The sequence below is a fragment of the Melopsittacus undulatus genome, chromosome 9 (assembly GCF_012275295.1).
Source record: "Melopsittacus undulatus isolate bMelUnd1 chromosome 9, bMelUnd1.mat.Z, whole genome shotgun sequence".
NCBI lineage: Eukaryota > Metazoa > Chordata > Aves > Psittaciformes > Psittaculidae > Melopsittacus > Melopsittacus undulatus.
Window position 1 is genome coordinate 36,079,812 of NC_047535.1, and position 139,671 is coordinate 36,219,482.

Consider the following 139,671-nt stretch of genomic DNA (forward strand, 5'->3'; position numbering starts at 1 on the left):
GGCATTTTTGTATCGGGGAAACTTTTGCCAGGAGAAGCTGTGGGATGCCTGGGAAGGGACAACCCTGTTGTAGCCAAACCTGAGTTCCTTATGGCTAGTCCTCTGCCACGGAACTCCAGTGGGGAGCTGTGGGTCAGCCTCCCACTGCTTGTGGCTTCAGTTGCTGTGCGAGGGATGAACAGCACCACCAGGGTTTGAAGCTCCCCACTTTCTGCTTTCCCTCCACCCTGTGCTCCTGGTTTATATCACACAGCTCACCCTGAGAATCGCTTGTGTTAGATTAGGTGAGAGACTGGAGTTATCTTCCCTTTATTTATTAGGGTAATTATACCTAATGATTCACATGCTCGTGGAGAGCAATTAGTCCCAAATACAGTGTTCTTACCCAGCCTGGGCACAGTGATTCACAAGCGTGTCTTTTCGCACAGTTCATCAGATGATGATCCCTCGATGTCTGATCCGGTTTGGAGGCAGTTAAGGAGCGATCAAGGACCCGGTGGCACCATCACTGAGCCCAGCTCACTGTGGTGCGGTCACTGCTGCTCACCTGTGTGGGGTTTGCTGGGGGTTTTGGTTGGCTCCAGCTCCTGGAGCTGTGAGATTTGTGCTGTTTGAAGAGCAAAAGGGTCTCATCTGGCAATGGCTGTGGCACAACCTGGACAAGGGAGAGCCAGGGCTGCCCCCTCCAGGCTAGGGATGACCCCTACATCTCCCAGACCATGGCAGTGGCATGGCCTGACCCTCGCCTCTTCACAGCTCTCGGAGCGGGGGGGAGAGCTTAGGAAACGCTGATGTGGACAGGAAACCCTCTGGGTTTCGCACTGAGAAGGCTCCTCAGTGAGTGTTCACTGGGCAATAGCTCCTTGGCCCCATTCCACCCACTTCCACCTTCCCAGCTGAGGATCCCTGCTCACACAGTGAGCTGGGAGCTGCTCTAATGGGCTGCCAGGGGCTGGTTCTCTGACAGCCAGGCGCTGACAGCTCCCTGCAACCCTCTAGGCTCTCTTTGATCAGACAGCAGAGGATGCTCTGACCACTACGGGGAGGGGGCTGGTCCATTTTCAGTCCCCCCACCAGGCATTTCTGATGGTGTTGGGGGTTGCCCTGGTGGAGCTTATAAAGCTCTGGGGACAATGGTGCTGGTAAGCAAAGTCTGCAGGCTGGAGGAGCCCCTATAGGGTGGTGTTTTGGGATGGGCAGGAGGGGGAGGTGTGGGTGTACCACAGGGTAAGTCTTAGCTCCAAGGGGGGCCTGGGGTGGGAAGCCTCTCTGAGCTGACAGCAAGTTCTGACACCCCACAGAGATCCCTCTCCATGGCTCTGGGGCCTCCCATGCTTCCTGCTGGCTGAAACATTGCCTCTCTTCTCTGTTTGATGCAGGGCTCCTCTGCCTCCCCATGGACCCTGCACAGAGGCTGGGGGGGCTCCCCAGGGCACAGCCACATCCCAGTGGGGTCTGTGGCAAGCACTGCAGAGGGACTGGCCAGCACAGAGCAACTCGCAGCCTGCTGTCTTGTATGGCTTTTTATTCCTATGTGATTAAACATCCCACTTCATATAGGGATTGAAGCCGTGCAATACGCCAGGTCCTACAGCGGAGAACAGCCCCTGTGCCATGGAGCCAGCCTCGGGGGAGCCACCAAAGCTGTATCCTGGTGTGCTGGAGAAGGGCTGCTGGCCTCAGCCTGGGCTCTGTCCTGCCCCCCAGCCTCATGGGGGGCAGGTAAGGGGTCCCAAGCTGCTTTGGGGTGAGGCCAGCACAAGCCCATTCCTTGCATTGCACCACCTTGCAAGGATATGCTTGATTCTGCACCAGAAATACTCCAGGAGATGGGTGACAGCATCTGAGTGCAGACACTGGAAGGAGGCGATGCCAACAGGACATGGTAAGAGGAGAAAGGAGCCTGGGAATGGTCACGGTAGCAAGTGTTGTCCCAAGCATGATGCGTTTTGAAGTTTCTCAAGAGGCCCCAGCCGCTCTTCCAAGGTTTGCATTAAATCTGTCACATTAGTGAAAGTAGTGAGAATTGTGGCTTGTGGAGATGAAAGGCAGCCCCCTTCCAGCCCTCCATAAAGAAAGGACCCCCTTAACACCTAGTGAAATATTAGCCATTAATCAGGCTCCATGAAAATAAAACCATCCACATCTATCATTATTGGATCCTTAATGAAGTGATAATGGGAATGCTGGGGAGCTGTGATATTAATGTCTCCTAAGAGGCAAGAGCAGAGCCAAGGGCTGCAGCCAGGATTTTTAATTTACTGCCAAAAGCCCATGCTGTTAATAATGCTGTTACTTCTCCTGGCCATTAGCACTGTTTGGCTGTGAGCAGCCCACTTAGGAGAGCAAATCAACCCCAAACACACCTGTGATTTACTCCCCTGCTCCCTGCCCAGCAGTGGGTGTGCTTTTCCCCAGTGGTAGTCCCTGTATCCCCTGCCAGGGAGCTGTTGGCCATCCTCACCCATCTCCCTCCTTCCTGGAGGCTGGCTGGTGGAGAATATTGCCCTTACATTAAAGAGGGAAGGGATTGAGAGCATCCAAACCAAGCAGCTCTTACTGTCTTCACTGTGTCTGTGACTTGTCTCCCTAGGCACAAGCACATCGGAGCAGGGATGGCATGGAGCTGGTTTCAGCATGGCCTGCATGCTGGAACCCCTCATTGTGTGTAACCATAGTTGCACTTCATGTTTCATTTGCCTGGATATGCTCACATGATGCCAATATCCCATCCAGGACAGTGCAGCAAGCCCGAAGCCCTGTTCAGCTGCTGTGACTCAGTCAAGTTCCCAATGGGAAGCTCATTGCTCCTCCAGGCTCTGACAGCCCAGAGTCAAATCATCACTTGGCAGGTGAGTGATGCTGTTGTGTCTTTAGATGCAAGTGTTATCTCTCAAATTCATTGCCAGTCCTGATCACTGCAGCCAAATGGGTGCTGGGTCATGCATGGGGTGTTTTGCTGTCAGCAAAGGGACTGCAGGGCAGAGGAAGCTGGCTCTGGACTGGAGCAGTAACAGGCAATTCTGTGCTAAGCATTGACCATAGGAATAAACCTGTGCCTTGTTTATGAGGGCTGCATGCAGTTCAAAGCTCCTTTCCTCCCTAGGCAGAAGATGCATAGGGTTCACCTAAGGAATCCAGCAGAAATTGAGTTTTGATCTGTCTAGGTAGAAGCATCAGAAGAGGAGAAGTGTTTTGGTAACCTGGGTGTTCTTGGTCAACCTCCCCTTGCCCTGTTATCTTCTCATTAGAAAAGGCAACAAGAACAAAACCTGTATACGGAGGCCAGGCAAATGTAGATGTGAAGTGCACTTCAAACAGCTCCATCCTTTCAACAAACCTTTTATTAGCCTTTTTTCCTCCCAAGCACAAACTCTTTTTAATCACTAGTGAAAAGCCACTGTTCTGAAGGGAAGGACAGGGTATGTGTGGTAGGCATTTCTCAGGAGAAGCCAGCAAATGGGAGCCCAAGGTCTTATGGACTTGACAAGAGATGTAGCACAAGCAGCAGCTCCAAGGACTACAGTGCTCAGCAATGAGGCAGGGTGCAGAGCACAGGGTATGGTGCCCCTGTGACAGTGTACCTAGGCTGGCTGGAGATGCCAGTGGCCCTCGCACCAGACATGCCAGCCCAAAACTGGAGTCACACTGGATTTCACTGGAGAACTGGACAGGAAGCATTAACAATATTTTGGAGCCAGCTTTAGCCTGTTATCATGGCTGCAGCCCATCTTTTTTTGCTGTATCAATGCACATGTTAGTGCCCCAAAGTGCTGGCATGCTGGGCATGGAGGAGCTGACCTGCCAGCAACCTCTGGACTAAAACACACAGCACAAAGCAGCTTCTCCTGTGCAACCACCACCTGACATAGCAGGGGCACCGTGAGCTCTGTAACACTTGGCAGGTTTTCACCAGCAGATCTCAAAGCTGTTTGCCAGCATGAGCAAGTTCAGGCATGTTACAGAAGACCTTCAGACTCACAGGACAAATGAGATGTGTGGATGAGTTCAACCCACTGGGATAAGACCAGGGTTTTGAAATCTCCAGGCCTGTGCCTTGACATTGCCCCTTGGCTGTGGCCCAGACAGTCCAGCTGCCAGCCTGGCATTGATACCAGGCCCCATGATGGTCCTGCTGATATCCCTACTTGTTAGAGACTGGCTTCAAAACCAAAGCAGGATGTGTTGCATCCTTCTCAAATCCACCCTCTGATCCATCTTGGAGCAGGGCGCAGAACGACTGCAGTGAGACACCACGACTCACGGTGTTGGTGCGACACTGTATTTATGTCACGAGATGAGATCAGCCACAGAGAGTCTGGAAAGAGTCTGAGTCAAGTGTGTCCTATTAAATTAGGGCTGGATTTTCAAAGGAGCTCAGCTTCTACTTAGGCTCTGTAACAATCGGGCAGATACTCAGTTGGACATGTTGGGTCATACTGGCTGCTGAGCTGAAGTCCTTTGAATATCCAGCCAAAACCATCACCATGCCTGTTGCTACAGGCAGAATCCTTCTGAAATCCCATCCCACTGTAGGCTCCATGTCCTGGGAAACCCAGCTCATCTCTGATCTCCCACATATGTGCTGCAGTAAGTGATGAAACTGTGATAAACACCTCATCCTCATACATGCGGGGGAGCAGCTCCCTGTCAGAGCACAGCTCCAGCAGCTTTGCCCTTTGATCAGCTCAGCAGCATGGGTCAGGAGAGCTGAGCATGAAGGTTTCCTTGCCTTTTGTTCTGTGGAATTAGCAGAGTTAATCAGAGTGACAGCGACTTCTGCCTCGGTGCAGGAGAAAGGTCAGTGGCTCAGACTGGCTGCGTGACTGTTTTCTAGGCAGTTGGAAAACAACACCGTGGAAGCTCACAGCACACATGCTGCTGGCACAGAGGATCTCCCAACAGGGATCAGCAGGGATGATGTTCCTGCAGAGAGAAGGACCCCCCTCAGCTGGCTTGCTGCTGAAAATCAGCTATCCCCATCCTTGTGCTGCACAGTGAAGGTACACCGCCCTCTGTCACTGTTCTGTGCACTGCTTGTGCCACGTGTCCAGTACCAAGCACTTCTCTGCCAATGTGCCCCTTAGCTACACTGGTGTGCATCACGCTGGGCTTGAGGTCTCTGTTGAGGTACACTGGTGTGGGAGGAGCTGCAGGGCACTGGAGTGGGTGCTGGGTGTCCCCTTCTAACCATGTTCCCCCAGCACCTCCTTGCCTTGAGCTGGGCAGGCTTTGCCATTGCTTTTACATCCTTTGGTCTCTGTAATGCACTTCTGTGAAACTGCATAAGCCCACTGCTGAGCTGCTCTTGAGGTGCAACAGCTGCGGAGAGGGCTCTCACTGGCAGCCCTACCATGGCTTTCATTTCCTCACATGATTTAACTACATTTGAAGCAGTCACAAGTGTGGTGGCTCTCAGCAGTAGTGTTAAATGTGGCCTCTACGTCTGTAATGTGACCTCTTATCTCCCTCTGATCCCAATTACAAGTGCTTGCTTTTGCTGTGGATGTCCACTCCTGTGTCTAATTAGTGGACTATTTCTGACAAAGACAGTAGCACCCTCAAAAGCAAGCCCTAATTTAAGTAGTTTACATTTGTCTGCAGTGTTGATGCCTTCCTTTAACCAGGGTCCTAATTAAATGCATCTGGATATCTGCAGAGGGACCTCTCAGGATCATTCCATGGCTCTAATTAAAATGGCCTGGATGTCCATGACATTGGTGCCTGTCAATCCTGTCACCAGGAGGTGATGCCCACCTTGGAACTGGCTGAAGAAGGCATAGGAGTTGTTGCTGCTAAGGAAAGCCTCCACATCAAGGCCCTCCCGCAATGCCTCAGTCACCAGCTCTGGGCTGCAGAAAGCTCCTGCTGCCTCCGTTGGCCCATCCTGCCCATCTGTTCCACCGCTGAGGAAGAAGATCTCGCACCTCTGTGGGGAGCTGCTGGCTTCCATGGTCTGTGCCTTGTGCAGCCCCAGCCCCACTCGCAGGACCAGCTCCTGGTTCCTCCCTCCCTTGCCGGTTCCTTGGAGCTGGACTGTGGTTTCTCCACCAGCCAGGATGCACACTGGTGTTTTAGACCCCAATCCTCGCAGGGCCTCTAGAAATTCAGCAAGGTTCAAACCTGGGATCTGTAGCTCTGCCACCAGCTGCAGGAGATCCTGCCTCACCTCATCACTCTGGGGCCCTTCTCCGAGGCCGGCAAAGCCCAGGCAGAGCAGCTGGATGAGCTGGCAGTACAGCATGGCAACACGGCCAACGTCCCCACACACTGCTGCGCTCAGAACCAGCGTGGTGTAGCCCAGGCCCTCAGCTTGGCGTTTGGCCTCGTCTAGAGCCAGCCTGTTTGACCCGATGATGATGTTGCAAACGTGGGAGAAGTCTTCTGGAGCAGTGGGCTTGGTGGGAGAGCTGGACAGGACCGTTTCCACTGACTTGGGCAGACTGTGCAGCAGGTTGTATTTGGTGAGTATCTGAAGGCAGTCTTGGACAGTGTGGGAGCTGGCAGCAGTGGGGCCGCTTGCTATGATGTCCAGGGGGTCACCAATCACATCAGAAAGGATGAGGCTCACCACCTACAAAAAGAAATGCCCACAGATTCTTGTGGGAGGCAGAGCATGCAAGAGCCCTGCCATAAGTGCTGCTCTGAGTTACACTTGTGCCACCCTCATGTCAAAGTAGATGGAAATGGGTAGATGTTGGACCATTTCTGGTTTATGGTCCTGTGAGTGTCACCTTGCCCTTGAACCCACAACTCTACAACATCCTTTGAAGCTGGACCATCACGTTGAAAAATGTAACCCGTGACACTGCACTTATCAGCGCACTTACAGCCTAGTGTGGGTTCAGCTGAGAACAGCCCCTAGGGAGTGCCATGTTGGACTCTGTGGTGGAGCACCAGCACACTGGAAGTGCCTGCTGCAGGAGGGCTGGGGTCTGCTGAGAGTGGTGTGATGGGACAGCCAACACATGCCAAGTCTGACATTTGCCTCTTCCATCTCTGTCTTCCTAAGAGTTTGGGTCCTTGGTGAAATCTGAGCCACAGTACCCAAACAGTGTGTAAAGGCTGTTCACTCAGTGAGGAGAAAACCCCCCCAGTGCTTAGGTCAGTTGATTAAACCCCTATTTTAGGGGCCGATGGGTGATCCCTGGGCAAGCAGGGGCTTCTTCTCCATTACCTGTGCAGGATATGAGAGCCGGGCCAGCCCTCCACCCTTCAGCAAGGAGAGAGTCTTCCGGACAACATTCAGCTCCTGTATGGCAGCTCCTTGGGAAGCCAGCATCTTTGTGAGTTTCTCCTTCTCTTTGAGGAGGATGGGAGGGATGGGAGCAGGCAGTAGGGCTGATCCACCCCCTAGGATGCAGAAGAGATGGCAAGGACATCAGGATAGCAGGAAAACAACAGAATGAAAGCAAGGCTGTTCAACACTTGGCCTTTCCTCTTCCCTCATGAGTGCATAGAGAGAAGGCAAAGGTCACTGGGGACTATGCTAACATCTCTGGATAATTCAGTCTTCACTGATGGGTTTTAATCACAGTTGTCCTGCACTGCCTGCACTCAGCTACACTTCATTTGGGCAGTGTAAACCTCGCTGCACGCCTGCAGTGGTGTGGGGACAGCAAAGAAGGGCCATCGATTACTATCCCAACTACATCATATATAGTGAATCATCTGATACAAGCGGGCACTGGAAATGCAGAAAGAAGGTAGGTTCTAAAGGAAAAGTGGAATGGATAGAAAATACGGAGTAGAAAGGAGCAAGATCTGAGCAGAGAATGAACATGCACAGAAGTACAGCTGAAAGCTACTGTCAAAAGGCAAAGCCTGTTCAGAGGTTTGAGACAAACCAGCATCAATAAAACATGATGAGCAAGAAAAACAAATGCAAATGCTTATGTTTCAGTCAATAGCCAGGGATCTAGCTGAGAGGCAGGAGCAGTTGGGGACCGGCTGCTGTGTGGGAGTGCACATGCATAGGGAGTTGCATCCACGGGGAGATCCTGTACAGGCTCCCTGAAGGGCTGAGGAGTCTCTTGGAGATTCCTGTAGCCAAAGAACAGGAGGAAGCCCAGCAAGTGCAGCTAGATTCCAGTCGCTGGGGTGTTTGCCTAATGCCACTACTCTCTCTGCACCAGATCAGGCTCCAGCATCCACAGAGGAACAGTCACTGAGCAGAGACCAAGGCGTTTCTCCAGCACTGCTCCAAGCCCCTGCATGCTTTTGACCTGTGACACTTGCTCACCCAGCTGAGCTCAAGCTCAGGTGATGTCACTGCATTCCTCTGATGCACAATATTTGCCTTCCTTACACATCCCTGGACCCAGCAGCCAGGACCTGGGTGTGTTCAGGGCTAACTCTGCAAGGTGTGTAGCTCATTGTGTTGGAATGTGGGGGCCTTGTTTCCATTGGCCAGGAAGCAGCAAAGCCCTAGGAAGGGTCACTCCCAAATCTCAGCTTACAGACTTGCACCCCTGTACAAGTTTGGAGCATGCAAGTACACCAAGTGCTTGCTTCTCCAAGTCTGTATCCCCAAATATAAGGAGGGGGCAGGAGGAAAGCATCTTCTTGCTAAGGGGTGAGAGCAGCTGGCAGGCTGTGCCCAGAGGTGTCATCTCACAGTGGTGGCATGACCTCAGTACCCAGCCTGTGCAGCCAGTGCTGGGAGGCAGTGTGTCCACTGCAGCAGCAGGTAACTCCGTGCCCTCCCCTGCTGCATCCCTAGAGAAAGGCTATGCAGGAGAGAGGTGCATTGACAGAGGTGCAAGTGCCAGTGCTGAAAGGGCTGGCACAGCACAGTGCTCCCACATGGGCAGGCAGCTGGAGGGCCCCCAGCAGAGCCTATTCCCTAGGATCCCTATGGTACCTGAGATGAGCACGAGGAGCAGGTCATCTGCAGTCAGACCCTCTGCCAGTTCCTGGATGGCAAGTGCTCCCTTCAGAGCCTCTGCATCTGGGAGGTTGTTCTTGGCACCTTCGATGACCTGGATTTTGCTGTGTGGTTTCAGCAGCATCTCCCTGGTGAGGTAAGAGAGGCAATCACACCACTGACATGTGCACCTTCACAGGCAGCTGGGCTGTCACTCAGCAGAGAAATGGGTCTGCTGCACCAGAGGTGCACAATGAGTGACCAAGACAGGGAGGTGGCCTTTGCTGAACGTCTCCTCCACAGGCCTGTGGAGGCAGTGCATCCAGCACAAGAGATGGGCTGTGTCATTGGTGACTAATGTGGTGTGGTGGATGGGGTGGGCACCAGAGCGAGGGTAGCTGGAACGGACTGAATGGGTCACAGCAACATTGCACAGAGGATAAATCTGTCAGCCTCCCCCCAGGAAATGTACAGGCATGGTCCCCCTTACTGCATTCCTGCTCGCCGCAGGCTCTCCTGGATGCCCAGTGGCACATTGATGATCCCCCGAACCAGGTGGTCTCCCAGGATCTCTTCTGCTGCCGCAGCCATCCCCAGCACAGCTTTGCCAAAACCTACCAGGTACAGGTTCCTCTTCACTGGGAAGGCCCTGCCCTTCACCAGCAGCTGAGGGCACCCATCCTTCTGGAGTTTCAGAGCCCTCTTCAGCATCGGAGCGGGCCGGACAGTACCCACTGCACTGCAGAAGAGGGTCAGTGCATGCTCACGGAGGGACATGCTGCACAGGTGGCCAGGCTGAGTCAATCTGTTCAGTGAGGTGGGCTTGGACACCTTCTGCCAACGCCAGCAAGACCTTAAGAGCTGGGGTTGCTGACACCCTCCAACCTGCAAGAGAATGTGAACAGTTTTGCTAGTAGAAGAGCCAGGGCTGACACAGAGAGAGCAGGGAGGGCAAAACATCAACCATGGAGCTCTAGCTCTTGTTTCCTCTAGGTTAAGGTGCTATACCAACAGCACTTTCAAACTCCTTTTCAGTCAGGTGGAAGGCAAAGGCGGTGTCACATTCAAGCTACTTGTCAGCTTGTGGTTCCCTGCAATCCCATCACCTCCCACAGGGAAGGTGAGTCCTGCCAGCCAGCTTCTCCATCATTGTACATTTGCACTGGTAGGCCATCATTTCTATTTGTTCAGTGGTTGATGCCTTTCCAAACTGTGGAAGATGTTCTCTGTCCTGGAGAGAGCAGGGCATCTGAGTGGAACAGCTTTTCGCTATGTTAACTCCCCTGCTCGTGCCAGCCAAAGGCTGATGTCATTCTCTGGCTGCACATTGCCCCATGTGTCCCTGCAGCATCAGGCATGGACTCGAGAGAAACAACAGGTTTGCTGACTGCCTGATCCCTTACTGCTGGTGGCCACAGAGAAACATGTAATGAGGTTTCCCAACTGTCCAGCAAATTAACACAAGGCTTCATTTGCCTTTACTTTTTAGTCCTTTATTATCCATTAAAATCACATTTAAAGCTCAAGTAAGGACTCAGATCAGGCAAAGTTGCCAGCCGTGTCTGCAATAGCCCATTTGAGCTAGACTCCACGGAGTATTAGCATTATATGCAACAGATCTGCTTGTGGACAGAAAGATCTCAACTGCTCGAGGGCAGGCACTTGTCTTGACAGAGGAAAGGCAGCCCCTGCCAGCACACTTGCATCTATTCCCTCCCAGCATTTCTCTTTCTTTCTGTTAACTGGCAGCAAGTTCAGTGCTGCTTTCTCAGGATCAAAGATCCTTGTGATCTGTGTCTCTTCTGCTCATGCTAATTATGGTGCTGGCAATTAAGACAGGGTGCCAGGAGGCTGAAGCAGCCTAGCAACACAAGGGATCACAGACCCATTCGAATTACCTGAGAGAGTTAATCTTCACTCTAGTAAATGGATGTGTTTCAGTGCAAGGCCAGTGGTTGGCTTCTTCTGGGAGAGCTCATGAGTCCAGAGGTCTCTTTGTCCTAATACTCTCATAGCACTGCAAGGTGTTAATCATTAAGCCAGGCAAGCTTCCCAACAGCTCCTCTGGATCTAAATCTGCCTTATTTTGCTGCAAGGACCCAAAGGCTCTGTGAAAACCTCTATGCAAGCACCTTCTCAGACAGTGAAACCTGGACACACTCCGAAGTCTAAAAGACAAAGGACTTGCAGGTAAAACTATATGGAGAAGCACAGGTCTGCCAGGGGAAAAAAATAATCCAAGAATCATTTAAGTTGTAAAAGACCCTTAAGATCAAGTCTAATTGTAAATGATTCAATGCTTAGAAGATTTTAAAGGTAAAACCCCAAAGCATATGAATTACCTGACTACATTCCCTTTAGATACTGTCCAGAAGGACTGGCTTTTCAGTCACAAAGAATAAAAGGCAGAGTTCCTGACCACTTCTGTGACTAGACTCTTAAACTTCATGGCAGCTAATGCTGCCAGCAGGTCAAAGCACAGATCCTCAGCCCTCTTACAGTGAAGGCCAGAGCAACTGTGCTAACACCAGTGACTTCAGCTGTGCGCCTCTCAGGAACTGAGATTAGCATCTCCATTCCCAGCAGGTCTCTGATCCACCTGGCAGCACAATGCAATCAGGAAGGTGTTACAAAACAGAGGTGCACTGCACCCCAGGTTGCCTCGCCTGAGCTGAGAGACAGGGTTTGCAGCAGTGGTTGGAGAAAAGGCTTAAATGGAGCCAGGGGAGTTTAAAAAAACTAATCCCCAAAGCTTTTAACAAGCTCTGTCTCTGCCTTGATGTTTCTGTGCATGGCTGACCCTGAAGAGCAGGGGAATTGAGCACAACCAGACCTGCAACTGTGGCTCCTGTCACACTCCGCTCAGCTCCGACTCCAGACACGACACAGCAGGCGTGAGTTGTTTAAAAGCAATCCTCTCCTACTGGAGCTGAGAAAAAGAAATGCCAGCTTAATTCATCTGGCACTCGTGTGCACACTGCTAATGCTTGCTCTGGAAAGCGTTTCACTACAATAGCAGGCATGTAATTTCTTTTCTGCACTCTGAACTCAGATTATATTTTAACCATCAGGGCCTGATCCAGAGCCTGTTGAAGTCAGCATGTGTCTTTCTACTGCTCCTAAGGATTTTACAGCATACTGCCTGATGCTGAGCTCGGTGCACAGGTGTAAACATAGAGTAAATCTAGTGTAAAACCCCCTTGCAGTCAGAAGACTTTACACCAACACAACAGGGAGCTGAATCTGGCACAGGCCCATTAGCTTTGGAGGTCTCAGTGTGTAACTCTGCTCCTTGTCAGCTCTGATTAGACACACAGGCTCACTGGAGGCTACCCTTGGAATGGGGGTGCTGCTAATGATGCCACAAATCCATTTTTATGTAATTTATTTATACAGTCTCAGGCACTGGGTACTAAACATCATCAGGGACCAGCTATAAGTCAGTGCTGTGTATTCCACTGTAGATATTAACAAAAATTAAAACTCCTACTCATTTCTCTAGGGCTTTAAAAACAAAAATCAAGAGAACTGAACATCACCCCACACCAAAGCATAGGCAGCCTTGGAAAGAAAGATAACCCAAATGGCAGCTCTTGAGCTACCTCAGGATAGTGAGTCTAGAATTTATGTTATTGCCAGTTAGCTGCTCTGTATTGCACATGGAGAAATTACATCCTCACATCCCTGCATTTTCCTCTTCCCACTGCTGGATGGGAAGAATCTGGGTTGGGAGAAGGGGCTGATGATGTGGCTCATGTTGCTTCATGCAGTAATCTTTGTTCCCCGATTTCTCAGGGAAATCACATAGGGATGAATGAGCCCTCTTCTATATGGATATAAGATGGCATATTATAGGCATCAGTGGTGCTCAGGTTTACACCTTCCCTTTGTTCGTGCTCAGAATAATCTGGAGTTTGGGTATAGATAGTCTTTTGAAAAGTTGGGAGAAAAATGATGCTGAGAATTGCCTGTTCCAAAGAGAGCAGGAACACTATAAGGGGTTTAGATTAATCCCCTTTAAATGAAAACTTCTTCAGCTTTCATTGATGAATAATGTTCTCCATCTACATACTTGCTTGCATTACCATTAGAAATTCTTTCTTCATAGGGCTCCTCCTAAGACTGCACTGTTAACTCTCACCACAAAAAGCAGCAAACCCCCAGCTCCTCATTTTCACTTTCTCTGGGAAAGAGGGAGGGAGATGAGCTGGATTCTGATAAAATACAGGCAAAGTGCTCGTTTGCATTACCTTTCATTAACTTTTTAATTAAAGCAATCCTGCAGGCAAGGAGCCAAAGTCAGAAGGAGACAGAAACAATCAGCACTGGGAGCAGAAATGTGGTAAGCTGCCAGGTAAATTGGATGGTGGCATGAGACCAAAAGCATGGACATAGGGGGGTGTAGTCTGAGCCATAAACTTGGAGTCACACTGGGGGAAAAAAAGGTGAACAAATGAGCTGGCCATGCCCATGCAGTGAGAAAAATGAACCAGCACCTTGCTCCATAGCATGTATTTGAAAGCCAGAAAAATATTCCCTTCTAGGAGCCAGCCTGCCATTGCTGGGCAGAGCTGAGCTATTCCAGGTGCTGTGGTTAGAGGTTTGTTCAAAGGTTTGCATGACGGGCTTGTGGTTTTCTTGAAGCTGGAGCAATTGCGCTTGCTGCAGGCCAATGCAATCACACATCCCAAGCGTTTCAGGTGCTGCAAGATCAGAGGATGCTGTACATTAATGCTCCAGGATGTCTAATTGGACTGAGATCTTCAGGGGCCTAAATTAGCTTCTTCTTAATGTCATCAGGACTTCTCTGGGTTTCCCCCAGTGTGGCAGTGGTTGGTGGCTGGCCCACTGTGTACAGGGTCAACTCCAAAATCCCTGAGGGGCTCGGAAAGTGTTTGTGATGTCGCTCGATCAAATCCCAAGTGTTCCAGGATAATTTTGAGCTCAAGCTCTAAAGACAGATTACGTCTTTGTTACAGTAGTAAACCACCAGACACAGCAAGTTTTAGCAGTTCTCTTGCTACTCATTTTTCTTGTTGCACCACTTTCTTCTGGCCTCTCAGTATGTAAATTACTGTTAGGCTCACCAAGGCTCACAGCTTCCATCTTTCATGCCTTGCCATGGGAATTTACCTATGAAGCACAACAGAGCGCAGATTGTACTGCCTTAAACTCCCTTGTTCCCACTTACTGACACATCTTTTCTATCATTTGATATATCAACTTTAATTTGCCTGGTGAGCCCTGCTCAAACTCAAACTTGCTGCTCCAGATGGTCCCAAAAGCATTATGAGAAAACATTCCAGAAGATGCACGGAACCCAGGAGGAAAGCAAAGCAGTGAAGGTTTGTTCCAAGTGACTATTCTGGGAGGATTAGAGGGGGATTTTTTGAGACTAATCTCTTTAAATGAAAATTTCAGAATTTGATTAATTTTTTAATCTGCACATGGATTTGCATAAAATTACTGCACTGCCTCATTCATTGTGTGAAAGAGAAAATGTCTGCAGCCAGGATGGTCTGGTCAGCTATGAAGTGTCCAGCACACAAGTGGGTGTGCAAAGACAGGGTGAAAAGTCCTTTTGCTCCCACTCCCTGTGGTGCTTCTGCATCCATAACTGGGAAAGAAGATGAGGGTGGACAGTAGCAAAATGATGAGACCAGAGAGCTGCCCTTGCAGGCAGGCAAGGGAGAAAGTAGGATGGAGTCTGAATACCTGTGTTTCAAGAACATGCTGAGCTCTGGAAAACCAGGGAGTCCTAATTTCCAATGCGTGGCCTTCTATATGTTTCTTGGAAAAGAAATATGTTGCTCTCATGACTGATTTACTCACCAGGAAGGTGTCAACAGCATCTCTTTGCCTTTGATGGGGAACGTAGCCTAAGGCCAAACACAGGGATGATAAGTGTTCTGTTCAGCATTTTATATATATAGATCAGTATCATTAGTAAAAAAAATTAACTGGATTTGACATATGCATCTTACTAGTTTTTCTAGGTCATACTCCCTTCACTCCCTATATACCTTTTGGAAATGATTTTCCCATGCACTGGGGATTGCAGGGAGGAAATATTTTTCACTGAAAAATCATTCTGTAGCTCAATGCAGACCAGCACTACCCTCAAGCCAACCCATGCCAAGTCCACTTCCTTTCATGCTGTAATTTCTCAAACTCCCTATTCTGAGTGAACTTGCAATCAAAGTTGAGAGCCATTTAAAGTACAGCAAAGGATCAGAGTATTCTAGAGAAGATGAAAGATGCCAGCCTTGAGGACTGGAATAATAGAAAGGGGTCGAAATTCAGGACTGCAAAATACAAGGTCATGCTCCCTGGGATTAATAGCAAAAAATTATGAGCTCTTCAGTTGGAAACAACATCAGAGGAGGAAGAGCCAGGAATATTAATCAGTCACAGGATGACAATTACAGCTGCCCTCTAGGCTGAGACAAGAGGCTGTGGGAACAGCGGAAAGCAGCAGATGTAATCTACCTTGACTCTAGTGAGGTTTTTGACACCATTTTCATGAGCACACTGAAGAAGTGTGGGCTGGGCAAACACACTGTTGGATTCGTTGAGAAACAGCTGGAGCACTGGGCTCAGAGAAATCAGTGGCTCAGGGCCCAGTTGACAGCTGATAATCAACAAGGACTCTGCTGGGGTTGATGTCACCTTGCAGCTTCATTATGGAGGGTAGCACAAAGGGCTTGATTTGGGAGAGGTGCTGCTGGAACCACCTTCCAGACGAACTGTGATAAACTCAAAGACAGGGCCAACAGAAACCTCGTGTCACTCAGCAAGGAGAAGTATGAAGTTTTGCTGCTGGGGCAGGATGCCCCTGCGCATCAGGGCAGTCTGGGAACCAAATGGTGCAACCCAATAGCAGCTACAACGACTTGAAGGGTGGTTATAAAGACAGCAGCTATGAACCCTTCTTAGTAGTGGCAGAAAGTATAAGTAAGGAACAATGGCCAGAATTTGCAAGTCAGGACATTCACATTGGACATGATTGAAGAGTTCTTTACAGGGAGGGTCGCACAGAACTGGATCAGGCCACTCAGAGAAGCTGTGGTCTCCACACTAGGTGGTTTTCAGGGTTTGCCTAGACAAAGCCATAGCCAAGCCGACCTTGTGCTGGTGACCATCCTGCACTGAGCAGTGTGGAGCAGGTAGCTCCAGGGGTCCCTTCTCCCCACAATTCTGCAATTCCATGTGGTAACAGCAGGGCCAGAGCTCAGTGGTCTTGAGCATCATGCTTCGTTTCAAGAGCCCATAAAGAGAAGCCAAGTTGTAGGATACAAGCCCCACTCCACATAAGTGTTAAGTCATAACTGTTACCCACAGAGAGTCATCACCCCCGCAGAGTTCAACAGAAACACATTGACCTGAGCAGTGTTGTTTCCAGAAGCATCTCTCTAAAATTCACAAGCACCCATCTGAGCAAGCACAGGTCTGTTTGTATTGTGCAGGTTACAGTGGTATCTAATATTGAAATGCACATGTAGAATGACTGCATTTGATCAATATTATTCAAGTAGCAATTAAGCATTTTTTCCATTAACTAGGGCCATTATCCATAATGCCTACTTAATATGACATTTTGCTAGCAGATCCAATTATCCCGCCACATAAATTCCAGCTTGGTATAAACTGACAAACAAAGTTCCAACCATTGGGAACAAAGGCAGAAGAAAGAATAAAAAGGGTGTGACAAAATATCAAATCAACAACCCACAGTGTTATACAACTGTAAAACTAAGCTAAGTATTGTAGGTGTTTTGAAGTAAATTGTCTTATGATGGTATCAGTGAGTCACCTTCAGGGCCGACATCCGATAATCCAGGCTTTGATCATGCAAGTCACAGTGCACAAGAATTCTGTGCTTCCCTAAAACCTCCCATCACACAGAGATCAGCTGTGGGGTTTGCACTGACCTGCAACAGCGCAGCTGACCCCGAGACCTCAGAAGCAACAAAGGTGTCTTGTGTTGAGAGTCCCCAGACACCGGTGTGAAAATCCTGCCTCCGTATCACAGTAACACGGGTGAATCATTCCGATCCCATCACAGCACGAAGGGGTGAGTCAGGTTAGACGGCTAAACCTGTAACGGTGAACAGTGGGAGCAAGTAATCTGAGAGAAGACTTTTGTTTCACTAAATCGTGTCTGCACATAAAATAAGCATGTTTGAAGGACGAGCACACAGACCTTTGGCAGCAGTTCCGGAGTTACTGTTGTTTGACCACAGGAGGGCAATATTATTCTGTAAGCAAAATCAAACTATTCTGGAGACTGAGCGGAAAATGCCATTAGCATTTATGAAGGCATCTGTGTTTTGTTGGGTGTTTTGATTCTGAGTTTCTGAGAGGTAGAAATGACAAAAGAGCTGGTGTTCTAAAGTTGAACTAGTAGGGCACTGGCAATCTTTGGGGGTGGGGGAGATTCTCACAGCTGCTGTTACACCCCAGGAATAACTTATTAAGGTAAGAGATGTACAAAAACATGAATACAGAGCCTGACATCGGGATTCATGATAGAAAAGAGTAGAGTTCCAACGTGTCTGTGACGGAGCACCAGCCTCAAACGCCAAGGTGCCTTTCTCACAGGCTGTGTGATGCTCATCTCTACCTGACATCCTACGGGACGTGAGCTGGGGTGTTCCTGTAGCACTGCTCAGGGCCCACGGTTTGGAAGAATAAATAATACCGAGAAACAAAGATGTGTAATAATTGGGCTGGGGAAGGCTTGGATGGGGTATTGGGAAAAACGGCTTCACCAAAAGGGTGAAGCACTGAATGAGTCTTCCCAGGGAAGTGGTGAAGTCACCATCCCTGGTGGCATTTCAAAGCCCTGTACATGCAGCACCTCGGGACATGGTTTAGTGGCGGACACTTGGCAGCTCTGGGGTAGCGCTCGGACTTGATAATCCCAAACGTCTTTCCCAACCTAAACACTTGTATGACTGCACGAAGGCAGAAGCACAGAGCGATGAAGCCGTCACTGTGGTGTGAAGGAGGGGGACGGGGCTCAAACACCTGCGGGAAGCGCTCCACCCCCCCCCGGTTCTCCGTGACCGGACGAGGCCGGCGCAGGCCGCGTCCCCCCCCCGGCAGCGGACAACCGGTAACACCGGAACCCGGCGGCGACTGCGCAGCCGCACCTCACGTGCTCGAGCGGCGCGGCTCCGGCACTGCCCAGCCCCGGAAGTGATGTATCCCGCGCAGGGCGCAGGCTGGAAGCAGTTGCCCGTTCTCCGGGATGATGTCACGCCCTCCACCCGACGTCCCCCGCCCCGCAGGGCCCGGTTGGTGCAGCCCAGCTCCGGGCTGCCCGTTCCCGGCCCGACCCACACGAGGGACACCGACCACCTTCCGTCCGCTGACCGGGAGTGCCTTCCGCCACACTCAATATGGCGGCCGGGCACGGACCACCCCGACCGCTGCCTGCTCCCATATCCCAGCAGGCAGTGCGCGCTGCCCGCTTCCCCCCCCTCCCCTTCCCCTTCCCATGGTGCCCAGCGCGCCGCTCTCTGCCGTTCCCCGAGCAGCAAGATGGCGGACACAATGAGGAGCAGCCGCGTCTCCGCGGCCTGAGTGGGCCGAGCTCAGCCGGAGGGTGCCTCCCGGCCCCGCCGATCGCTCGCTGACCCCTTGTGCTGCCCCTTGCCTCATCCCCGCCGCCCCTCCAGGCCCTGCCCACCCGCTCCCGGAGCCGCCGCAGCCGCTCGGAGCCCCGCCCGGCTCCTCCTCAGCGCCGCCGCCCTCGGCGCGGCCCGGCCCGGCGGCGGGATGAAGCTGACGGACAACGTGCTGCGGAGCTTCCGTGTGGCCAAGGTGTTCCGCGAGAACTCGGATAAGATCAACTGCTTCGACTTCAGCCCCAACGGCGAGACCGTCATCTCCAGCAGCGACGACGACTCCATCGTTCTCTACGACTGCCAGGAGGGCAAGTGAGTGGCGGGGGCCCGGTTTGTCCCACTCCGCCGCCGCGGGAGGGGTGCCTGGGGGAGCTCCGGGTGCGGGGCACTGAGGGCGCCGGTTGCGGTCGTCTGAGCCCTTCGGGGAGCAGCTGTGGCTGGCTCCGCACCGGTGCCGCACACCCGGACCGTGAGCGGTACGGTGAACGGTGCGAGCTGCAGCTTTCCTTCTGTCGATTTTTAGTGCAGGTTTCAAAGTGGAACTGCAGCGGCGTCTGATGCGGCAGGGCCGGAGGGCAGGGTATAAACGGTTAAACTTGGGCTCAGGGATGGGAACAGCATGGTTTTGTCTGCGGTGCAGGTTTGTGTGCCTGTTATCTCTGGTAGGCTGGATCCAGCGGTGGGGCTGGAGCCGGCGATGGTAATTTCCCAAGAGTTCACTGCCGTGAGAACCGAACAGTGGTTTAGCTGAAGGGGCTGACTCTGGTCACGTTTCCAGGCTTCGGGGGGGTTAGAGATATTCAAACTGACATCCCGGGCTTCTCTGGGCTGAAGCCTCACTAATTAAAATTGAAGCAGTTGCTTTGAGCAGTGTACAGATATGTCTTTTTAAACAACCTAATTAGGCTGTAACTTCTTGGATAAATGCTTTAAGCCAAAAGGTGAAGATGGTGTGGTGTGTGTTTAGTGTAACTTTGAAAAACTCGATGGTGTTTTACTTCAAACCTAGCTCCTACGTGGTGTCTGGGAATGTTGCAGATAAAGGTGGTCCTTTGTGCTTTTCTCTAGTTGTTTTGATCCGTCAAGCACAGCTAAAATACCTGTGTGATTTCCATGTGTCTTCAGAGGTTGTCTTAACTTATATTGAATCCATCAAGGTGTATATTGGTTTCGCTTACTTGAGGGCAGTGAATTAAGGTATGTGTGTTTCTCACTGAACAGAGTTGTCCAGTTTGTCTTTCTTCTTTCACTGATCGAAAGACGTTTGACCTGTTCTGCAGATAAGCCCCCAGAAACTTGCACAGCACTTGAGGTATAGTGCTCTTGTTCAGAGGAGAAGAACATGCAAATAAGGCCACCAGTAACACTTGCAGTTGATGTCTTGGAAAGTAAGAGGCATTTGGATTCCATGAAACTTGGAACAAACTGAGCCAAATTATGTCATTATTCGATTAAAATCTTTCTCAGTTGGTACAGGCTTGGATTTGGCTGCTTTAAATTCTTTTTAAGTTTCAATTTTCTTGTGCTGGTTGGTAAAGATGTAATTCTGAGGGTATTGTTTGTTTTGTTAAGATTAGGTCACATACATACAGAAAGAAAACCAAGCATGTGGATTGCAGGAGAGAGAATAAACTGGATAGGGTAGTGCAGGAATGAAAAAGAAATGGCTTGGGAGTGCCAGGTGGTAGATGTGTCAGTGTCACTCTGTTTTTTAGTAAACCAGGTATTCTTAATCCTTCTGCTTTTTCAAGCAGGCTGAGACATCATGCTTGCTATGTTTGAAAGATTACATCCTGTATGCTCTCCTGATTTTGTAGACCACTTATTATGTTATTTTGCACTTCTATTTAGTTTACTTGCTTTACACGTTAAAGTTGTCTGTCTTCCCCATCTGATAAGAGTAAACTCATTTGAAATGATTCAGTTTTTCTTTGTGTAAGACCAGGTAACTTTATACTTATGGTATCTGCAATGGATTGTATTCTAGATCCTAATCATATACGATAGTAGAAGGGCTGAATGATGTTAATGCAGGTGGTATTGATTGCTTTTCCCCTTTCAGACTCTTAAAGAACAGTTTGATGGGCTGAGAGGCATTTGGTGCTTTCATCCCTATCTCTGTCTAGACCTGCTGTATGCTTTGCAGGCAGAGGGTTTGCTTTAATTAAGTTAAACGTGGAAGATCGATGGTTGATGCTGCAGTGCTACAGGGCAACCAGAGTAGTTTCATCAAGGTAACCCCTGCTGCAAGAGGCATTTCTCTAGTGCTTATAAAATTAATTTGAAAGTTTCTCACGTACTGTCAATTGACTTAAAAGTATAGCTGTAATTTTTAGAGGACCTGCTTTTTCACTCACCTGGAAAGTTTTAGCTGTGTGTTGTCACTTGAGATTCATATAGACACAAAGAATCAAATATGAGAATGAACTTTGTAATATGGCGGGATTTGGCAGTTCCAGGCCTGTAGTTTATGACTGTGGGGTGCTGGTTGTTTGTTTTTGGGTTGTTTTTTTTTCTTAAATCACCATTTCAAGGGCCTGAAACTCACTTTCAGTTTGCAATACAATGGCCAGGAGGAAATATCCTGCTTGCTGGGTCTCAGTAGAAGATGCCCTGCTTCATCAAATGGCCTGAATGTTGACACTTTCCCCATGTAAAAGTGGCAAGATTTCCTTGGTTTGTTTGTTTCCCTGTTAATGAGCAGCTCTGCGGGTAGAATTAAAATGCAACTGTTTGGTTATGCTTTAGGTACACCCTCACCTTGTTTGCTTTGCTTTGCTGTACCAAAACGAGCCATACAGCTACAACAGTCATTGCCAGCATGGCCCAGCCCCATCTGGATGAACTTCAGTTTCTGAAAGTGTCAGAACAGTTTGAACAGAGATGCATAGCCATGGGCTGACAGGACAAGATAGTCTTGAAACGCAGATTCCCTTATGATATTCTGAGTTTAGGCAACAAGCTTGAAAAAATAGTTCTGCTTCTTCATGAGCATACATGTAATTTTGGACCCAAGATTGCATGTCTAGTTCAATATGTGTAAACAACTAAATTGTTATTATTTTTAACCTGTTCTGCTTCAGTTACTACCTCCATGGTAGGCTGGCTCTAAAGGATAATGAAGAGGCTTACCTGGGGCTGTTGTGCTCAGGAATGAACTCTGAAAGTTTTTAGAATGGAGTTGTGTGCTGGGATGTACAGCAGTCCTTGAGTCTGAGAGCAGGAGGATCCTTGCTGCAAATTTCCCACCCTGAAATGGTGGACTGGCAAAGGCTTAGCTTGTATTTTAGTATATTATCTATCTATCTATCTATATGTATATTTAGCATATTATACAAATAAAGAGGGGGTGAATCTGGACTCCTACCAAGCTGTGGTGTTTACTAGACATCCCAGTGAGCCTGGTTTTGTATGATGGGTTTTTACCTGCAGTAGCAGTGATTCAAACCAAGGCACTGATAATATTACAAACCTCTCCTGTGTTTTGTTTCATCTGTATAGCATTTCTGTCTGTGATCTTAGGAAGTACTTTTTGGCAATATTGTTTGGCTTCAGGTGTGCTACTACATTAATCTTAAACTTGGAGTTGCATTTTGCAATTTGCTTAAAAATATGTGAAGCTTGGTTTTCTTGTTTGTGTAAGTAGTGGATTGGGAACAGGCAGTTATTTGTGTGTGAAGTAACATGCTTCTGTTTGTATCAGCTTACCTGAAAACTTCACCTTTCTTAAAACATGGAAGTTCTTTCTTTTCCTCTTTGTGGTACATGTACTTTTGTCCATCTGCCAGTCTTTATTTTCTGAGCTTTTCTGCTTTAAATTTCTCTTAGATAAAGAAGAGCCAGACTAGACATGAGAGTCTTGGTATGTTTTGAGGTTGGTGGGGTTTTTAGTGGTTTGGGGTTTTTTCTGCAGTTTGGTCAACAGCGTAGTTGAGGTAACTGCTGCGAAGTATGTCAGGCGTAATGTTACAGAACTTTAGTGTTTACATTTACATTTGATGTATTGCTTTCAGTTTGTAGCATGTTTGCATCTCAGAATTGATTTAAGTATCTACTTAAATGGGGAAAGACCTATTGAGATTTGGTCTGAGTGGTACAGGTGGTGTAGGGGGTTTTGTTACATGTTCTGTTTTGGCTTTCAGCTAAGGGAAGCTTGTCCCCCCAGCAAGTTTGTTTGATGTCAAAGCACTGTGGCTTCTGCTGGTTGAGAATTAATCTTTAAGAATGAATGCCTTTTTCTGTTCTGATCTGAGAAGTCTCCAACTCATGTTCTTACTTGGGTGTGTCAGTTTGAGGCTAATCAAAACAAGAGGAGAGTTGAGCATTGTAGAAATACCTTGTCTGAGGGTGTAGTCTGAGACTTTTCTCTTGGCAGCAGTGTTGGTTTAAACCACTCCTTCTGTTTGTTTCCATTCCGATGCAGTTGTCTTTGGTTTGTGTTGGTAAAATATTCTGTGGGCTAGTGTAATAACCAGAATTACAAATTTCTGGATTAAAAATAACTCCTGGAAGAGTTTATATGTTTTCTGGTGTTGATCAGTGCCCCTCTTGGTTCATTGCCTAGCTTTGGAACCTCCCTGCTTACCTCAGTGAAGAAGAAAGGGGAAGTAGGCTGGTAGAGACCTTGCAACGCTTAAACAGGCACTGATGCAAGATATTCTTATTAACCAGCTGCCTCTAAGTTTATTTGCAGTTTAAGTTTCTAGTACCTGCTTACCAGACCCCCCGAATCCAGCCCTATGTTGTCTTCACTCTTTAATGCTGTTGCAAAATGTTACGTATTGGTTTCATGCTTTAATTAAGGTTGGATCTGACTATAATTCTCCAGCAGTCTGAGAGTCTCTGTGTTACCGTTGCTTTTATAGACTAGTGGTGTATATGTATGTGTTTGTGTTAATACTGAGAAGCCCTAGTCTGAATGAGACCTGCTGTTCTAGTAACATAGAACAAAAAGCCAAATTATTCACATCTAAAATAAGTAGCAGATAAATGAAAGATTTGGGTGGGCAAGGGAATGATGAGACAGTGCTGCCTGACATGCTTCCTCCTTGTAATCTTTTTACAGTAGACATCATGGGAAAAAGAATTTTTGGAGGAGGCACATAAGTGCTTTTTGCAGGTGTTAGAGGAAACCTCAAGCCTAGGGATAGTCTTAGAGAAAGCACAAAGGTGCTTGTTTGAGAATCAAATACAAAAGCTTTTCTTTCTTTGTATAAAAACTACTTGAAACAGTCTTGTAATAGCTCAGTGAAAGCAGGCCTTGTTAATGTGGTGAGTTTGAGCTTTTTGTTGCAGTGAGTACAATTATTTCTGCTTCCTTCTGACAGACCAAAGAGAACATTGTACAGTAAGAAGTATGGAGTGGACCTCATCAGGTACACACATGCTGCTAACACTGTTGTGTACAGCTCCAACAAAATAGATGGTAAGTGATCCACTGGAGTTGAGTCTTTTTAATCTCCTTTCGCTTAAAACTACATGCTGGATAAGTACCTCAAAAAGCTGGGAAAAAAATATAACAACTTATTAGTGATAAACGCCCTGTCAGAAACAGAGGAATTAACGTTCAACTGTCGTGCACAGCTCTGTGATATTCCCTTGGGCATGCTGATGTGAGTTTTGTTCATTCCTGCAATAACTAAGAGATTAAACATTATTAGTGTGATATTCTGTTGTTCACTTTGCTGTTTGATACCAGTGCCATCAGCCTTACTTGAGGCTATACACTGTCGCTCTGGCACATACACAAGTCAACTGCAGAGGAATGGAAGGCAGGAAGTTCAGGTAACTCAGCAGATCACTACCAGACCTGGAAGAAGGAGGTCACAGAGCTTTTCTGAAATTGCCTTTGCTTCTATTAATCTGTTTTTTGCATGTAATAGACAGAACACCCATTTTCATGCTATTTCTACCCAGTCAGTGTCTCTGGTAGCTACGCTCTGTAAATCAGTGACATTGAAGAGCTTGTAGAGTTTGTGACAAGCTCTCTATTAGTCTATTTCTGTTTAGAATACAAATTTAAGAACTGGCACAGTTCACAATGATAGCTACATTAATTCTTCCTAAGGTTGGAAATAGCTAGTGTTCATTTCAAATTCTGTCTCAGTTTTGTTTGTTGTAATCAGTCTCTGAGAGTTTTCTAGTGAACAAATCTTATAGCACAGCACTTTACAAATGGGTTTTAACACTGTTTGTCAACTCTCAATCATGTCTGTAGTAGTTGGTTTTGGTTTTTCCTTTGCAGATATGGATATTGACAGTAGAGATACTGATGCCTTGTGATGTGTGCTAGATTACTTGAGGAAGTTAAAGAAATATGAGTTTAGAGCACATGGAAGTTGAGCTAGGAAGTCAGGTTAAACTAGAACAAGCTGGGCCTAAAACTAGAAGAACAGGAGAGTTTCCAATGGAATTGGATTTAATGGTGTGAAAGGATTAAAAGCGTGATAAGAAACACTTGCCTTTTTAGTCTGTTTCATAGCCTACTTACTATCTTTTTTATTAATTTATTATCTTTATTACTTTTATGCTACTTTTCTGACTCAGCTCTAATTTACAATTAAATAACAGCCATTTAATGAAGTATTTTTAATGCTATTTTGAGTTCTTAATTTTTGTTTATAAGCATTGGTAAGCCTTTCAGGAACTAAAACTTACGAGGCTTCATCCTGCAGGGTTGCATTATGATAAATACTTGATGAGAAGAAAAAGATAGAATGTGAAAGTATTTGTTGCTGTTACAAACCATAAGCCTAATAAAACCAGCAGTGTGTTCTGTAGGGGTCCACATACTCTGTGGTCCCTAATGCATGCAGTCTTGGGTAAGATGCATTGTATTCAACATGTTACAGAGTTATCAGGAGGGAAAATTAACCCAGGAGCATGTTACAGGAGTGCTGGTGCTTGCTGCAAGTATTTTGTGTGTTGGAGTTTTACTTCTGAAGATTCCCTCAGGATCTTTGAACCCTGTTCCTCTTGCCTGATTCCAGGCTGAGGTAGTAGTTTGTACAGTTTGAGGGTCTATGATACCACCCGGTACAGGAGATAACTGTACAGGCCACTGCCTTGCCTGGGACAGAGCGCTGCCAACAAACAGGCTGACAAAGGATCACAGTTCCCCAGTGCTTCCTCTTTAGCAAGGAAGACGAAGTTCTGCATGGATACTCCAGGTAATGACAGTTCTTGCAGGAAAAACTAGAGTTATGTTTTAGCAGCAGGCTTGAAGTATGTTGGGTCTGGCCGTGATGAGATGTGATGCTGTCTTGGGGGTCTGTGGCTTGGACAGTCACCTCAGGTCACTTGGAGCCTTTCAGAATGGTGTGTCACCAGCATGTTTTTCCAGTTTGAACAATCACCTTTAGTTTTCTTGTCAGGTACTGGAGGATGGTCTAGAACTGTGCTGTCAGCTTCACGTGAAACCTCAGGCAAAAAACCACCAAAACCAACTTGATATTTTTTCACAGGAACTAAATATGCTGATTGAGCCTTTCAGAAACTTCTGAACACAGTAGTCTGTATGAGAGTGACCATCTTGCATCCTCTTGGTTCTTGTTCTTTTAAGTAAAGAGTAAAAATGTCCTTTTCCCAGAGTTTATCTGTGAAGCCTCAGCAGGGCTTGTTCCAGCAGTATAGACTCAATGTGTAGTGCAGGTACAAAATGCAAATCTCTTCCATCCGGCAACTGCTTAAACCAGTGTCGTCCAACTGGTGTGAGAAGGGATTTTGCTGGTGCTTCATTGAGGTTTAAGCTGTGCTCTTCATGTTTCATTACTCAGAGGCATCTGCACATAAAGATTGAGAAGTGGCTTCTGTCCTTTAATAATTGTTTCCTTTCTTTTAATCTTGGATGAAGGTCTCAACAGCATCTTCTAAAACTGTGGGCTACTCTTGGTATGTTCATCTGTACTCAATAAAATTATCCCTTGAGAAATGTGGTCCTGCTCTGATTTACTGTTTTTAAGACTGCTTTAAGTGGACTGGGCTTTAGGTTATTCCTCTGTCCTCCTCCTAAAGCTTATGTGCTCTAGGTCCCAAGAGTGTGTGAAGCTGTTGGTTGTCAGCCTTGACCTGGCTTCGAAGTTCATGTTTTATCTTCTCTTTGCCTAAATGCGCATTCACACATTACCTGTGCTTACTGTTTAGCTGGGAGACTTCTTTGCTTGGCGTTTACATTGATAAGACAGCAAGATTCATGCTGGATGCAAAAAAAAAGAAAAAAATGGTGATAGTATCAACTTCATAATTCAATACTCCCAGTTCTGTGAGAATGATGGAATAAAATGTCCTGGTACTTAAACTTTAGCAACTTTGAAATTAGCTTGCATTAATCATCTGACAGTTTACCATTAAGATGTAACACAACTTCAGGCTGTGGGAAGTACCTTTTTCTGGTGCCTGGTTTCCATGTCTGCCTTGAAAAACAAGTTGGTTTATGTCTGTTTCTAAGTTGATTCTGTTTGAAAGCTTGACTTGAAATCAAATGACCAGACTTACTCGCTGTGGCAAGATTACTCTGTGGGAAGCAAGTTTACTGTGTGACCACTTTGAGATAATGTTGGATTTGTGGTGTAATGAACCTTTTGTTTCTGGTTTCAGATACAATCCGATACCTTTCCCTGCATGACAACAAATACATTCGCTATTTCCCGGGGCATACAAAAAGGTATGATATGGCTTGGAGGCAGTGCAGGAGAAGTTGAAATAGTGATTGTAATGAGCTTGAGTTATGTTACAGTTAGTTCACTCCAGTTTTTGCTTTGTGTTCACAGCTATTACAAGCTTGTACACAGCTGTTGTGTAGGTGTTGTTCTGTTTACTTCTTTTGTGTGTCTAATGCATATAGCCTTCTGTGTTGCAGAGTTGTTGCTCTTTCAATGTCTCCAGTGGATGACACTTTTATTTCTGGATCCCTTGATAAAACTATTCGACTTTGGGATCTCCGCTCTCCAAATTGCCAGGTAGGATATCAAATTCATCTATGTAGGATGTTGCATTTTCGGTTAAAGGTTGAAAAATGGACGTGTGCTAATTATAAAACAGAAGAACTGCCAGGAATGTCTGCTGCTGGTTTAGTGTTGACACCTTCCTGGAATGCTGTGGGAGCTTGGATCAGAAATCTGTGGTTGCATTGTGTAACACCCCTCATTTTCACCTATGGCTCTGCTGAAGAGGTGCTAGGAAGAGCAAGAAATAACACCCACAGCTGATGAAACAAGAGGAGAGCTGGGTGTTGTTGGGCTGCTACCCCGTGCAGTGTCCTCTTTTTGCCTGCATCTCTTCTGGGTTAGGAATGCATCTTACCTGAGTGTTATAGTGTGTGTTTAAAATTGAAGATTTGATGCAATGAAATGTGAACAGACTGATGATCTAAGGTAACACAGCAGCCATATGGTCTACCCCTCCTTACATCACTGTTGTTCATCAGACCTGTTTGTGGGCAAATTGAACTTTCTAGCAAGGCAAAACTTTTGGGTTTATTTTGTCTTTTTGCTGGAGTATTTTACATTGTTAAGTGGAAGCAGCCTTGTGTGAGCTGAGAGAAGAGCTAGCTGCAAGGGTGGGAATGAAAGACTAGGATTAGAATCTGCCTTTTATTGATGATAACCTGTGTGCACTAACAGCCCAGAAAGCTAACTCTATACTGGGCTGCACTGAAAGGAGTGTGACCAGCAGGTTGAAGGAGGTGATCCTGCCCCTCTGCTCTGCTCTTGTGAGACCCCACTTGGAGTATTGTGTACAGTTCTGGTGTCCTCAACATAAGAAGGGCATTCAGCTGTTGGAGGAAGTCCAGAGGAGGCCACGAGGATGATCAGGGGCTGGAGCACCTCCTGTATGAAGACAGGCTAAGAAAGTTGGGGCTGTTCAGCCTGGAGAAGAGAAGGCTGCGTGGAGACCTCATAGCAGCCTTCCAGTATCTGAAGGGGGTTACAAGGATGCTGGAGGGAGGACTATAGTGATAGGACAAGAGGTAATGTGTTCAAACTTGCACAGGGGAATTCAAGTTAGATACAAGGAAGAAGTTCTTTACTGTGAGGGCGGTGAAGCACTGGAACAAGTTGCCCAAAGAAGTGATAAGTGCTCCATCCCTGGCAGTGTTGAAGGCCAGGTTAGACAGAGCCTTGGGTGACATAGTTTAGTGTGTGGTGTCCCTGTCCATGGCAGGGGGGTTGGAGCTATATGGTCTTAAGGTCATTGCCAACCCTGACTATTCTATGGTTCTATATAGCGTTGTGCTCTTATTTTCCTGTCTCACTAGAACCATTTTGCTAATGAAAGAAGACTGTTTACTTATTCCAGGTGATGTAACTGTAAATGCAACATGAAGAAAAGGTTATATTTCTTACAAAATAGTTTTAACTATTTTAAAACCACACCAAGGTCTTTCTGACAAGAAATGTTAATTTTGCCTTTCTCTGGGACTTATGCCTTTAATGCCAGTGTGTAAGTTTCCTTTGGGGTGAACCTCAGTCTCAGAGTTGCTACAGATGAGACAGGGTGGTACATTCAGTAGCAGTTCTGTAGCCTGTAAGCTTGGTAAAACTAGGACTTGGAACTGGAAGCTGCATCCTCAAAGTTTGGGAAACTGGTTTAGGAAGCGTCACTTGTAATGTTAAGTTTGCCCATGAGGTGGCAGCCGTACTGCCTGGAAATGTCATTGCAATCCAGAGGTGTCCCACTCACAAAGCTGGTTTACAGCTCAGCCCTCAAACCTCACAGGGAAAAGTGGCTTCAGCTGGGAAGATAGTAGTAGTAATGTGTCTAAACAAGAATGATATTTAAGAAATGCAGAAGCTTCCTAAATAAGATCAGATCTTTCTTTAAACTGACAATACGATTACGTGCGTACAGTTACATAAAGACACTTGGCAAACACACACAGACCTGCCAGTCAGGATACAAAAATCATGTATCTTGTTGCCTTTACCAGATTTTTCTCACATCTTTTCTACTATGTGAGTTAAGGAAAAATTGACATTGAAAATAAACACTGATAGTAATCTGTCAATTTTAATATGTATGGTGTGTTGGCTTCCAGCAAGTTTGGGTTTTCATTAAGCAGGCAGGGATAGTTAAGCAGTGGTGTTCTCTGGACCTGTTTGTACTTGCTTTCAAATTACCCTTTTTTCCCCTCCTTCACAACCATCATTGGTGGAGCATTGCTGTCAGTTCCAGCAGTATTTTGTGATGCTGTCTGGTGTGGTTATTGATACAGCCACATCATCCTCCTTTCTCTGAGAACTTTTTGAGTGGATGTGAGCACAAATGAGGTCTTGATTTGGTCTAATGTAAACTTCATCGTTGCAGCAAATTGGAAGCTCCATCTGGTGACCTGAAGTAGTCAGACTTGCTTTTGAGAAGCTGAATTCTGAACCTTAGTAAAACCTCAACGTTTACACTTGAAATCAAGCTGTTCAACACACAGGCTGCTGTCCTGCTTGCAGTGGGCTCAAAGGGTGATGATAGAAATGTATAAGTTTCACAAAATAATTTGGACTGCTTCTGGTTTCTAGGGTTTAATGCATCTCCAAGGGAAGCCTGTGTGTTCTTTTGACCCAGAAGGGTTGATTTTTGCTGCTGGAGTCAATTCTGAAATGGTGAAGCTTTATGACCTCCGTTCTTTTGACAAGGTGAGCTATGTTAACGTCACTTCTTACGCTTTTTATCCTCCAAGGAGTAGTCTAAACTCTGTGTGCAGAGGCTGGATTTCTTTACTCCAGCTTACTCCCTGGGATCCCTGCTTGACAGTACATGTCTCAGACAGAAAAGGATGTGTGCTGCCACCAAGTCCTGAAACCCATTCTTAAACCAGTGTTAAAGTTTACTTCTGATAACTCTTCAGCCTGTTCCAGACTCCTGTTTAGGCTTGTTGTTGTTGTGATGTGGAGCTTTTGTTTTCCTTGCTGCTTTTTCTGGAAGAACATTAGCAAAGATGGAGGGATAATTGTCAGAAAGAATGGGAATTTCAAAGGAGGCTATAATTGGGTGGCAGCTGAACTGGCTGAGCACTAAGCTTAGTTAGTTCCATGGGTTTCAAAAAGGCAGATGATAGTAACACTGGCACAAGATTTTTCTCTAACCTCACTTAGAACCCTCATGAGAAAACATCCTACTTCAAATTAATTTCTGCTGTTGAATGTGGTAGAGGATTGTTGGGTGTTGAAGTGCCCCACTGTGGCTCTTTTTTGCTATGGAAACTGTGAATTCATACTTGGAATATTACACATGCAGTGACATCCTCTTGCCATGAGGCTTTCCTTTGGTATCTTAGAACTTAATGCTTTCTTTTGAAAAATGCAACTGTTTCCTCAGCTGAAGGCTAAAATCAGCCTCTTAACAGCAACGCATGCAGAGTCTACATCATACTTCCCATTTTTCCTTTGAAGGGGCCGTTTGCTACGTTTAAGATGCAGTATGATCGAACATGTGAATGGACAGGCCTGAAGTTTAGTAATGATGGCAAACTCATCCTCATATCAACTAATGGAGGGTTCATTCGGCTGATTGATGCCTTTAAAGGAGCTGTCCTGCATACATTTGGGGTGAGCATGCTCCCTGGGCTACCTGCTTGAAACTTGTTGCTAGTTTTGGGGGCAGGTGCCCTTTGGTTGTGGGATGGCTGTGGATACATTCTCTACTACATATTCTCCTGTTTTGTGCCACAGGGTTATAACAATAGTAAGGCTGTCACACTGGAGGCATCATTCACCCCAGACTCTCAGTTCATCATGATAGGTAAGATAATTCCTCTTGGAAAGAATTTCAGTGCTCTAAAATTAGATGTATTACATAGGACTTAAATTGTATGTGGGAAGCAGAATGTATTTAAATAATACAATGCAGCTGTCACCTTCTCTTGCATTGGCAGTTTTGTTTTGTTAGTTCACTCAGCATTTTCTAGGCTGAATGTAGATGGACCTACAAAAATACTTTTTAGTTTTTCCTTTATGTAGGAATACTGTTCCAAGAAAGATAAGAAACCAGCAAACTGCTGTAATGTGTAGAGACCTGTCATGTAAATTATGCTAGTGATCCTCATCCTGTAGCTAGGGTGCACTCATGGGCTGCCTCAAAGCATTTCAGGGATGTCTGTTGTGGTCTGTCCTCCACTGCCTGATGAGCAGTGCTTGGGGTGATGGGTCTCATAGCCTGATGTGTTTGTACAGCCCCCGGGGGTAGTCCTGCCCCAGTGACATGTGGGGCAGCTGTGTTTTGTTCATGTCTGTGGAACTAGCTCTGCTTAACCCCTGATAGAAGCAGTAGGCATCAGCCTGACGGCTCCTCCTGTGTGATTCCTCTGGCCCAGGCCCCTTCCTCACCCTTGCAGGGAGAGGGACCCTTGAGTGAAGTGAGTAAGAAAAAGCAATTGCCACTGCTGTAAAGCCTGATGCTGCAGGTTGGTCCCCCCAGGGTAAGCACTTCAGGCACTCTGCTGCCCAGCAGGACCTGTGAACACAAGTCAGATGCATCTGTGTAGTGCTGCCCTCTCCTAGCACTTCTTTTTTGTTCTTATTTATATGGCTGGTACATCAAATATGTTTAACTGTGGTAATTGGTATCTGGATCCTCATTTTTCCTGGATGAGTGATGATCTTGGCAAAGCTGCTTTTTCTTGTTCTAGCTGAGAGCTTCCTGATTCCATAGAAGGGTGGGGTTCTTTGTTGGGTCTGTCTCTGGAGAGCACTTTATTGCACATATTTACCTTCCTGTTGTGCCCTTCCACATGAAAACTATAGTGGAAGAAGTTCCAGAACACTTATTTCTGCTCAGTTTTTACATGTGGTTAAGTTATAACTTGTGTTTTTTCAGTTTTTCCTCCCTGGAGGGCTGTAACTACAGAAGCAGAAGAAAATTCCTTACCTTTTTTTTTATTAGGAATCTTATTTAAAGCGAGGCTAGAGCAGAATTGAGTTATAAAAATATTAAATGCGCAGCCTCAGAGTTTGCAAAATGCCATTTTAAAGGAAAAAAACTGTCCTGTTGTAGCAATGTGGAGAGTTGATATCTCCAGTGAAGCTTCTGGTATTTGGTCTAATGCATTGCAATGTGGTTACCCTCAACAGTAAAGCCTTTGATTTGATTTTGTGCCTACCAAGTGCAATATTACCTCCTTCTGTCTGAACTGGGGACTTGTATGAACCATGACTCTCACACCAGCTTTGGCCTCTTGCACACTGATGCATGTTGGCAATGGTCTTTCCTCCTCAGCTGGATGCTGTCAGCTCTCCTTGTCCTCTGGGTGACCGTAGCTGTAAACCCCTTCACCAGAAGAGCATTGCACTGGGGTGTGTAGTTGAATGTCTGCAGTGCAAATATATAAACTGCCATTTGGATAAAGGTGTGTAAACTCAAGTGACATTTTGTAAATGCCCTAGTGATAATTGTTAAGCTTAAGCTATGAAGATGTGGTATGCTTCTTCCTGCAGTTCTCTGACAGAAAAGAGCATAATGTTCTTCAATTTCACTGCTGGCATCTCCCATGTATCTTCAATCTCTTATTTTCCACTCTTGCCTGCAGGTTCAGAGGATGGGAAGATTCATGTTTGGAATGGGGAAAGTGGAATGAAGGTGGCTGTGCTGGATGGGAAACACACAGGCCCTATAACCTGTCTGCAGTTCAATCCAAAATTCATGACTTTTGCTAGTGCATGTTCCAATATGGTAAGGAAAGTGTTTTAAGTTCCTTCTAACTCAGTGAGGTGCTGACCATTTTTAGAAATGGATCTCATAAGTCCAAGTGCCACTGATGGGTATTTCCTTGGGCTTTGGTGAGAGCCAGGCCCCTGTTCCCTGCCTTGATTGCACCTCACCTGGCAAGTAGAGACATGGGGCAGCAGATCTGGCAAGCCAGTGTTTGAGCATACACATGAAAGCAGAACAGTGAGTGAATGCACATGCAGAATACAAGTTCTTTAGGTTACTGCATATGGCTGATGTTTTCAGTTTGTGTAATACTGGCTTGCTCTGGAGAGCATGCAGAGCAAGCCAAAGCAAGGATTGTACCAGTCAGCTGCTGGGAGAGTAGTGCTGCCTCTTTGGTAGTCTCTCCTTGTATGCTTATAGAAGGTAGCAGAGATCAGCTCCTGCAGTGTGTTGTAGGAAAGATTTGTTTTCTGTAAGGTGTTCCTTCTTCCCTTTTCTCTAGGCCTTCTGGTTGCCAACTATTGATGACTAATTCCTACACTGAAGCTGCTGGCAGATGACTCCCATAATGCTAACAGCAGCACATTATTGCAAGCAAAGTATTGGAATTGCCTGAGTCTCCTAGACTGCGTTCCTGTTCCCGAGTATGTTTCCGTATGTCCTACCTTTATTTGCCACATTCCTTTGCAAGGACTCCTCCACTCAGCCTCCTAGCATGTTCAAAAGCAGCATGCTACACAACCTGATTACCTTCTAGTCCGTTCCCAGCAGGCTTCAGCTGAAGTTGGAACTGACACAGTATTATTTCTAAGAGCAATGAAGTCTGTTTTATTTACAAAGTGTTTGTGGCATTTTTTTAAGCTGTAATTGTGTGTTTTCCTTCTGTAAGTGCACAAGGCTGTTGATGTTCCAAGGTGGAATGTGCAGTTCCTTCCCGTAAGTGCAAGTTTTTAACATCTGGGATCTCTGGTTTCATGCAGTCTACAGATGGGAAGTCACTTCTGTGCCAAATGCGAACACTGACAGTTTTCAACTTGCACAGCAGATACTGGATTCTCTTGCTGTGGAACATGCACCAGAAGAGCGAGTGACTGTAAATATACATGATACAACCTGTCATCCTTTCATTTGGCGATTTAGTGTACAACAAACCATACAGGTTTTGTCCACTACCAGAGCTTGCCAAAGCCTCCTTGCTGTTTGTTGTGCCATCATCCCAGAGGGCACAGACATTACTGATGAGGTCCGGCTGGTATCCCGAGCAATAAAGGAGTCTGTCAGCAGGAAGGTGGAGAAACCAAACCGAGACTGAAAGCACAGACTGCCTGTGCATCTTCCTCATGTATCATCTTGCCTGATCTCATTTGTAAATACCTGGGGGAGGGGAGGGCAGTGGGAATGGGCCATATTTTTTTACTTTTAGATATTAAAGAAAATGATGTGGGCCAGTATTGTGGGGTGCCCAGGCTGTTGACCTCCACCAGTGCAGTTTTCCCCTCCTGGTTTGTAAATAAGCCCCATTAAATTTTTTCCCACACCTGGCATAGACCTGCATCCCGTTTCTAAAACTGACGTATGGTTAGTTCATGCATTTTGTTACAGGTCCTGCAGGTTTGGGGTGATAGCTCTGAAAGAGCAATGCTTCCTCAGTAGAATTGAGTTTCACAAATGTTACATGTGACTCTGCTGACTGCTTTGCTGTGGCCCTGCTCCGAAGAATACCCCTGTACAGAGCTGGAAGAAATGTGCTCCCCTGCTCCAGGGGAGCTTGTGTGTGAGTGGCATGGAAAGGTTGGCAAGCTGGTCTTCATACCTGGTTCCAGTTTCTTTTTCCTGCAGTGCTGCAGTGATAAATGCATCTGTCAGCAGGTTGGGACAGGCTCAGAATAAATGTGATATTATGTTCTTGCCTTTTCAAACAGACCTGGGTTTATGTGCTGTGCCATAGCTTGGAGAGTTGATTCTTTCCCTCACCCAGTCATGTGTACTTTCCGCATTCCTAAATGTAATATGATGGTAAGGTGACAGGCACAGGAATGGTAATGTTCTCCCAGCTCTCAAGTGCCAGTCCGTACGGGAGAGGGATGCTCAAGCATTTTACCTTGGGTGAGTTGTCTGGATGTTTCCTATTGCAGCAAAGTTCATCTCAACTGAGGGGCCCTGTATGTAATTGGAGCATGTCTCCCTGGAAAAGACAATCAGGAGGAGGAGCTGCTTCTGTTTTACTTTTTCTCCACAGTCCTTGTCAGTGAGAATGTGCTGTGGTAAGAGCTGGGGCTGGGGAGTGAGCATTTCTCCACTGCTGGTTCCTTTAAAGCAGCAGCAGGTGCTGAGCTCCAGTGTTTGCTATGGCAGTGGGCAGGAGGACTGGCACTCAGCACTCCTATAAAGCACTCCTGTGGTTGAAGCTCCTCCGTAGGCTCTGTGGCTTGCCGCTGCTGATGCTGCCACAGGAAAGCCAATCCTGATGGCACAGTTCTGCAGTGTGAGTTTTCTGTCTTGCAGACTGAAGGAGGAAAGGGAACAGTGGACTGATGTTTTCCATTGTGCCAAATAAGCCTGCTCTTGGAGATGCAGATGAGATTCATGCTGTCACACTGTCACCTATAAATGCCCAGCAGGAAGGGAGATGGTTATCTCTGTCCTCCGGTTGACTGCTTTCTGCATCTGCCTCTTCAGCTCAGTATTGTTGCATTTCAGGCTGCTTGGTGCTATTTTACCTTTGCTGGTGTTTCTGTAAGCAGCCGTATTTTGCAGTGGTTTGTATCATTACAGGTGTTTGGGGTTTGTATTGCATTTTAAGAGTTAAACTTTCAGTAGCAAATAATCTTTCAGGGTTTTACCAAGCCTGTTGCTTGAGGAAATGAGCAGACAGGGAAGCATTTAAAGTCTTATTCTAAAAATGCTCTTTGCTGATGTGGTTTGAGCACTTGTCTTAAAGACTGTGTTTCAGCTCTCTTCCCCTTGTCATGGTGTAAAACATTGTGCGTTGCAGCATGAAATCTTACAGAAAGGAGGAAAAAAGGACTGATCTAGGAGGACACGTACATTAAGAACATCAGCAATTTTGGGAGTGAAGATAAATGTACAGGTTTGTGTATAACATGGCACTAATGCCTAGTTCGAAATTAAAGCCTTCCCAGGGCTGATTGCTGCCCGCAGAGGCATCTTGTTTGGTTGGTGCTTTCCACCTGCCTTTAAATGTGCCAAGTGTTGTCAAGGAACTGAAGTATCACGTGTTGCTAGAAGATTAGATGGCAAAGGCGATTAAAGCTTTTAGCTTCCGTGTGCTTCTCTAAAGACCTTTCTTCAGAACAAGGTGGAATTGTGACTGAAGAGACCACCTTTAAATAAGTAGTGGTGGTGGCTGAGCCACATCTGCATGGGCTGCAGGAGAAGTTAATCTTTAAGAGATTTCAATTGAGGCTCCCATGTCCTCAGTTCATGTCCCAGCCCCTGCGCTGGGGGGACACAGCAACAACTGAGTGAACAGATTTGGAAGCAGCAGTGTGTCTTTGCCAATGCCTCTTGACTACCTTTGCACTTTAAGAGACTTCACCTTGGTTTTGGGTCAGGGGCGAGGATCCTGGTGAGCCTTTTGGAAACTGGTCTCTTTGGTCATGGGCTGGTTATGGGGAATTTGACTCCTGGGTGGTATCTGCCAGATGGGTGTAAATACATAAAGTCAAATACTGCTTTGTTGCAAAATAACTACGTATGTGGAGAATTCAGTGTTGTGGCTGTTAATAAATATTTTGTAGAGATACCCCTTGAGTGCTGTAAATTCTGCATTTGTTCTGTGTGATGCAACTCGCTGGTTTCTTAGAGGGGGAAACTCACATTTGTCTTCTAAAGGCTCCTTCATTTTGGAATGTCCAGAATTCTGTAGTGGAACCTAGGAGCTATTCCAACATAAATTGTCCACTTAAAGAAGTTTCTCTTGCCTAGGAATGTGTCAGGATAGGGAAGACAGTTACTTACTAAGTACCCCTAGGTAGAGGGATACAGAAGCCTGTGGTCTGGAGGGAAGAGCAGAGCCCTTTCTCAGCAGGAAGGTGGGGAGATAGCTGCTTGTTTTAGAGTAACAGGAGACCTGGATCACTAAAGTCAATGTGTGTGTGTGTATATGTAATTACAGCAGCTGTTAAGGGGATTGGCAGCCAGCACCAAGATAATATGGGTTAAACCCTGTGCATTGTTTCCAGGTTAAACTTCCAGGGGAAAAAGCAAAACTGGAGAGAAATGATTTTTGTTCTATCCCTTACTTGAACCACAAGGAAGCAGCTGAAAGGCCTCTTCATTTCTGGGTACAGGCTTCCCATTGCAGGAAATCATCTCTTGACACCTAGGCCTTGGGGTAGTCCTGCTCAGGGAATGCTTCTAGTGATCAACTGGGTTTTGGCAAAGACAAAGCCAGAAAAAGCATAAACTCCCTGCAATTTTCTAAGGCTGTTTTTCTCTCATGAATGTGTAAAACCCCTGATAGGCTTTATTCCTATCAGATGCATGGGGGGGGAGGGAGAGAAGTGGTTTTATTTGGACTTTATATCCTTGTGCAACTGAAGCATGTGCTGGGGTTTGTCTGCTTCACCAGGGAATCGTGCAACTTGTGTAATGAATGGTGAAACCCAGAGTGAGGGCTTGGGGAGATGGAAAGCTTGTCCAGACCTGAATTTGCCTGGCTAATGAATGGGTTCAGAAGGAGATCCTTGGAGTTCAAGGCACAACTCTGGTATGTCTCCTGCTCTGCTGTGCCTCTTGTAATGAGTGTAAGATGCAGCACTGCAAACAAACCGGTTTTATTTTACTCCAAACTCTTCTACTACATCAGCTGATGAACTTAGAACACTTTGGTTCTCATTGGAGCTACTGCTACAAAACCAGCTTTGCTTTCAGAAATGACCTGAACGAACAGAGAAAGTGAAAGCAAGTGTTGTGGAGTAAGAGTTGTTAGAAACCTGTACATTGCATTACGTACAATATACATAACTGCTCTTAATGTTATGTAAGGCACATATCTTTACACAGGAGGCTCCTGTATGCCAGTGTCTGGCTTCATCTGCTAACATCCTGTGTCTCAAAGTGGCAGGTTTCCCAGGAGGTCTGGGCTCTGCCTCAGCACTGGCATTACATAGCAACTCCTGGGTTTTCAGTACATCTTGAGTTACAGCAAATGGATATGATGCTGGTGCATCCTGTTTTACACACTGTAGTTCAAGTCTTGATTAAAAGGCAGCTCTGGAGACTGGATCTCAACTGATCTTCATTCTTCAGTATTAAAAAGGGAGAAGGGTCACCAGAGATTCGAGTCTCATTGTACTGCAAAGATTGTGGAAGTAGTACCATTCAGTTTGTGTGGCCCCCCTTGCAATTTCTCCTTGGCCTAACAATGAGAAAGGAGTAAGGGGAATGCTTTGTTGCAGAATGTTCCTCTCTTAAACATTCGTAAGGAGCTAATGTTCTTGTTGATCCTCTGCTGAGCTCTGGCTGTGCATTCTCAGGTTCCACTGCAGATGGTTTCAATGGAAGAGAGTGTACATTCACAGCAGAAATCCCTCAGTCCTGGTTGATGCTGAACAGCACCACAGCAGGGACACAGAGAACCTGTGCCTCATGCAAACAGTCAGTTCTCATCCCGGTTGTGCAGTGGGATGACAAACACAGAAATGTCATCATAGGATGCCTCGTGGTTGTCATCCAGCATCCACTGGTGGCCTCTTTTCTTGCCCCTTGCTCTGCATACCAAACACTTGGCCAGTTTTGAAAATCTGTTGGTGGAAAAAATGCAACGTTTTGGTAAACACATCATTATTCCCTTCAGAACATCACTGAGATGTGGCTTTGTTGTCAAAATAGAAGGGTTGTTTTAAGACACCAGCTTTATCTTTGTTTCTTTAGGATGGGGAAGGATTAGGATGCAGTTTCCAGAGTCACAGAAAAGACTGTTTGGTGGTGCTGGAGCTGACCTAGAACCAGAGTGATCTCAGCATGGTTTTGGTCTGACCAGGGTCTTTGGAAGGGAAAACAATGGCAAAGCTACATTACCTGTGAGGATCTGTCCTGTTTTCTTCAAGGAAGCTCCTGACCATATGGGCTACATCTTCATTGCACAGAACATCCCAAAGACCATCAGTTGCCATGACGAGGACATCGTCTTCCTTAATGTCATGCAGAGCAAAGTCGAATACTTTCACCTAGAAAGCACAGGAGTACATCAGGTACCCGAGAGGTACGAGATGACTTTTCCCAGAGATGACAAAGTGGGAACAGGGTGCTTTGAATCTTTTACATCCCCTTGCTGCTACGCTTCTAGATTCTTCTGTCTGAAGTATTCTCTGGCAGTGTGCTGAGAGATGGATGGGGGATGGAAAAAGGACACGGCTAAAACCTGCCAGGTCTGTAAAAGGTGGGTGCTACAGAGGATGAGCAACATGTTTAATTCCATGCTGCAGTTCCCATCTCCTGTGACTGACCTTCGGGATGCAGGAGAGGAAAGGTTTGACTTCAACGTTGGTGTCAATGACTTCGAGCTGGTGATCCCCCAGACCTCGAGAGACAGCCAGAGTCCCCAGTAAGCGAGCCTGGCCCCAAACAGCAAAACAGTATTGAAACATAAGAACATAGCACCTTTAAAGGCTGACATGTGGGTGGTCCTGACTCATCTATGTGTTGCCTTTAGGACCCTTCTCTAAGCATCACCCAGAACAGCCCCATGAGACATCAGAGATGGAGTAGTGATGAGAAGCAATGACCATCTCAGTGTGAGTGTGGAGACAGCCTGCATGTGGGTGGCTCCTGATGGCCCATGGTGTGCTCTGGAGTTACATGTACTCTGAGTAATGCTACAGACCTTAGGAAGCTTATGGTGGCATCTTGCTCTCGATTTGGGGTGGTGAGGAAGAAAACTGAGGGGGATCCTTTTCTCCTTGCAAAGGTAGCATGTGGGTTGTAGTGCTGGGATAGGTGACAGGCTTTCTGCTCTACCCCAGACACTGGATGTGTGCAGTCATTGTCTCTTCCTGTCTTCTCCTTCCCTCTACAGGTTCCTTTTCTCAGCCTCTCCTTGAGGAAAAGGGTTTGTGGGAAAGGTGCTAGTTAGAGCTGGAGGAGACAGTCCAAAGTCATGCTGAAATAAGTTCTCATCTGAAATGAGCTCTTGTGTGCAAGGGGAGATGAGGAAAGGGCAGCCTTACTCAGGGCTGTCTGCTCTGCTAGCAAGTACTCTGGAGGAGTGTGCAGCCCCTCTGCTGTCAGGGGGCTCCGGTTTACACTCACAGGCAGCATGGTTCTAGCAAGGAGAGCTGCTGTACTGGGGGGGTGGGAGTGCACCATGCTGGAGACCCCTAGGGTATGACAGTGAGTGACAGGGACACTGAGGATCCCAGCAGATTTGCCTCTGCCTTTCCAGTATGTAAAGCATTAAGCTACCTGTTTCCCATGACCATGGACAAGAGGATACTTGAGGTCAGCTTTCTCCACTGTCTTGTATCCCCTAGAACAGAGAAGTCACTATTCATTTGGGATTTCTCTGACTTGATGGTACAACCCAGCTGGAGCTGTGATTCAAACCTTGTGCTGCCCCCATGCACAGGCAGCTGAGTAACTTGCTGAAGCAGACAAGTGAAGATGACCCTTTGCTGAATACCCAGCTGGTTTTCCCTCTCCCCTTACTCCCCAGCTAGTACCTGCATCAGGCTAGGACTGCCTGCACCAGCCCCACCTCCTGTGATCCCAGAAGGATCATATTGGCTGTCCCCTAACTGCCAGAGCCTCAGCCCTTCAGTCATGGTGGAGGCTGCTCACAGCAGCCTTTGCTTTACCTGGCACAGCTTCACACTGCCAAGCCCACTGCTCTCACCAGTGGGGCATGGCCCTTTTCCCTTCACCTCCCCATCACTATGAGCAGGTGAAGCTGCCCTGTGCTGCAGCCTCAGGCAGAAAGGACTCACCAGCCCTCCATGAAGTAATCCCGGTACAGGACTTTCTGCCCCACGTCATCTCCCTTCAACCTCCGTGGAAACTCGAAGCGCGTGAACTCACCACCCAGAAGCTTGGGGAAAAGAAAAGCCTGGAGGAGGGAAAGAAGATCTGAGGATGAACAGGTTCTGCTTCAGCGCAGCAGTGCTTTGGGAATGGCAGAATGGAGAATTGGGAAAACACATTCCAAAGAGGACATGAGCATCTCCCATCCTGAAGGCTGTTGGTTGAATCTCATCCCCAATGACAGATGACATTCTGGCCACACACTGGCCTTTGAAGAAAGCTGGTGGTCCTCCTTGCTACAAGCCCCCAGTGGGAAACTCGCAGCTGGACTCTGGTGCATGGAAGGAGTCACTCACCAAGTGCTGGATTCGCTGCCTCTCTGTCTCAGGTGTGAACTCGCAGCTCATGGGCACAATGTTGTCCTTCAGAATAAGAACTGCCCTACGAGAGGGAAGAGGCAAAGAGCTGAACTGTGTCTGTCCTTGCAGCCTTCCTTTTGCTGTAGCTAACCCCAGTGTTAGCCAGATGTGGGGCTGGGGGTAACCAGCAGCAGAGCAATGCCAGAGAATAACTCTGCACCCAGAAACATTCATAGATGTTGGTGTATTTCAGTTCCACTGCAATTGCACTGCTGCAGCAGAGACCTGAGCTGGCCTGGTTTGACAATGACAGAGCTCACTGCTATAAGAATCGTGGGCTATGGCCCAATGAGGAAGCTCTTGAGGATCCCTTAAGTAAGCTGAGTTTAAGTGGTAAGCACCACACTCCACCCCACTGCCCCATGGCTAATGGGCAGCATTAGTCCCCTGAATCTGAAAACCCTTCCAGGGGGCATCAAGAGCCATGGAAGATCCTTCCAACAGGTCCTGTGGCAGGCAGGAGGGAATGGCTGGGTTGCACATTTACCTTCCCTAGGATTAAATATGCATCATAGTTTAACCCATTTGGTAGGTACACACACGCTGCTGCTCGCTCTGACACTCTGGGTCAGCTATCCTGCCCGTGTGCCCCCCCAGCCTGCTCACTGGTGGGGTGGGGTGAGAAACTGAGAAGTCCTTGACTTAGTGTAAGCACTGCTCAGCAACAACTAAAACATTGTGCCTTATCAACGTTACTCTCAAGCTAAATCCAAAACACAGCATTCTGTCAGCTACTAGGAAGCAAATTAACTCTTATCCCAGCTGAAACCAGAACAACATGCTGGAAACTCTGCTTATCTCCCATTTCTCATCCCCCAGCAACTTCCCTCTTTTATTATGGCTCACCTGCTGTCCCCAGCATTGGCCACATACAGCTTTCCTTGGAAATAAAGGGCAGCCAGAGCAGTGCAGCCTCCGGTCTGGTTCGTAGCTTCCATCTCCTGGCCTATGACTTCATCCTGTTGGTTTAAACACATTTGGAAAGTGAATCAGTGGAGCTGCTGATTTCTGCAACTGCCTCATGCCTCCCAGCAGAAATCCAGAAGCAAAACTGACTGCAGATGGGCCATGGAAAACCATGCAAGCAAGATGAAGGACAATGTTGCTTTGGTACAGCTAACAAAGCTCTTACTACTGGAGTAAGGACAACTTTAGGAGCGTGATGGGGAAATCTCACACCTGTATGTGCTGTACCAGTGTGACATTAGCCATGGTCTAGCCCTAAAGAAATGCACCCCCATGGTGCAGATTAGCAGGGATGCTGTAGCTTTGGGTTAGCAGATAAGAGAGATGGGTCAACATTGCTGATGTGCAATAGATCTGAGGCAGACCTTGGGCAGCTGACCCAGTGTGATCTCAGGATGCTTAAGGATCTGGCTCAGTGTTCCTGCCTGCCCCATGAGCTGCAGAAGTGCAGACCTTACCCACCCCAGGCAGTGGGGAGTGACAGACTGGGGCAGCAGCACCGGTGCCCTGCACGGGGTACTCACACACTCTTGGAAGGCGTTCTCCAGGGCTCCCACCACCAGGTCTTGTGCATGGATGTGCTTCTCCTCCACAAACTGGGGGTCACTGTCACAAACACAGCGCCCACTGAGATGCATGGGGGGCTGGGCCTCTGTGATGCCTCCCACAACCTCCTCCAGCTTCTGTTTGATGCAGTAGTGCAAATAGTTGGAGGCGATGATGGCAGCTTCTGGGCCACCGTGGCCATCAAACAGTGCCCAGTAGTAACCAGTGAGAAACTGCAGTGAGGAAGAGGGAAAAGACAGGAGACAGGGGGAAGACAGGGGCTGGAGATGGTACAGATGGCAGGAAACACTGCACATGTTTTGCCCAGCTTTCCCACCCCAGCTACCCTTCTGTGCCAACAGTTATCTCCTGCACAGCTCAAACTGAGGTGATGCCATGTGCTGCTCTGCCAGGTTCACCATCTGAGCTCTAGTGGCTGGATTCACAGCCACCCACCCTCGTGCTCTATTCCTGTGTGGTGGAGGGGGATGTTACAAGAGGCAAGGCAGAGTCAGTCCTAGGTAAGTGTCTGGCTCATGCTGCTGTCCCTGAGTGATGACAATGAACAGTGGCCCTTGAAAGCAGAGGGATGACAGAACAGAAAAGGTGAGGGCACCAAGTAAAGGCTTGGACAACCTCAAATGCTTCAAGTCATGGGCCATGCAAGTAGAAATGGCACATATGGGCAGAGCTGGGTGTTTGCTGGCCAGACACTGGGTACATCTGTCCCCTAAATGTGTCAAAGAAGGGTTTCAGTGTGTAGGATTGACAGGGCTACCCTGTGTTTCCTGTAGGTGGGAGCAGAGCAGGGCTGGCAGCAGGGTGAGCACAGCCTGCATGAGGGCTATACCTGCGTGGAGCACAGGATCAGCCATTCCTCATCCTCCTCCAGGCCTGGCTCTCTCCTCCGGATGGTGATCTGGCAGCAGGCTGCCTGGTCCTCATTGAACTCTGACTTCTCAGCATTGATAACCCTAGGGATGCAAGTGTTCCAGGTAAGGTGTGAGGACACACTGCACCTCACCTGCTCCCAGCCACAGCAAACAACTGCACCCTGCCCCTCCCAGCCCCACGCTCCTGTTTCAAACTCGAGGATCTCTTTGCTGGGGATCTATATAAGAAGTCCTTTAAGTGGGGGAAAGGCTTGGCCACAGACACAGGGACAAGTGAGTGGTTATGGAGCACCCTGGCCTCAGGAAGCCGGTGCCAGCAACCCACACTGTGCTGTTTCCTTGATGACACAGTGAATTGCAAAACCACCATCACTGTTTTTCCTTCCAGTCTTAATAATATTTGTCCCTGGTTGGGACTTTGCTCTCCTTGCCCAGCTCTTCTCTCCAACCTACCCATCCCATAGTGACGTGGTCGGGCCAGGATACGTGGACAGCTCCTGAATGGAGTTCTGTCTGATCCATCCCCTAAAATCCAATCCTCTCCATTCCTTTGTTTTAAAGGCACTTTGTGAGGAGCAAGGGGATAGACCCTGGTGCTGCTAACCTCAAAACACACCTCCTGCCCCGAACATCCCCCATGCAAGGGAGAGATGCCTGCCTGCCTGCCCAGCACAGCAGCCTCATGGAAGAGCCAGCTCCCTGCAGCCGGGCAGGGCATGGGACGGGTGAGAGCCCAGGGTTAAAGTTACGGTGTAAACACCATTGCATTAGGGGGTGAGAAACTTGCACTGAGCTGCCTCTGCTACCGGGGCCGTGCCCGGAGGAGGAAGCTGCCCCTGTCCTGCGTGCAAGGCCACATCCCCGTGCTCGGGCTGGGGCTGCAGCGAGGGGAGCGGCGTGGGGCAGATGTGGGCTGTGACCGCTTCCCATGGCACCTCCCATAACTCATCCGTACACCCCCAGGGGCCCCCTCACCCCACGCAGACCCTGTGCGATCCCCAAACTCTGTCAGGCCCCTCAGAGCCCCTCTAACCCCTCACCCCCCAACCCGGACACCTCCTTGCACTCCCTTCCCGAGGCAGCCCCGCTGCCGCCCGCACTCACTCAGCGTAGCCCGTTCCCCAGGGCAGGGGCCGCTCGGGCCCGGTGCCCCGCACGCCCCTCCTGTCCCTCGGGCTGTCCTCGGTGCCACCCCGCAGGAACTTGGGCCGGCGGTAGCTGAGGGCAGCGGGCGGCGGCCCCGGCCCCGTCCCCTGTGTCCCTGCGGGCTGCTCCGCATGGCTGCCCCGCCGCAACCTCCGCAGCCACTCGGCGGCCATGGCGGGGCCTGCCCCGGCCTCCAGGGCCGCCGCTGAGCTCCGCCAGGGGGCGCCGCAGTGCGCAGCCGGCTCCGCCCCGGGGCGGTGCGGTGCGGGCGGCGGCTCTGGGCTCCGGAAGCGGCCGTGGTGCCCGCGGAGCCGTTTCCTGCCCGGGACGCGGCGGAGCCGGAGTGGAACGGAGCGGAGCGGAGCCATGACTCACCAGACCGGCATCCACGGTGAGCGGAGCCCGTCCTTGTCCCTTCCCTCGGGGTGGGCTCGGGCCGCTCGCCATGAGCAGGGCTGCTCCTCGCACCCCCATCGGGAGGCACCTTGAGCACCCCCCGGCCCCTGTGGCGGTGTCGCGGTACCGGTGATGGGGGCGATCAGATGAACCTTCCCGAAGGAGCCGGCAGGTTTCCCTGCAAGCAGCTGGAGGGGGTGGGGGGGTATGGAGACAGGCTTGGAGCGTTTGGGTGCTGGTAGAAGGTGAAGGAGGGGTCTGGCTCCGGGAGGTGCTGCCTTTGAGAGTCTCTCCTCACCCTTTGTCTGGGTTAATGCTCACTACACCGCTGTGACACCAATGGTACAGCTGTGACACCGCTGCGGCAGCACCTTAACCCCCGCAGAGCTGCTCCGCCGCAGCCCCCTCCACATCTGCCCTCCATGGGGTGATGCTCGGACCCGGCCACTGCCCGCTATGGGGTGATGCTCGGACCCGGCCACTGCCCGCTATGGGGTGATGCTCGGACCCGGCCCTGCGCCTGCTGCCGGCGGGGATGCAGGGAGCCTCGGGAGATTCCTGCCTGGCTGCTGCCGTGGTGTGTGGGGGAAGCTCCCCACTCTCTCTGCACACTGCCTACAGGACTGGCCAGCCCCCTGAAACAACAGCTTCTGCATTTATGGCCGCGTTTGATGTGTGATTGTGCCCGCACGGTATTTCCCTGCTGCCAACTCAATTAACAATATTAATCAGGAGTGGAGGTGCTGCATAATTTATGTAACCCAATCAATATGCGAGCAGGGATGTGAGAGCAGCTGGCCCTGAAGCCCTGCTCCCTGCCAGTCCCAGTGCGTGCCCCAGGAGGGGAGCTGGGACATTGGCTTTGCAGCTCCCTTCCTCACAGCCAGCACCTTCACACAAGGGTGTGGGATTTGTGGCTGCTGTTCCTACATGGCAAGAGCATCCTTGTTCCTTGAGTGCATGGTTGAAAGCATCCTTCCTTTCCAGGTGCTTGTGGAGGAGTTGTAGTTGAGAAGTGGTCAGTGATGGCACTCAGATGGTTCTCCTGCTTTGCCTGGGAGTGCTGACAGCTTTTGGGCTCAGGTTTGCTGCTGCTGGTTTAAGCTGAGGCCGGAAGCTGAATGTGCTCCCCACTGTAAAAAACCCTATAACTAAAAGAGGATGCACCCACCTGACCTCTCTGTGTGCCAGCTCTGCAGAGCTCTCTGGTAGGGTTTGGTGCAGACAAAGCCTATCTCACTACCTGTACCCCAGGAGACCGCTGCCTGTTGCTCCCCTCTGTGCCTGGTTGATCCCTGCGACTGCTGGGGATGCTCCGGCTTAGCAAAGCCAATGAACTGCTCTCTAAGAGCACGACCTTCACCGACCTTGGTTGCCCACCAACCGAGGCAAACCCTGCTGGGATGAGCTCTGGGATGAGCTCTAGGATGAGCTCTGGGAGTCGCAGTGAGTTGTCATTGCCCAAGGGCCTATCAACAGCCCTGCTGGAAAGGGGAAGAGACTTTGACTTCCCCTGGGGAGCTGTGATCAGTGCAGGGTGGGGATAGACCCAACAGCTCTGCCCAGGCAGCAGGTCCCCAAGATCCCACCAAGGGGTGGCATGAAACCCTCCTGTGATTATGAAGAGGACCTTGTGTTGGGTGGTGGTTCTTATAGCATCTTGGGCATCCCTGCCTGTCGGGTTCTCTCTTCCATCTCCTGCTGCGTGGTCCCTCGTCCAGGAAGTGGCTGTTTCCTCTCTGAATGCAAATCTGCCCCTCCAACACCTGTGATGCTGAACTGGGTGCTCTGGGTTTTAAGGCAACTACACTGGTGGGGGGTTGAGGTATTTCAGTCCTTCCCACCCTGGCATGGTGATCAAATTAAATTCCTCTGCTCAACAGAGAGCAGATTCGATACCGGGTGAGGAACAGAAATCCAGCTGCTACTTTCATCCGCTCTGTTGAGACGCTGAGATCTGTTGTTTGCCGAGGAGGAGGAGGGATTTTCTGCCTCTTTCTGGGGCCTTGGTATTCTTGTGTGCACATCACTTTGTGTTTTTGCATTCCCATTTCTCCCCATTTGCAGGAAGGCATTTGCTCCTGGTGAGTTATAATCGGACCTGCTGCTGGTTGGCTTAGGGGAGGTTGTGGCCAAGCTGGTGAGAGATTTTGGTTGACCCTGTGCTACATCAGTGAGAGCAGGGGGATGGGTTATGGGGACCCCCCAGAGCAGCCCCCTGCTGTGATGATACTGAGTCATCCTGGCTGCTGGGGAGAAGCAGGTTGTCCCCGGAGAGGAGGAGCAATGGCAGTGAACAGCCGCAGATTCGGAGTGTTTTATCAGGGCTGAGCCTTTCACACAGAGGCAAGAGGTTAATTATTATCTTTTTAGGTATCTGTGGCAGCTTCCTTTAAGGTTCTGGTGAGGAAACAGGGCTGCCATGGAGACTGCTGGGCTGGGGAGGTAGTTGGAAGCTATCGAGGGTTACTGTGGGCTTTTTGGGGCTGGAAATTTGCTTCTTGACTATGGCTGGGAGGGTTCAGTGTGGATTTTTGCATTAGATGGGGACAGCTTTCACTGTTTGAGTTTAAAACCTTAGGAAGGCAATAGTAGGCCAGGGCTTCCCTCAGAAAGTGAGTATGGAGAGGCTGTAAATGCAATGAGATCACTGCCAGGATCTGTTCCTGTGTCCCTGTCCTTCCCAACACTCAAACCAGTGCTGCCAGTGGTGCCTTTACTTGGCAGAGGAAAGGAACAGCAACCTGCAGGCAGGGCAGGACCATGTGTGCTGGCACTCTGCTTTGCTTCAAGATGCCGTGGTGCCAGCTGGATCCAACTGATGCTGCCTGCAGGGTGGGTGCTGCCCAGCCTGGAGCGATGGAAGAGCCAAGTAGTTCCAGTCCAAGGTGGTGAAGTGGAGACAAGGCAGGTCCCTGGTATGTGTGTGGAAAACCAAGCATTGAGAAGCATGAGGCTGGTGCCAGGCAGGTGGCTTAAAGTCTCTGGGCAGGATTTGCTATATGCAGCAGGAGTCTTCTGCCTGAAATCCTGCAGGATACCACTCAGCCCCTCGGAAAATAGGGAGAAAAGCTTTGCTGTGTCCTCTCTTGCCTTTTTTTCTTTCCTCCTCTATTTTCTTCTGACATCTGCAGCTTTTTCCCAGAGAAAAGATTTCCTGCAAGGACATATTTCTTTTTTCCATGGTGAGGAATGAAATCCTCTTAGTGCTTAAAGCAGCGAGCCACAGGCGTCAGCAGAAAAGCTCTGTGCAGCAGGAATGTTGAGCAGGCGCTGCGTGACGGAGTTACACTGGGATACACTGAAAAGGAGGAATTTTAGCAGCAGCAACAGCTATTTTGTGCCTGGTGTAGTTGTGCCCTTTCTTGGATGCTCTGGAATGAGCTGGGCAGAGCTGCTTGTATAGGGAAGGAGTTGTAAGTGCAGCTATAACTGTGTTTTACCCATCAACATCCTGACTACTCTCCAGCCAAATATCCCTGGAGCTTGGACAAGTTTTGCCCAGGTTTGTGGCTGGGTTTTGGCTGAGTTACCCTGTTGCATCCCAGGCACGCTGTGCCCTGCACAGTGAAAGGGAAGCAGCCACTTGGAGTCACATCAACTTGAAGATTATGTCCAGGGAATGAAAGATTGATGGGCAGAGGCTCGGGTTTCCCGTTGGGAGTGCAAGGTGACTCAATGTATTGAGAGAGGCATCTGTTTCAGGGAGCATGTATTATTGATCTGGGAGCTGGGTACTGTCATCGGGATGCAGGGGGATTGGGAAGGGTCAGATAAGCCAAAAACCTGTTGTTCCCCCAACAAGTGAGTGAGAGGATGGAGGAGGAAAAGATGCAGGGGATGGTGGGGCTTTCACCTCCATCTCCTGTTCTTCCCTGGGTTGTGCAGGTGGCTCCGCTGGCACCCTGACATCCCTACAGAGAGACCAGCCCGTTGCTGTGGCTACGGCTGTCATTGCATGGTGCCTCTGTCTCCCTCCAGCCTCCTTCCAGCCCGGCTCTGCTCAGATAAGCTTGTCAGGGCTGTAAACACCAGCAACAAGGCTCAGTTTTGGAGCAGCTTTGTGGCAGGGTGGTACCCACAAGCTGCTCTGTCTCGCACTGTTTTAAGGCAAGCTTGTGCCTTCTCACTGTGAGCTCCTCTTCTCTGGCAGCTGGCCTGGGTGGTCAGGGCCACCTAAAGGCCACCGCTGGGCAAACCACAATCTCTGTGGATGCCCTCCATCCCAAATGGGTGCAGGAGCTGCTGGGCTGGGAGGTTTTGTGGTACACGGGACACACTGTTAGTGGGCTGCTAAAGGCAGGTGGCTCATGAACAGGGGACAACTCATCTGCAGCCTACAAAAGGTTGGAGAGGGAGGTGCTGCACGACTCTGCTGGAACCGATTCTGGGGCTGTCATGGGGGGGTGGTTGAGGAGGCACAGATGCCCACCATGTCTGCAGGAGGGTGTTTCATGGCTGGGGTGCCTTGTAGAAAGGCCAGAAGGTTCCTCAAGATGCCATTGAGCTCACCCTGCCTCCAAACAGCAGCATCCCTGAAGGTTTCCAGGGCAGGGATGGAAGGATGTTGTCCTTCCTGGGGTTTGGTCACTCCCATCAGGAGATTCCCCAAGTGCCAATCTGGGACCTGATGTTGCTGGCTGCAAAACCACAAGTTGTTTGTGCTCTCCTCTGGGCTGACTAACCCTGGTTCCTTCAGTTGCTCCTGCGCACTGCACCTTGTGGCATATGTGCTGTCCAGCCTGTGCCTTGCTCCTTGCAGATGCTGAGCTTTGACATGCTGTTTGTGCTATGCCCACAGCCTTGTCAGCACCAAATAACATGGTTATGCTTTTGTTTGTGCCTTCACAAATGACTTTGCCTGCAATAACATGAAGCGATTAACCTGAACTTGGCTTGTGACCCACCTCTCTTCTCTGTAGCTGCTGGACCCTGCCCTGCATCATTGCAGCTGGTCCTTCTCCTCGTTACAGTGCTTGGCTTCCTATTGAGTTTCATCCTATCTCTTTTTTCCCCAGCCCATTTCTGCAGCCTGCCAGGAGAACGGTGAATTCTCCAGCATCCATTTCCATCTCCTCTAGCTTCCCACCTCGCAGCTGCAGGAAGCACTATTGCAGTGCCAGAAGTGTTCAGTGAAATGTGGACTAAACCTGGAGCCACCACCTGAGTCTCCCAAGGAGGCTTTGCTTGATCCAGCTTCTGGTACCTCCTACACTGAGAGATCACAGAATCATAGAATAGTTAGGGTTGGAAAGGACCTTAAGATCATCCAGTTCCAACCCCCCTGCCATGGGCAGGGACACCTCACACTAAACCATGGCACCCAAGGCTCTGTCCAACCTGGTCTTGAACATTGCCAGGGATGGAGCATTCACAACCTCCCTGGGCAACCCATTCCAGTGCCTCAGCACCCTAACAGTAAAGGATTTCTTCCTTATATCTGATCTAAACTTCCCCTGTTTAAGTTTCAACCCATTACCCCTTGTGCTATCACTACAGTCCCTAATGAAGAGACCCTCCCCAGCATCCCTGTAGGGCCCCTTCAGATACTGGAAGGCTGCTCTGAGGTCTCCACGCAGCCTTCTCTTCTCCAGGCTCAACAGCCCCAACTTTCTCAGCCGGTCTTCATACAGGAGGTGCTCCAGCCCCTGATCATCCTCGTGGCCTCCTCTGGACTTGTTCCAACAGTTCCATGTCCTTTTTATGTTGAGGACACCAGAACTGCACACAATGCTCCAGGTGAGGTCTCACGAGAGCAGAGTAGAGGGGCAGGATCACCTCCTTTGACCTGCTGGTCACGCTCCTTTTGATGCAGCCCAGGATACAGTTGCTTTCTGGGCTGTAAGCACACACTGAAGCTGCTCATGTTCATTTTCTCATCAACCAACACCCCAAGTCCTTCTCCTCAGGGCTGCTCTGAATCTCTCCTCTGCCCAGCCTGTAGCTGTGCCTGGGATTGCTCTGAACCAGGTGTAGGACCTTGCACTTGTCATGGTTAAACTCCATGAGGTTGGCATCAGCCCACCTCACAAGTGTGTCCAGGTCCCTCTGGATGGCATTCCTTCCCTCCAGTGTATTGACTGAAACACACAGCTTGGTGTCATCGGTGAACTTGCTGAGGGTGCACTCAATCCCACTGTCCATGTCACCAACAAAGATGTTAAACAAGAGCAGTCCCAACACCGATCCCTGAGGGACACCACTCGTTACTGGTCTCCAGCCAGACATTGAGCCATTGACCACAACACTCTGCATGCAGCCATCCAGCTAGTTCTTTATCCACCGAGTGCTCCACCTATCAAATTGATGTCTCTCCAATTTAGAGGCAAGGATGTCGTGTGGGACAGTGTCGAACGCTTTGCACAAGTCCAGGTAGATGACATCAACTGCTCCACCCCTGTCCATCAGTTCTGTAGCCCCATCATAGAAGGCCACCACATTGGTCAGGCAGGATTTCCGCCTAGTAAAGCCATGCTGGCTGTCACCAAGCACCTTGTTGTTTTTCATGTGCCCTAGCATGTCTTCCACGAGAATCTGCTCCCAGATTTTGCCAGGCACAGAGGTGAGACTGACTGGTCTGTAATTCCCCAGGTCATCCATTTTCCCCTTCTTGAAAATGGGGGTTATGTTTCCCTTTTCCAGTTGTCGGGAACTTCACTTGACTGCCATGATTTTTCAAATAGGATGGACAGTGGCTGAGCAGCTTCATTCACCAGCTCCTTCAGGACCCATGGATGGATTTCATCAGGTCCCATGGACTTGTGTACGTTCCGGTTCTTAAGGTGGTCTCAGACCAGATCCTCTTGTACAGTGGGCCCAAGGTCTTCATTCTCACAGTCCCAACGTCTGCCTTCCAAGACTTGGGTGGTGTGGTCAGAGCCTTTGCCAGTGAAGACCAAGGCAAAGAAGTCATTAAGAACCTCAGCCTTTTACCCATGACCCATGCAGTTCTGTGCCCCTGCCATAGAGCTTCACTACCAGCGTGTTTCCCAAACTGGCTTCTGACACATGGAGACATGTTTAAAAGCTGAGCTGGAGGTCCCGAAGCCCACAGGTCTGTGGGTCTTCTGGAGGAAGTTGGGTTGATCTCATGCAGCTTGGCTGCAGTAGGTTCCTGCTGGCTATAGCCCAAGTTGGGTTTGTTTTGGCCTTCTTGTTCCAGGGTTTTCCAGGAACCCATGTCTCAAGGGTGAGTTGGATGTGTGGGTTCCTGTCCAGTCCTCTGCCCCATCACTCCTCCCTTTCCCTGATTTGTATGGGTTCCCCACACATGGCTTTTCAGCCCTTGACTTGGGTCCTAGAGACTTCTTGGCAGCAGGATACCGCTGGTATCTCTGCCTCCATCTCAGGGTACGGTCTTCTCCCTGCGTGTGTTCCAGAGCTGGCCATGGAATTCTATATTAATATGGCATGCGAGCCAGCTCATCACGTCTGCTGTGCCAGTTAAGTCGTAATCATACCCAATGAAGCAGTTGCTGAGCTCGTGCTGAAAACCCTCGCTGGCTCATTCCTCTCCCTCCTTGCTGGCTCACTGGCTCTTGGCTCTGTATCACGGGAGACAGAAGGGGATGGCAAAAACACCCCAGTGATTTTTTTGTTAATTTAAATGAAAATTGCCTTTAAAAAAAATAAATGTTTTTTAATTTCAGCAGAACACTTATTTTATTATTATTATTTCTTTATTTCAGCAGAATTAAAGCTTGGAAGCCTGCTTTGAGGTTTTGTTGAAGCCTTTGCTGCTGCCTCCTCTGGAAAGCATCACCCTCCTTGGCAGTATCCTAGCAGTATTTCCCATCCTGCACTCAGCTTCTCCAGCAGCATTTGTGCTTTTCCCCATTGCCTTAAGCCCCTTTGTACCTTCACAGGTCCCAGTGCTTCTCTGTCACTTGTCAATCACTCGTCAGTCATCCCAGCTGTCAACCCAGTACTTCTTGGCATTCCCAGTATTTCCAAGTGGGCTGAGGGGTTGTATTTGCACAGACTCCTGATTTTCCGGACTGCCTTGTGTTCTGGGAAGGATGGGCTCAGGCCGGAGGGATTTGCAGCCAGCTAGCACTGCAGGATGTTCATCTTTCTCCTCTGAAGCTTGTGCTGTAGAAACATCCAAGACTGGTGTTATTCTCTCCTATTTTGGTAGTGTAATAGCAGTCAGTGAAGCTTAATGCTTATTAGGAGCTTTTGTCTCCTGCATGAGGTTTTCTGGGTGTATAAATGTCTCTTTTTTCCCCTCCTCTTCCGCCTTGTGTTGTTTGCAGTAACCACAGATGCTCCCAGAAGGAAACAGCCACTCTTAATGGGGAAAGGGGCTAAAAATATCAGAGCATCTTTGGGTGGCAACAGCAGGAGCAGGGTGAGCTCCCAGCCGGCACTGGGAGAGGATGAAGGTCTGCTCTGGGAACAGGGAGAGCCATGTGCCTCAATGCTGATGGAGGGAGAAGGATGGTTTGCTCATGGTGGGGTTATGCCAGCAATAACCTCTGTGTGTCCCCTAAAATGCCATTAGCAACTGAGGTGCCTTCCCTGGAGTGTCTTTGTGCCCACTCCCCCTGGGGTGGCAGCTCTGGGTTTGTATGGGAGCACTGCTGTTTGCAGAGTATCAGCTGCAGCTCTTTCTCATTTGTGCCTCTTCTCTCTACGGGAGGGGAAGCCATTGGACATGTCTCTGCTCAGAGCAGGCTTTGAGCTGGTGGTGGAGCAAATGTGTCTTAGATGTGTCACTGGGGGACAGGCAGCAGTTCCCTGGGGGAGCATCCCTCTGTCCATCTCTCTGCCTGCATCATCATCAGTGTTTGTGCATGGGGACACATCTGTGCCCACTCCTTCTCCCTTGGGGGCTGGGGGGGAGCAGCCCCTGTGTCCCCTGGGCAGGTGGTAACATCAAGGCTCCCCCAAAGGTGATGCTGGGGGGCTGTGCCAAAGAGTGGTACCCACTGCTGGTGGGGCTGAAGCAGAATGGGTACAGCCCTTGGTGGCAGGAGATGGCTTGTCCAGCACCTTTCAGCTGATGTAGGGACGGCGTTCTTTGCAAAGTACCTTGATCGTGAATGCTTTCAGGCTCCAAGGGACCAATGCAGAGCTCCTTCCTGCTGTGTGCAGCTCCAGCTGGTGGTCAGTGATGGACAAGCAGCACAGCAAAGTGCTGGGAGTGGGGAGCTGCTGGTGGCAGCTCCAAGTGCGGATCCTGGTGTGGACTAAGGGGCTTCTGCCCAGGTCTCTAATCCTTGCAGCACTGGTTTATTTAGTGTTTCTAACAAGCAGAGAGCTGCCTGTGGCTTTGAACTCACAGGACCCCTTGACTGTGCAGCCACATCAGGAAAGAGCTCAGGCATGTAAAGGGGCTTTCAGAGGGAGCCAGGCTGGGAGATGCTCCTCACTGGGTCTGTGCCCCTCCAGGTTGCATCTCTCGAACATTTCCTACCCATGTAGCATGTCCAGGTGGGATGGGAGCTCTGCACCAGTGATGCGCTCAGCATGGGCAGATTTAGGCTCCAACACTGGCTGTGGGCTGCCCCTTCAACATCCACTGCCCACTGTTATCCCTGATAGGATGCCAAAGACCGGTTGCTGGTGCCTGGTGCACAGGGAGGGAGGATGAGGAGGAAGGTGGCTCCCCAGAAACCTTCTGCAACCAAACCCCTGCCAGCTCTGGAGCACAACCCTGGACCGTTGCCTTTCCCTTCTGTAGAGGCTCAGTTTCAAACCAGTGCCTCCAGTCTGGAGTCATGCTCGTCCCAGCCACCTCAGGAGCAGCATCCCTGACACGTGTCACAAGCCTGGGATGTCACAACCTGTGCAGACATCTTCCAGCCACCCTCCATACCCAAACCATACTGCTGCGTGAAGAGAACAAACTTGTCACTTGAGCTCTCCGTGCCTGTGCCGGCCAAGCCATCGTCTAAATTTGGGTGATTATGTTCACGCAGGCCAAGTATCAGGTTCTCTGGATCACATGTGCTCCCAGCTGCTGTGTAACTCTGACGCCTGGGGCACACACAGCACTTTGCTCCCAGCTGTTGGGGTTTTGTGTTATTATTCTTATTACCTTTTATTTCTTTAGCAAGACAGATTTTTTTAGCTATTTTTCAGTCTCTCTCCTCCAAGGTGCTCTCCCCCCAGCCAGTGCCAAGCAGCCAGTGCTTGCTTCCAGTGCCACACTGCTCATCACCATGTTTCTGGTTCTTTCAGCCACCACGGAATTAAGGGACTTTTTTGCCAAAGCCCGAAACGGTTCAGTTCGGCTCATCAAGGTCATCATTGAGGACGGTAAGTGTGGCTTTCCAGTGCTCTGGTTTACACCATGTCGGTTCTGTTTCACCTCTGTCTCCTCCTTTCCTCTTTGCCGCTGTGCTGCCAGCTTGGTTTTTTGGAGACCCCAAGGAAAACGCTGCTGGGACTCCCCGGCAGCCCAGACCTGAAATCTAAGCCCAAAATCTGGGTGTGCTGGTGATCAGCAGCTATTGGAGCCCTGGGGCAGCTCCAGGCTGGGGAGCAGCAGCTTTGCTGGCACCTGGGATCAGTGCTGGGCTCCGGGGGACTTCTGCTGCTGCTGTGCCAGATTGTATCTTAGGAGCCACGCAGGAACGGTGGGTGGCATGGTCAGGGGTCATAGGCAGCATCTTCCTCCTTGGGCATGGTGTTCCTTGCCAGGAAAGGAGATGCTCTGGGCAGGGATGGGTGAGGGGGGTCCTCCTTGGTGTGGGGCTCAACATTGGACCCAGATTGCATCCCACAAGGGATGCTACACTCTGAAGCCCATCCTGTCCCAGCCCCTGCTCTCATGCATGGGGCTGCCCCTAGCCCAGTTTGCTGGCACCAATCTGCCCACGTTTATCCCATGCCTTTGGGTGGCCTCTACATCTATCAAACAAACAAGTGCAGCAAAGCACTGATTGAACATCCCATCGGGGAGCCTCCCTGGTGTAGGTTTTCCATCACCTCAGCCTCATACAATTGCATATGAATGACTTGTTTCTCAAGGCAGCAGGGATGTTAATGTCCTGCCAAGCTGCTGTCATCACCTCCCTCGGGTCGGCCACCAGGACATCGAGGTGGACATAGTCATTAGGAGCCTGTGCTGGCCTTTGGAGGGGCTGCAGAGGCCCATTTCAAAGAGTACCATGGCTTGAAATGTATGGGGCACATCAGCAGGGCCAGTGCAGAGTTCAGTGGTGTTGGGTTTGCCCCTGGCGAGGTCTCCATGTGTTAGGATGTGATGTCTACGTTGTTTCTCTGAGCATCTTTGACAACATTTTTGCTTTCTGGCTCCTTTTGCTTTTAAGAAGTAGGAATTGGGTTTGTGTTAAGGTAAGTCACAGATGCCCCTAAGCCTGGATTTAGGGTCCTAGAGCTTGTGCTGCTGACTTTGGGTCGTGGCCAGTGATGCCAGCAAGGGGGACTTTTTACTTTCAGTTAAAACCACATCCCACCACCTCCACCCAGGCTGAATGGGATGTATTTATCTGTCCAATGTGGCATCATCATTCTGCATGAACCAACATCACCTGATAGTGCTTTGTGCTTCACAGTGTGGTTCTTCCACCCTGTTGGCTCCTTTCGTCTGGCCTGGACCAGCCATGGGCAGTGCTGGAGGAGCTTGGGTGTCTGCAAAGGCTTCTGAAATGCGGTGGAGCCTGAGGCTCCTGTATGCAGCAGATGGATCTGTGCTGAAGGGCTTGGCCTGCTGGAGACAATGTGGTGTGGTCCCACCAGCCTGGCACATGGCCCTGCTGTCTGCCTGCCCACATCACTTGGAACGAGGTGCTTGGCCTCTGGCCACCACCATTCTGTAGCACAGGGGCCATCAGTCTGCTGCTACCCACCAGAGAAGGACGTTTGAGCAGTAGTAAGTGTCCAGGCGGATGTCAAAGCTGGATGGACAGACTTGAGCAAGCAGACCCTGGATGGGATGTGTCCCAGGGTGTGTGGGGAGGATGTGCCAGCTGCCTGCATGTGCAGGGGATGTGGAAGATGGACCTCTAGTTCTGCTCAATGGCTTTCAGGGGACCTTCTGCCCTATTTGTCTTGGGGCATTGTGGAGCAGGCATCAGTGGATGGAAGGAGAGGAAGATGGTACAAGGAGCCTTGTGGCAGATGCTCTGTGTCTGGGCCCCCAAGACAGCAGCTATGGCTGAGCAACCCTTTGGGAACTCTGATGTTGCCTTTAGGGACCTGCTGGAAGAAGCTGAGGTTGGAAGGGGAAGGAGTGGTGGGGATCAGGATGTGCACCAAGGGTCAGCAATGGTATTCTGGTGCAAAGGCAGCTTGTGGTCCAGCATGGTTTTAGGTGTAGGGGCATTTCAGAGCCAGGCAGCCTGCCTGCTGTGAGTGCTGGGGGTACCTCGGAGGCCAGAAACATGCTCCCAGCTGCGCTTTGTCCAGCAGCAGTGCCCTGCAAAAGTGAAGCCTGAAGCAGCCCATGCTGACAGTGATGCTTTGCCCAAGGGCAGCTGCTCTGTGTTTCCCTTTCCCAGTGCTTCCCAGGGAGGAATGGGATGAGCAGAACTGCAAAGAGCCCAGTGGCAGGCAGGTTCCTCCAGCCCAGGGGAAGCAGCCTGGGAATAGCCCGGAGTGACTCGGCATGATTTTCTTTTGGGTGAGGTGTTGGGATGTTCGGCAGGTGGAGACACCTGTGAACTGCCCATGAATTTGGCCAGATGAAATTCCTTGTGGTCTTTTTAGGATTCCAGGTCTTTGCGATGTGCAGATCTGTTTACAAGGCTTTATTCTAGGGGTATATTGAGGGTTTTATACTTCTCTTTCTCAAAACAGGCAATTTTGCTGAAGGTAAAGTGTTTTCAGCACCTTTTTCTCTGATGTCCTTGTCCTGACTCTATTGATAGCATGTGCTTTTGTGTGCAAATAATTATGGGTTCAGTGTGTGATGGCAGCTTCCACAGCACTGGGCCTGGAAGGGCTGCGCTGCTGTTGGCAGGGGAATACCCTGCTTGGATGGAAAGAGCAATTCATCCCAAACCCTTTATTCTTCAGCCATTTTCCTTAAAAGCTTTCCTGCCATGAGATTTGGAGCTGCTGAGCTGGATGGGTCAGGAGGGGGAGTCCCTGGCCAGGGGTTCTCTGGCTCCCAATGGGCAGGTTGCATGCCAGGCCGAGCATCCCCTCAAGTGCCAACTGTCCAAGGCCCCAATTCATTTTGTTGTGGCACCTCCAGACTTTCCTCCATCTTGTTCTGAGTCCAAACATCTCCCCCCAAACACATTTCTAGGCCTAAAAATGGAATAAAAATACAGGCTGTTTTCCAGCTGATCATCTCCAGGTCCATCACTTTCCATCCAGCCATCCCAAAGCTTGGTTTGACCCTTGCAGGGGGAGTTTTCATGCTCACAGTTTGCCTGCGCTAGGGTTTAAATCCCAGCTGAGTATTGCCTGGCTCATGGGGCTCCAAGCCCCAGCAGCGCTTGCACATCAGCTGGAAAACAGCCCCTCCAGATACTTGAGCTGCTACCACGTGTGTGAAGTATGTAGGTCACTTGCAGAAGCTGGAGCTCTCCTGGCAGCATGGTCCCTCTGCAGACTGGGGTCTCTGGGACATCCCTGGTCCGCACAAACAAGGGTTTGGGTGTCAGCTCTGGTTTTCACCCCTCTGTTATGGGTAATTCAGTGAGAGCAGCTTTGGCTCATTGTCCTGGCCTTTGTTATGGGACCTTAATTTTTCTTAACACCCCAAATATAGGTGTTTCCTTATGTCCCTGATGAGGTGTTTTAGTGCCCCCAGAGCTTGTCCAGGTGAGATGGAGGAGGTCTCATCTCTTGTGAGCAAGAAGAGATGGATGGAGGGAGCAGGGCAGAAGGAGGGTATGGATGGTCTCCAGATAGGAGACCTCAATGATGAGGAGCATGGGAGGGGAGGAGATGTTTGGGAGGAGGCAGTGGGATACTGGCAGAAAACCAGCCCCTCCACAGCAGCCACAGCCCCAATGGCATCTCCTGGGGTCATCGTACACTCTTGCACATGGCTTGAGATCCATCATTTGGTTTTCTGCAGGACAGCATTGCTGTCTGTGCTGGAGCTGCAGTGAGCCCTTAGACGAGGCACCTGCAAGGTGAGCCTTGCTTTCATCTAACACCACCTTTTCCATCTCTTTCCAGAACAGCTTGTGCTGGGGGCCCACAAAGAGCTGTCCCGGCGCTGGGATACTGACTACGATGCCTGCGTGCTGCCCTTGCTGGACGAGCAGCAGCCGTGCTACATGCTGTACCGCCTGGACAGCCAGAATGCCCAGGGCTATGAGTGGCTCTTCATCTCCTGGTCCCCCGACAGCTCCCCGGTGAGCACCACACCACACTGTGACACTGCAGCATGGGGACACGGGTGTGCTCTGGGAGGTGGAGGTGGGAGGAGATGCTGGCCAGGCTGACTTTGCACTGGGGGTTAGGAAGGTTGTTCACACTCTCCATCACTGTGCCAGGTTAAGAAGTGGGAACTGCTGTGGGAAGTCCTTAAGACACAGTAAGATACACTGGGACTGTGTCTCTGTTCCCTTTTGGAGCTGTGTAAGGGGGTGGAGGGACTGGGATGTGGAGGGGGAAGCAGAGACATCCCACCATGGCTCTGGCCAAAAGCAACAGAGGGAAGAGCTGGTGCTGGCAGTGACTTGCTCCGTGTGTCCAGCCTGGCCCTGCTCCCTATGAGTTCTGACACACAGTGGCTGCTGGCCCAGTTCTGGGCTCTGCTCCAAAATCAGCCTTACAAAGGACCAGGCAGGCTGGTTCCCTTGGAGCTGTGGGAGGCTGGGCCAGCATTGACCCCTGCTGGGTGCCCTGTGGGGCTGCAGATGGTGCTGGAGGGCAGGCACCAAAGGGCTGGTTGGATGGGGCCTAGGTTAGAGGATGCCAGCAGTATGGCTTGGAAAACACAGTCCTCTTGAGCACATCTCCATAATGGGCTTTCAGTGGGATCAAGATTTATTGCTGTATTAATGTGTGCTTGTCATATATGTATGTATATGTATTTATATATACACATACACATGTTGCAGAGTGCTGGGAGACTCGAGCAGTGCTTTCAAAGTCTCGTTTATTGCTCAAGCTTACAATGTTTATATACCCTTTTTCTACTGCCTTTAGCATAGCAACAATCATTCATTGGCTAAGATAGTCTGCGTCTGCTTACAATGGCTCAGCGTATTATACTTTGATACATACACAATAACTGGCTGTATTAAGATTGGATACATAATCAATAGCTTGCTGTATTTGTGGTACATGTACAGTCTAGCACACAGCAACTAAGATACAAGTGGTTACATTAAGCGGATGAGAGCCTGGTCTCCAAAACTTGCTAACAGTTCACTGTTGTGTCTTAACACATCCCAGTTTCCTCTCATCTTGCTTTCACTGCTACTTTTGCTTCTTTACCCACAGTTTTCTTCATCCTCGGCTCATGTCAGGCTTCACATAGGCATCAGGCTGGAATTCATCACCAAGACATATTTACTTTGTTCCTTTGTATTTTTCCGTCCGAAATTTGAATCAGTTGCAACATGTCACTGTCTCCATGTCCTCGGTCACGTAGCCAGTCTTTAGCAATGCTCTCCACATACACACATACCTATATATTGTATGTATTTTGTATGATCTATATGGATTTATTGTCAAGTTAATATATACATTTGTCATATGTGTAAGTATATATTTGATATAGTCATAACAACTATACGTTGTTATGTATTATTTTCTATAACACACATATATAGAAAAGACTGCAATTTGTTGAGATGTATCTGACATATATATATTATTATATGTACACGTATACAATTATAATAATATAGTTTTATGTGTGTACACACCTGTGTGTACATGTACATATACATGTGTATATAATAATATATATATTCTAATATGTATCTCTCAACAACCTTGGAGAGTCTTATTTGCAACAGAACGGTGCACCAAGGAGCCAGAATTCCTCCCTGTGTTTTACAGAACAATGTGAAAGAAGTGCCAAAAGGCACAAGTCACTTTTAGGTGACTCTGGTGATACTTGCCTGGGTGCAGGCAAGAAATGATGTGCTGGAGTTCAGGGATGGGAAGCAAAGCACAGAATAAACGGGCAGTGCTTGGTGGGGCTGTGCTGTGTACCAGCAGTGCTGGAAACAGCGCGGATGGGTTTTCCTGGCTGCTCCTGGCCTGGAGGTGCTGCAGGTAGAAGTTAGCCTGTGCTATAAGCCAGGTGGTTGTCCCAGGAGTGGCTGAGGTTACAGAGCCAGGGTGGGACAGCTCTGTTGTGTGTGGAGGTGTTGCTCTGTGCTCCCGTCATGCTCCTCTGACCACGTTTGCCACCTCCCTCCCTATGCAGGTCCGGCTGAAGATGCTGTACGCTGCTACCAGAGCAACGGTGAAGAAGGAGTTTGGTGGGGGGCACATAAAGGATGAGATGTTTGGGACGGTGAAGGTATGGTGGTGGTTCCTGGGCAGACTTTGGTTCAGGGCTGAGCTTTGGCAGCCTAGTCCAGGCTTGGTGCCAAAGCCGGATGGAATGTGGATGCTGTTATTTTGGCAGGGGAACAGCACCAAGGTTTGTCCCCCACACTGTTTTGATCTCTTGGGTGGCTGCTACTGCTTTTTCCTGCCTGCATGGCTGTGGTCCATGATGGAGACCATAGAAGAGGTGGGAGGAAGGCTTCTAGGAGATCCTGAGCTTTATGCTGAGTGGGAAAAGAAGCGCCAGAGGGTGGCAGTGTCTCTTCAGCAGCGAGAGCTTCATTCTGCTGTCTTGGTGGGAGCTTTCTCCTTCTGACACAGCCGTGGGTGTCTGGGAAGGGAGAGGGTGGTCTGAATGGGTATGCGTGGTCATGGGCACTGTTGAAATTAGATTTAAAGCATGGGGTTTGCATGGAGGCATCCTCGGGTTGATCCTCCTGGTAAGGAGAGTGTCCAAGATCCACTGGGCCAGATGCAGCCTCAAGGCTGCAGATGCATCCAGCCCTGCAGCAGTAACCACCCCAACACCTTCCCCATCCCCGTCCCTCTGCCTGCAGGAGGATGTGTCCCTGAGCGGTTACCAAAAGCATGTGTCATCCTGCTCTGCCCCAGCCCCACTGACCGCAGCCGAGCAGGAGCTCCAGCAGATCCGCATCAATGAGGTAGGTGTCTGCCTGAGCCCCTCAGAGCACACAGGGATGTGGGATGCAGGGAGCAAGCATCTGAGCATCCCGGGGTGGCTCATTTGTACTGCGCTCTGTTGTACCTCTGCACTTTAACCCATTCCTGCCCTTGCTGAGTGGACCGAGCATCCTTATACTCAAATTGGTGGCATAAAGAGGAATTTACAGACTGGTTGTTGTTTGTTTTTTACACCTGCTAGGACATGAGCTCAGGGCTCTGTTTTGCTCACTGTAATTGGCACTCAGAAGATGGTTTGAGGCTGAAAGCAGGCAGCAGTCTCTAACCTCTAGGTGCTGGGGCAAAAGCCAGAGCTGAGTTTGAAGTCATGGGGGAGGCAGGAAGAATTCAGACTTATCCTTGGACTGCACGGCATCCTTTCTCATACTCTTCCTCTATGGCTATTAAAATGAGGGATGCTGTCACAAGTAATACAGATCTTAGCTAAATTTGGGGGCTTATGCACTGGAAAAGGATGTGGAAGTGCCATGGGGTAGGGTTGGTGGCAGACAAGGCTGTAACAGTGTTGTCTCCCCAGTGGCATCTCCTGGCGCTTGTGCCAAGATCTGTGGTGCTGTGAAACATGAGGCAGGGAAAGGGATCCTGCTTGCTGGTTGGGAAAACCACCCAGGAGCAGTATTTGTTGGGGTGGGAGGATTTCATTTAGATGCTGTGGAAAGGTTTCCTCTCTAGAGGAGCATCCCTAACTCTTCTGCCTGTGCTGGGGCTGTGGGGCTCATGGGTGCTCATGGCTGTGGGGCTCAGTTGAGGGGTGTTTAGGAGATGCTACCAAAGAGTGGTCTTCACTGAGTGGGTCTTAGCATAGATATCCCAGCTCCCAGCCAGGAGGGGATTGATTTGTGCTGGAGGATCCAATCTGGTGCCTGTGCTTGGAGAAGAGACAGATGCTGATGGTGGCTCTGTGGCTTGTTTGGCATCTTTGGGCATCTGTGCCATTGCCTTGGCTGGGCACTGCTGCAGGATGGAGTAGTTTTGGAAGGTTTTTTTGGCTGTGTCTTGCAGGGTCATACGGCCCAGGTAAGTGGTCATGGTTCTTGTTTCTTGGTTGATCTGCCATGCTCTGCTTCCCACTCTCGCCTTTGTGAGATGAGCTGCAGCTGCCAGGTAAAGGTGCTGCTGCCATTTGGTTTCACTGGGCCACAGAGATCAGTCAGCACCAGAGAGAAAAATGCATGTTTTTTTGCCTGTGGACCTAAAGGTGGGAAGCAGCTGAGCAGTGGGTGCACTAAAGGGTCTTCATGTTGGTGCAGGGGCAGAACCGGGGCACAGAGCAGGAGATGATGGGAGATCAGTGCCATGCTCACCTCCCCAGGGTAACTCATGGCTTCTGGGTGAACGCAGCTTCAAGTGAGTGTCTGGAGCCATGCAAGGCAGCTGTATGGGAGCAGCTCTCAGCCTGTAGCACCCTGCTCACTGCAGTGAGGGCTGGCAGCCGCTTGGGAAGCAGCCCCCATGCAAGCCCTGACCACAGCACTTCCATGTATCTGCCCATGCACCCACTGGCAGTTCAGGACCCTTCACATCCCCCTGGGTTCAACCAGTCTGTTAGGATTTGGAAAGTGGCATAAGGGACATTATGTCTTTAAAAGCCACCAGCTCACAAGTGCTTTGCTGTGCCCCTCACCTGGAGCTGCTGGTGGTGGTGCAGACCTGCTCTCCTCTAATGCTGTTGACGCTCAGCCCTCTGAGATGCTGACCAGGTTTTGCATCCTTCATCGTAAAGGTGGCTGAGTTTCTAAGCTGGCAGAAGCTCCCTTGGGATCCTCCTCAGCCACCAGATGCATGGGGAGAAGAGGTGTGAGGGGAAGAGCAGTAATAAAACAGGAGCAGAGAGGTAATGGCTGCATGGCAGCAGCTGCAGGGCTTTCAGAGCTGCTTTTTACACTGATATAGGAAGGACTCGGGTTTGCACATCACCTGGGAGGGTGATCAGCCTTTGGTAAAGCAGGTTTTAGGCTGCAGGAGTCAAGCCTTCCCTTTGGTTTGAGGACTGGATGGGCAGAGGCAATGTTGTGAGCGACTCTCCTGCTTGATCACTGGGTGGGAGCTCACAAAAAAATGTCATTTGCTTTAAATATATATGTATGTATGTATGTATGCATGTATTTTAAATAGCTGGAAAATGCGTTGCCAGCTTCACTGAGCTGGAAGTTGTCAGCTGACTGTGGGCTAAGAAGTGGCTTTGAATTTGGCATTGATCTCCCTTAACACCCATGAGTGGGAAGTCTTTCTAGAAGCATCACAGGCTCAGAATCATGCAGGGAACCAGAAGAGGAGAGGAAGGTGCCTTTGGAGCTGAGGGATGAGGCAGAAGAATGAAGAGGTGGCTGTGCCATTGCAGCATGTAAGGGGATGTCATTTGTACCATTTGGTGTTGGGTGGGTAGAGCAGAAGCTTTGCTGGAACCCCCCCATGAAGGTTTCATTATGAGATAGACGTGGTCATTAGCCAAGGTCAGCACCATGCCAGCAGCGAGGAAAGGGGGACAAAAGTTAACCTAAGGAAAAGGAGATAAAATATCCCCCTTGCTGCCAGCGAGGCCAGGGCTGGGGTAAGGCATGGGCTCAGCCATCCCATGCACGCTTCCTGGGCCGTGCCCTGTTTCCATGAGCCAGTTTTCCGTGGTTTTGGAAAGGGAAGGAGTCAGTACTACAGCAGTATAGGGGAGAGCTGGTGTTGCTAGGACAAGTTCCCACATCTTGGGATTCTTGGACTTCTGCGTGATTCATGTTACAGCTTCAGGTCTTTCCAGTTCCACTATAACCCTCCCAGCCTCATTTTTGTTTGAGAGGAGAACAATGAGGATCTGGAGGTGTTGGCAGTAGTAGTGTCCTTGCACTGCACCTCTCCACAGGGTAGGACCAGGAGAACTTGTCTGTATCCTCTGAAGCCCTGTGCACTTGCCCTCAGGCCCTTGCTGCTGCTGCAGCAGCTGGGGGTGATGATAGGACAGCAGAGCTTGGGGGTCATCTGGACCTCCTGGCACTGCATAACCATTGAGCAATTGCTTCCTAAGAGCTGTGCAATCACACCCTGTTCATCTTCCAGGATGCTTGGCATGGATAGAGGCTTAGGCATTTTCACCCCTCCAAACCTGTAGTATATGTTGTTCAGCAGAAGATGGCCCAAAATCTATTGCTATGACTGTGGGACCTCCTCCAGACTCTGGCTTAGGTTGGAAGGAGATGGGGCACAGACATGGGAATGTCAGTGGAGATGCTGCATGTGGGGCTGCCAGGGCCTGGGCCCAGGGCTCTGTTCTGCTCCTGCCCAGTGCTGTTGTCTGCCCTCTCAGTTTTTGCTCCTGTCACTGCCTGCTCTGCCAGGACCAACCTTCCCTGGCCTCCAGCAGAGCCAGGGTACACCTGCATCCCCTGGCATGCCTGTGTGTCCCCTACCCCTTCTCGTTCCACACGAGACCCCCTTCATCATGCGCGGGGTGCTGCTGACAGTGTGTCTGCTCTCCCCACGCTCGCAGGATTCCTGTTCCCAGGACTCCAGCACCGAGATGGTAGGCTGCTCTGCCTGCTTGATGCCCTTTCTTCCTTCTCCTGGAGGTGTTCTTCTGCATGTTCTGCTCCAGGCACCTGGTCCATCGTCTCCCTGGGGTGCGGGTACCACAAAGGGCTGCTGTAACGAAGGGCAGCCTTGTGTCAAAGGCTGGTTTTGAGTTGTGAGCTGAAATCTCTGTGTTTCTCTTGGCATGCCTTGATTTTTCTTCCTTTCCTCTATCAGGGGGAGGGAAAAGAAGAAAAAGTATAATAGAAGAGGCTGGATTGTCTTTATCCAAAACCCCCCAAACTGATCCCAATGGAAAGGGACCCATGCTCACTGCAGAGCACCTGGGTTAGCGCTGCTGGACTGGGGGGGTCTTGAGGGGGGCCGGGCTCCTCCGCTGTCGGGATGACGCCGTCTCCCTGTATTCTGTGGCAGATGGTGGGGGGCTGCTGCTGCTGCCCATCGCTGGTAGAGTACCCTGGCCCCGAGGAGGTAATGCCGCGCCTGCCGCGTCCTGCCCCCCTTCCCCACTGCTGGCCCATGGCACACTGCAGTCCTGGGCAGGGACCCTGATGGAGCTGGATGGGGGCACCCAGGGTGATGTGATATCTCCACAATCTCATTCTCTTCCCTCTTTGAAGTGGGTTTGGTCTCCTGGACTAGGGTGTTTGCTTGGGGTATGGAGAGCAGCCTCTGCCTGGCAGGGGTTGCAGGGAGGATGGTGACTGGGATCGTTCCAAGCTGTGGATCTACCATTCCCCAGCTCCAGCATAGGAAGCAATGATTGTCTGCTGCAGTTAAACCCACCGAGGAGGGTCTTGCCCTCCTCACTGTCAGGAACCCATGCAGCTCAGCACTGTGATTTCAGGGCTTTCCCTATCATCTGCAGATTGTGGTCAGAGATGATCAGAGGTGGACACATACCAGTGTTGGACACAGCATCCCTACCAGGGACTGGCTGGGAAATGTTGGTTTTGAGATGGTTTTTGCTGCAATGAAGTGATGGGGTATGGGGTGCATGGCTGGGGATGGGTGATCTCCCAGAGCAGTGGTGCGGTGACAAACATCACCACCCCGAGCTTGGTTGACTTTGGTTGTTTAATGCCCTTGAGCTGGGTGTCAGGCAGTTCCTTGGATGAGAAGCCTTTTGCTGCAGGACTGGCCTGGTTTCCCTTCTGTCCCTTGGGCACCCATTGCTGCTCTCTGCCCTGACGCTTGGGTGCTCTCCATCCCCAGGTGAAGACTGAGATCAGTGTGGAGAGCAAGCACCAGACCCTGCAGGGCCTGGCCTTCCCCTTGCAGTCGGATGCTCAGCAAGCCATCCAGGCGCTCAAGCAGAAGAAAATCAACTACATCCAACTGGTAGGTCCCTCACACAGCTTCTGCCCTCCCCTGCTCATGCTGCCACTCACTCCCGTCCGCTCCCCCATCCCCTCTGTCCACCAGAAGCTGGATCTGGAGCGGGAGACCATTGACCTGGTGCATACAAGCCCCACGGAGATCGCTGACCTGCCCAAGAGGATCCCCCAGGACTCTGCTCGCTACCATTTCTTCCTGTACAAGCACTCACACGAGGGAGACTACCTGGAGTCTGTCGGTGAGAGCCTCAGCACTGGCAGTGACTGCTTAGAACCTGTGCTGGGCCCTGCTCTCCCTCGACCATCACTCACATGGGGAGCAAGCAGGGGTGCGGATAGGGATGATGTGGCAGGGAGCCTTGAGTTGGTTTCCAATTGCCATCCTCCCATGGCGGGTGCTGGCAAGCCCTCCGGTGCTGCCATGCGTGCTGCAGGGCACTCTGGGTGCTGTGGTCATGGCACTGGGGAGGGTTGATGGATGGGATGGCTCACTTCTGTCACTGAGTAAACTGGAGCTCTCAGGGCTGGGAAAGCCATGATTAGGGTGGGATGCAGCTGCCTGGTGCTCCCTAGCCATGATCTCAGACAGTGGTATGAGCCCTCCTCTCTTTTGCAGTCTTTATCTACTCCATGCCTGGGTACAAATGCAGCATCAAGGAGCGCATGCTCTACTCCAGCTGCAAGAGCCGGTTGCTGGACACTGTGGAGCAAGAGTTTTGCCTGGAGATAGCCAAGAAGGTAAGTGTGAGCCCACCCCGAGGTGATGGAGCAGAGCCCTGTGCTGGGCATCTGCAACGGGCTTTGCTGCAGCCTACATCCAGCCCCACTGCCAGGCTCAGGTGGGCTTTGAGTGCCCCAAAAGTGGGTGTCAAGACCCCATGGAGCTGCTAACCCCCACTCCTGGGCACAGATTGAGATCGACGATGGAGCTGAGCTGACAGCAGAGTTCCTGTACGAGGAGGTGCACCCCAAGCAGCATGCGTTCAAGCAGGCCTTCGCCAAGCCCAAGGGGCCCGTGGGGAAGCGGGGACAGAAGCGGCTGATCAAGGGGCCGGGTGAGAACGGCGAGGACAGTTAGATCCCGCAGGATCGGGTGGTGAAGGACAGCATCCCTGCAGCGCTGCCCAGCTTCCTGTCCGCTGACCGGGGGATCCTTCCCTCCATCTCAGCCTCGGTTTTCTTCCCTTTCTTTTTTCCTATTTCATTCCTTTTCTAAACACCAGGATGGGTTCTTGCACCTGGGGCAGAGTGATGGGGAGGGTTCAGGGCTCTTGGTGTTTCTTTGCCCCATGTCCTTATCAAGCCCCAGGGCTGCCAGTGGAGGATGGGAGCAGCAGGGCCATGTCCCCCAGCCTTGCTCCTGTCCCCCCCCCGGGGTCACAGCTGCTGCTCTCCGTGTTCCCTGGGTGATTGAAGGACATGCTTGCCTGCAGGCTGCTCTATGCAAAGGGAAGGGGCTGGTGGTGGGGATTCCTGTTTGAAAAGAGAAATGCTTCTTTCCCTGCTCCCCCAGCCCCAGGGTTTGCTGCCCTGTCCTGCTCTCGGTGTGCACAGCCCCTCTGTCCGGGTCTGGAGTGATCCTGCACCCCTCAGGGTGCGGGCAGGACCCCTCCCCGTGGGGTGGGCTTTGCTGGCAGGAGTTCATCCTGGGGGGACCCAGCCAGCAAGAGGTGGAGGGTCTCCCCCAAGGCTGGAGCTCTGCCTAACACAGGAGAAAGGTCACTGCCTTTGGGTGATGTTTGCATCCCCTTTTTGACTCCCTCCGATAACCCTTTTCCCCTCGGAGGGAGCGGTTACAGCCCTGACTCAGCCCCATCCCTGCTCAGGATTGGAGCCAGGGGTACCCAAAGCCCTGGTCCCCCCCTCCATGTGCCCCAGCTCCATCCATCACTGGGTTTGCTGCTCTGAGGCAGCCCCATGTTAAAAATCACATGGGTTACCCCAAATCCTCATGTAGGGAAGTGTGACAACCCCTGCGTGTCCCCCTGGGGCTGGAGGAGGGGGAGCACCTTGCTGCTGGGTACCAGCGAGGGCTCCAGAGCCGCCTGCCTCCCTGGGCAGATGGATCCGGGGTCGGTGGAACCTGCCCTCTGCTTTCCTGCTGCGGTGCTGGACGTGCCGACATCGCCTTGGGGGGGTGAAGCTGGGGGGGGTGAAGCTGGGGCGCAGAGCACACTGTACTGACCGCTCTATTTTCTAAAGAATAAAGTATTTTTAAAACAGTCTGATGTTCCTTTGGAGGTCCCTGGAGCCAGAAACCATCGTGGCCTTGCTGCTGCGGCCGCATCCAGCCATCACCGCCCCCAGGGATGTTCACACTTTAATCCAGGGGGCTGGGACACAACATCTGGCAGAGGTTTAATGCTGGACCTGTCCACGATGGCCAGAGCTAGAGCCAGCTGTGGGCGATGGCATCGCTGCTCAGCATCCCTGCACAGCATCCCTGCTCAGCCCAGCTCTCCTTTGTTTAATGGATGGTAATGATTGTGCTGGGCTGCAGTGCTTGTGGCTGTTGTTCTCTTGGATGGGGTGAATTCCTGCCTGGTGGAGGTAGGAGGGACAGCAGGAGGATGCTGAGCCAGGAGCTAGGAAGGCAACGGGCTCTGTCCTGTAACTCCAGCTGGGCTGTGAGGTCTGAATTTCCCAATAACAGGTCCTGATGGAGAAGCAGGGTAGTATGTCCCAGGCTGTGATGGAGCCACCAAAACCTGCTGCTTCCCAGCTCTGCTCGGGGAGCTCAGCTGCAATTAGGATATAACCTTTATTCTCGTTATTTATTATGGTGTCCCAAGCAGATTTCCCAGCAGAAATTCTCCCTATGTCCTGCACTTGCACAGCCCAGGCCTTGAATGAGCTCTTGCCATGAGACCAGTGGGGTTTGCACCAGCTCAGGGCTACAGCACGTCTTGTCTTTGCTCTCCGTGCCCAGGATGAGGAGCTGGAGAGTTTGGGAAGACAGCTGTAATACATTAAAACCCCAAACCAACAAAACCCCAAAGTAAAACAACAACAACAAAGGTTTAATGCAGATAAAGAACCACCCGCAAATGAGTTTCATTTTGTCTCAGAGGAGGATGAGGAGGGAAGATGATGCTATGCATGGAGCAGCCTCAGTGCAGGTGAGCTCCCCCTGGGCTGACACAGCCGGAGCCATCTGACAAAGCTCATTCACCTTCAGATCCTGCTCCCCTCCTGTGCTCAGTAATGTTTAAACTCACCCAAATACTGTCAGGAAGTCAGGGGTGTCCCCATGTCCCCACCCACTGCCCCCATCCCCTCCCAGTGCTCCTATTCCCAACTGACCCCCCCATGCCACAGGACTACTGCACACAGCTGTGGGGGGCATGGCCAGGAGCAGCCTGAGGGATCTCCAGCTGGGTGCTCATCCCATCCACTCCCATCTTATTCTAGCCCATCCTGTCCCCTCCCATACTGTCCTATCCCATGCTGTCCCAGGCTGCAGCCTCCCCTGCAGCACAGCCTAGCAGGGACACGCTATCCAGCTGATTCCTTTTGTGAGGCTTGTTATCCTCTGTTAATGTAGGCTGAAAACCGGTAGAACAGAGCTTTCATAGTGGGGCAGGAGGTGCTGAGCAATGCACAGGCAGAGCATGGAGGGTTATGTGTGCTGAGCTCCCTTTGGAAAGAGGGTTACAAAGCCAACACCAGCTCAACACTGAGCAATTAAAGCACTCACAAACCTGGCTGCTGCCTCCTGTCCCTGTGTCCCCACACCCAGCAGACACAGGAGGGGTCACACAAGCATTGTCCCTTTAAGGTCTTTAAGGTTTGAGTTTAAAAAGCCTCCCCTGCTATGTGCCAAAAGCTCTGATGCCTGTGTTTGGTTGGCAGCCATTGGTGACACCATGGAGCACATGTGCCGTGGGACAAGGCCACCCCATAGCAGTGTTTGCTGAGTGGGAGGTAGCAGCAGGGCACAGCCAGCTTCAGAATGAGGAGGCAGCTGTGGGTGGATGGAGCTGAGCATCCCCAGGGCCAGCCCAAGCACTCAGGTCTTTAGGACCTGCAAAGGAGTGTTTGTGGGGTTTATGGCAAGCAAGTCACAGGGAAAAGGATGGAGCCAGGATGTTTTTCCTCATGGGATTCCTGGTTGGAAAAGTACAAGATCTCAGAGGAGATAAGTCCTTTGGCTTCTGCTCCCCTTGGAGCTGAAGCAGAGGAGCTGCAAATGAGTTACACCTGGTTGTAAGCTGACCGTGTGGAGCTGAAGCAGAGGAGCTGCAAATGAGTTACACCTGGTTGTAAGCTGACCATGTGGAGCTGAAGCAGAGGAGCTGCAAATGAGTTACACCTGATTGTAAGCTGACCGTGTGAATTGGAAGAGCCACCTGGCATCGGGGCTATGGAAACACAGGTGCCGGTGGGAAAGGGAGATGAGCCCTCGCACTCTCAAAAGCTCCATATCCGGCCCAAAGCCCCACTGAGGGATGGTGGCTCCAGGCAGGAGGGTGCAGCAGTAAGGAAAGAAAGGCTCTTTTCTCAAGGGGGTAAGTTCATCCAGGATCCGCTTCCCCCTGGACTGTCCAAGCCTGGGGTGTGGGTGAAGAGGTGGGAGCATGACCTAACCTGGGGGTGATGAGGGTTTGGGGTCAGGTTGGAGGGTGGCTGTGGCACAGATTGTCCTAAATAAAGAAGCCTGGCTATGCTGGCCTAGCAGCTCTGGGCCAGGGGCTACCCTTGCAGTAGTGTCTATGCCAGCATTAGCTGCAGCCCAGGTGCTCTCTGCCCTCTACAGCAGTGTGCAGTGAGTCCCCACATGCATTTCCCCATCCCAGTCATTGGCAGCAGGGCAGGAGGACCTGTTTACAACCCTCTTTGCAAGGAGCTCCTTGGGGAGCAGCAGCTGTGGGCTCTGCTCCCTGTCTCTCTCCCCTGCATGCCTTACCCCATGCCTGCCAAGAAGCTGGCCCTTTTGTGTGCTGAGGTGGTCAAGCCAGGCAGGCAAGAGGATGGCTCCTGTGGGGAGGTCTGTGGCTGCAGCATCGCTTTGCAGCCTCTTGCTGAGATGGAGATTCAGGCCAGAGCCCTCCTCTCCTGGGGAAGGAAGAGGGGATGTGGTCAGGAATGGTGGCTTTTCCTCATCCCTTAAAGCCTGGCACCTCCATGGGGAGTATCAGCTCATCCAGGCTCTGATGGGGGCACACCATGGGGCTTGGTTGCCACCTTCTCCCTGTGAAAGCCATGTGGAAAAGGGTACTGCTTAAAATCTCTGCTCCCTTGAATGTTTCTGTGCATTAACATCTTGTTTCTGCCTAAAATACCCTGTCTGTCCCATTGCTGTCTGTCCCTACAAGCAGGGATATGAGCAGTTGTTTCCAATGATTTAAAGCTTAGCTAATGTTAAACATCATCTAAGTGTCAGTTCAAGGTATAATCCTAGACTGGTGTGTAGTTATGTGGCCCATTTGAATCAAAGAAAAGCAGATTTGGATCTATGATGTAGTTATTTGGTTGTGCTGCTTGTGTTCAGAGTGAGACCTGCTGTGTGCATACGTCTGGAGCCTATGTGGGGCAGTGAGTCCCCCAGGGAGCAAAGCTGTGGTGTAGTGGGCAGAGATGTGGTGTATGGTCCTCTCTGTGCCCAGAGACCAAGCAGGGCAGTGTGAGATGTACCCCAAAGTAAATGGGTACAAGGCACCAGGGATACTAGAACCATTAAGCTGGTGGTGTCAATAATGCTCCTATTATCGTGATTACTTTTATTACTACTATTCCTGGCTAGGAAACAGGATGGGCTTCATGGCTGAAAGCAACAGCAGCAAGAGGTGCTCAGAATGGTGTTCAGAGGAGTGTGTGTAGACAGGGGATAGCTGGGGCTGGATGAGGCCGCTGAACACCCCATGCAGCATGGGGCAGAGGGGGTGTGCAACAGTGACAGCATCCTCATCTGGCTGCAGCAAAGTCCTGCTGGTGATAGAAGCTGTTGCCTGGCCAGAAAACCAAGGGCCCCAAAAGCTTCATGAACATTAATAGCTCTGCAAGTCAGGAATCTGCCTGGTGAGGCTGTGCCACAGATAGGGGTAGAGGAGGGAGCAAGAGATGGGAGGCACCACAGCCTGCCTAGCCTGGCACCCAGTCCTGGCTGTGATGGAAGAGCACCCTCCGGAGGCCTCCTCCCTGGGATGAGGAACACATGCTCTGTCTGCACTTGGGATCTTTTCTATGCCCAGGGTGTCTCCCTGGTGTCAGCTGGTTGAGAAAGACAAGAGTATGCATTTAGGGCTATGCAGTGTTCAACTAGATGAATTATTTTCCCCCAGACAAATATTAGCAGTGGCTTTACAGCTGCATTCTTGCTTACTCTGCCACTGCCATGGGCCATTTGTCTCAGACTTTAAACATGTTTTACTGGTTACATCCTATATTATTTTTCCAGGAACCAAGCTAAAGCTTACATAACTATGGTGGGTTATGCAACCCCCCATTCAGGTTTTGTTTGCTGGGAGACAATATGTGTTTGGTTTTCATTCTTTGCCCTTTTCATGGGGGAAAATGATCCATTCATTGGATTTGTCTTTCTTTTGCAGTTAAGTGATGGACTCTTAGTCTCTTGCTGCACACTGGCTCTGCTTTCACACCCTTGCTTGCCAGCACAGGAGCTTAAGGTAACTTGACACATTTGATATTAATGGGTGTGGAGGTACTGATTGTCTCGTGCTGAGGTTAGCTGTGCTCCTGCCATTTCAAAGGTTGCTAGCTTTGAATCTTGGGATTTGGTTCTCTTCCAAGGCTAATCTGGAATCATGTTTGGTTCTGGTAGCTGGTACCCCTTCTGCGTCTTATTTCTTCTCTGCAGTATGGAATGTAGAGTAACTGCTGTAAAGACTAATACAAAACTTTGGCTTATTAACTGGTATGTAAAATGCACTGGGCCAATTCTGAATGCTTTCAGTGAAGAAACCAGAAATGCAAGTAACCTTGTACTGTCAGATTATGGCTATATGTTGGAATCAACATATCATGTGCTGTCCCCTCATCACTGATTGCTTATGCCTGCAGCTCATAGTGGCATTGAAGGTGCATTACAGAGTTAGGGGCCCTGTTTGAGGAGAGACTGTAGGATCTGTGGCTTTTTACTTGGTATCACAAATTCATGTAGTAATGTAATCCAAATAATGAGTAATAATAATAATATAATGTATAATGAGAAAAGCTCTGTAATGGAGATGCATATTAATTTAATCTGAGGCCATAAACTGCCTGTGGCAAGGCAAGGAAGTCAAGGTGTGGCATTGTGCTTTTCCTTCAATAGCACTGAACTTGCCTCTCAGTAAGACCAGAATAATGTTCCAGCATGCAAAAACTAATCCACCTCCTCAGCAATGCAGCTACTCACATGATGATAACCTGGTGATGGGTTTGGGTACACCAGTTCATAAACTGCCATGTTAGCAGTACAGCTAAATCAACATATTAATTCTAATGACTGATTGTCATTACACATTAAGAGCAATGGTGCGTTGCTTCTTCCCTCCTACAGAGCCCATTCATGTGCTGGAGAGCAACCACATTGGCTGGCACAGGGCTTTTAGTTTGACTGCTTGCAAAGTCAAATACCTTTCTAAGAAGTACTCTTGGAATAGCAGTGTGCTTCAGTCTGTGCTTAAATGACTGGTGGCTTTCAGTTGAGCAAGTTGATTTTGCTTTAACTTGGGTATCTATCTGTCTAATATGTGGCTATTTGTGATACTATAATGGATCCCTAATGGGAGCTTCACAGCATGCCCATCTGTGTGACAGCAACAGGCAGTACCAGGAGGTTGGCTTGTTATATCCAGAAAGCAAGAGTAGCTGCTGAGTGCTTGTAGATGTTACTGGACATGCTTGTACTTGAAGGAAGCAGTTTAGTGCTTTGCTCTAGACTTCGTGCCAATGCTGACCTATGAGTCTATAGGTACACCCACAAAACTACCTCCCCCTGCTCAAAGCAAGCCCTTGCTATTCTTGAAAGCATTAAGTAGCACAGTAATGAGGCAAGAGACCTGTTTCAGACTATCAGCAGTACTGATATTCTCTTACAGTGACTTCTGTCAGAGACCTGAATTACTAGACTGCTTACTGATGACCAGTTTTCGCACTGAAGTTTAGGAGAGGAGAGCACACAGAATTAAGAGACATGGGGAGTCAGAGGAAAAGTCCTTCTACCACTGGTAGCGGTAGCCCTGCCTTCCTGTCCCAGCCACTGTACCACCCTTAGTTTTCAAACTCTCAAGCAGTCACAAAATATCACTTCTCAAATTACACTAGCCCTTTCTTCCTCCTAATAGTGAGCACCATGATGAACACCAAAGGGGAATGCATCTAGTGGAACCAGTTCATGTCTCTTTAATGTATATGGGAGCTTACAATACAGCACTTCTTAAGCAGCATACCCTTGCTGAAGTTTTAATGTGCATGTAATACTACACTCAGATGTTTTCAAAAGCTTTTGGGTAAAAGCTCATGAGGAGCTACAAATACCTATTTTTCTTTTTTAATAAGTAAACCCATGCCTTGTAGTATACCAGGAAACATTACTGCTGTTTGTTTGGCACACTGTCATTGAAAAGGCAGTAGTTCAGCTGAGGGGCATTAAGCTGAAGACCACTTTATTTCATCAGATGCCCTTCCAACCACTTACCCTCCTACAGAAGAAGAGAAACAAACAAAACCACAACTGGGCATAATGGCTCTAGAAATTTATTTTCAGAGCTTAGTGCTTCAACTATGATTAAAATACTTAAGCAAATAAAAAATGCTACTGACTGGGTACTAGAACTTGATCAGAGTACAGCTAACACTACTACTTTCATGCACTGACAGATACTAGTTTGCTCATGCCACTGAAGTAGGATCTTTCCCGTTCACTCATCACTTCAAAATGTAGGGGTCTTCTACAGAAGTTGCATTCAGCTGACGAATGTGGCTTCAGCTCCAGCCCAACATCCTTCCATGTAGCCAGAAGCTTTTCTGTTAAAAACAGAAATGTTCATCAAGATCAAGGCTTAAGACAGTTCACTGTTATAGCAAAGCAGCAAAAGTGTCAGTGTACTTATTCTCCCAGCAAGTGAGAAGTGATAACAGGAACTCACTGTGACATTATTTACCTCTTGAATGAGGTGACTGGTCTGCAACTAAGTCTCAAGCTATCCTCATACCCCTTCTGACAGGATCAAGTAGCTACTCTCTCTAGCCAGATCCATGTTTAAGACAGGTTAACAGTTTGGCAAAGAACAGCAGTTTTCTTTGGACCCCACATAACAAAGGTTGGTTTGGACAATGCATGCGCAGAGCCCCAGCAGAGGCAGCTGTAACAATCACCTTGGTATGGGCATGCATTACACATTCCAGGTTTCAATGTGCTGTCTTTTACACATCATGCTCAAAGAAGGCTAAGTGCAGAAATATGCACTTGTATGCCACAGCAGTAGGAAGACATTGTGCAGCTAGTGACACCTAAGCTTAAGTGCTTCCTAGTCTCATCTTTAATACTAAGACTGCATAGACAGCCCAGTATTTTCATTACAGTAATGCATGAATCCACTCACCAAGAAAATAATTCATCATCTGAGGGGTGTGGTGAGGTGTAGGGGCAATACGCAGTAGCTCTTCTCCACGGGGAACTGTTGGGTAGTTGATTGCTTGAACATAGATGCTGTGCTGGCTCATCAGCTTGTCACAGATCTCTGTATTTTTAGCAGCATCTGCAACCTAAAGTTTGAAATTTTTGATTATAAGATCAACCAAAAATGAGCTGATAGCTGTACCACCTTGCACAACTTAGCTAGCCACAAGAATCAAGCAGGACCATTCTCCCCTGTGCCACTATGAACAGCACGTATGCCAGACAGAACGGCTAAAAGCTTGTGCTATGTGTGGAGCCCTCTGGGCATAAGCACACCATTGCAGCCTAGGTTGGTTGGTGTTTATACCCAAGTCTTCTTTTTACTAGCTTGTTACCTGTTTCTTTGCTTTCTGTATACTGTCAGATGGTGGGTTTCATACACTTTATCACTCTGTTTCATAACATTTATAGCAGGCAGAGGTCAACTTAAGCCAGACTCCTAGCACATCACTGTTGAATACTAGGACAGGTTTGAACTTTGTGAGGATAGTAACTAATATGTGAAAATATAATTGGATCATGGACAGGAAAACAAGCAGCAGAGTCCTGTGCCAACACTATCCACAATACTCACCCTCACTGGAATGATGTGGCTGGGGCAGTGCACCACTGGGAGCCCTGCATCCATCAGCATCTGTCTCATAAGCTTCACATTGCGTTGGTGCTGGCGCCTCAGAACTTGTCCTTCTGCACTCTTTAGAGTTCGGACAGATTCTAGGGCACCAGCTAAGAGCATGGGTGGCAGGGATGTCGTGAAGATAAAGCCAGCAGCATATGAACGAACAGTGTCTATCAGAGAACTTGTACTGGAGATGTAGCCTCCTACACAGCCAAATGCTTTGCCTGAGGGATTAAAAAAAAAAGAGGGTAACCAAACATATTCCTTCCACCCATTAGAATAGCTTCAAGTATTACAGCCTTTCACTTAAAAAGTGATGCTATGTACCTAATGTAGTCATGATAGGCCACAATTCTAGCCCCCTCTGCTAATCTTGTATTTACTTAACACATGTTACAGCTTTGTTTTTAAGCCAATCCTGATCACAGGGATTAGTTATTACACAGTACTCTAGTTATTACACACCAAGGAGAGTTCAAGGCGCTCTCATACCCAAGTTTTGATTTTGGGGAAGACCTTATAAGCTAAATCATCAAGCATAGACTTCAATAGTGACCCTAGATGATCAGCACTAAGTCTCTCAACAGATTTAAAATAATCTGCTCCAGGAATACTAGAAATAGCCTATGCTCCTAAGGAGCACTCAAGATTGTTATTGTGATTGTACAGCCAGCACCAGCCCCCCCCTTCCAAATGTTCAGATACCAAAACCGAGCCACAGAATACAACTAGGCTATCTGGTCAGTGCTTCCACTTCTTTTGGGCTGTAAACCTAGACTAAGTTTTAAAGCTCTGAAATTTCCTAGTAAATTTTGTGTTTTGAAAGTTGTTTTAACAACTTCCCTATTTGTAGCAGTAAGCTTACTCCTAAGCCTGCATCCTACTCAGATAATGGCAGTTGCTTCAGTTCCAGCCAAATCTCTTTACTAACTCCCCATCTCAGGTTTCTAGATTAGGAGCACTCCATTTCACATAAAACTACTAAGTACTACTAAATATATAGTACCCTACTAGCATTCTCACCTGATTATTTTCTTGAGTTGTATAATGTCAAGAGGATTTTTTACTAGCTCAATTTAAGTAAAAAGAGACAATGCTACCTCAACTGATCTGTAAGGCAGTGTAAGTAGTTTAACACAAGCTTTTCAAACTGTGGGGTACATTTAAATCCTTTGGGCTTGACAAATTCTAGCCCAACAGCCCTTAGCAAGTTCATTTGAACAGACTGATTTTGAATTAATCCACTTAATTCAGCTGCCCAGAAGTTTTGCTCCCTTAGCTTCTGTAGAAGTGCCATACCGAGCGTTCCAGAGATGATGTCCATCTTGTGCATGATTCCATCTCGGTCTCCTATACCACCACCTCGAGATCCATACAACCCCACAGCATGCACTTCATCCACAAAAGTGATTGCCCCATGCTCATGGGCCACATCACACAGCTCTTCCAGAGGACAGACTGCACCTAAGAGCCAAAGCAGTGAATGCAGTTTAGGATTCCCTGTACTCAACTTGGATAAACACCAGAAGTACTCCTAAACACAGGGCATTTCAGAAAACTGCTTTCATGGAAAACCTTAAAGCACAATATACTTTTAGACATAGAATACAGATGATTCGAGTATTAAGTGCAGTGGAAGGGGAAAGGTTCATGTCAACTTACCATCCATTGAGTGAACAGTTTCAAATGCAACAATTTTTGGGGTAGATGGATCAGATTTCTTCAATAGCTCTCGAAGATGGTTGACATCATTATGGCGAAATATGTGTTTTGGCACCCTGCTGTTTCGGATCCCCTGGATCATGGAGGCATGGTTTCCAGCATCAGAGTAGATCTCACAGCCTGGGGAAACAGCCCAGTTACACTTTAACTATAGAAAGCATTATCTGATTATCAGCATTGCTTTATGTATGGGGAGTGTTCAGGCAGTGACAGTAGCATGTTCTAGAAAGTAATGCTCCTGGTAAAGAGAGCAAGTTAAAGATGATGAAGCGACAATATTATTTAAGGCTTATTTTAGGTATTTAACACAAACTTGATCTTAAGTAACTACAGAAGGGTTTTTTCAAGTTCTTAATATTTTTACCTGACTCTACTAACTTCTGAAGTTAAAGAGGCACACACCCACAGGTGTGAGGACAACAAATTCCTCATGTCTCACTTTCAGGTGAAATTTAAATGTAAGAGCAGAAGACTGTGCTTTTTGTCTAATTCCTCCTGCAGTTCCTAGCTCTCAATCTCAATAGGCTGCTGCTACGATTTGCCGAAGTTTAACAACTTGAATATACCATTAAAACACCCATACTTGGCTCATCAAGTAGGACAACTCCTCACTTTGAGCAGCCTTTTCCAAAATATACTCCCAACTGCTTAGGGTAAGGTTGTGTTTTGTGGTAAATAAGGGGTGCAGTTTGAAATCTCACCTGGCAGCATTTTAGCTAGAGTGAAGAGAGTGGAATCATTGGCTACAAAGCATGATGAGAACAACAGCGCTGCATCTTTTCCATGAAGATCAGCTAGTTCTTTTTCTAAATCAACATGAAATTTACTTGTTCCTGAAATATTTCTTGTGCCTCCTGCTCCAGCACCATGTTGTTTCAGTGTATCCCTGCAGAGGGCCCAAAGAAAGTGTTATTGTGCAACATGAAGATGAATCAAGGATCACTGCTGAAAACATTCTAGTAATGAGGTATTTCTCTGAAAAGAAACTGGTCACAGAAAGCAGCTGCTGGGCTTCTTTGAGCAACCTGCACAGCTCAATAATCCAATAAGCTAAGCCATCAGTTACCACTGATTGATACACAGCCGCAATACATCACCCAATTTATCTGGTAACATTTAGGAGCTTCTAAGGAAAACCCAAGGAGCAGGGTTAGTGACTGGCAGATACACTGCAGCCTTGGAGCTAGTTACTAAGTTACCTACCCCAGCTCAAGAGAAGAGGGCAAGCTGAATTTTATACCAAGAATAAAATCAGAAGTAGCTTATGTAACATAGTACAGAAATCAACTCTGCAGGACAACATAGCTTGAAACTGCCTCTTAGAACACAGCACTACTCACATAACTGCTCCACACACACGAGGGTGACGACTCATCCCCAGGTAATCATTGCTGCACCAGACAGACACCTCTTTCTTGGTGATCAGAGAATCAGTGTAGTCATCTGCCATGGGAAAGATCTGTGCCTTTCGGTTCACTGTTTTGAACACTCGGTAGGTATGATCCTTCTTCTTTTCATCTATCTTTTTCTCAAAGAACTGATCATACTGGAAGGTGGATATGGCTGAAATAAGACAGAGACTTAAGCACACAGGAAATAATCACAGGAGACCAGGCCTGTAGGGGTTTTGCTAGACAATCTTACATTTTGGCAAGTTATCCTGAAGCAGATGAGACACACTTTCTGGTCTTTGCTTCAGCACAATATCCTTAAACTTCTTGAGCAAGCCACTCTGCTCTTTTCCTTCAGTCTCAGTGTTCCTCACTGTGGAAGCAGCTGGTATTTTGGCAAATTCTGTACCTACAGACATTATAAGAAGTTCTGGTGAGCTCAATGAGCTTGAAACAAAGTGAAAGGAGTTCAGCAAACATTTTAACTATCTCTTAATTTCTTTAGGAAGCATGTGCCTGAATCTACATGCCCCTGTTTGGATCACCTATTTTATTTGCTTGTAATTTTGCATTGTACAAGACAAAAGGAAAGCTTTACTGATCAATGATGACAACACAAGATGTGATTTCCTTGTATTGAACCAACACACTTGGTTCATCCTGACTCATTAAATCACTTTATACAGCTACAGCATTTAGCTGAAAGAGTTGGTATACAACTAACCAAAGGCACAGCCCTAATCAGCTGCTTCCTTTTTGTTCCTAGTATTCAGTTAGCACAGATTTTTAAAACAGAAAACAGAAAAAATAAGCTTCCTGAGACAGATGACAAGGCTTTAGAGATACAGGTAAGAAGTTCCTTCCTTTGAAGACAGCAAGCCAGCCAACACCCTTGTAGTTCCATAAACAAAACACCCCAACCCATTTACTTGCTTTGCAGCTTGGATTTGTGTTGGTGCTTGCCTAGTACCTTGACCCAATTTCTTCTATCTCTGGATACACTATCTTTGTCTACACCAGCACCCTTGTAAAGCTCTCTTCAGTTTAAGCACCTGCTTTGGGTGAATGCGTCTGTTTCTATTAGGCTATAACCCAAGATTGTAAGTTTCAAAGCCAAAAGCTTTGGGTGCAAGAGTATCAGCTTGATTCACACATTTAGAACCAGTATGTCAAAATGCAGCATATGGTACTCCCGCACCAAAACCACCCAGGAAAACACTGCACGATGTTGCAGGTATGACATTAACACCTACATCTTCCAGCAGCTTTTCATTGCAGTCTCCCATAATCCTACCTGCATAATTTAAGTGGCCACTGTGAGACTTGGCACACTCTAGAGTAAAGTCAAGCACCAAAAGCTCTCAAGGAACCAATGCTTCAGTGCACAGAATACATACCTTTCCTGTCCATCTGCATGTCCTGCACATCTTCCTGGAGCTCTAGGCTGGCTTTGCAGAAAACATTACTGTTCTTGTGATTCATCTGAGCCGCCAGGAATGGGCATTTTGTAGCAGAGCCCTGGCTAGCTCCAGCAACAGGGTGGCCAGTGGGTAGCTGAGCTCCACCTGTATTCTGCTGGGCCACTTCTTTGGCATTTTTGGCCTCTGAGGTGGGGTAGAAAAGGGAAGGCACTTTAGTATCATCATTTTATTACACTGACTTAAGCTTTTTTACCAATTACCTTCGTAATTAACTTGGCACAAGCCAGTCAGAACTACTTAGCCAAGTAATTTTACTCATACAAGCACAAAATCCCAGTAACACCTGAGGGCACCTGAGTTAAGATGCTAGATGTAGCACCGTACCCTTTGAGAGGAAAAAATCCTCTCTCCTTCCTTCCCAAGAGGAAGTCTTCTGGGGAATTCAGCCATTTTCAGCCACCAGTCCTTCCTCTGCTGCAAGCCTCTGTTTCCTCCGAGTGCTACAGTAAGAATCCCACAAGGAATGTTACCGGGTGGGATAAAGAGCTGCTGGAGCATGAGAAACCCCAGCTCGGTGATCCGGGATCACAGCTCCTTAACCACAACTCACCACAGGGCACACTAACGGGCCAGTCTTTGGTTTATACTATGTCCAAGCTTAATTATCACAGTAATTTAAAGGATTAACCAACTCTTCTCCCGAAGGTGCCCATTCCAGAAGGTTCCTTCTACGACAGTGTCTATATATATTTTGCCTCAAAGGTGACTACTGTGTCCCCTGGGGAGCTCCCTGCTACCGCTGCCGTGACCTACCCAGTGACCCACTGCCCTCCCTGAGGAGGCCTTTCTGCCTCCTGGGGCCATACTCACCCCTGCGGGCTGCGGAGGTCTCCTCCTCCGCCTGCTGTCCGCGGGCAGCGGACGTGGCCAGGGTGCGGGGGGCGGCCTCCATCATGCGGGGGCAGTGCTGTGCGTACAGGAGCAGGGAGGGCCCGGCCTTCTGCAGGAAGGCCTGAGAGACCCGGGCCAGGAACGGGCAGCGCCGCACCACCGCTTCCATCGCCGCCGCTGGAGGAGACACCGGACGTGACGTCAGTGCCGCCGCCGGTCACTATCGGGAACGCACACACCGAGTCCGGTCAGCGCTCCGGGGCACGGCCGGCACCGCAGCTGCTTATATAGCCCCGGCCGGCGCGGCGCATGCGCAGTGCCGCTGTCCCGGCGCCGCACAGCGCAGGCGCGTGACGGATCGTGAGGGGTTGCAGGTTGGGGGTGGCTGCTAGAATGGGGTGGCTTTCGGGGGGAAGGGGGTGTTGTGAGGAGACAGAGGGGTTTGGGTCGTCTCTTGGGTGCCATGAGGAGGTATAGGGGTTTTGGGCGTCTCTTGGGGTGCCGTGAGAAGACAGAGGGGCTTTGAGCGTTTCTTGGGGTGCCGTGAGGAGATAGAGGGGCCTTGGGCGGCTTCTGGGGTGCCGTGAGGAGACAGAGTGGCTTTGAGCGTCTCTTGGGGTGCCGTGAGGAGATGGAGGGGTTGTGGGCTGCTTCCGGGCAGATGTGAGAAGATAGAGGCGCTGTGAGGGCACGGGGGGTCCGAGTAGCTGCTGTGGATAGAGGGCAGCCGGCCCAGGGGGTGAGGCGATATCCCGCAAGGGGGGCAGAGCCCACATGGGAAGACGAGGCAGTAGTTTTCCTGCTCTGGGTTTCCCCTTTGCCCCAGGCAGTGCAATGCTTGGTTCCCAGAAGTACTGGAGTCCCTTACCCGCAGGACAGTAGGTTTTGGCGGACCCTGGTGTGGCTTCGTAGGAAGAGAACAAAGCTCTGAGTCAGCTGAGTTGGGAAACCCAGTGCTGCTCAAACACATCTTGTGTATTTCCCTCTTAAACATGCACCTCTCCCTGCGGAGTCTGCACAGGGGCTCAAAGCAGCAGCTAGTGTCACTGGGGGTGGTGGGGTCCTGAACTTTGCCTGCAGCTGGTACGAAGGTAACAGTTTCTCTGTTGGTGATGCTCAGACTTTCACCACTGCACTTCTGAAGCGTGGTGCTGTTGCCTGAGTTTTGAAGATAAACAAGACTCCTGTGTGAATACCAGCAGCAAGTAAAATTGTATCCTGCATGCTCTGGCTTACAATGGCCTTTGAAGTTAATTTGTTTAAAGGAATATTTGTAGGTGGGTTAGGATAAAAGGAGCTCTTTATGAACCTGGCTATCCGAGATGTAGGAGTACTAATTCCTGTAAGTGTATGCTATCTGCTGAGGCGTGGAAAGAAAGAAGAAAGTTGACAGTGCGTTTTCTTCCTCAGCTTGTAAAACAATTTCACAGCAGACAGGATTTGGCAGAGTACTGCCTCTCAGCCTCACATCCCTCAGCCAGCCAAGAGCCAGCTTGGGCGCTTGAAGGCAAGAGTGGGTTTAGCAACAGGTACAGAGGTTTGAGGAGAGCTCTTTTAAAGCTCACTCTTACTTGACTCATATCTTGCACGTCACAACATGTAGTTACTAGAAGGTACTTACTAGCAGAGTGAGTGGGGAAATACAAAACCTACGTAGGACTGTGGGTGCTGAACTCAACCTTGGATACAAAAGGCACTTTGAAAGTATTGGTCAGTATTGACATGTTGCAAATTAATCTTTAGGTAGTTTTGGTGGGAAGGCAGGGGGGACACTAGCAGGAAGTTATCCTGACCCTCCTTTCTTTATCACTCACTTTGAGGATGCTGTTCGCCTTATGTAAACCTTGTGATCTGAGTAGCTCAAGAGGAAGGCAGTCTTAAATGAGAACCGAGTGGCAGAGTTGCTGTCAACTCCAGAGCATTACTAAGCTCTGAGGTAGGAAATGGCACGGAATTCTGCCCTCATCTACTCATGGGACCCTGAAAAAGTAGACAGAGCTTTACAAGGCAGGGTGTGGGATTTGGTGTTTATTAGGGCTAGATGGTTTTTTAAACAGTTTGCTTCCTGCTTACTAGGAATTTAAGACAGCACTGTTTAAGAAGTCTTGATGCTTAGGTCTTAGACAGTTCAACTTATTCCAGCAATGTAATGCTGAAGTCACCATTAAGAAATAGCATTTCATCTGTGGGTGTCATTAAACCACATATAGAATCGCAGACTGGTTTGGGTTGGAAGGTATCTTAAGGATTGGCTAGTTTCAACCCCCTGTCATGGACACGGACACCTTCCACTATGTTTCAGTTTTTCTGTAGATAAATGATTAAACTAGGGCTGTGGTATTTGCCCTGAGCCTGTAGAACAGTTAGGATAGGAAGAGTCTTTGTCATTTGATAACACTAGGACTGTGCTTCAAATTATTGGTTCAGTTTGCTCCTGAAAAGTGCTGGTTTTACCACTGGCTTTCAGTTAGTGTTACATGCCTTAAGTATTTACATACTTACATGACTGTTAATTAGCACTTGAAGTTAAAAAGTATGTGATGTTTCAGGTTACTGCCGTCCCTCTCCCCCTGACTATCAGCATTTGACTCCCTACCCTGAAGCTTTGTATCACATCAGTTACTTTAAAAAATCAGGAAACACTGTGACATTCTACCATGTAGATACCTGACAAGTGTCCTTAGAGCAGCGAGTTAATGTGTTTGAACCTAAGGGATCACTCCAGTGCTGATTAATCTCAGTTTTAGCAACATAAGTCCCATATGTTTGATTTATAGTATGTTAATAGTATTTTTTTCCTTCTCCTTCTGTTATTAATTGACCATGGTACTTAACTGCAGAGGGACAGAGGAAATAACACGTTTTGTGGCAAGAGGCACCAAAGCTGTTGTTCTCTGCCAGCATTACTTGCACTGCAACAGGCTGCAGAGCTTATCTGCATCAACACCTGCCACAGCAGGTTCCATCCCACAAAAATCTGATAATCCTTCTTTATCTTGATAACATTAGCTTTTCACCACATTGCAAGGTTGAGGGATGAGATACATTAGTCTGCTCTGGTGCTGGAATTCAGAAACTCCTGGTTTTGTATTCAGAAGTGCATGTGGAGTCTGAAGCATGAGGAGCATCTGCTTTCTACACAAACATCGTTCAAGGCTGGCAGCTGAGACACAGCAACCTTGGCTACGATAAGGAGATCTCCAAGTGGAGCACAACTCTCAGCTTTCCTGTCAGACTTCTCTACAGTCAGTGCTATCAATCGGACACTGCAGTAATGCTTCTTCAGTTTGATTTGGGTGAATTTATTTAACCTTGTACATGACAGGAATTGCGCAGAGCTAAAGAGCAAGGGAGTGACATTGACCCTCATCTTGGAATGCTGCTGGAAGAACATGTCCTTGTCAGTGCACTGAGATAGCTCTGAGCTCTGGGACTAACAGAGTGGAGGAAAAGTCAGGGGAAAAAGGTGTCTCATCTGTTCTCCAATCTCCCTCCTTTTGGAAATATTGCCAGAGTTTACATTCTGAAGATGAAGTAAATACTAATAAAGCTGCCATTAATTAAAATTTCTCAGGGCTTCAAGTGGGTTAATTAAATGGCATTTAAGGATGTTAATTGCGGCAATGTATTACCATCATCCAGCAGGACTCAGGAGAAAGTAGCATGAAGTGCCATGCAAATGTCGTTTGCACACTGCAGAAGGAGGACTTCAGACTGCGACAAGGGACAGCACATTAGCAGCCCAAGGGGGAAGAGAGAGCCTGTCCTGAGAGAGAGCAGGCTTGCCTTGTCTGGAGAGATGGCAGCTACAGTAGGCAAGGGAGAAGCAATGACTGCCTGGGAATATGTTAAGGGCAGAGTAGCATGTAGTAAAGAAGATATAAGCTGAGGGGATAGCATTGGTGCGAAAACTCAGCTGGCTCACCCAAATTTAGCTTGGATGTTACTGTGGAATAGTCTTTGGAGACTGGTACCTGAGATGCTGTGTACCAGTTAGATTAAGCAGAGGAACCTTTAGCTGGCTGAAAGGCCTGTGTGTTGCAGTGGCAAGGGAAGGGAAAACTCAACTGCCCTGGGAGCCTCTGCTGATTTTAGTTTTCTAAAGCCCATTCTGTTCTGATGATTTGTCCAAGCCTTTGCTAAGTAAGTTGCAAGAAGGGAAAAAAAAGATTACATTCCAGCCATGTGGGAGGTGGATGAGAAGCCATAGAAAGTACCAGATAGAAATTGAAATGGAGGGGAAAAAAATCCCCTGCGACAGGATCACATTGATTTCTGCAGATGTCTGCGAAGGGTTGCTGGTGAAGATGTTCTCTTTCCATTTTACCAGTTCACCATATGGGCTCAGGTGTAAGTTGCCTTCAATGCTTCCTTCCCTCTTATCCCCCTTCTCTCAAGCATGTTTTGCCCAGTATTCCTTGAAGCAGGACTTGATTCACAGGTTTGTAGCCTTTATCTAGCCTCATGCCATCAGCGGTTAGCTCCTTTCATGGAGTTTTAATGAACTGTATGCTTTTAAGACAGCATTTTCTTCAGGAGAAAAGCAAGAGTCAAAAATTACTGTGTATATTTGTACCATTAGAAATATTTAGTCCCTTTTGCCCACTTCTGAATTCAGAACTGCACATATTTTCCCCCACACAGTCAATGTCATGAGAGGGCGAGCCAGAAAAACAGTTCCCCCTCCCCAGGCACAAGCCATTGTCTATATTGAGATCTGAATTTTCCAAGGGAGTGGATGTGATCCTGACATCTGGATTTAATCCAGACTCAAATTCCAGGCTTAGATCTGAGAACTTCCACCTCCGGTCTTCTTAGAGAGAACTTAGTTTACCTTTTAAGGCAAAATTCAAGGGTTGTGATAGTAGCTGCATAGTGAGAATTCTTCCCATGCTGAATTTCTTTAGCAGATTTTCCTCATTTGTATCTAGTGTTGTCTTTACATGACAGAACAGGAAATCTCATTTCTTTATAGGACCCTCTAATTGACACAGAGTTGACCAAGCTGGAAGAGCTGCTGAATGCTGAGGTATATGTGACCTGTTGCAGAGTGACCGAGCAGCACCCCTCTTCCACAGACTCAGGCCAGGCAAGCTTCTTACCCATCTCATACAAACAAGCCCTGAGCTGTTTCTCTCCCCAATTTAATGGATATTTTTTCCAGTTCAAGACCTGCTGGTAGGTCCCCACAAGGGTGTTGGGTCAGGACACTTTTACCTATCTGCAAGGCTTCAGGTGCTGCCCATTGATGCAGAGGAATTTGGTCTCTTGGCAAAGTCTTATTACAGGGGAATGACTCACACTTAGTTGGGACAGCAGAAGCTGTTGCCACCCTCATACAAGGTATCCTGCCCTTCTGCTGAAAGGCACCACTCCCACACTGAGGCTGCTGTGGTCTTACAGCCTGTCTGATTGACACATCCAGCAGTGGTTTATCTTGATTCCAGAATATCTCCCTGACATCCTTCCATTTGCTTCAGATGTGGAAAATCACACAGTAGTCTTTTTTTCATTTTGTGTCCTCAAGTTTGTTTTGCTTTGTGTAGCACATGGCAGGAAATGATACACAAATCCTTCCAGCTACTGTGAGCTTTGCTGCACTTGCAGTGATTTGCATTCACACCTTTGTTTGCTCCTCTCTCACACAGTTCTCCTCCTCCTCTTATAAAGTATCAGTAGACTCCAAGCAGTGTATTTTTAGTTAGGATTATTGCTGGGCTTCAGATTGTCATTTTGCTTGCGTATGTCAGCCTTCATTTCTCCTCATTAGCTGCTCACACAAAGACACCACCTTCTATGTCCAATTTTGGCACTTAAACTCTCTACATAGCAGAGAGCAGAAGTACCTTAGAAAAGTAAATCTGAGCACTTCCTATATGAAGGTGAGAGAGGGTGGGGACAGGACATAGCTCTGGTCAAAGCTCTCTGTAGCTCTCTGTAAACTGGAGTTGCCAGAAAGGAATGAAATAGATAGCCTGCTCCTCTCTATATAGGAAAGACAGCTGACAGAGGAGAGAAAGAAGTGGGTGTCTCTTCTTCATCTGAATGTAAATGTTCCAAGCCCAGAGAGTGACACTCAACACTATATATACTCATGCATATAGTAAAACATCTTTGCTACACAACGTAGCTCTAGTGAGCACTTACTGCTGCATCAGTGACTGCATTGGCAGGAAGGTGGAAGTCAGAGCAGAGGCAGGGTTATAAATGTCCTTGAAAACAAGAAATTCCACAGGGGTGGAAAATGCTGTGCTGGAGCCTATGGGCTCCTATGGGCTTTTAAAGCTATGCCAGTGTTAGGCCTTTTATGTCAAGCAGAAATTAAGGGCACACCTTGTTCACTTCCTCTTACGTTGTAAAAATGTTCTGGTTTTGGTTGAGGTAGAGTTAGTTTTCTTCAGAGGTGCTTGTTTGGGCCTGTTGTGGATTTGGGATGAAAATAGTGTCGATAACACAGGGATTCTTTAGTCATTGCTGACCAGTGCTTTGCATAGCGTCAGGGCCTTTGCTGTTTCTCACACTGCCCTGCCAGCAAGTAGGGGGTGCTGGAGAAGTTGAGAGGACACAACCCCGAATGATAAAAGGTATATTCCCCACCAACTGACATTAAACTCAGCAACAAACCTGGAGGGTAGAGGTTGGCTGGGACTGCTGATGCTCAGGGACTGCCTGGGTGTTGGTCAGGTGGTGGTGAGCAATTGTTTTCTTTTACATCACTTGTTTTTCCTCTCTTCGTTGTGTGTGGTGTGTCCCTTTTATTTATTTATTTATTTATTTAAATGACTAAACCATCTTTATCTCAAGCCACAAGTTATCTCACCCTTACCCTTCTGATTCTTTCTCCTGTCCTACTGGGGTGGAGGGACAGAGTGGCTCTGTGAGGATTAGCTGCCTACTGGGTTAAACCATGACAAAAAGATCATCCTGTGTGATGTACTCTAGGTTTCCCTGCTCTTGCAGGGGGGTTGGACTCGATGATCTTTCGAGGTCCCTTCCAACCCTTGGGATTCTGTGATTCTCTAACTTGTGTACCTGTCTGTGGGCCCATCACAGACACTGTACAAGGCAGTAGCATATTCAAGTGCTCTCACTCCTCCCCAGTCACCCCAGACTCATTTTGACACAGTAAGTTAAATCCTTTGTATAAATTGATGTAGTTTTGTCAAATGGACATTCCCTCACTAGACAGGTGAATCAGTATTCCCTGCAGATGTACATGCTTCCTGTCTTTTCCCAAGTGTAGCAGTAAAAGTAAGATTGCCTTTTCAGCCAGGAAATAGGGATAAAGATGTCCTGTAAAGTCCTAATAGTTTCTGATCTATTTTGGGCAGGTGAAAATGATGGGATTTCAAAAGGCTGTCACCTTAAAATGTTTGCCATAGGTACAGTACCCCTACAAGCAAAGTTAGTTGTTCTGGTTTGTTTCAGCAAAGGCTTATTCTCTTATGCATCCGGTATTTTAATTTCCTCTGCAAGGATTGATATTTCAGTGAAGTAAGGAGAAGCAGAAGCATTTCAGAATTAAATACCTGCTGATGACATAAGAAGGTGGGGGAAAATCCCCTTCCTGACTAGACCTAAGCTGGGAGTTCCTGTGTGGGTGTTATCCCATGAGCGAGTACCCAATGAGGCAACAGAACTCTTCTTTTATCTGAGTGGCTTTTCTTCGTATCCAGCTATTCCATAGCATTAGATACTGCTGCTCTTAAAGCTGTCTTAAGACCTGTCTTGGAGAAAACAAGCAATGGAAGGAAGTGTAAAGCAGTTTTCATCTTTTATTGTTTCCATCAATGGTCAGGGAAACTATAGTTAAAGAATTAGTTGTTATAGTTAATATTATGCTGCTATAGTTGTACAGTCAGTTAGAATTACCTCCTTGAAAGAAATAATCCAGAGGGTTGAGAGGGAAGTGACCAAGCAGTAGAGAGAGGAAGAATGCCTCACACTGCAAGTGGAGATGGTCCAGGCATGAAAATAGCAGGAAAGTGTGTGGTAAGAGGGGGTATGAAACATCACAGAGCCAAACCCACTCCTGTGAGTGGGAGGAGAGTCTGTAACACCACAGCCTGTGTGGCACAGCAGAAAGCTGGAAGGATGAGCCACAGCTCTTTGGTGTCCAAGGAGCAACTTCCTCTGCCCATCTTCCCATTGGTGTGTTCTGCCCATGGGGGTTGCTGTGCTATTTTGCAATAGTTGTTGTTGCTTAACCTTTGAGGTGCAAGATGTATATTCCTGCCCATGCTCTAAAGATTATAGATAAAGTTAGAGGGTTGTGATAAGGCGTTAGAGTGTCAGTAATAAGGAAGAAAGGGCCAGTGCTGAAACACTGAGGGAGGAAATTAGCACATCCTATCTCCAAATCTGAACTTGGGAGCTGCAGCCCAGAGAAACTTTGTGGCATATTAAGGTTATTGGAGTGTATGAGGCTTCCATTCCCTGTTTGCCTTTGTACTGAACTCTTCAAAAACCTGGCAAGGGCTCTGTTTGCTCTTACAAACAGCCCAAGTCATGCAAAGCTCTGGGCTCTACTCTCAAGGCTCCTGAGCCACTCTGCCTGCCAAGCAGCACAGGTGGTACCAGGAGGAGAGCTAGTGAGGATCAGGCAAAGCAGCTGGGATGGGAGGTTTCTTGGGGTGCTGTGACCTTGCTGGCAGCTGTTTCTGCATGTATCTGATGGTTCTGCAGCTGCTTTGAACACCATTCCAGCTGAGATCTGCGGGGTTAGAGAGAGCTCAAAAGGAAGTTGTCTCTGACTTGGTGTGCTGAGCAAACCTAGTCTTGTCAGGTGCTGTCTTGGGGTGATGGCAATGGTTAGAAAATGTGTTGCTCTCATACCATGAGGAAACATAAAGAACCTGGAGTCTTCTTTTCATGAATTCCTCCACTTAATCGGGCTAGATGCATGTGCTTTCGTCTGGAAATGCACTTTGACCCAGCCCAGGGCAAAGATGATAAAAGCTGATTCTAGGGAATGTCCTAGAAGGAGATGGCTGTCAAACATTGTGTAACAAAAAAAGCTGAAAGGAATCAGCTGAGGAATTAAGACTGAAATGACAAAAATATGAATTTGAGGTTAAGTCATTCATTTCTTTGCCTGGTTTCTCATGTTGTACTGATTGTAAGAGCAAACCAAGGGGAAGTAGAGGGTTATTGCTGGCTTAGTATTAGAGATGGCTCATGTGATTGACCTGTGTGTTGTGGTTTTATGTAGAGCTCTGCTCCTCTTATGGAGCATTTACATACATTAGAAAATTTAGTCTCTTCAGACATGCCCAAAACTTCCAGAGTCATCCCACAGACTCCTAGAACTAGAGTGCAGTTGTGATGGTTGGGGTTTTTTAATACTTCCAATCTTGATTTTTAAAGACCTCTAATGACAAGTCCCTGCTTCAAAGTCCTAATGTGAGAAAGCAATTTGGAGTTCTTGTTCTTAAAAGGTTGCACCTTGTTTCCAGTGTGAAATTTCATAATGTGCTCATTAAAAAAAGCTGTAAAAATCAGCATTAGGACAGGAGAGCTCCGCTGAGCCAGCCCCTCTTAGCACTGGTAAGAGATGATTGATCACATAGGGAGAAAGTACCAAGCCATGTGAGGATATGGTGTGGCAGGGTAGTGGCTCTACACGGGGAGGTAAAGAGGTATTTTGAGGTGAAGTGGAACTGTTTCTCTTCAGCCATCAGCAGTAGCAGCAAGCTTTCAGATTAACTCCACTGCACAAAGCCATTGCTGGGATGCTCCGGTTTAAGCAATGACTTAACTGTCTAATGATTATATAGATAATAATTAATATTATTATTAACTTAATAACTTATTAACTTAATAACTAATGACTTAACACCTCCAGCTGGCACAGATTATTTCAGTGTTTAACAAGTAGAAAGGTGGTTGGGTTGCCCTGCACCCTTTTCCCCAGCCTATTCACAGTTTAGAGGTTAATTCTTCTTCCTCTGATGCAATATGCTGAGCAATCTCTTGGAAGCAACAGTTTTGGCAAGAGATGTCATGTTGAGCAGCACACACTTACAGGCCAGGCTCTAAGATAGGAAGCAGATATTCTTTCTGTCCAACCTGCAGCAGGAATAAGAGCCTATGGTGGAGGGTGGGACACCTGAGGGGGGAGAACTACCTTGTCAGCCACAAAACAGGAGCTAAAAACTCTAATATGTGAAGGTGTGCAAACCCTCTGGATCCTTGTGCTTGCTTGTGCTGAAATCCAGAAGGATCTTCATGGCTTGCACAGTGCCTGGTCTTGCACTTTGGTAGGAAGGAGGGAGAGGGGAGGCTGGTGCTTGGCACAGCAAACAAGTCTGCTGCTTTTCTGTGGGCAAATGAAGCTCTAGCGTCCCTTGTGAGCCTTTGGGACCACAGATTGCTGTGTACTACCTGTGATCTCTGTACTACTGTCTCAGAAAGGTGGTAAACTTCTCCTGTGTCTGCTTAAGTTTGGTTCCCAAACCTTCATGTCTCCTCCACGGCAAAGAACCTGTCAAGATTATTTACCATGAAGGACAAAGAGATTTTGAGCAATTGAGATTTAAAGCTCCAGTTACAAGAGCAAATAAACTAGAGCTGCTTCTTAAGCTTGTGTTTTAATTGGAAGAAGTGATTTCAGTATATCCTTTCCGAAGTCCTTGCCCTGTCTCTTGGGCTTGATAACCAGTGACCTAGTTTTCATGGAATGATCTCGTAGCAGTGCAGTTCCTCACCCAGCTGCACTTGGATGGGTATGCTGATGGTGCCTGGAGTTTGATTGCTTTGCTATTCAAAGCTTCTTGGGTAGAAATACAGGTTTATGTTTACTTGGCAGCTTTTCTCCTTGCTACTTATTCTGGTTAAATTGTATAGAGTCTTGTCTGTTCACTGGTGCACTGTCAGTTGTGCATGTTGCTGAACACAATGCCTTTGGGGGTGGTAGTGAGTACAAGTGACACTTTAATAAGGGTCCCTGGAGACACGGCTTTAGTACAAAGCTGCCTCCGTCTCCCAAGAATTGTCAGTTTAGGGTTTATTAGTCACACATCCCTCCTTTGAAACAGCTATTTTTAATGCTCCTGTTGTGTGAAGCCCTGTTAGGTTTTGCCATTTTTGCTGATGGTGTCTGCTTTTTAGTTGCTCAGATGGCAGAAGTGGGGCTAGAAAACTCAGTCAGCATTATCTCAGATTATCTCCCTGTCACCAGTGGATTTAATCAGATCAAGGCGTTCATAGGGATCATGATAGGTGCAAACCACAGCTAGCTGTAAAGACCAGGGCAGATCATATACACCTAGACTGTCTCTTCTCCCAGGCATCAACCATCCATGCCCTTGCCCCCAGCCAGTCTCTGCCACCCTGCTGACAGATGGGTTCTCTGATGCCACGGTAAGGGACAGGTCTTTGCCAAGTGAACGACCTGGTCCTGGGGGCACACTGCAGTGTCAGGCCCTTTTCTCCACTGGCCTTGATGCCTCTTCTGCAGCACTGTCTCAGGGCTGTGTGACTGTCAGACCAGGATTTTCATGTACCCCTCTGTGCAAGCTGAGGCAGTGCAGGAGGAAGAGCTGGTAGCTGTTAGCTTCTTCCAGAAGTGTCAGGGAAAGAAGTGAGTTGCGTAGCACATCCCAGCACAGAGGGCTGTGGGGCAGAAAAGCAGGGTTGCAGATGAAGCACAGTCAGGGAGCTGGGGCTCAGTTGCCAGCAGGATTTGGTGCCGCTCCTCTGCTGGAGCCTCATGTCTGTCTACCCTTGAGCTGTTGCTCTCTCCTATTTCACGGTGTATGTGAGTCTGGGCAGCCAACTCTGGACACCTTGGAGGAGGAGGTGGGGGCAAACTGGTGTGTCTGCTGGCTAAAAGCTTGACAGAGAGCAGGCTGGACTAGGCTAAGGTCTGGCATTACCTCTGGCCTGATTCTGGGCTTACGGAGCTTCTTCATCTGTCATGTTTGTCATGACAGATGGGGTTTCTTCAGGATTAATTAAGGATCATAACTGTGACCTAGTTACCAGACTTGCACTATTGTTGCTGGAGCTCTTCAAGCCACCGGGCTATTTGAGAGAGCTTCTTACCCGTGACTGCTCTGGTTGCGCACTCCTTATATCCCTTTGGGACTGACTCTGAGCCCCAGGCAGCATCATGTTACGATAGTTTCTCTGATAGATTCTTGCTGTACCCCTGGGTTGGTAGCTTGCTGCTTCCTGCTTGCAGCCCACCATTAGCTGTGGGGATATGCTGGCATACATCTTTATAGTGTTCTCTCCTGCTTGGGAGAGGGGGCTGGAGGTCAGGAGAGATCAGCTGCAAGATTAGAGAGGATGGTGCTGGAGGCATCTTGACATAGTCCAGTTCTGTGTCTCCATGCTTTAAACTATACTGATGCTGAGGAGCTATCCCAGGGTACTTCTCTTGGCTAATCAAATCCTTCTTATTTCCAATTTCTGCTTTATTGTAGCAATGCTTTAGGAATTCTCCCCATAAAGGAGCAGAAATGACTAGAGCTTGAGAAGTAAATTCAGTTCAAGCCCTTCTAACCCTGCTCCTTTCCTGACACATTTTCAGGTAGAGCACTGTTCCAGCTGGGAATGACTCAGTGTCTATTCCTGTGGTCTGCAGACCTGCTACAACCAGATCCTTCCTTTGGCTGGGGAGGGGCTGCACTACAGGGACCATGATGGGGACTTGTCCCCTTCCCATCTTCCTGCTCTCTCCTTCCTTCCCTTTGCTGCTTGTTTGATGAGAGCTCTCCTTGCCTCGTGGATTGAATCTCACACAGCCGGGCCACTGAACCAGCTTGCAGCATTGTACACATGGCATGTTTACTGCTCACATGAGGAGGTTTTGTGTTCCCTAAGCTCCCCTTGGTCCCCCATGGAGGTGGTCTTTAACTAGCCTGGTGTTCTGCTCAGGGTCTGATCATGTCCCCAGTGGGATCCCAGCAGCTCCTGCTGATTTCAGGCAGGAAGAGCATAAAGGAGGCCGTTGAGTGGGACTCCTGAGGAACAGCACTTCAGTGTCCTCAGAAGCACGCGCAGTGGGGGAACTGCTTGGCTTTTCTCCTCTGCCTCAGAAAACATCTCTCGTGTTCCAGTGACCTGCTTATTATGTAGGTCATCGTCAGCTGGAGAGGAAAAACAATTTCAAAAGTAGGAGAAATCTAGCAGGGTTCCTCTACTGAGCAGCTCCTTCTGGAAAAGCAGTGGAAGCTGCCCTGGGGGAGGCAGCAGGCAATGTGGCCTTTCCTCTTTCATCCACCCTGGCCAGAGCTGTTGGAGAGGGGAAACTCTGCAGCTGGAGAGATGTGTGATATCCTGAAAGCAAGCAGATCAGTGTGCCCCTTAATGGGGAAACAGTGCATGAAGGCAGACAATAGGAACTTGAGTGGTCAGGGGTTGTTTGTTCTTTAATGACTTTCTTGGGCTCGGTTTTTGTAAGTAGGAGGTTTTTCTGCTAGTCTTACGTTGGTTGTGTGTCTGCACACTGGAGACCTGTGCCATGTGTGATGGAGGAGCAGTCCCTGCTGGGAGAAGATTGTGCCTCTGGGGTGGAAAGGGGACACAGAAAAGCAAATGCCTCTGGATGCGAAAAGTGAAACAGGGATTTGAACAGAAATTCACCTCACTGGTGTGCCAGTGCCATTATCCTTGGGCTGTTCCACTTTGATCATTGCAGACCTTGTGATACCCTTGAGAAAAGAGAAAGCCTTTAGCATAAATTCCTGTCTGGAACCTAAGCAAGGAACAGATTACCTTGTGAAGAAGAGGTTGGGTGAAGTCCAACTTCACTCATAATTGTCTCTCATGCAATAATTCTTATTATCCTTCACTATACTCACTTCTCTCCCAAATCCTCTAAATATCAGCTGGGACACAGACACCCTGTGTCCTGGCTACTTCCCACTTCGGGTTGTGTGTATGTGTTTGCTGGTCAGCCAGCAGGCAGGAAAAGAGCTGCAGCTTCAACTTTGCACATGGTTCGCCTCTCTACCTGCTCACTGAGGGGTTTCTCTTTCCTTTCAAAATGTGCAGAAATGCTGTTCTTAAGGTGAGACAACACGATCTTGTAATTGTTACCTTACAAAATGAGGTTACAATATGCTGAGTTGTTAGTGATGAAAAGGTGTATGGGGAGGTGTGTTGTGCAGTGAGCAGAGGGCTCTCCCCCCTCTGCCTTGCTGTTTGCTGGGTACCCTCCCTAGGTCCCAGTCACAGCTACTTTGCTGCTCACTGGAGCAGGGCTGTTGAGCATCCTCTTGCTGGGCATTTGAGCTCTTGTGACATTCACCCATGCTAAGGCTCAGTGTCTGAAGCTGCTCCAGTTCCAGGAGACTTCTGGCACAGACTCTTGTACTTGAAGGTGCAACTGGCCTTTTCCCAGAATACAAGTTCTTGCAGAGCTGCTTGCTTTGTGCTTGTCTCCTGCAGCCTTTGCGCGTCACCCTATACCAGCATCTGCTGTGCTGTCTAGATAAAGCACAGCTGTGACTGGACTGTCTGCCCTCTTCAGCATCTTGATCTTGGTGGTTTCTGTTTCATATATGAAGATCTGTCTGAGGATCCCAATTCTCCTGCTGTCGAACCCCAGGGGAGGCAGTCCTTGTCTCATCACACCACAGCAGTCTAGAGAGAAGTCAATACAGCAAGCAATACAGCAATGACACTTTGAACAGAATGACACTTTTTCACTTATAATAAAAAGATGTCTCCCATGCTTTGTGCACCCACTTGGAGCAGCATATTAGGAAAGCAAGCATGTATCTTAGCTGGAGGCAGTGCCATGCGATCTGCCAGTACACCACAGACAGCTTTGAAGTCTTATTCAAGGTATAGGATTAGGGCAAGTTCCTAGGATAAGATTTTCTGGTTTAGACAGGGGACAGTGCCCTGAGGCTGGGACTGTCACATTGGCTTGGTGGATCCTTGCACAATGAGGCTGCTGCATGCTGCAGACAGCAGACACTGGAGCTGTCATGTCCTTGTGGTGAGAAGGTCTAGAATAGCCTGTCCTCTTTGCTTGGAGGAAGGCTTTGATTAGAAGCTGTCTCATAAATGTGTGGTTATTGAATGAGTTGCTCCTTCAGTGTGTATGAGCCATCTCCATGTACGTGCCAAGTGCAGATGTTCTGGGCATGCACGCAGTTGGTCATCCAAGTTTTTCCTCATCAAGCTTTTCTAATTTCTCCCTGCATGGAGCAATTCTCCAGCACCAGGTGAGTCAGGCACATCGTGACAAGGCTGCCCTATTTTTTATCTCTTTGGTTTTATCATAAATTGAATCCACTGTATCACAGGGCACAGTGCTGTTCCCAGCATGATTGGTGGCAAGAAATAGTTACCCAGGAATGGTATGTATTGTGTGGTAGCTGGGGAGAACTACCTGTTCCCAGTATCTCCAGCCTGTCTGGAGCTTACTGCCTTGAAATTGTGGAACTTAATTAAAGGATGATTAGGCTGTGAAAATACCATTTTAGCCACTGATTAATTGAGTTTACTTATGTTTGTCTCATTGTCTTCAGAAGTTAGTGAGGCCATAAATTTAGCAAGAAGGAGTGTCTGAATCAGGTTCTTAAATGGGAAACAAGGCAACCTGGTGTTGTAATGAATGAGGATGCTTCCCTGAGGGAGTAAAGGGCATTATGGTCCACACATAAACCATTCCTGAGGTACTTGAGTGCAAGTTGAGTCCTGCGCAGGCAGACTGGGGTTCCTGCACCTCTTTGGAAAGTATCTGGTGTTGCTCTGGGTAAGAGAGGAGGTTAGGTGGCCCTTGGACTTGACTTATTGAGATGGAGGTGTTGGAACACTCAGTCTAGCTTGGGGCTCTGCCCAGCTCTCTGTTGTGAGAGCACATCTCCCATTTATTCAACTTGGCTTAGCTCATCTCATGATGAGTCTTGATGTTGTTTAATGCAGATTTGCACCCAAACAGAGGACCACACTGTAGCCTCAGCTGTTGCCAAACTGTTGTAGGTACTGGAAGAGCTGTACTGGAATGTAAGCACTAGCCTGGTTGTAGAATAATAAATAGGGCTGCTACCCACAGCCGTCCCCCCAGTTACTTGTCTTGAAAGCTTCAATTGTCCTATGAATGAAGCAACTTTCATTTGAATTAATTTCAAAGTAGAGGGTGTTTGAAGGAGTAAAACACCGTGGCTGTTTGTGCTGCAGTGAGCTCACTCCAACTTGGGGTTGCTCTTTCTTGTGTGTGCCTCCAAGCCAGTGCTCAGGTCCTGGCTTCCACCCGTGGGATAGCCCAGACCTGGGCTGCCAGGGCAGGAGTGAGGAGCACAGTTATGGCCACTGCATCTTGGAGTGCGACCATGCAAGGAACTGGGTTTACAGCTCTCTTGTGCTGGGTGAGGTCATGTTGGGGGTACAAGAAAATAGACCAGTGTCCCAGTATGAATCAGCCATCCATTTATATAGAGCCACTGCTTCTTCAGTGGTACCAGGCAGTCCTGCAGGGTGGTGAGTGCGGGGATAAAGGACTGACTTTCCTCTTGTGACAGGAGGGCTTATGCTGGGCAGTTGTGGCTGGCTACTGTTTGTGAGAAAAGAACAAGACTCCAGATTTGGACTGAAGAGCTTCCCTGCTGTGGGCATTCAGGGCTGAAGATCATGACTGTTCGAGTTTCTTGGTTTGGAGGTTCAGGCTGTATCTCTGGGACTTGAGAAGACAGGGCTACAAACAGCAGTTCCCTGATTTGGTGTCTTCTCATATTTGGCGTTGCAATTCTCTTGTGTTGTAAAGGATTTTTGCTGGGCTATTATATGATTCACTGCTGGCTTCCTGGTCCATCTCTTTTAAACTGAATTTCATGATGACATACAGTTGTGCTTTGGTTGTGCTACTGCCTGCCAGAGGCTTTGAATGTGGGGGCCATGCTTCAGTTCAATGAAAAGCTCAAAGAACAGTAAAGCTTTTAAATGTCCCTGGAAATCTCTGAAACCACACAGCCAGTGGACAAAACCCTTACAATACACTGACAAGGAGGAGGCTGTAGCAGACTCAAACCATAGCAGCCATGAGGAAACAACCCCAAACATGGAGAAACTCATTTTTAAAATACTAAATCCATGCTGGAGCAGGTTTCCTTAGGTCTGTTGTTGATGGAGTTCCCTGCATGGCACAGGAAACAAAATTGCTCACAAATTAGAAACCAAAGGAGTGAAAAAACATTTCTGGATGCCCACAGCTATTTGCCAGTAGTGTCAGGTGGACAAAGGTTAAACATTCATTTCTATCTATTATCTTCTCGTCCTTTTTTTTCCACTTGCCTAGTGCTAGTTCAGTATACTATCTAGGCAGTGATACAGCACACACAGCACTGGGGGAAGAGGTGCTTTTGGGGGAGGATGTAGTGTGAACATCCACCTTTGTGGGGGGATACCCTGCCAGGCCAGGGCTGCTGTTGCCAGTTAGACCAAATGCCACTGAGCGTGTGCTGCTGCAGGACTCTACCTCAGGGCAGGTGGCAAGCATGGGCAGGAGGATTTGGCCTCAGCAGCCAGTGCTGCTTCCTGTCTGGAGTTACCCTCTGCAGTCCATGCCATTATGTACGATGGTATCTTCAGACACATGAGAGGATGAGGGCTCAGGCAGTGTTATAACGCCTGCCCTAGGCTTCTCCAAGCCCATCAGTATGAGTCACTGTTTATTTACCAAATGCACACAAAACGAATGGTATCAATCCTGAGTAACACTGTTACATGCAGATGTTTGGACATCAGGCTGTTTGCAGAGCAGAGTAGTTGCACAATCTGTGTAAGTAGTCACCCACTCCTAAGAAAATCAGATATCTAAGTCTGTCCACCTAATCTATTGCTTTAGCCCAATGACCTCACTTGCTTTTACTACGTAGAGGATCTGATTTTCCTACTGCAAAGGTAGTTTAGCCTCCATGGCCTTAGTATCATCTTTCCACTTCCTCTACTGCATAAAAGCATTAGGCCAAAAGCTGTAAGAGCATCACATCTGCACAGCTGTATTTCACTTGGGGTAATATAAAAGATATGTTTAAGTTAAACCAATTTAATGAGTTTACTAATGATTTTTTTTAATGTTAAAGCCTTTTCCCTATGGTCTAAAAGCCCAGAGCAACCATTGTGAGTGCTCATATAATCATCAGCAACCACGGCTCAGACCAGGGGCAGTGTTCAGTCCTGTATCACACTGAACAAGGACGTTCACCTATGCAAGAGCTTATGGTGTGGTTGGCACTGGGAACCTTTAGCTTATAATGATGTAATCTGGAGATGAGTTAAGGGTACGTCCTCATAGCAGCAAGGAATTGTTCCTGTAGCTGTGCAAGAAACATGTATACAGCAGTTACAGTAAAATCACACTTTTGCTGTTTGATTGAAGTTAGAAGAATGAGGTATCCTGCTCCAGAGGTGTTGCAGAAAATTTGCTCTAGGATAGACCTGAGCTAAGATAACAGACAACAGGAGGTGGAAGTGGTTGTTGGGCTAGAACAAGAGAGCTGGGAGTCCTTGTTTATAATCAGTGTAAATAAGCCACAAGGGAAGATTCTCAGACTGGGTCATTTTTTGCCATGACACCAAGGATTGCAACATCAGTGTGACTAACGTCATGCCTGGGATTTACCCAAGACGTCTGTTTTGTCCGAGGTTAGACTGTTGACACAATGTGTTGTAATACTTGTAATTACAAACAAGAAGCAGAGCAGTCCTATGTGGAGGTGTCTGCCCTATTTGGAGATGGTGGCCTGTCTTCTGCACAGGCTCATGACAGAAGGAAGAACTAAACACATGAGATGCTTCGAGGAACAAGCCTATAAAATCTCACAGCACCAGCTGAGGAGGCTTTGTTTTGTACATATGAAATTGAGCTTAAATACCTAAGTCTTGGCTGACTGTATGTGACAGGAGTCAGACCAAACACCCATCCAGCTAGCAGCAGACACTAAGGGAAAATCTTGGTGTGTGCTATGTGCCTGGCAATCCCCTGAGCCAGAGGATACAGCTCAGGACATAAAAGTGCTGGTGAACCCATTGTGCCTTTATGAACTAGCTTGGTTGAGATCCAGAACTCGGCAATGAGTTAGAAAGTTCTGTATCATTTGGAAATGAACTCCCTTCAGAGAAATCAGTATTGTGTGTTCAATGTCAGCTGCACTTTCCTGCCCTCTAAACAGGATAGCATATCACACTGTCATAAAACTTGCTGGTCTTTAGAGCTCGCAGTTTGAAAAGCATAAGGTTTCATTTTGGCTAAGTATTCAGTAACGTCAACAGGCTGCATTTCTGACATCTTTTGTCATGGTGTAAGTATTTATGGTAACTATATTATGCTGGAGGGTTTTTTCTCTGAAGGTCAGAGCAGTTGCAGATAAAAGAGCCCATCCCTCCCAGTGCTCATTAGAGAAACTACCTCTGGAGGAATCTGACAGAACTAAATGCTGCCAACCCTGATTGTCCAAAAAGTTGACTTAGCAAGTGAGGTCCTTCCCCTCTGCCTTACAGCTATAAGCCCTTGTGGTGCACCTAGGTTTGTGATAAGGACTGTCCTGCATGGCTAGGGAAACAAAACACTGGGTGCTCTTAGCATGAGTTTCTTCTACCCCCTGAAATCATGGTCTCTCTTCAGGTGAATACAAAATACTAAAAAAGGTGTCATAAAAAATAACAGGAGTTGGAAATAACTGTCCTGGTACCTCAGCTCTCATTAGAACAGTATTCAGCCACTGCAGAGTCTGTACTTTGCAGAGATACTGTCTTCTGTGAATGAAGCACTCAGCTTGAATCAGTGCTTGGCCATCCCCCAGCACCTAGTTCAGTGTGGCACCTCTCTGGACACACAGTGCCTTTCTCATGCTGGTTCTCCAGGAGAAGTTTAATTGGATCACTTCCTCATTCTGCTCTTCTGCTTCTACTTGCATAGGCTAAAAGTTACCACAAGCCAAAACTCAGCAGTAGCCATGTGGCTCTTGAACTGATATAACTATGAATGCAGCTATAGTGGAGGCTGTGGAGCCTGCTCGCATCAGCTGAGGGTCTGCTCCTTCTGTGCAGTGGTGGGTATTCAAGAAACCAAGCAACCCCTGAGGAGCAGTAGAGTGTGATATTCCCCCTTTCTCCTCATGGCTGCCTGAAACATCCCAAAGCAAAGCAGGTACTTTTCATTCAGCTGGGGTATTAGGCTTTGTAGATTAAATACCTATGTAATCAGCAAGCTGAGTAGGAGGCTTTGTGCATGTCTCTCTTTAGGCTGGTCAGGACTTCGTCATATTCTGCCTCCCATTCCCAGATGCTTCCTTCTGTACTTCAATAAAGTGGGATATGGCATCACTTTTGGTTTTGTCTTTGGAAGAGTAAACAAATGAGAAGAGCAAAAGCCAGCTATGTAGAACACATTCCTTTGCTGTGACTGGGAAAAAGTCTCTACTTCAGATACAGGCATCCACCGTTTGCATTGCTCATCTTCCTGGCAGGGGTTATGGGCTCTGTCTGCCTCCCTTGATTCAAGCCTAACCTTTCTGATCTTTCTATTTTTGAGATACCGGATATCCTGTCTCTTCCTCCCACAGATCCTGGGTTCCAGCTGCTTCCCATATCTCTAGGAGTTGACAAAAAAGATCTCCTGTAGTGGGTCAAGGTAGAGTAATAGACAAGAATGCTTTTGTTCTTGACAGGACTTGGTTTATCTACCAGGTGCATTGCAGACCAGGCATTGTGCTGAAAGGCACAGGCAGAAGAATGTGTCCGTTTTCCAAAAGGCAGTAAACCTGACCAAGAAATGCAGGGCTGGGTGATTTGTGGTGGCAAATAGATTCTTCTGAGAATGCCTGAGGTACTGCAGTGGCTTCCCCTACACCTCAGGATGACTCAAAGCAGCACATCTCAAACTCGCTGCAGCACCTCTCTTCTTTTGACTTGTCCATCTTCCTGGACCAGCTCCTTTCTTTCCCTTTCTGCTTTTGCGAGAGAAAATGGGAGGAGTCACTTCCTGCAGGTAGAGAGGGAAGAGGTGGCTGTGATCACTGCAACGGCTGCAGAAGAAAAGTCAAGCCCAAATGAGACCAGATAGTTTCACCAGCATTTCCAGTTGTCCTGTCCTGTTTGGACAGTGAAAAACACTGTTCCATAGTTCTGCAGCTTTAACATTCCCACTTGTCACTTAGTGCTCTTAAGTAAGATAGATGTCCCAGCACATGTCATGGTAGCACCAAGAGGTCAGCAAAGGCTGAGTTCTTGTTGGCACTACACAGAAGAGCAGCCAGACACTGCTCCCTCTCTCTGAGGATGAGATGTTGGAAGAGAAATTGATCCATGCAACCAATTAGTGGTGGGCAGTGGGCTGCACTGACTCTCCAGTTCTGTCTGCCTCCAACTGGCTTGGAAGTACAAAGTATTGCTGTCCCCTCAGGCAGTCAAATTCACTGCAGAAAGGCCTAGCTTTAGTAACTCGACAGGCTGTTCAGAGAGTAGAGGGAAGCTGCCGGGGAGATGGTTAAGTGGATGCACAGAATTAGTGCTGGTTGAAACCAGGGCTGCTCTGACTTTCTGCAAACAGATGTATCTTTCCGTCCAGCATGCAAAGGCAGCAAATACAACAGATACTAGTTTTGTTCTGTGGTCTTCCCTGGTCACGTTGATCTGCTATTTTTCTCTGCAGGAATTGTGTAGAAAGGAGAGCAGACACACATGCTGCATCTTCAGGAGGTGCAAGGCTACTGGGAGTGCAAAGCTTTAGAAGGACCAGACGATCGCATGCTTACCTGTGCTGACCAAACTTGGTGCTTTTGTGTGCTTTGGTGGAATGTGAGTTTCTCTAGAAAGGTCAGTGTCCTGCTGCCCACTCTGCTCTTGGCATGGCTGAGTGTGGATCCTTTTGGCTCCTCCCATGTAACACTGTGTGGAAAATCAGTACCCTTTAGCAGGGGCAGATTGATACCCTTCTCTAATCCACACAGTGAAGACTCAGACTTTGCATATTTTGAGACAAAGATTTTTAACAAGTTTATAGGCTTAAAAGTGAAGGCCAAATGTGATCCAGCCAAATGATCAGTACTGGTTGGAAAGCAGCCTAATGGAGAGAGATGAAGAACCCAAAGCTTACTCCTTTGGCACTGTTGTGGTTCATTAGATGGCTGGTGCTGGACTGTGCAGGCCTGCCCCAGTGCCTGTGTGGCAACACCCCTGCCAGGCACATAGTCTGTGAGCAGAGAACTCCATGTCCCAAAGGTCTCAGCTTCACTCCAGTGAACCCAGTTACTGCTTTCTAGTACCAGCCTTTGTGCACTTTGGGGTCTGGATTGACGCAATCCTGAGTTCAGTGAAGTCTGAACTCCGCTCACCCCTGCAGGCAACAGCAGAGAAAGTTCAGTCCCTGAAAGCAGCCACCTGTCCTCACTCAGCAGGATCAGCAGAGCTGGAGCCAATGGTGCTGAGGTATTTTAAAGGTGGGTTTGATCTACATTCATGTAACAGATTTGAAGAACTTACAGTGGCTTAAGACACTAGAACCAACATAAGGGGACAAGTTTGTAGATACCTGGAAAGCTGCTGATGGGATTCTGGCTGGATTTAGCTTGCCAGGATTTCTCAGTACTGGATTGTTCTCCTCTTTTAGGTCAGTTCTGGAAACTGTAGGCATGTATGAGCTCCCTTCCCTCCACTTCTCTTGGATGGCTGAAGAACTGTATAGTTTCACACAGGGAGTAGCTGTGTATTCCTCTGGTGTTCCAGGACATGTACCAGTGCCATTATGTCTGTCTCCTTGTCACCCTTCCCCTCACCACTTCAGCTATATGGATGAGTAGTGAAAGCAGTACAAACACCTGCAAAGACAAGGCAGCAAATAAAACATGGGATTGCAATGACCAGGGCTCTTTCTGGCTCAGTGCCTAGCAAATGCTTCAGATCTGACAGACAGATTTTCTCTCTGTGGCCCAAGCAGCTCCAGCGCCGGGGCTCTGCCAACCCTTTGCTTTCCCCCAGCCCTGTCAGCTTTTTCCAGTGGTTGCTATTATCAGCTGATGTCACCTTCCTCCCTTTTTCAAGGCTCTGATAATGGGCATCTAGGACAGCCAGGTGACCTTTGGCTGAGCTTCCTTTTTAAACTCATGCGGCTTTTGCTCCATTGCCTAGTTGTTACCCAGCAGTTAAGTAAGTTCTGATAGCAGCAGAGTCTGCTCCCCTTCCCTTTCCCCTCTTACTCACACAGGATCAAAGCTCTCTCTCTGAATTTGTTTGAACAAATTTCCATTTAGGTCAGTGAGAGATTTACTTGACAAAAACATTTTTCCCCTACCTTTTTCTTAACTCTGTAAAAAAAGGATAACAAGCACAAAGGCAGGTGGGAGAAAAAAGCTTGTGTACTATAAATAAATGAATTTGGCACAGATGGGAAGACAAAGTCATTAGTAAGAGACAAAATCACTGTGGCAGCAAACTACATCTTCAGCTGATGTAAAGCAGCATCTCTCCATGGAAGTCATGGGACCATGTAGCTGCCATCAGCTGAGGTCCTTGGTGGACCTGATGCCCTCTGCAGTGCCTAAACTGTAGCTACCTTCTTCCACAGAAGCAATGAGGGAAGTACAGAGAATGTATGTTGATCTTCACCTGCAGCTTCTGGCTTCTTGCAGCTGTCTGTGTAGGCTTTCTAATCCCTGCTGTGTTCTCTGGATGAAAAGTGTCAATAACAGGGTGGCTGTCCCATTTCAGCCATTTGGGGTGACTTATGCCAAAGTATTGCAGGGCTGGTTGCTCAAGGCCTCTGCCTCCCTCTCTAGGGTGTACTGGGATGGGACACAACATAGCTGTAGAAGACCCATGCTGGGATCATGGTGGTCATAGAGACAGGGTGACCTTCTTCAGAGAGTGCTGCTAGTGATGGGATACCTGGGTGCAGTTGCTGGCTCCATCTTAGTTTGTGCACATTGCCTTGAGCAAGTCCACATCTCTTGATGCTTCCTCTGTAGATGACAAATACCTCATCTTACCACTGGTCTTGCTGAGCACCTCAGCTTTTTCAGGAACAGTCTTACTGTGGCTTTCTGAAGCCTGGTACTGTGTCCCTCAGGTGGTATATTCTTAAAACTGCAGAATTATGTATAGAAACCTGTGTGCTCAGCAGTTTAAAGATTAACAACACATGTGAGAACTGGGGTTTGCAATATAGAAGTGGTAAACACTCAGTTTACTTGCTAGATTACTCTTTCTGAATTGGTCTTGAAGTCAAAGGTTAGCTGTAATTTCACGCAAGAACAACCCACCTGAATTGTGGGTGGGTCTAATGCTATGCACTAGCTTTGATGCTGCTCAGCATGACTGAGTGCTGCCTTGCAGTGCAGGAACTGCAGGGCTGGCAATGCAAGGCTCTGTCATTATAACAGAGGTGGCAGATCCTGGAGCTTTTCGGCCTCTTCCTGATTCATGGTCAAACAAATGACTCCAGGAGTTGCTGAGAATTACTATATAATGTCCAGGAGTTTTAGAATCATGGAATACCAGGTTGGAAGGGATCAAAAAGATCATCTGAGTCAACCTGTCTTAGCAAAGCATGACCTAGGCTAGATGTCCCAGTGGCCTGTCCAGACAGATCTTAGAAGTGTCCATTTCTGGAGAATTCACCACTTCCCTGGGGAGAGTATTCCAGTGGGTGATTGTTCTCATTGTGAAAAAATGTTCCTCTAGTGTCCAACTGGAATCTCCCTGGGAGTAACTTGTGCTCATTACACCATGTCCTTTCCATGTGACTCCTTGTAAAAACGGAGCCTCAATTTTCTTCGTGGCCACTCTAAATACTGGAACATGGTGATAAAGTCTCCCCTGACCCTTCTTTTCTCAAGGCTGAACAAACTCAGCTCTCTCAGCCTCTCCTCAGCAGGTTTCCCAATCCTTGGATCATCTTTGTGGCCCTTCTCTGGACCCTCTCCAGCCTGTCCACATCTTTCTTGTACAGCGGGGACCAAAACTGAACACACTATTCCAGGTATGACCAGGCAAGCACTGAGTGGGATGATGACTTCATCTCTGCTGGTGATGCCTCAGCACCCTGTTGGTTTTCTTTGCCACAGCAGCACACCGTTCACTCACATTGAGCTGGCTAGTTTGGCATCATTCATCTTTAATGAAATCATGCTGTGTTTTATCCAATTCTCCTGCTTATTTCTGTATCTTCAGAAAACAAGGCTGGAAGAGGCCTCGGCCTGCCCTCAGGTGGTCATCTGAAGGAAAGCAGGCGTCAGGCTCCTGGCCGGTGATGACACAGCCGTGCTGCCTGTGGCACAGTGACCACGCACGCTCTCAGGTCCTTCTCCCTGCTGCGGCGTTGGGAGGGGGCTGGCTGACCAGGACCGCGCTTTCTGATGGATGGGAAAATCCCGTCCTGCCCAACCCCGGAGCAGGTAATGCCATAAAGCAATACGGATGTTGGGACAGAGCCTGTGCTGCCCTGGCTGAACTGGGCTATCTTAGGACCCTGTCCTCTCCACCAGAGGACCTGATGTGTGCCTGTTGCTCCCGAGGGCCCTTCTTCTTCCAAAGAACTTGGCATGAAGATTCTTATCGTTCTTTTGACACTTGCTCTGGATTGCTGCAGGCGTGAACGTCTTGCATACGGGCTGCCCTTTCCTCCGGCTGCTGGTGTTAGGCAGTGCCACCCGCAGGCTGAGGACTTGGCAAGGGAAGTAGCCATCTGTGGCTGCTGCTAATGGATCATCTAGAAGGTGGGCTGGGGGTTTTTGGTGGTGGAATCCTGTGATAAAAACAAATGTTCCCATTTCCTGCTTTAACAAGTGTGATTGGCACCACAACAGATTTTTGTCTTTGTGTTTCTCTAAAGTGGGTTGTAACCTGGCTTCTGTAGCATCTCGGGCATGTTTAGTGTCTTTTTTGTGTTCTGGTTTATTTCTGTGCAGAGGAAGGAAAAATACCAAAACTAATTGTCAAATGCCAAAGAATTTAATGAGGAACAGTTTAGGCAACGCTGAAAACTGCTTCAGATGTATATCCAAGATCCACAGCTATGTGGGCAGAAAGGCCATGTCTGAAGGAGGAACATGTCTTTTCAGACCCAGGAACTCAAAGGGCAGGAGGTAATGGGCAGCTGCTTATGCATGTGTGAGGTGCCCCAGCCAAACCACTGCACCCCAAATTTGCCTTTACATTGGGATCTTACACCTTTCAAGGTACAACACTATTTGACTGGTCACTGTACCATGGGAAGACTTGACAAAGCAAGTATTATTTCTGCAGCATCCCTTCTGCTTATTGATCCAAGCATCCCTGGAGTTTGTCTTGCTGCAGTTTGCACACGATGCTGGGAGTGTTTCCATGGTGTATCAGAGGCACCTGAACACTGGTGTTCTCTTTGGGGTGCCCTTCATCCCTCACAGACCGCTCTAAGCTTCTGCTGTCCCTTTGTTTTACTCAAGTACAAACAAGATGGAAGTTTCTAATAAAATTTCTTCTCCTCTTTACTTAGATTCCAGCGTACAATTTTAACTAATACACATTAACAAAACCAAAACACTTAAATACTTTAAGGACTGCTGTCACAGCGAGGGAAGGAGACTCCCGTAACACCACCAAGCACCCTCAGACAAGACCAGACGTATTCAGAGGACCTGACTTTCACGGCCAGGCCTGTGAGTCCTATTCCGAACCGGGTCGGGTGTCTGTTTGGAGCTCGGTCCCAACGCCTCCAACCGGTACCGCTGCACAGCCCGACTGGTGTGAGGTGTGAGGAAGGAGCCGCGCTCCTAAAGCCGACAGCACCGAGTCCCGGGCGCGGCCGGAAGTGCCTCAGCCCTCCTCTTCCGGTCCCTGTGAGGGCGGAACCGTTGCTGCGGGAGGCGCGGGACCTGAACTGTGGGCCCGGGAGGTGCCATGGCTGCCGGCAGCAGGGTGAGGGGGCTCCGGCCTGGGGCAGTGTGGGGGGGTCCTGGCACTGGGGAGAGGGCAGGCATGGTGCTGACCCGTGCAGGGGGAGGCTGTGGGAGCTCAGGGACTTGGGGTAGTGGGAAACAGTTCTGGGTTTAGGGGAGGCTTAGTGCTGGAAGCTCCGCAGGAGAAGGTTGTCTGGGCTTGGGCTGTGGGCTGGCATCGTGCTGCTGGAGCTGGGGGCAGAACTGGGCTTGGGGGAGCGCAATGCTGCTGGGTCTTGGGGTGCTGTTGCAGCAGAATTGGTCTGTGCTTGTGGGGGGGTACTTCCAGGCTGGGGGGGGTAGTGCAGGTACGTGTGGTGGGTGTGCTCTGGATCTGGAGAGGGCTGGTGATGGGTGTTGTGGGAGGGTGTCAGCCCCATTCTTCTGGAGCTGGGTGCTTGTTTGTGGAGGTTGGAGTCGCAGTCAGCTCCTGGGGGGAGCAGGCTGTGGTGGGGAAGCAGAGGCTGTGTGTATGAGAGCAGGGGTTGAAGGTTGATCAGCCTATTCTGAAATCTGGGCAATATTAAGGTGTTACAGCCTGTTGTAGTGGTTCTCTGTGTGGTGTGTTTGTTTGATTTGGTTTATTTTTTACCCTTCTCATTTGTTTTCTCCCCTGACTTCAGGCTTTGTTTGGCCTTTGCAGCAAGGTGCTGGGTAGGGAAATAGCCCTAAGGAAAGGCTAGGGGGTCAGTCTGTTTTGCTGCAGTTCTGAGTCTACATGTCTGTTTCAACAGGTGTGTTAAGTCTTGCAAATGCGTCCCTTCTGTGCTAACAGTGGCCTCCTGGCTACACCTGGCCTGAGATGAGGAGCTCTCAGTAAAGCTGAGCTTGACTGCCTGTTCAAGTGGTCATTGACACACGGCTGATCTGTTCCAAAGTCAGCTTTGGGGTCTCTGTTCCAGTGGCATGTTGTAAAAATGCATGGATCACTCATGCAAGTCACCAAAGGTCCAGGGGGGTTATCAGCTTGGATCGTTTGCTCTTCAAGTTTGTTGATACATGTGTTGTACATTTTGTGTTGCACGGTGTTCGTGTCTCTACCTGGTTTTGTGGGGTCAATGAGTATGTGGCCTGGCTTACTTGTCATAGAAGTAACAATAGTTTTTTTTGTGCAAAGGTGATTATTAATCTATAGTGCTTCAACATTATTGTCTTCTAGGAAGATCCGTCCCTGGAGAGACACTTCAAAGGCCACAGAGATGCTGTCACTAGTGTGGACTTCAGTCTCAATAAGAAACAATTGGGTAAATTGTCTCCGTGTTTTGATAGCCAAGACGGTAAAGAGGTTATCTGCTTTAGTTAAACAGAGGGAGGAGTGGAGGTACTGAGCTTTACAAGAGAAAAGAACTTGTTTTCATGGTGAAGAGATTTTCAGGGTGAACCTCTCTATGTGCTTTGAAAATGAGCGCTGTTGTTGAACCATAGGGTGGCAGATAGTGTGCATCCTGCTAGAGCTTTAGGGACATCTACCATTGCTTATTGTTTCCCATACTTGGCCTTACCAAGCAGTAAGGCAGCTTAAGGCAGAATTTTACTATTTCTTCTCCATCTTTCATTTCTCCCCATTAGCTATTTGTGGTCATGCCAAGGCTTGTGTTCTAGTTACTATTCAGTAACCCACTGTGTGTCCATTGAGGTAGGAACCAGGAGGGGTTTTGGCTCTTAGTGAAGTTGCTGTGTGGCATGGTGGACATTGCTTCAACTCACAGAGAAGATAAGGCAGAAATGGTAGTTTTGAGGCATTGGGCACAGTAGGCATGAGTACATGGGAATGCAGCTGTCTGGTGGGTCATAATCCTGTTTTGGATCTTGCAACCTACATGATGCTCTGGAAACTGTAAGGAAATGAAAAGGAATCAAACTTGTCTTGGATCCTTCCTCACTGTTGCTGTTTTTACTGTCTGCTCTCTTTTCCTTTCCATTTCCTGTGTTTTGATTGCAGAGCAAGAGCTGGCTCTGCTCTGTCCCTGTGATTCTGTTTGTGTATTCCTAAATCTTTATCCAGTCAGTGCAGATCTTTGTTTAGCAAGGGTGCTTTGAATGTAATTTAGTGTTACTTTTAAATGGCTTTTCAGAAGTAGTATAGGGGCTTTTGTTGCCTTCATCTGGGTGGTGAAATAGATTGTTCTAGTATTTTTGATAAATTACGTCAGATAAGAAAGGGAAAAAATTCCGAGGATTTTTCTTTTTAAGGTACTGCTGGTCAGACTTAGGAGATTTTGAAGTTCTTTTTTCCCCCTATTTCTGCCCTGCAAAATAAAACAACCAAACCTAGAGGACTTGGTCTTTGTTCCATTAGAGTGCTTGCCCAGTCCAGCAATTATAATTGTTATTGCCAACAAGTCACATATAAGCAGCATCACACTGAAGTGCTTTATTGAGGTATCAGAGAATTCTTTTCCTTGAGTTTTTTAACTTCAGTCTGGGGGAAGCTGTCACACTGCAACTTACTGTCCTCGCGAGATAATCACTTAGTGTGTTTGTGACTAACATTCAAACCTTTTGACGCTGAACTGCAGCTCTATCTACTTTTACACAGTTGTCCCCCCTTAAATTTTAATATCCATAAGGAAATGTGTTGTCTGTAGGAAATACAAACCCAAACAGAAACAACTGAACTGACAAATAAGTAAGGACTTTTTTCCCTTAGGGAACATGCCCATTCCAAACAGGTATTAATGCATATATGAATCCCAAATCAATGACAAGAAGAGGGATGACTATTTTTTTGTGTTGAAATAACTGTGAAATAGGACATTTCCAGCAAAATCTGTTTGGTATTTTGCCATATCACTAATGAAGTGAAATATGCTTGTAATCATGATCCTGCTGTGTCAAAACCTACCATTAAATTGCTCTTTTTTTTTTCCTTTCTAAGAACATCATAAGCTGTCCCTGAAGATGTGCCCCACTTAGCACTTGGGTAAAGAGATACAGAAGCAGCTTGGGTTTGTTGGCAGGCTAAGATGCGTATATTCTGTATTTGCCTGTGGAAAAATCTACAAAGTTTTCTGTTATTTAGGCATTAAAATTGATTTGAAGAGGTATTTGTTTGAGACTAAGTTACCACAGGCATATGTTTACTCTTTCAGATCACTAGGGTGATTTTCACTGCTCTGAGTTGGTGATGGAACCTGGGCAGGGGAGTTTGAGACTGAAGTAGAATTTACTCTTGTGTTTAGGAAGCCTGTTACCTGGTATTCTTGGTAGGGACTGATATGGCTCCTGTCAGATAGAGAGGGGGTGTAGCTTAAGTGCCCCTTTGCTCTTGCTGCTGAGGGTGATCTTGAAAAAACAGCATCTGTCTTAAGGAATGGCCACCTTCCCATAAGTACAGTGTTTGCCCTCTGGGGTCTCCCTCCAGCCCTTTCTCTTCCTTCCTGTCTTTGGAGCATACCTTTGGCCTCTTCCACTCCGTTCTCAGAAGCCCAAGAGTAAAGGCAAGTTGTGGTTGTTGTTGTTTAGTTGTTTGTGTTTTCATTCCCACAAGTGAGTATAGAAGTCAGCATGAGTTAAAGAGTCAGTGTGAGTAGATGGAGGGACTGCATCTCCATCTGCACGTCCTTAAAGCCATCAAGTCCTGCAGAACTTGCCTAGTAACAGCAAACTGAACACTGCTCTAGTTGTGTTGCAAACTTGTATTTTTCATATATATAAGAACTGCTGAGCTGAATTTGATCAACGTTTTGCAGTAAGGGAGATGCATGGGAGGGTGATGTGGCTGAGTTGCCAACTTGCAAGTCACCAACTTGCACCACTTCTCTGCTTAATCTGTAGTGTGTTACATGATATTGAATCTCTTGCAGCTGATAGCTGTCCTTGCTTCCCAGTTAAAAAAGTGATGTGAACACCTTTGTTCATGACTTCTTCTGTGTTTCCTTAGTGTGTGTTTATCTGGAAGAAGTTTTGCAACTTGTGTGGCTTTTGCTTCTGCAGCTGTTGCATGACCTGACTCTTGGAAGTAAATTGTCAGTCCAAGCCAATGCATGACTAACTTTGTTTGAATTAACAGTGAAATATACAATATGCAATGCATTGGTGAAGCTTTGAGGACAAGGTGCTTGAGATTCTGGAAGCTGTGATAGTGAACTGAGTATGAAATGTAGTTTCAGTATAAGTGGAGGGGAATTAATGCAAGTTTGGTTTTGTGTGGCTTTGTTTTTACTTTGTATTTCAGCAAGTGGCTCGATGGATTCGTGTCTGATGATCTGGAGCATGAAACCTCAGATGAGAGCCTATCGCTTTGTGGGCCACAAAGATGCAGTGATGTGTGTTCAGTTTTCACCTTCTGGTCACCTTGTAGCTTCAGGCTCTAGAGACAAAACAGTCCGTTTATGGGTTCCCAGTGTGTAAGTATTTATTCCCTTCAATGTCTCTTGTGGTGTTTTACCTATGGGTTGGGATTTCTCCTTGCTTCTTGATAGCAGTTTCCCAGCTATGGGACTGGGATCTGTTTGAGGGACAGAAAAACCATTTTATGTGACAGCTGTTATAAAGGAGAGGTATTTTGGTTTTGAAATTGCACTGGAAACAAAACTAAAATCCTTTGCAAAGCTTAGTATTTACTTCCTGTGCTGTTTAAGAGGTCACTCATGTAACTCACCAGTGGTGAACTGCTGGACTTTTCCCTTTTCTTCCAGTCTGTCTTTCTCCTAGCAAATCCATCCTTTGCTTCCCTGGCAGTGTTAAGCAAGATGCTGAAACATAAATATAACAAAAAGTCCTCGTTGATCAACATCAGGTTTGACACCTTCAGCTTACCAGTGTTGCCATGTCAATAAAAGGGGAGGGAGAAACAGCCCCATGGTCTATGGGTGAGGACACTGCTTCCAAAAACTCTGAAAACTTGTGGTGCCTTTCAAGGGTATTATATTACTGAAGGAGTTAACACCTTCCTGGCACGTGATTTCTGTCCTTGGGATTTGTTTATTTTAAGCCATGCTGACATAACTTTGTTTTCTTCATGAATGTTTATCAGATTTGGGGATGTTCTGTGGTTTTGGACAGAAGGAAAACTTTTCTGAGGGGTAACTTTTACTGTTCCTTGCCTTCTGGCAGATAAAGGATTAAATAAAGCTTGGCAGCTGTGACCTTTTCTGAGGAGGGAGGGAATATTGCTGAAGGTATATAGTATTTTGATTTCCTGGCCTTTACAGTTTTAGTAGTCTCAGTATGAAGCCTGTTAAATCTTAATGGAGAAGAGAGCAAACCACCATGTCTTTCTCTTGTTCTCTTCTGTCCATGGATATGGAGCTCCTGGTAGTACAGTACATGCTGGAGTTGTATTTTGGGCCAAGAATCCCATACCAAGAGACCTGTTGGATCTCTAAGCATGCCTTGCATTTATTTGCCAGAGGAATGCCTCTTGCATTCATTTGGAAATTATGGGTAAAAAGGAATAACTGTATGTCATCTTTCGTCTTGCCTGGCTGGGTGAATGATGGCTTGCTCAGAGTTGTACAATATCAGGCATGCTGAATTCAGTTGTGTTATTTCTTCTGTGATGCTGCATCGAAAGCATTCAGCTGGAGTATGGGCCAGTACAGGGACAGTTGTGAGGCAGTTGCCTGCTTGGCTTCATCTAGATGAACTCTGAAAACACTTACCTCCCTTCTCACTTGCCTGCAGCAAAGAACCTGGTGACAGTACAGAATCTCAGCATCTTCTGTATTGATGTTTCCATAAATACTGTTTTAAATGGTTAAGCAAATAAGCAATAGCATTTTTTTCCCTTTATAGGTAACATGGATTTCCTGTTGGATTGGGTTCTGGTTTCTGATTGAACTGGAACAACTGGTTTTACTTATGTATCCTGTATAGCTCACAAAGCATCAGTTTGTTTGGGGTTGATCAATGTTTACTTCCTAATGTAAGCACATGCAGTTCTTACAGAAGTGGTTAACACAAACAGAAGCTTTGTGTTTTCAGGTACATAATATCTTTGCTCCCCTTCTGTGTGATTTTAAAGTGTTCTTTCCTTCTCTATAGCAAAGGAGAATCTACTGTGTTCAAGGCTCATACAGCAACTGTAAGAAGTGTTAATTTCTCCAGTGATGGCCAGTCCTTAGTTACAGCTTCCGATGACAAAACAGTCAAAGTGTGGACAGTTCACAGGCAGAAGTTTCTATTCTCACTCAGTCAACACATAAACTGGGTTCGGTGTGCCAGGTGAGTACAGCTTTCTGACAGATGGGGATTTATCCTTCAAAGCAGAGACTGACTATAAAGGTCTTCTCAACACATTTGTATTCAGGATGATTCAAGTGTCTTGTGAGTTTTTATGTATATATGCACCTAGGACAAACCCACTTCTGTAGGCTTCTTTGTAGGGGAAAAGTTCATTATACTTCTTGAATGTGGCAGTGGCAGGTAGTACCTGCCCACAACAGAGCAGAAAGAACATTTTTCTGATATGAATGATGATGATCTCTAGTTAGGTACTCAAGTCCTGATCCTGTAAAATATATACCTCTGAAGACATACTGATCTGTCTTGTACAGGAAATATTGAGATAGGAGCTTAATACATTCTTCTAAGGCACTTGAATGCTGAAGCTTCTCCTGCTGTAGCTGTTATCTTGAGAGTAATTATATTGCTCTGAATGCTTGTGGCAAAGGTGTCAATTGTTTTGAATTAGGGTAGAGAAATAATTTGAGGTACACTGAAATTGAAACAAGTAGGACAGGAGAACTTAAATTGGACTCAAGATGTTCCTGAGAATTATTTTATGTGCTTGTGGCATTAGGGATAGATGAGGACTTATGGCTTGCTTTTTTTCTTTCCTCAATTTACAGTGACTGGATTTTTAATCTTATTGATGCCAGTGTGACTTCATGAAGAGTAAGGTGTGTTTACCAACATACCTTCACAGCTGACCAAATCCAGTTGACCACATGCATTTCTTAATCGCTGTAACTCTTATCTTAGATTCTCTCCTGATGGACGGTTGATAGTGTCAGCCAGCGATGATAAAACTATCAAACTGTGGGATAAAACCAGCAGAGAATGTATACACTCCTTCTGTGAGCATGGGGGGTAAGTACCTGGCGGTGCACAAGGACCAGCCTTCTGTGATCTCTGAAATGGGGCTGCCTAGTGAATGTACAGCTGCTTTGGTGACTGCAGTCAGAGGCCCTTGCCCTGTCCAACATTTCTACCTCCTAAACAAAATCATTAGCACCTATTACAAAGACAGCCAGTAGAGGATGAGATTCAAAAAGAGCTTCCAGGATTGCTTTGACCCTTTAATGATTTCTCCAGATCAGAACCTTGAGGGTTATATTTCAGTAGCTGTCCAACATGTCACGCATTAGTTTCTTTATGGTTACTTATTTGTGGAGATGCTTAACTTTTTTATTTCTTCTTCTAGCTATGTTGAGTTCTTTTGGTTTGCTCTTGAGTTGAAGTAACTTAAAAGAGCAAAAGTGTACTGAGCAATGTTACTTGAATGGTCTGTTTCATCCTCACATTTTTGAATAACAGGGTTATTGCAAAACTCACTTTACATTCAGAAAAGCAGCTGTTGAATTAGAATTTTGGGGTCTTTTTTTTCCCATGGAGAATATTGATCTATGGCAGAAGTTAATTTGTCCAGAATCACAAACCAAGCCCTTAGAGATCTGAGACTGGAATCTGCCTAATTTCTTGCTGCACTGATTTTTGTTAAGTACAAAGTTGTGTTATTTCCAGGTAATATACAATGATGGTAAGACAAATTCAGACATTTTTCTAGTGCTCTTAAGAACCTGTTGAAATATCTCAACTTCCTCAGTGTTTGTTCTAAGAACACTGAAAGGATAATTAATTCTGTGTCATTCCTTGTGTGGATTGGCTAAGATGCTCTTCACTGAAGGTTCGGAAGGTTTTAGTGTACTTGTGTGTTCAAAATAAAAATGGATAGCATACGGGTCCAGATAGGAATTAGATCTCGGCCTCGCTACCTTCCAAGTGATAATTTATGATTTTAGGCACAAAGTCAGTAAGTTCCAGCTTAAAATCAGTTAAGCAAAGAAAATATGTGTTCAGTCTTGTAGGCACTGCTCTAGAAATTCTGTTAATTTAATAGAAAATATAAATTTTACGAAGATTAAATTTACACTTGAAAATGTTGTTGTGACAGTTGGATCCATCAGATTTCAGGAGGCTTGTAGCTACAGCTCCTACACCTATCATGCAAAACCTTGAAGATGGTCTGCTTAGATTTAATCCAGCAGTCTACTTTGGGTTATAAGGAAGGTCTTAAGTGAAATTCAGCTATATAAATTTTTGGGTTATCTCCTTGTTCCTATTACGTTCAATGCATCATGATGTAGCTTTGCTTCTTAAAAAGACCTTTTTGAGCTTTAGCAAGAGTTGAATGTAAACAGCTGGATTTAACTGCAATTTACAGGTTTGTGAATCATGTGGATTTTCATCCCAGTGGTACCTGCATTGCTGCGGCTGGTACAGACAACACAGTGAAGGTGTGGGATGTTAGGATGTACAGACTTCTTCAACATTATCAAGGCAAGTTAAGATCACAGAGAAACTGGACCTTTCCACATGTTGATATAAATAGTTCTCAAGTCCCAGGACTGTTTCTCTATCCCTTGCTGCCTTTCCAGAAAGGCACTGGGTTAAGTCTGCCAGGGGGACCTTTTTCACTCCCAAAATCATGCTTTGCTTTATGTTAGCTCCAACACTGATTCTCACACAGAGGTGAGAAACCCTTCTCTTCTGATTACTCCTCCTCTGCCCACTGTCAAAAAGCAAAAAGGTCAGGTGCTGAAACTGCCCCTGTTGCAGGTGAGCATAGCTGTTATCTGTAATGTCTCTTGGCTTGTATTCACTGTTCTTGAGATATGCAGTAAAATGGATATGGCCTTTGTTTCTGAATAAGCCTACAGGAGGAGTCAGATGCATTCCAGCAAACCAAAAGGATGAGGTCTTAATGAGAAAACTAGGAAAATTTAACAAAAGAGGAAAATCTGAATCAACCAGTTGCAATTCTGTACCATGATCCTGGTTTTTCATCTAGTAACTGCTGTTTTCAGCTTCTGGAATTAGCTTTGACATTGGCGTGACTTGCCCAGGTGGGCTTGTTTTTGGAGTAGATTTTATATTTAGGAGTATAAATGTTTTCTTATTCTTTTTTCCCTTTAGCTTCCAAATGTCATGTCCTTCTGTTACCTGTTCTTGTCAAAGTGATTAGTGCTGCTTGTTGGTAGAACTGGATAGGAAAAGGTGCTTTCTCGTCCATGCAAGATTCTTTGAGTTTGATAGTCCTGTTTTGTGCATGTTAGCTTCTTGAGCCTAAACATGGCTTTTCTTCCGCTTACTGGTAAGAATTTTTAGGGCCGTTGTAGTATTTTGGAAATGTATACATTCTCAAGCACTGTTTCCAATGTAGATAGCTTATTAAATTGAATTTTTCTAGCTTTTCATGAAGACTGCTTCCTGCGGGCTAGTAAAGCAGATCAGAGGTACTGGGCTGGAGCTTGGTATATCATTCTTTCTGCCCTCTGCAGCAGATGCTGTCTGTTCCAGCTGAATGCCAGGCAGAAAAGGCAGAGTAGTTAGAGCTTGCAGTTAATTCCTGCAAACTTTGCAAGTTAAGGCACTAATATTGAGTTCTAAATAAAAGCTGTTGGCCCTGCTGCCTTTATGTAACTAAAATAATTTTCTAAGGTGCTGGATGTCAATGCAAGTTTCTGGTTTCTCTTGATAAAGAAGAGCAGAGGATGGGCAGTGATGTTTAAGGAGCAGAGTTCTTAGGTTTGTCTTCCTTCACAGCAACTTCCTGTGAAAGACTAGAACCTCCTCTGGCACGTAAGGGCAGTGAGGGTTACTCATCTCAAAGCAAATGCAGATTGGAGAGCAGCTATTAAGATTATGAAAAGCCCTTGGGTTCCATAAAAAAGTAAATAAAAGCTCCCCAAAAAGGGGGTGCTGTGGAGTAGAAACAGTCTGCAAACTTCAGAATGCTTTCATAGTTCTGCTGTTCTTTTGATCTTTGCATGTAGGTGGCATTACTGTTCTGATCATCTGATCTGACTATTAAGCACTGATGGTGACACTGCTATGATTGGAACAGGCTTTTCTCCTGGGTAGAAAAATAACCTTATTCTTTATTTCTAGCTTCAGCTTCCTGCTCCTGCAGTGTGTTTTATTCCTGCCTTGTGTGGTGATCCTCAAGCGTATTCTCCCGGTGTAGCCAAGTCGAGCACTCTTTGAACTCTTATCTAATGTAATTTATGTTTCTTTAATTCCTTCAATTATTCTCATGGACTCAAAATCACTCCCAGTTCTCTGAGAGCCAAAAAAATCTAATGGAAATCAAATCTTTCGGTGACTGTTGTTCCAGTTCATCAGTATTGAACTGGTACAATTAGTGATGAATACTGAATTGTCATTCTTTATGTAGTAAGTACTGTGAACTTGTGACCCATATCAAAGCTAGGGAATGCCTTCCTGAAATCTTGTTGCAAAAATAGGAGGTATGTTTAAATACTTGAACAGTGTCAGATTGTCTTTATCAGCTTTGCACCAGTGGCATGATCTGCAGTGTGTGTTTCCAGCCGCAGTATAACTTGGCTCAAAAATCATCTCTTCCTGCTTTCCACTTACTGCTATTAAATTGCCAGAATCTAATGTGGTTTAGATTTGACTGCCAGGCTTCTATTCTGTGTTTGGGAATTATATTTCCCCTTTATCCCACCCTCATTGAATGGCATTTTAGTCCAACAGCCTTGCTATTGAAGAGATCTTTTCCTGTTACGAGTGTCATTTTTAACAGTTCCTGTGTAAATCCTAGTTGTATGTTAAATTTTGGCTTTTATGACTTTTCTAGTTCAAAGAAACCTAAAATTGCAGTGGTAGCTGTATGCAGTCACTTCATGCACCTGTGGCTGCAAACTGATGCGTTTGTAACACGTTCTGTGGATGGGAGAAAAATCCTGCTCTTCTGAGGGTTTATACACATGCCTGTTGGCTAAACCAGGTTTAGTTTTGTGGCTCTCGCAAGTGAAACTCCCATCTCATTCCCACTAGAGGGCATCTTGTCCTTCAGTATGTGCTTATGCTGCCTGATTTCAAGGGAATCCATTTTAAGGATTGAGTTGCATTGAGGAATTAAGAGCTAAGTGGTCCTGCCACAGGCTCTTGCGTGTTTCAAGTTGGGTTGTTTTCCAGAACTGATTAGTCTTTTAGAAGTGTTGCTCCTGTTCCCAGGACTTGTTCCCACTGTGACTTTCATAAATGAAAGTTGGAAATAGCAAACTGCAAAACTTCTTGTATCATGTGGGGTTTTTTAGCAGAGTAAAGTATGCTCTGGTCATGGTAACTGTAGAGGAGAAGAGACTGTTTTATTCAGTCCTCTACTTGGTGCTTTCTTGTACAGCACATCATTCCCATGCAAAAATAGCCAGTGTTTATTGCCTGACATTTATTCCCTGTGCAAAAATGGGGAGGGAGCACCTCTTTTGCAGGTCTGTGGAAACAGCTCTAACCTTTTATTAACTGCTGTTTAAAAAGAAAAATCAGTACTTTCCTTCAGTTCTGATGGGTCTTGAATGTGTTTATCTGTTCACTAGGAGCTGTGGCTGTGTCAAGTCCATCCTAACTTCTTACTGGTGGTTACTAAGTTGTTGCATTCAACTAAGTAGTGTTGTCAGACTTGGGATGGTTATGTTTAGTCCCTTTACAGGCTGGCATAACCCAGTTTTAGTCATTAACCCACCAGTATAAGTCTCTTAACTGGCTGTTATTTTTCTAGAGCTTGGCTGGCAGAAGGGTAGGCTTGTAGCAGCAAGTCAGGGGGAGATGCCACCTTGTGCTGCACTGGATTTACTGTTCACAACATGAATCAAGTGAGGTTGCAGGATGTGTTTGCAAGTTTTTGGAGGGGTGTGTGAATGGTCATGTGGGAGGTATGAGCTGGCTTGGCAGAAGAGAAACGAAGAAATGGCTTCCAACAGCCAAGAACCCCTTGGGCACAGAAGCTTCTAGTGATTACACAGCCAGATGCTGTGGCAGTTCTTTTCATTATGAAAAGGTTTTTTCGATGAAGCTGAAAATAGTTTATTCACTATCTGGAAGTTGGAGGATATATCATTAGTTTTGTTCATTTCTGATGTGGTTCCTTTCAGGATGTGTCTTAGTTAAGCAACGTATGTTTATCTTTATCTGAATTTAGACACTAATGGAGTGAGGAATATTAAAAGTCACTCAGAATACAACTTTCAAAGGACAAATGTAGTTAGCATTCTTTCAAGAGGAAAAACTCCACATAGGCTTTTTCCCTTTCAATACATCGTGTAACACAGGGCTGGGGGTAGAGGAAGATCTAGCACCAACAAGAATAACTGTTCAGAAGTTACCTTTGTGAGTTAAGGCTTTCTTCTGTGTTTCTTAATAGTCCAAGTCAAGAGAATTTATATTCTCAGAACCTGAGCTGTGGTATCTGGTGCTCCTGAGAGTTTCAAAGGTTGATGCATTCTGGTTTATAGTTGAACTACTGAGGCTATTTCACATTTCTGCTTCAAATCCACACCTGCAAAGCAAATGTTTGGTTCTAGTATCTTTTACAATTGTATTTTGAGGTCTTTTATGTGTCATGGAATGGGTAGGGTTGGAAAGGACCTTAAAGATCATCTAGTTCCAACCCATCTGACATGAGCAGAAACATCTTCCACTAGACCACGTTGCTCAAAGCCCCATCCAGCCTGGCCTTGAACTTCCAGGGAGGAGCAGCCACAGCTTCTAAGGACAACCTGTTCCAGCATCTCACCAGCTTCACAGTGAAGAATTTTTTCCTAATATCTAATATCCCTGCCTGCTGGGCCTGTCTTTTCTAAAGAGCCTGTAACCCTCCATTCCAACACTCCAGTCATAGGAGCCATCCCACCATGTTTCTGTGATGCCTATTATATCATAGCCCCGTAGATGTGCACACATCTCCAATTCCTCTTGTTTGTTCCCCATGCTACAGGGTTTGTATAGAGGCATCTGAGCCGAGCTCCAAATGAAGCTGGCTCCTTGGCTGGAGCAGCTGGAATATCTCTACATTGCTCTGAGCATTTATTATAGGTGCTGGCAACTGACCAGGAGTGTTGGGATGGAATGATGCTCCCCTCCCCCAACACATCTAGTTTGAAGCATCCCTGACCAATCTGGCAAGCCTCCTACCAAAACTGCTCTTCCTCTTCTTTGCCAGACCAGCTCCACCAGCCCCCAGTAGACCTGGCTTACAAACTTGGGTCCTTTGTTCAAGATACCCAAACCCCTGACTATAGCACCACCCTTGTAACCATTTATTGACCTGGCCAGTCCTCCCAGCCTTTTTAAGGTCCTCCCCTGTATCCTGGAGAATTGATTAAAAGACTATCTGAGCTCCAGAGCCCCTAACCACCTCTCCCAGGGCTCTCTAGTCCTTCTTTATGTTCTCCAGGCTACTGTTATCTTTTAACATCTATTAATAGCTATTAAGATCTAATTAACATCTATTAATATCTATTAACGTTTTAACATATGTTTTGGTTTTGAAGTGTACATTGGACTCTTAAAGAAATATAAATTCGGTTGGGGGGGATGTATTAGGAGTAGTAGATTCAAGATACCGGAACATTTGGAGGGCATACAGTATAATTAAGAATAATTGGGTTATTAGAACTCTCCTCAAGCGTGATCTTAGTGTCACATAGGCTCAGAAAGCTGTATGTATGTAAAGTGCTATGTGTTTTCATAAAACAGGCCACTGAACATATTTATCTAAGTCTGGGGAGGGGAGAAAAGAAAAGCCCTACAAGTAAATGTTTAATGTTATGGTGAACTTAGGTGTAGTTTGACTCTCTTCATAGAGTATTTCCTTTAGCTCTTTTCAAAATAACTCTTGGGCTTCATCTTCACACAGAAAGGATTGTTTTAGACAATGAAGAGTGTCAACTTCCAGTTTCACACTAGTTTTAAGTTTTTGGTGAGACAAATTGGATGTCTGAAGAAATAATGCTTATACTGGCCCATTCTCAAGTTGTTGGTTCTTTTTCCTACTTAAATCCAGTCTTGATTCAAGTTGAGTAGTAAGCCAAAAGAACCTGTGCAATGCCAACTTTGAGTTTGCCTTTCATTGTAATTTGTCTTCTCTGTAATGTACTACCATATAGATTTTATTCTAGAATGACGTGGGAGTGAAAGCAGCAGCTCCACAGTAGTAAAATCTGTCAGTGTCCAGCTCTCTCACAGAATCATATAGCTCACTTGGGTACAGAGTTACATTTGGGGCCTATGCTGGAAGCTTTTGTAGCCTTAAATCTCCCAGAATAATTGGCAAAGCTTCCTTTTTCCTTTCAATAAACTAAGTCCTATTTTTACAGGAATTGAGTGCTGCCCTTGTTCTCTGGTCCTTTGAGGAGTTTCTGTGGAATGTTTCCACCATGATAATGTTCCTGTTAGACTTTATAACAGAAAATTGAAATGTGGTTGTACCTTATTTCTTTTTTCCTTGGGCTTATGTAAACCAGCCTCAGTGACTATTATATATGTTTTTTTCCACCCTCAGTGCACAGTGCTGTGGTAAACAGTCTTTCCTTTCACCCCTCTGGAAACTATCTGGTTACTGCTTCCAATGATTCAACTCTTAAAATTCTGGACTTGCTAGAAGGAAGACTTCTGTATACTCTTCATGGTCACCAGGTGAGGCAAAGCCTTTTATACAGTAATGTATAAAGCCATTGCAAACTGGGCAGAGCTGTTTCAGCCTTTCATTCTTCATGGCCTTTCAGAATCTTTTGAAAACCTCCATGCATGAAATTACGATGACTGTACTACTAATAATCTTTGAGATCATTGCTATTTTGAAAGGAAGGCCTGTGGGAAAGGAAGGAAGGAAGGCAGGAATGGAGGGAATGAGAAACCATGAAGGGAGCTCCAGTATTGAGTATGCAAGTCTAAGACCTAAGGGGCATAGTCAGAGCTGTGCCCCAGACGTCTGTTACGTGTTCTCTGTACTGCAGCTCTGACTGCTTCTCTAAAGTGGTGCAAATAACACTTGGCCTCTGACATGTTGTGAGGATAAATGCTATTCACCTGACAGGGGACTTAAGAACAGTAGTGTTAAAATGGAGGAAACCTTTTTTGGGATGGGATTTGGGAACTTGTTTCTACTTTGTTAATGGACTGAGTTAAATAATTGAAGGTTATAAATGCTGCTGGTTAGTTAATTTTAACTGATTGGCCTATTAGTATTATGCTGCTGGATGTGTTGCTTGTAAGGTTAATTATATGACTGCTTTGAGCTCTCTTTTTAAATGTTAAATGAAAATAAATAGACTAGTTTCATTGTCAATAGTCAATGGGGCTCAAGCACCTGAAAAACAGACATGGTTTAAAGCTTCCCTTTCCAAAGGGACAAAGAGAATAGAAGTTAACCTGCTTGTCTATGTGAAAATGGGGGCTGAATCTTGAGGCATCAGAACTACCTGGGAAAAATTGCAGCCTGAAGCTGTTTGTAGGTGGTGGGGATAGTTCTGGGCAATAATGGTAGTTGTGTAAGCTGCAAACCTGATAATTCTGCCTTCTTGTGGCTTTGTTTAGTGACTGCTTTGTCTGATACCTAAAAAGCTGAGTTTGTTCTGTAATGTCCCTTTTGCTGTGTATTGTTAAGCATTTCTTCTTTTTTACAATATTAATGGAAAAATAGGACAACCTCATACTTACAGCTCTACTTCATGGAAAGATGTGATTAACGCTGAAAAGAATAGGGACAAGATAATAAATGCTAATTATCCTAACACATAAACCTTGACTGCATAATACTTGTTTACTTTGAAAACTGGACTAAGTGGATACTCAGTCAGATAGGGACTGTAAAGCTTTTAACTTTGTCTTAATCTTGTTTTCCTATTTGTCTTTTGTGTCAATTTGCTAAGCAAGATCTTGGGGAAGTAAGAAAAGGGTAAGTGTGGAGGAACAGGGATCCGTACACCTTTCACCCTTACATTGAGAAGGGATGTGCCTTCTTATTGCTCAGCAGGAGCCTGAACTTGCTTTCTGTTTTCCTCTCTTCTAAGCTGTAGGCTACACTTCACCGAGTGCAGTGGCACATAAAAAAGAGTTTAGCTTCCAATGAGAGTTCAAAACTGATTATGGTGATGGAGCTCTTCAGAATTAGACAGTGGAAAGCCCCTTTAGGCTGATGCTGTACTTCGGGCTCCTATAAAACAGTGGTTTGTGTTCAGAAGCAGAGTTCAAGCTCCGCATTTCCCCACCGCCACTGTTTCAGATCGGTAAGATAAGGACTGCCACTCTCTCCTGGGCATCTAACTGGCACTGGGAATGCTTTGTCAGTGGCACAGCTGTAGGGTAGTTGCCATTGTGTGATTACACCTCCTTCAGTTTGGAAACATGTAGAAGCATAAAAGTGGCTGGTAGTGTTTTCTGCTTGTTTTTAAGTGTATTGCACCAAGATGGCAGTGGAACCAGTCCTAGCACAAGCCTGGCTGGCATTCCCTCTGCTGCCATGTGCTGTACTGTTGTGGATTAGTTCTTTTAATGCCTGATTTAACAAATACCTTACTCTTCCACTAAAAGTGTATGATAACCTGTGCTTCATTTGCAGTAAGCAACTGGTAGTGACAATAGGCCTTTCTTTCATCAGAAGCTACTGGGATGGATTCTGGCACTGGCTGCTTCTGTAGCCTTCTCTGCTCATAGACAAACCCAGGCTACTCAATGCTGAGGGCTTTTTCCCCCCCCTCTGTTCTCACTGTGATGGCTGCCAGTATCTCCAAGTGGCTAAAAATGAAGTGGGTGTGGATTTTTTGGTCATTAAGATCTGCCTTTCTAAGTGAGAGGTACAGGTTAGTCACCAAGTGAACAGCCTGTTCTGAAGACATTCTGAAGTTGTGACTGTGTGGGTGAATATTCTGGTTGAGACTTTGTTCCTCTTCTGACAGCTGACTGCTGTTATGTTGTTCTGGGAAGGCTGCGAGTGGACACTTAAAGGAAAAAGACTCAAGGTCCTTTAGGCATACATTGACGCAACTGTTGGAGTGCCAGGAATTTGTTAGCAGCTGATTAGCTGTAGTTTATATAAGGAGGATAGCCAAGTTTACATTGCTGTCTTTAATTGTAATGTAGCTTGCCCCCTTGTAGCAGAAGGACTATTAGAGACAGGCGTTTGCAGCTTGGAGCTGACATTTTGCAGCTGCAAAGTATCATTCTGTATCGTGCTGCATATTTTAGTTCTGGAGTGCTTCAAGCTGTGAAGTACTCTTGCCTAATTCCATACAGATGAGCCACAGGGTTACTATGTAGGTCCACCTCTGTTATTGAATCATCATTGAGGAACAGAATGTTTTGAGACCTGTAAGTCACCTCTGAAGGGTTGCTAGAGGCAAGCAGGTATGTACACAGGGCTCATCTGCCCTTTGAGTGGTTTGGTGAGGGTGTTCCCAGAGTGATTCCTTGATGGAAGTTCTCAGTAAATATTTAGAAAACATCTGCATTGTTATGTTTATAAATAGGAAGACACAAAATGCTAAGTTATGATTCCCCAAACAACCTTGACTTGAACTGTGGAGTAACTGTACTCTACCTGCCTGGGTGGCATAAGCACACTCTGCTTTGCTGGTTGACTAAAGAGCAAGATCTGAGCAGGTGCACAGGAAGCAGATGTGCTCCTTTACACTCTGCTGTCAGCTCTACTTGGGTGGCATTAAACATCCCTGCAGGCCTAGTCCTCTTTGAAGGGTGTTGAGGACATCTCAGGGCTGCACAGGGCTGGACCAACGAAGGCAGAGAAAGGTGTATTGCAAAAAACAAGCAATTGACTATAGCAATTGACTATAAAATAGCATTTCTGAGTATTCAAAGAAATAAGTGCTCTTTTCTTTCCTTGTGCTTTTTTCTTTAACTGAAGCTGTCAGCAGTTTAAAAGCTACTGAAGATTCATTTATAAGGTGCCAGTGTAAATTTTCCCTGTTAGCTGCAGTCCTTACTCCCTGGTGAAGGAAGGTGCTGGCGTGGAAGTCTTGCTCTGTGTTTGACAGGATTTGTCAAAGGTCAGTGGACTGAGAATCCTTGTGGCTTCCTTGTCAGAGGTTTTCTGCATGAAAACATCTCTTGTTGCCATCTCTGTCCCCTGTGGTTTTTTTCCCCTTGGTTCCCTTTCTCTCCTTTGTGTTATCACCCTCATTGTGCAGTTTCTAGGAATTTGGCTGATTTAGCTAAACATTTTTCTTGTACTTGCTGTTGAATCTTTCTACAGTCCCTATAGCTTTCCACTCCATCCCTACTTCAGGACAACACTCAGTTCTGTTCTGCACCTCTTGATGTGCAGTGCCTGTGCTGACAGCTTTATCCTCATCTCCACATTGGCTTTAGGGTATCTGTGTTTAGTTCAACTATTTGTATCCTCCAGATATGCCTTGTTCCAGCTCTTGGTATCTCCCTTACTCTCTTACCTAGTTCTTCTCTCATATGTATTAATTTCTCCTAGGACTTAAAAATAAAAAGTAAATAAAAATGTACTTGATCCCACTTGTCTCTCCAGCTCCCTTCCTCTCTGCCTCTCCTTTCATTGTGCAGACTGTGCGTCATTAAATACTCTCCTCTGGTTTATACCTGGACCCTCTCCAGCCTGGCACTTATTTCTTCTGTTGTGCTGAAGCCAGTATTAGCTCTGTTCCTAGCTGAAGCTTGTGAGCCTGGTCTCTCTTGACTTGAATTGACTGTTGATGTTGGCCCTGCTGTCCTTGAAATTGTGTGTCTTCCATGCTCCAGCAGTTCTCTGGGGGAGGAAATGGTGTTCAGGAGGGCTGTGATTGTCAGCTTATTATTTATAGCTGGTACACATTCGACTGCTGCCTGCATGCTCCAGGCATAGTTCCATTTCTCCAAACTAAACTCTTGGCCTTTCTCTTAAGTGTTTATTTCAGAGATATCTATTTTTATCTCCACCTGTGAAAGCTTTGTGTTCAGGGGTGCTATTCCTGCTGTCTGTTGTCATCCATGTGTCAACTGTTACCGATGCTGTTAGCATCCTGCCAGTCACACATTCAGTGTTGTAATCTGTGTCCTGGCTTGGGATCCCATCTCTCTATAGGTGTTGAATGCATTTGAGCCATTCAGAATAGTTCTGAATATGTTTTTTGAAGGCCACACTTAATATTTGGTGGGAGCTGATCAATCTGTGAATTGATAGGGCACTAAAGGTCTTGTGATCACTAGCCTCCTTCTCAAGGAAGTGGGAAAACAAGGTGTAAGTGCTGTCTTAGAGTGTGTTATGCTTATCTGTCTTAAGGAAGAAGTCCTTTACTGTAAGGGTGGTGAGGCACTGGAATGGGTTGCCCAGGGAAGTTGTGAATGCTCCATCCCTGGCAGTGTTCAAATCCAAGTTGGGAACAGAGCCTTGGGTGACATGGTTTAGTGTGAGGTGTCCCTGCCTGTGACAGTGGTGTTAGAACTGGATGATCTTAAGGTCCTTTCCAACCCTAACTATTCTATGATTCTATCTCTGGGGAGTAGTCTGCACATAAATTAGATCATGTAGCATCCTGTGCCCTCACCCTTCTTACCTATATATACAGCTACATGTGGGATGTTGCCTGGTGTTTCAGTTACCATGGCATGGTGATCTGACCTTGCCCAAATCTTGTTCATTGGGAACACTGCTGCAAAGGACTAGGTTTGAGTCTGTTACTGTTCCTTCTGTCTGGCTTGCTCTTTGTTTCCAGTTTCTTTGCTGTATCCAGTGTGCAGGCAGTTTGTTCTTTCAGGGCTCCCTGGGTAATCTTTAGCTGGCCTGATTCTTCTCTTTCCCTAAAGGAGATAAGTTGAATATTGATTAGTAGCAATAGTCTTCACTCAGTTCTTCCAGAGGATAACTTTTTGCTCTTTTCTGTACTTTTCTTCAAACCTCTGCAGCTTTCTCCCATTATCACCAAATGATTATAATTTCAAACTCTATTTGAAGGGCACAAAAGCCCAACAGTCCTCATGTTGTTGGCCTGCTGAGGACTAAATAGAAAAGTGCCTCACTGCTGACTTAGTGTATCTCATTGTCCAGTCCCTTCTTTCTACAGCTTGCTGTTTAAGGCAAGAAGCTGTAGGAATTTAGGGATTGGTGCTATCAGTTTGTGTGCAGCACAGTGAGGATGCAGAACTGGAACTTCTGAACCCCCAGGGAACACTAATAGAGGAGCATTTGTATCCTGCCTCAGAAAGAGGAGTAAAGTGATGCTTTAGAAAGTTGTTGGATCCTGTATGTCCTAGTTGCGTGGGAAATAAGCGTAAAATTCTCCCTACAACATATATAGAAGAATATGCAACTGCTGCTTTTTGACTTTTATAATGCTAGCAGTAAGCTTAAATGGAGGGAAAAATCTGAAGACTTGAATTTCTTTGTCTCCAAACATACTTCTGGTCCAGGACTGCATCAAGAATCTGTTGGATGTCTGCTGTGCTTACCTAGAACAAATGGGAGTTAGGTTGTGTCTAATCACTGACAAGTGTAGCTCTGTTTTTGTTTTGTGTGTTTACATGAAGCTTCCAGAGTATTTGGCAAACTGTGGTTTGTATGTTGCTATAGCAAACCTGTTACATCCGGGCAGAGTGCTGAGAGAGGATGTAGCAAAAATACTTTTCACTTAATTTATGTCAACAAATCTGTAGAGGATGTTGTGTCTACAGACTTGTTTGTTCTCCTTCTTTCAATTTATAAAGGCACATTCAGTCTTTGATATCATTTTCTGTTTCGGAAAGAATGTGTTCTGTTGAACTTTTTCCCCCCTTTCAGAATGCCATCACTTTGGAGTTGGTTCATTGCCTGTTTTGATGTGATTTGTACTGTGCTAAATTTTGTCTAAATATGCTGAAATATTTAGCCTGAAACAAATAATCTGGTGACACATTGCTCCCCTCCAGTGTTCCTCACTTGTGCTTGTTCCTGAACACTTTGTCTTAATGTCTTGAAGATTTGGTTCAGTTTTTTCTGCCCTCCCAACTCTGACAGGTTTATTAGAGTGCACCTTCTGGATCCTCAGCTCTGACGCCTTTAATATTCAGCATCATGCAATTTCCTGACTATCTACTTGATTCTGCCCTTTCTTACTGCCTTTTATGTTTTTGCATTTGCCTTTTTCTGTTGGCTTTTGCATTATTTGTTTTGTTTTTTATAGTCTTCCTTCCTGACAGTGTAGTCAGAGAGCCAAACTGCTGGGAAAGGTGATGAGATAGAAACATGCTCTGTCTCAACTGGCCGATGACTGTGTCTTTGGTTTGAAATACCTGCACTATTTAGTGCTGTGTTAGTTGACCAAGCTCAGTCACCCTAATGCCTGCACATGCAGTTTGAAGTTGTTGCTTCTAGATAATTTCTGTCAGGATCTGTCCAGTCAGATGTTGCTATTAGGAGGCCTCAAAACATTCTGAAGTCCCTGCAGGTGAAATGCTAATATGGAAATACCTAAATGTGTTTTAAGGAAGCTAAAACTCTTCGCGCTGGCAGTGACCCCATCAGGACTCTTGTTCTGCTGGCACAAGGTTCACACCAGGCTGTAGGACACAGGTTGTGGTGAGAGCTGGGTGCTCATCCCAAATGCAGTCTTTGAGTATTTTTCTACCTTCAGGATTTATGCTCCTGAGTTCACTTTTACAAAGGAGGAAGGGACACCGAAAACAAACTGGATGTGAGATTTCCATGCTATGCCTATTGGGAACATGTGAACTCTTAATAGGATAGTCTGTCCTTGCAACTTGATTCAGGGTGATGGGAAGCTTCCTGCTTGCCTTTTGAGATATATGATCTTACTTGAAATAGGATATAACTCCACTTCTGTCAGGAGGGATGTGTCTATGTGGTGGAGTTTCCTGGTGGTGATGATTATGGTTTTGGTGTGTGTTGTTTTTTGCTGTGTGTTGTTTTTTGCTGTGGGGTTTTTTGCCTCACCCCTACCCCATCAGCCTGCAATTACTTCAGCTTGCTTTTCCCAATGCACTTGGCCATAGGTAGCCTCTGGAAATGCACATTCCTGCACATTTCAGCTTGGGCAAAGCTCAGACTTAGAGTCTACAAAGTAATGTGTTCAGTAGCTGACATAAAGCTCCACTATCTGGGTTCTCTGCTTTTTATTGTAAGCGGAACAGTTTGTCTGTTGTGCCTGTGCTTGAGCACACGTAACAGTTTCCCAGGTCTGTTCAACTGCATCTCAGTGCTAGTATCATCCTTCCCATGTGTGTCCTGCTGTCTGCTTTCTGAAAGGTTGGAAGCGTATTAAAATAGATGCGTGGTGTGAAATGCATTCTTTTACAATGCAGTGCTTTAGCAGTCAGCACCATTTAAAGTCTCCCAGAACTGACTGTTATTTTAAGACAGAGGCTTTTTCAAAATGTGAGCACCTGTGCTGTATGAGCATGATCCTGGATGCATTGACTCAGACAGCTATCCTGTAAAACAAGTAAGAGGAAAGCAGTTTAAGCCAGCCTTCTATTCTTCAGTTAAAACCTTGTCCACTAACACTAACCTGCATAGATCATTAGGTTGTAGCTTAAAAATGGCCAAAGATAGTATTGCAAGGAGTACCTGCCTGCTGCTTGTGATCACCTGTGTTGCTGTGGGTACCTGTTTGGTTTGAAGCCTCTGTCATTGCCTGGCCACATGCTCCACACATGAGGGGATGTGAAGCAGTGATTCTGTTTTGTTTCTGAAGCCTTTGGATGCTCCCCTGCATTGACTTTGTCCTGCCTAGTTGGTATCCAAAGAGAATAGCTGCTTCCTGCAAAACTCTAGTAGAGAATAGAGTAAATAGAAATTAATGTACAAAAGCTGCTCTGTCTGCCATTCAGTGACCTTTTTTTGCCAGTGCTCTTCAGGTAGCCTTGGCTTTTTTCTTCCTCCTGTGCTGAAAACTCTGTGAGCTTCTTGACTGCCAAGTTTCAAATAAAATAAGTGATTGGGTTCATCTTTGAATACTGAATCTTCTGCATTTGGTTATCCTGTTTGTAGAGATTTCTTACTTAAAATGCTTCTAACTTGGATCAAATTGATTGGTTTGGTTGATAGCTGTCTAAGCATGTTTTGAAGTTATATCGTGGTAGAGTAAGCAAGAGCTTTAAGCCTTGGGTCTTCTGTAGTGGATACCCTAGAAATATATACAGGAGAGCATGTGCTGAGTGTAAATAAAACCTAAACAAAACCAAATATGAATTGTCAAAGAAAGGTTGTTGGGAAAGCCTGAGGAAAGAAGCTATTATTTTCCATGGTGAATCTAGTGGACATGGCGGTCTTGTGGTGTCAGCTTCTTGGAGATCCTGGGTAATGTTTGAGGTTCTGGTCCCTGGAGTTCCATGATTATGTGAGAATTTTGTCTTGGTGCATTTTCTTTTCATGGTTCTAATATTCATGGTATGAGGAGGTGCTTGGGAAACATGGATTCTGAAGGCAATTGAAGCCTGAAAGGTGGGATTCATCAGTCCTCAAAACTTGTTTTAAAAGATGCTATGTTTTTATGGGGCATGGTTATGACTGTGAATGCTTAGAATTGTCAGTAGTTGGGGGTGTTTTACCTCTAACAATCTTTCTCAGTATGCGTTTTCATGCTGCCCTGGGTCTGCATGTTTAAACCCCCTTTTCTGCTTTAAGCCTTTCTGACAGGTGGGTAACTGAAGATGCATTAAACACAATACATCAGGTTTTTACTACTTTTAATAAATGAACACAAGTTTTAGGGATTTCTGATTCTAAAGGGAAGAGAGAATGATGGTGAGGGAATAAGGAAAAGTACGGAGCTTTAAAACTTGGTTTGTTTCCATCTGAGTGCCATGAGTATTGGAGAGTGGGTGTCTTAAACTGGGGACAAAAATGTGGGAAATAATTAAAGGCCAGTGAGCTTAGCAGGTTAATTGTGGGCCTCTTACCTGACAGATAAGGTTTTGCCTTTAGGTCGCTGATGTCAAATGAGAAATACCTTGTGAAGCTGTAATTGGTGGAGCTTTGTGACGAGTTTTCTTTCACTTGTTTTTAAACCAATCTTTTGAATCTGTTTGCAGGGGCCAGCTACCTGTGTTGCATTTTCAAGAACTGGAGACTTATTTGCCTCTGGAGGTTCTGATGAACAGGTACCTGACTAGTTTAATTAGATAGCTTTATGCCTTGTTGTTACTATTTTTTTGGCATCTTACTGCTTTCAAAGAGAAGACAAATATTTAAAACTTAAACCTAGATTTCTCTTATTCAGGAAGCACTTCAGCTGGGTTATCTGGAAATGTGTATGTACAACAGGAAATGTTACCCTATGTATGGCCTGTGTTCTGTGCCTTTGAGTTGTCTGGTGCTGGGGAATAAGATGGGTGTACAAATGGGTGTGTTGAGGTATGTTGAATATTGTGGGCTGTGCTGGTGGATTGTTGCCTGCTCTGCCACTGGCTAGTGCTGAGACACAAGTGTAAGGACAAGGCTGGGGGGGGGGGGGTGCTTCCCCTGAATACTCTTTCAGGCTCCACTGGTTTAAAGTGCTCTCTATTTTATATTCCTTAATGCTCTCCTTTTCCCACAGATCTGTACTCGGTCTTATGTGAGACGCTGTGGCTAAGCCATCTCCAGTGACTGAGAGCAGGTGTTTTTTGACTGGACATGAATACAGGCTATAGGCCTCTTTAGTAATGGGGGCCTGGCTAAAGTCGTGCTAATGCCACAGTAGCACAGCTTTTTGGCTTAAAATTAGATTTTTCTCTGCTAAGCTTGATATGTAGACCAGGATTGAGAGCCTGTGTGTCTTGTACTGGGTTTTGTGGATGAAGCATTGGGGCAGAAAGGGAGATCTCTTCCTTTTAACTTCTGGTTCTGAGTTATAATTCAGATTTACACTTCTGTAAAAGCTGCTGGCTTTTGTTTTCTCTTGTCAGTCAGGGAAAGCAAAAATGTACTAAAGTATGTCTGGATCATGCTGATATGACTTGCTGGGTTCTCTACGCAGCATATGTGTTCAGTTGTATTCTGTGGAGAAGGAAACCTGTCCTAGGGTTGTAACTCATGACAGTTTCATCAGCTGCTGCATTTTAACTCTGTTTTGTGGATTTGCTGAGATGGGTGGCATAGCTTGCCGTCCTCTCTTTAAGACCACTTTTTAATTAAGAATTTAGATTGAGATTCATCCAGGGTTTTGCCTTATAAAATTATAATAGGTTCACTAAAATAAGGTTTGCTCTTGAAACACTTATCTAACGCAAGAAATGAATATGCCTTTTTGCTGTTTGTTTTTTCTTAAAAGCCCTCATGTAGCTACGAGTCCCAGTTATGCAGCAGTTCAACGTTATTTATTTCCAATAGAAAGCTTCAGATAGTTTATTTGTCTTCAATTTCTAGGCACAGCTAAGGAGCTTTTTAGTAGCTTCATTTTGTAGCTTAACAGTATGTATTTACCTACTTTTCTCCATTATGTTAAGTAGATTACTTCAAAAGGCTATTGTTTTATCAGCTCCCCCTTCTTTCCTGTGCTTGGGATTTCTTCAACCAGAGTATTGCTCATTGGAAAGTATCACATGGCATTGTTAAACTGAAAGACTGAATGACAGTGCCTTCCCAGAAAGGTTCTTTGTAAAGATACATTTGTGGCGTGGAGTCATAATGGACTTCCTTGGCAGCCCTTTCCATTGTAGCTCAAGGCTGTGTGTTTCTGAATGCATGCACTGGGAGGAGCAGCTGTTAGCTTTCCTGTTCTTAGCTCCCATGAAGGAACTGCTCTTTCCTCTTAGATTTGCCAACTACAGCGATAGACCCTACAGCCACTCCAACCACAGTGACAGACACTGCAGCTGAATGAATGGACCAGTCTGTGCTAGTATCAGTTGCTCCTATAAGCAAGGGGAAAAACAAATAAGAGCCACGAAGAGCAACTCATGCAGTGAAGAAAGATAAAGCCCCAATGCACATACTACAGGGGATGGCATCTGAACAAGAGTTATTCCTACAGGAATCAGAGGAAGAGGTAACTTCTTGATCCTGGACCGCAACCAAGCTGCAGAATATACAAAAAGATTTCAGCAGTCATCCAGAGGAGCACATCATCAACTGGTTGCTCCAGTGCTGGGACTGTGGAACTGGTGGTCATGAACTAGAAGGTAGGGGAGCTAAGCAGCTGGGATCACTTGCTAGGGAGCAGGGGAAAGACAAATAGATTGCAAAAGAGAAATGGGCCCTCAGCCTTTGGAGGTGGCTCTTGACAGCTGTGAAGGAAAGGTTTCCCTACAAGGACAATGTTATGTCATTGTTATGCTCAGCCAGGAGAACCATGATAGAGAGAGGCATCCAGTACCTGAGGGAATTAGCCATTGTAGAGGTGATCTATAATAGGCTGGATGCCAGGAATGCACCCGTAGATCCAGGTGAAGTTGAATGTACGTGACCTATGTGGTGGAAACTTACAGAGTGTGCCATCATCATATGCCCAGTCATTGGCATCAATGCCCTTGAGTGAGGCAGCAGCCCTGACTTCCCTCCAATTGTCATCCTAATAAAGAACTTTGATGAAACCAGATGAGCTCAGCAGTGAACAAACGAGTTCAGCAGTGTCGTCAGCAGGCAGCAATCCAGCACTGCACACCGTCTCTCCTACCCTGAAAGATTGTTACAAGAGATAGAGCCTGACATCATGGACTGAATGAATTCAGCAAATTTATAGGGATTGGTCCGTGGAATAAGGAATGAGATCTTTCTTTTTGTGTGTGTGTGTGTGGGGGGGTGTATATATATGAGACAAAAAGCAATGGTATATTGAGAAAAATGGGATCTGAGCGTGACGCGAATGGTATGGAATAAGGAGTGGATACTGTCCTGGGTTCAGCTGTAATATTTATTTTTCTCTTTCTTAGTAGCAGGTGCAGTGCTGTGTTTTTGACTTTAGCCTGGGAACAGTACTGATAACACACCGATGTTTTTAGTTGTTGCTAAGTGATGCTTACCCTGATCAAGGACTTTTTGGTCTTGTGCTATGCCAGTGAGGAGGGGCATCGGAAGCTGGGAGGAAGCAGAGACAGGACACCTGACCCAGGCTAGCTTAAAGGGTATTCCATACCACAGCACGTCAAGCCCAGTATAGAAACTGGGGGGAGTTACCCAGAAGGCCCAGATGGCTGCTCAGGTCAGGCTGGGTATCAGTCGGCGGGTGGTGAACAATTGTATTATGTATCACTTGGGGTTTTTTTTCTTTTTTTCTTTTAGTTTTTCTCCTTTCAGTTGTATGTTCTCTCCTCGTGTTATTTCCCTTATCATTATTATTATTATCACTGGTGGTAGCAGTAGTAGTTTTGTGTTATACCTTACTTACTGGACTGTTCTTATCTCAACCTGTGGGATTTACATTCTTTTGATGCTCCTCCCCATCCTTCTAGGAGCAGGGCTGAGAAGAAGAAGAGTAAGCAAGCAGCTGTGTGGTTCTGAGTTACCAGCTGAGCTTAAACCAAGATAATGGAGAAAGAGCTTTAACATACAATATATGCATGTGCTAAAACCAGCATTAGTCTTCACTTGCTAGTTTTTCAGTGGAAGGGACCTTGGTAAACACTAACTTACTGAATCCAAAAGAAATACAAGGCGTAATAAAGAACATCTCTACAGGTCAAAAAGGATCTTTTTTTGTGTGGTAACTTAGATATGTAGCCTGTCTAAAAACCCTTGCTGAACTGCAGACAGGCCTGTTATATGAGCCTGCTGGAATTGGAACCATTTTTTTTTGCCATTTGCAACCTCTACTGCAAATATGTGCTGGTTTTAACATTGTGTGAGCTGCCCCAGTGAAGATATGGACAGACTTCAACCCAGAGTAGTGATCTGGGTGGGGGGGTGAGAGAGAGACTGTGGTTGGATTTTAAACCACGACATACACGTTTGCTGTTGATGTGCTGAAGTGGTTTATGTTAGAGGCCCCTCTTCTCCTCTGAAATAAATACTGCATTGTGGAGAGAATATGTGTGTAGGTGGAGCTTAAGTTTGGTGTTCAGCTGAAAAACTAGCTGGAGATCTTCTAACACTTGTCTCAGAGTCTCAAACTCTGCTTTTCCTGTGAATGAATCTCATGATAAACAACTTTTGTTTGGGGTGTGGCTGATAACTGTTGTGATGCTAAGCATAGTATTTTATTGTATTTGTGGTTTTGATGGTGTTATTCTGCATGTTGCCTCAAAGTTATTTAGGTTGCTCTAGTTTCATGATGTTCCTAACCCAAAGACTGTTGGAAGAGGTTGCTTATACATTGAGAACATGGTTATGCTATGTCTGTATTCAGTAGCATATTTAAAAATAACATCTTTAACTTAATCAGTGGCAGTGCTTTCTTAGATAAACTTTATGTGCATCTGCTGACTCTGATGTGTTGACAAAATTGACCTTTAAGCAAACATAGATGGAAAATTTTAATAGACATTAGCTTTCTTCTGCAGGTGATGGTCTGGAAGACTAACTTTGATGTGGCAGATTATGGTGATGTACTGAAAACCCAGAAGTCTGGCACGAGTTCCATCATCCCAGAAGGTGGAACCCATCAAACTCTGGTAGGTCAGCATACAGAAATTGTGCAGAGTTCCTTCCTGCAGCTATGAAGAGAGCCATCTTTCTTTGGTTTTTACTTGAGCTGCAAGATGTGTTTTTAACCAACTTCATATTGTTTGTGTAGTTTAACTGTACTTGCTTTGGGAAAAGAAACACATGATATTTAGAAAGGAAATAAATTTAATGTATGTATATATGTATTTTTTTATTTCAGTCTCTGTTAAAGAATTGTGTGGTAGGCTTGGATGACAGTCCACAAAAAGACCAGAGATGTGAGTAACAGCTGAAGTCAGTTTTTCTAGCTGATGTGAATCCTTTAGGCTGGGGTCAGTCTGAAAATAGATACTATTTGCTATAGCTTTTCACTGATGGTCAGCAAAGACAAAAGAAATCTCTGTGCATAGACATCACTCATGAGAAATAAGTGATGTATTGTATTGGAACTTCTTTCCCAAATGTGTGGAGATATTAGTTCATATCTGTTCCCTGAACCATGTATTAAAAGACATCTGACTTCTCATTGTATGGAATGGCTAAATCCACCAAGTGAGTAATTCAGTATGATGCACTGATCAAAGTGGAGTACTGACACTGGATGTCATGGCTAGTACGAGAGTAACCCTTTCCAAGTTACTGCTCATATGAGTTATAATTTTTGCCTGTGGTGATGCTTCACTTCAACAAGACAAAATACAGAAGTCTATCTTTGGATATTTTTGATACATTTGAATACCTAGAGGATTCTGAAATATGACAGTAGCTGGTTTTTGGCACAGCTTGTTCAACATAAGCTGTAAACTGAAAAGCAGTTTGTTAACCAGGGGTTTATGCATATGTGTCATGGCCTCAGTTAAAAAGTAAGCTTCTAGCCAACATCTCTTGCTCTGCAGTAGGCTCTTTAATCTTACCAACTTAGATTTTTATTGGGGTAAACTTGTGTTCTATCTTAAGCATAGTAGCGTTTTTATTTACCGTGATTTCAGTCCATTGCTGGAGGGTTGGAATAGCTGTAGTATTTTGTCACAAACAGGATTTGAGTCTGCAGCTCTAAACCTGATGCTTTATTATGTGGAGTGCTCTGTAAAGAAAGCAAACAAAATCAGAGGATGCTAGTGCTAGGTGGGTGGG

General features: G+C 47.1%; 6 protein-coding genes and 1 long non-coding RNA gene across 10 annotated transcripts in view; 4 read left to right on the top strand and 3 right to left on the bottom strand.

The window, feature by feature from the left end:
- Positions 1-1,597: 1,597 nt before the first annotated feature.
- Positions 1,598-7,844, top strand: LOC115945345 (uncharacterized). Its single transcript, XR_004079708.2, has 3 exons — positions 1,598-2,852; positions 4,838-5,003; positions 5,628-7,844. It is a non-coding gene; the product is annotated as an uncharacterized lncRNA (long non-coding RNA).
- On the bottom strand, positions 3,366-16,965 carry GLYCTK (glycerate kinase). Its single transcript, XM_005142271.3, has 6 exons — positions 16,798-16,965; positions 14,699-14,745; positions 9,357-9,751; positions 8,864-9,015; positions 7,178-7,353; positions 3,366-6,574 (listed from the first exon to the last, which is right to left on the bottom strand). The coding sequence occupies exons 3-6, from the start codon at positions 9,641-9,643 to the stop codon at positions 5,675-5,677; spliced, it is 1,515 nt and encodes a 504-aa protein (XP_005142328.2). The 5' UTR covers positions 9,644-9,751; positions 14,699-14,745; positions 16,798-16,965; the 3' UTR covers positions 3,366-5,674.
- A 1,414-nt stretch (positions 16,966-18,379) lies between these two features.
- On the top strand, positions 18,380-36,912 carry WDR82 (WD repeat domain 82). The gene is made up of 9 exons (XM_005142261.3): positions 18,380-18,810; positions 23,826-23,923; positions 27,094-27,160; positions 27,356-27,455; positions 30,009-30,125; positions 30,882-31,037; positions 31,161-31,230; positions 33,014-33,156; positions 33,641-36,912. Exons 1-9 carry the CDS (start codon positions 18,650-18,652, stop codon positions 33,668-33,670), a joined length of 942 nt encoding a protein of 313 aa, XP_005142318.1. The 5' UTR covers positions 18,380-18,649; the 3' UTR covers positions 33,671-36,912.
- Positions 36,913-37,921: 1,009 nt separating this feature from the next.
- PPM1M (protein phosphatase, Mg2+/Mn2+ dependent 1M) lies at positions 37,922-45,282 on the bottom strand. 3 transcript variants are annotated; one of them, XM_005142260.3, is made up of 10 exons: positions 45,050-45,282; positions 43,903-44,026; positions 43,031-43,285; positions 42,387-42,499; positions 41,478-41,562; positions 41,088-41,206; positions 40,567-40,630; positions 39,612-39,719; positions 39,184-39,332; positions 37,922-38,906 (listed from the first exon to the last, which is right to left on the bottom strand). In XM_005142260.3, exons 1-10 carry the CDS (start codon positions 45,262-45,264, stop codon positions 38,762-38,764), a joined length of 1,377 nt encoding a protein of 458 aa, XP_005142317.2. In that variant the 5' UTR covers positions 45,265-45,282; the 3' UTR covers positions 37,922-38,761. The 3 variants fall into 3 exon arrangements, with proteins under 3 accessions (XP_005142317.2, XP_030898840.2, XP_033922285.1); XM_034066394.1 differs by lacking the exon at positions 37,922-38,906 and adding an exon at positions 39,989-40,200 and having other exon boundaries at positions 39,194-39,332; XM_031042980.2 differs by lacking the exon at positions 39,612-39,719.
- An 82-nt stretch (positions 45,283-45,364) lies between these two features.
- On the top strand, positions 45,365-69,630 carry TWF2 (twinfilin actin binding protein 2). Its single transcript, XM_034066310.1, is given in 13 exon segments — positions 45,365-45,482; positions 55,673-55,750; positions 59,594-59,772; positions 61,806-61,901; positions 62,488-62,592; positions 63,635-63,649; positions 65,959-66,054; positions 66,057-66,143; positions 66,566-66,622; positions 67,367-67,492; positions 67,577-67,727; positions 68,105-68,226; positions 68,399-69,630. Coding segments are annotated over 13 exon segments (1,305 nt in total). The 5' UTR covers positions 45,365-45,457; the 3' UTR covers positions 68,567-69,630.
- Positions 69,631-76,166: 6,536 nt separating this feature from the next.
- ALAS1 (5'-aminolevulinate synthase 1) lies at positions 76,167-83,326 on the bottom strand. The gene is made up of 10 exons (XM_031042969.2): positions 83,137-83,326; positions 82,243-82,449; positions 81,099-81,254; positions 80,795-81,017; positions 80,156-80,340; positions 79,395-79,574; positions 79,032-79,196; positions 77,688-77,956; positions 77,037-77,199; positions 76,167-76,458 (listed from the first exon to the last, which is right to left on the bottom strand). The coding sequence occupies exons 1-10, from the start codon at positions 83,324-83,326 to the stop codon at positions 76,298-76,300; spliced, it is 1,899 nt and encodes a 632-aa protein (XP_030898829.1). The 3' UTR covers positions 76,167-76,297.
- Positions 83,327-108,347: 25,021 nt separating this feature from the next.
- The window catches only part of POC1A (POC1 centriolar protein A), a 59,600-nt gene continuing 28,276 nt past the window's right edge, over positions 108,348-139,671 (top strand). Inside the window, exons 1-10 of one of the 2 annotated variants that reach the window (XM_034066511.1) lie at positions 108,348-108,506; positions 109,020-109,748; positions 111,187-111,271; positions 114,205-114,376; positions 116,016-116,195; positions 116,955-117,062; positions 118,417-118,532; positions 124,561-124,694; positions 134,049-134,117; positions 138,435-138,545. In XM_034066511.1, coding sequence (XP_033922402.1) covers positions 114,216-114,376; positions 116,016-116,195; positions 116,955-117,062; positions 118,417-118,532; positions 124,561-124,694; positions 134,049-134,117; positions 138,435-138,545 — 879 coding nt within the window. In that variant the 5' untranslated portion in view covers positions 108,348-108,506; positions 109,020-109,748; positions 111,187-111,271; positions 114,205-114,215. Of the gene's footprint in view, positions 108,507-109,019; positions 109,749-109,779; positions 110,008-111,186; positions 111,272-114,204; positions 114,377-116,015; positions 116,196-116,954; positions 117,063-118,416; positions 118,533-124,560; positions 124,695-134,048; positions 134,118-138,434; positions 138,546-139,671 lie in introns of those variants that run through there. The other variant, XM_005142258.3, reaches the window with a different exon arrangement.

Coding starts and splice junctions, on each gene's coding strand:
- GLYCTK (XM_005142271.3), bottom strand. CDS start 9,643: ATGTCCCTCCGTGAGCATGCACTGACCCTCTTCTGCAGTGCAGTGGGT. Junction 9,016..9,356: donor CTGCGGCGAGCAGGAATGCA/GTAAGGGGGACC, acceptor TTACCTCACCAG/GGAGATGCTGCTGAAACCAC. Junction 6,575..7,177: donor GGCTCTCATATCCTGCACAG/GTAATGGAGAAG, acceptor TTCTTTTTGTAG/GTGGTGAGCCTCATCCTTTC.
- WDR82 (XM_005142261.3), top strand. CDS start 18,650: ATGAAGCTGACGGACAACGTGCTGCGGAGCTTCCGTGTGGCCAAGGTG. Junction 27,161..27,355: donor TTCCCGGGGCATACAAAAAG/GTATGATATGGC, acceptor TCTGTGTTGCAG/AGTTGTTGCTCTTTCAATGT. Junction 31,038..31,160: donor CTGTCCTGCATACATTTGGG/GTGAGCATGCTC, acceptor TTTGTGCCACAG/GGTTATAACAATAGTAAGGC.
- PPM1M (XM_005142260.3), bottom strand. CDS start 45,264: ATGGCCGCCGAGTGGCTGCGGAGGTTGCGGCGGGGCAGCCATGCGGAG. Junction 44,027..45,049: donor TGGGGAACGGGCTACGCTGA/GTGAGTGCGGGC, acceptor TTGCATCCCTAG/GGTTATCAATGCTGAGAAGT. Junction 42,500..43,030: donor AGAACGCCTTCCAAGAGTGT/GTGAGTACCCCG, acceptor TTAAACCAACAG/GATGAAGTCATAGGCCAGGA.
- ALAS1 (XM_031042969.2), bottom strand. CDS start 83,326: ATGGAAGCGGTGGTGCGGCGCTGCCCGTTCCTGGCCCGGGTCTCTCAG. Junction 79,197..79,394: donor AACTGTTCACTCAATGGATG/GTAAGTTGACAT, acceptor TTTGGCTCTTAG/GTGCAGTCTGTCCTCTGGAA. Junction 76,459..77,036: donor GATGATGAATTATTTTCTTG/GTGAGTGGATTC, acceptor TGTTTTTAACAG/AAAAGCTTCTGGCTACATGG.